This window comes from Schistosoma mansoni, chromosome W (assembly GCF_000237925.1).
Source record: "Schistosoma mansoni strain Puerto Rico chromosome W, complete genome".
In the NCBI taxonomy this organism is placed as follows: Eukaryota; Metazoa; Platyhelminthes; class Trematoda; order Strigeidida; family Schistosomatidae; genus Schistosoma; species Schistosoma mansoni.
Window position 1 is genome coordinate 49,747,534 of NC_031502.1, and position 126,227 is coordinate 49,873,760.

General features: G+C 35.1%; 5 protein-coding genes across 6 annotated transcripts; 2 read left to right on the forward strand and 3 right to left on the reverse strand.

The window, feature by feature from the left end:
- Positions 1-2,041: 2,041 nt before the first annotated feature.
- Smp_174980 (putative mitochondrial ribosomal protein L17) lies at positions 2,042-5,712 on the reverse strand (the record flags this gene model as incomplete). The annotated part of the gene is made up of 2 exons (XM_018790015.1): positions 2,042-2,635; positions 5,446-5,712. 2 exons carry the CDS (start codon positions 5,710-5,712, stop codon positions 2,327-2,329), a joined length of 576 nt encoding a protein of 191 aa, XP_018655400.1. The 3' UTR covers positions 2,042-2,326.
- A 1,564-nt stretch (positions 5,713-7,276) lies between these two features.
- On the reverse strand, positions 7,277-19,429 carry Smp_174990 (putative endo beta n-acetylglucosaminidase; the record flags this gene model as incomplete). The annotated part of the gene is made up of 9 exons (XM_018790016.1): positions 7,277-7,821; positions 9,651-9,987; positions 12,837-13,223; positions 14,451-14,571; positions 15,478-15,621; positions 16,698-16,774; positions 17,862-18,066; positions 19,057-19,270; positions 19,306-19,429. The coding sequence occupies 9 exons, from the start codon at positions 19,427-19,429 to the stop codon at positions 7,547-7,549; spliced, it is 1,884 nt and encodes a 627-aa protein (XP_018655401.1). The 3' UTR covers positions 7,277-7,546.
- Positions 19,430-27,438: 8,009 nt separating this feature from the next.
- Positions 27,439-28,289, forward strand: Smp_096290.1 (hypothetical protein; the record flags this gene model as incomplete). Of its 2 annotated transcripts, XM_018790017.1 has the most annotated exons (4): positions 27,439-27,613; positions 27,657-27,769; positions 27,812-28,137; positions 28,180-28,289. In XM_018790017.1, 3 exons carry the CDS (start codon positions 27,439-27,441, stop codon positions 27,953-27,955), a joined length of 432 nt encoding a protein of 143 aa, XP_018655403.1. In that variant the 3' UTR covers positions 27,956-28,137; positions 28,180-28,289. The 2 variants fall into 2 exon arrangements, with proteins under 2 accessions (XP_018655403.1, XP_018655402.1); XM_018790018.1 differs by having other exon boundaries at positions 27,657-28,137.
- A 14,232-nt stretch (positions 28,290-42,521) lies between these two features.
- Positions 42,522-79,405, reverse strand: Smp_096310 (serine/threonine kinase). Its single transcript, XM_018790019.1, has 14 exons — positions 79,308-79,405; positions 79,038-79,249; positions 77,025-77,075; positions 72,387-72,475; positions 70,504-70,867; positions 67,640-67,686; positions 67,050-67,214; positions 63,493-63,590; positions 60,406-60,628; positions 58,943-59,030; positions 51,363-51,488; positions 48,931-49,010; positions 47,134-47,339; positions 42,522-43,131 (listed from the first exon to the last, which is right to left on the reverse strand). The coding sequence occupies exons 1-14, from the start codon at positions 79,355-79,357 to the stop codon at positions 43,044-43,046; spliced, it is 1,887 nt and encodes a 628-aa protein (XP_018655404.1). The 5' UTR covers positions 79,358-79,405; the 3' UTR covers positions 42,522-43,043.
- Positions 79,406-86,776: 7,371 nt separating this feature from the next.
- Smp_096320 (kelch-like ect2 interacting protein) lies at positions 86,777-104,194 on the forward strand (the record flags this gene model as incomplete). The annotated part of the gene is made up of 8 exons (XM_018790021.1): positions 86,777-86,998; positions 89,305-89,897; positions 90,953-91,222; positions 95,139-95,695; positions 96,670-96,844; positions 99,431-99,742; positions 101,556-101,904; positions 104,112-104,194. Exons 2-8 carry the CDS (start codon positions 89,331-89,333, stop codon positions 104,192-104,194), a joined length of 2,313 nt encoding a protein of 770 aa, XP_018655405.1. The 5' UTR covers positions 86,777-86,998; positions 89,305-89,330.
- Positions 104,195-126,227: the final 22,033 nt, after the last annotated feature.

Genomic DNA, 126,227 nt, shown 5'->3' on the forward strand with positions numbered 1-126,227 from the left:
TTTTTCAAATTAAACTAATCTCCACGAATTTCTGAACCTAACATAATAGAGGGCGTAAACATAAATAAGATCAAGAAAGTGGAAATATCATAGGCTAGATAGAATGCTGTCAACTGATGTTTTACTTAACATTTTGAAACCGACTCAATGTAATTTTAGAGTTATACTTTTATTACCATAATAGTTAACAGGTATGATAAATTAATGTACATGCACAATTTGTAGTCATTATTGCCTTTTTTAAATGTACTTTATTTGACAGGATTTAGTTATGAATAAGGAATATATATAATATTAAACATTTGTAAATGATCAATTAGTGCATAGAAGGATAAAATTTATATATCCCACTTATAAAATGAATTTATTTTTGGAAAGGAAACTTTTTCTTTATGGTGACATATATAAAGTTGATATCAAAAAGCAATAGTCTATATGAGGATTATCCTGATGTGCTTTCATTTCAGATAATCATACATGTTTTAAGGTTCATGGTATAAACAAACATGTTAGATATCATTTGAAAATTTGTAGTATATTCGAAATACTTCACTTGCGAAAGTTAACAAAACAACAAAATAGAAGATTGCAACAGTTGTATGCAGTAGAAAAGTCAACCAAGTTGACGGTGAAACGAATGTTTAATGGTGACAATGGATGGTAATAGAAGTATCGAAGATACCACGAACTTGACATCATCAGATGTACAAAACTGGTGTTGCATACTGGCAAAAAACATCTTTCCAGTGTTCTCTGGTTCTAAGTTTTCGAAGTACTACATATCCAGATTTATTTTACCTTCAAACCTTAAAAAGTTCCTTATCTTCTTAGATTGTTATGCGTACGTAAATCTAACCTAGTGGTGAACAATGAGGACTTTGCTCAGGAAATAATACCCAACGTATGTGAAAGGAAAACAAATGGGTACGATCTGAAGTTTAACTTAAAAAGATTTAGTTAAAATAAATGATAGGGTAGGTACGAAAACGAATTTTACGATAACTTGTCAGAAACAGCACACCATTCACCACATGAGGACCGTCTCTTCCAGTCATCCAGGGAGTCAATACCAAAAGTTATAAGTTTACAGACGCTTGCTTAACTTCCATTAAGAAATATCCTCAACGTAATGCTATTTTTAACGTCAATTATTCTACAAGTACACAACAAATACTTGTTGATTTTCTGGATCTGTACAACCTTCGTTAGACATTTCTTTACATACTTTTCCAAATCCACATCAGTTGTTTCTTCTACTGTTAGACAGTAACTGGGAATACGGAAACGACTTTCATACTTCCTAGACATTTTAATCAATATTGTATCAGACCATAGATAAAAGTTATAGTTGAGCTTGCTCGATCTAAAATAATGGTGAATTTTACTGATGATGTTAGGTCACAATCCTTAAAAGCCCCTGAAATTGGTCAATCAAGTCCTATCGCTCTTCTTAGCCCTTAATTTCTCTAGATCACCAAGGGTTTTAAATTCAACATTCGTCTCTGGATGAGTGTGAAGCGTAAAAGATAATTACGTAAACAAAGTTATTCGCAAGTAACCATTTTTGATTTTTTTAGTGCTCAACATCCAGCACTGGAAGTCTGAAACAAAGGCATGTATGTAATTTTGAGCTATTCTCTTCACTAACCACTCTTTTTGTATAAAGGCAGACTAGCTGGAGACGACCACCTATGAAAAAACCTTACTGCTGTCACACTTCAGTAAAGACAAAAGTATAACTATATCATTTATGCCCAGTAACTGTGAACTTTTGATCTTCAGAAAGGTGTGTAGATTCTCCTACTGGACCTAATTGCAGTGAAAATTTTTAGGCTTTAAACAGATAACCATTTCATCTTAACTATGCTTCAGTTTTATCATAACATAAGACTGTTTGACTGATTGCATAAGTAACAGAATCTTGTCGCAAACTAAAATGATTTTTAACGTTAGCCATAGAAGACCGCAAATTACGAAGTCATAGAAGATACGAGGAAATAGTTGATAAGTATTTGTTAGACAATATATTTTACTTTCAAGTCTGTAAAAAAGATTTATTTTAAAAACACATATTTTTACACTACATAGAGAAAATGTCAAACTTTTAAAGGCTTATAAGTAATAAGGCTTATAGTAATCTATTGAAACTAACAATTTCTTTCAACAAATCGAAAAATCAAAAAGAGTACATGCATTAAAATGAAAATTTATTTCATAATATGAAAAGTTTTCCAAGTATTTATAAGGAATATGGAATATAAGTATAGATCTACAAGATCCGTTAATAAATAAATAATAGATATTTACATAAGTGTATCATATACAACTAATTGATTGGACGTAGTTCATAATCAATTACAATAGGTGATGATTTGGGTAGTGTACAATTCTTTTTAACTGATGATTCACGTGCAGCATCCAATAGAACATTGATAAGATAACGATCTTGAAATGGTTCTGGATTTAAACTTCGTCCAGCTATACCATGACCATGAACGGGTGGCCATGGATTTCCGTGCAGTTCCAATATTCCAAATGATTTAGTACCACAAGGCTTTATCGGATAAACTGGAGGAAAAATCTGAAACAAACTAGTGTATGAGCGTCCATAAAATCGATATCTTGGTACAAATACCTGAAACGGAAATAATTAAAACATATATAATAGTAAGATACACTCAAAAGTATCAACAGGAATAAAGATTAACTACCACACAGCTACTATGTAGATTTTATAAACGGGTTTCAGTTATAAAGTGAATAAACAAATTAATTAGTCAAATTTGAAGCTTAATAAATAAACTATCTAAACTATACTTATATTGTGTTCCAGTTCTAGTGTACGAACATAAACAGTCAATATGATAAACATACAACATAGATTTGTCCAGACTAAAATTTAGTGGAAAATACACTTTGAATTTCATTTCTTAGTAGAATTCATCAAATGAAACTATTAATTAACCATTTGTTACTGAAATATATTTAATAACGGGTTTACAAAGTGTTATAAACGGTATAATACTCGTTATAAGGCTAGGGTTTCTTGTTATAACAGTCCTTTTACTTAGACGAATATCTACACTAGATTCCCTCCCAGTGTCTATTCTACAGGACTTCAACACAACTCAGATCAAGAACACGAGATTAGCCTAACTATAACGTCAATATATTTCCACACCGAAATCCGACACAATCCAACAACAAGGAACAGTCAGTCAATCAATAATAATCAGGATAGGGGAATATATAATACATATAACACCTGTCACCCTATCTAATGTCTGACTCAGCAAAACAACCAATCATTATCATTCTTTCCCATATATCACAAAGCTTGTTAGGACATTGAGAGTTAGGTCAAATTTATTTCATCAATTACAGATGCTCATGAAAATCTAGCAGTTATTTCTTCTAGATATCTAAAATTCACAGTACGGATACTTAGTCATTATTCTATTTTTAATCATTATTAATAACAATATTATTAAGGATGTAAACAAAACAAAATTAACTCTTATATCTAGCTACATTTGAGCACAATTTCAAACAGTAACTAAATAGTAGACATAAATTTGATAATCCAAATCAGAATTTAAACATTACGTCATTTTAAACTGAAAGTCGATTTCAGTATTTGTGCTAAAACTAACTGACAACAGGTACTTTTATGTAAACTTGGACTATAAAAAATCACTCTCTAGGAAACTATGTAGTTTATTTTGTTTTACAATTTTCGATTGCTGGAAGTGATATTCATTGTGGAACAGAAAAGAACTTTCCAATGGGTAACACATTTCAAAAAGTTAAGTGAGATAAATCTCAGAAATCTGATAATCTGACTTTAATGTTGAGCAATAAATCTAACACCTCTCCTAGATACACGAATAAATAAACTTATACGTTTTCTTCAGCTGACCATCGAGATTACGAAACTTTTGATTTATATAAACCATGTCACGGACAAACACTTGAAATTCCGTATCTCAGGACGGATCAACAACACTAGCCAAAACTGAATCAATCAAGTCTATGCACAACGTTCTTGAGACACACAAGCAAGATAGAAGTATACCTTTTTAGTTAACTTCACCTAAACAGTGTCATAATGCAATACAACTACTTTTCTGTAGACAGGAATATTATCATAGGTTTGATGACTCCGGAATTTCAGACTTCAACTCTTTGTGCCTTGTCCAAATCGATTTCGCGGACGCTTCGAGCCCATTCAAACTGTTTCTCTTGACGTTCCTTGTAGGTTTCTAATTGTTCAAAACGAACGTTCATCGTAGTTTCTTCCATTGCCACTGATAAGTCTTATAAGTGAACTCTTGAGTCGGTTTCCTAAGCTCTTCTAAAAATCCCAAGCTAAATCTACATGGTAACCTGAGCACAATAAAAATAGAGCGAAGTGCGAAAAGAACGTTTTGCTGCAAGGCTAGTTTATGTGCAGAAAAACGAGGGTGCTTATATTATTTCAAACAGCCGTGGCCTTCTGAAAGTTTCTGGAACCATAATAAATATAGTAGAAGCATAGGTAATTATTTAATCAAAAACGTGACGCTTGACTCCTCACTTTCTAGATGTTTTTAAGTGGCTTCTATTCAAAGTTGATTGGATAAAGTGTTCCCCAAAGTTTTACGGCCTCCTACGAGCTTTTGCGAGTAATATTTTGGATCTCCCTAACAATGAATGACTTACCACTATTCCGAATTTTCAGCTTCGTTTTAAATAATCTTATCAAAGCTAGCCAAACTTCTTTGAGGGTGTCGAACACATAAAAGCAATGATAGTTGCTACTGACTCTGAAATATGAGTGAAGAGATTTGATGGGGTGAAAATGATTAAAGATTCATTCCCACTCCATATGAATAGAATGGTAACGGGTTTTATATCCTGCAACCTATAGCTGACAATTGTTTGTTCCCAGCCAATACAAATTACAAATAAACATTTCTATGAACTAAACGGTTAATTGTGTCAACCCAAAGTTGAACACAGGTTTAATAGCTAAAAGTAACTTAAAGAACTCCGTTTGAAAACTGTTAGTCTTTGAGACAAACAAAGTTAAGATCAAATCACATGTTGGTCGAGGAACTAGGCAACTAGGCCAGAAACGTTATTTTCAAATAAGATGTTGCAATGAACAGTATTGAAATTTAGCAGGTGAGTACAGTTTCATGAAGATGGCTTTGAACTATACTATGTGATAGCTAGCGATAATACTCGACTGCCCAAACCAGAATTTGTGAAGCAAAGTTCCGACCCATGATCTTGTTTCAGAGTAAAGATCATAAGTCTCCCGATACTGTATACAACTGGTAATGAGCAACGGCGTATACAAGACCTATACCCCTATCCGACTGTTGCTAATAAGTTGATGCATGCGGATAAAATTACAAAAATTGTAGCATATACAAAATTAACAAACAGTTTCTCGAATACCTTGAATAATTTTTCAACTAAACGTTCCTCAGTTAGCCAAAACACAGAAAGCTCTAGAATACCAAGATTGAGTTTATCGTTGATTTCTGGTTCCTTAGAATTTTTCCAAAGCTCAAATAGCGAAACGAGATCCTGTTCAGCTGATGCCAAGATGCCTTCCTGAATCAAACGCTCAGCGTATAATCGAGTTTCGATAGCATGTGACCATGGTAATTCGATGCGTTCATCATCAAGCAGCTTTGAAACATACCGTCTTAGCAACATCATACGACCTGTTACACCACCGCCGACACCTTCAGCCCTTTTCAAACGAATTGGTCTTGAAGAAACTGGAAAACGCAATCGAGTAGCAGCCGCACCATAGTTACTAACTTTTTCACTCTGATTGGATGACTTTCTGCAAAGTTGTGCTAATGAAGTGCCAAAGCGAAGCAGTCTAGTACTCGGGAAATCCGGTAACAGGGAGTAATATGAGAATGAGGACAATTTCGGAATCTAAAAAGATTGGAAGTTGAACAACTAATAGAAAGTCTCCGAATGTAATGTATAAGACTTGTCGAGAATAAAATAAGAGTTGAATCAAATACTATAGAAAGTAAATAAAAAATCTAACACTGTATCTCAAGTGTGAAACTCGTACAAGAATAACATGGGTGTGAAGCACACGAATTCGTCAGAAGAAATAGAAAAACACACTTCCCCTAACATCGATAAGAAATTCCTGTAATTACAATCAGAGACTTCATTAATTATTTAACCGATTGAGTAATTGGAGTGAAAGATACTGGATCCGAATCATGTTGCAAACAACACAGATACAGGTGTATCCAGCTGACAAGTCACAAAAAGGACGAAAAGAGTGTACTGGATTACACTGCTCGCCACATTCCATTTATTCTATAACAATTTGTAATGTAACTGTTATATTGAGGCAACCCGCACAGGATGCACATATTCCAACCAAGACTGGTTGAAATCCAGTCAAAAAATATCTCAAACAAGATAATTCAGATCATTACAAATTAAATCAAATGAAGACCGCAAGCAATATTAGGAGCAAGTCTTCAAAGTATTGTACTTGAAATCCAAGGTTCATGTTGAGCAGAGTCTCCAATAAATGTGAGTATTCATGCATCAGAAAATGTACAATTATTGCCATTATTAAACGACCTTACTCAGCACTAACGGAGACACTGTTAAGTGACCGATTAACACACACAAATTTAGCCTAACATGATATCGGTCGTAATTCAAATAACACAACAAATACTGTATGTTCTGCTCAGTAAATACGTTAAGTGAGCAACTAAGTTTGTTAGTTATGGATAACTGTCGACCACTTGAATTGGTGTTGCAGCTGCTTATGCTATTTAGTAGCTAGTTCAGTGTTTCGTTATTTCTTGAAGAAATGAATTGGAAAAAATCGTCTGTGCACACAACTCCAATAAAGTGCAAAAACAATCCCAAAGTTCTTGACACCCGACCGGAAACTGGGAACTGAATGATGGTTATATACAAAGCATGAAATGGGAGGTAAAACATTAAACAATGGAGCGGCAGAAGAATTTAACTTTTGAGGACTCTCAGGGATGTTCTCAACAATGGAAACAAAGCTGAGATAAAATTATTGACAGAAGTGGACAGGGGTAATTTGAATAACATAAGATTGATGTAACATAACGATTTAATAAAATTAGTTCGCACAACTTCTGGAAGATAATGGAGCATACAAACATTTGGAAACATGACTTATACACATATACATACCATTTACGGAGAAATCATCACAAAGTTGACATCTTCATACAAACAAAAGATAAATAAGCTAAGATCCTAGAAATCGATATTTTTATTGATCAAGTAAGGAAACTATAAATAAATAATACAAATGGTAAGAAGATAATAATTATAAAAAATGAAAGTCATAGTAGTCATATTACTAATAACGACATCACAGTAACATGGGATTTTGGAGAAAAAAAAACAATACGAAAATCATGCAAAATTATAAAATGGAATAAGAAAGGAATAAATAACTTCAATAAAGAGTGGAAGAAGATGTGGGAAGAAAACACATGAATCATATCAGTTATTCAACTTGTTATTCAAAATAATTTTCCAATGGCCATTGAGGATCACGTAGTTCAATTAAACCTAGAAGAAAACCATTGAACTTCATAATAGATTCATAAGTATGTAAAATTGAATTCCAACTCCAAGTTAAACCGATACGATGTAGATAGATACACTGTGATGAGGACGTTGTGACTGAAAATCTTTCTGACTCTGAAATATTTTTATTGGGATCAGAAATGAGATCAGTTACGTTGTAATGAAGTACAGACCAAGGTATATTGTTTTTCAATTCAATTCTTTCTGGATTAAATATAGAAATATGATAATAACGATAATAATAATAATAAACCAATATTTATAACTTTTTGCATAGATTATCTTATCTCTACTTTAAAAGTAGTCATATTCATGAGAAAAATTTATTCACACAGAAAATAACAGGACGATTTGAAAGTAAATACATGAACCTCTTCTTGTGATACCTGAAAAAAAAGAACTGTACATAGGTGAGATTTCATTAACGGCAAGGAAGAAAGTGGTTTAACAGTTCAGTGGTTTAATCGATTGGATTGTAACATTTCACTTGTAGGTTCGAATTCTACTCAACGTATCACAATCTGGACAGTTGTATAATATTAGTAGTCCTCATACAATCAAGATGTAACTGTACTGAGATATTGAAGTACATTAGATCTTAATGGCATTAAATACAAATATGTTGTTAGCATTGTTAGATTATATAAATGTAAAAACAATCGAAACGACTTTGGTAGCTAAGAATATGTTGTTGTTTGACGTTATAATGATGATAGTATAATGTAGCTCAAATATCGGAATATGGGCTGTACGGATTAGTGAATTTGTTACTTTGAGACACTTTTCGATTTCCAGTAAGTGGGTGAAATTTTCCTACAGTGCGATGATATACCGGTTATTCAAACTCCACTTAATTAGCTGGGAGTTAGTGTCTGTAGGTGTGGCAATTTATTTGAACCTTTGAAAAGCAAAGTACTTCAACTAGACTGGGAGATGCCTGTGTCCACATCTACTCTTTGTGCTGTGCCAATAGAAATAGTTGGAAAGGTTGTGTATCGGGGTAGTTGTGAGTGCTGGTAGTGGAATGACAGATGAAGTCAATCTATGGCATAATGAAAGTCAGAATAGCTAATACCAATCTGAGCCACTTTTGGTACTATAACGACATTAATCTGCCAGCAAGAGATCGGGTTTACAACGCGTCACTGAGAGTACTTCAGTTCTATGGTCGTGAAACCTAGCCCCTCCAAATCGGGGCTATTCGACAATCTGCAGTATTCGATAATCACTGTCTCCGAGAAATTGCTGATATCCAATGGTAATACCATTTTAAAAATGCTGAGACTTGGCAATTACATGTTCAGGAGTAGTGATGGTAATTTAATCAGTGTCATCATCTTCAAGTAAATAAATAGGTACAATCTATCAACAGACTACTATAAACAAGTTTTTACATTACCATTGACTTCAACTGACAAGGGACTTGACTAATAGATACTTTTGATAATGATCAAATTGTTTTTGCTAAAATCTACAATAAATTATTTACCTTTTAAACAAAAGCAGACAGGAATTTTAGGTTAGCTGCAAAATTTGTATAAATGACACATATAAAAGGAAATAAGATATCAGAAATTATAAGCCAGCAGAAACTAGACAGTCTTAGACTTCGTGGCAGCTCGTTGCAATTTTGTATACAAAATGTCATCAGTAACACAGAAAGACAGTATGAGATTGATATGATGGGGAAGTCTAACAGTTAGGCTCTTCATTGACCGTAGAATGAACATTATACAAAATCGATTTTTTCAAAACATTTATAACGCATAATCATGTCATTTTCATATCAACATTTTTTAAAAATATAAGTATGCAATTTTTTTAGCGGAAAACCTATTCTACTGGACAGCTATTTTATTGTATGATACTAGCCCGACCAGGAGCTTACGTCGATAATTCACCCTCGTACACAGTCATCATTTGACCCTAATGTATCATTGAGTTTCACCAACTGATAGGCACCTTATTAATTCACTTTCACAATCAGAGTAAAGTAACGTCATCGTAAGTCAAATGTAAGACAAAAAACTAACCCTCATCAGCTATCAGAAATGTGCGTTTAAAATTAACTTCACCATCATTTTTATCCAGGGAATGAAACGTATCCACAAACAGTTTTAAACCAATTTCATGATCCAAACGTTGTTCAGCTGGCAAAGATATCTCCTTATTCAAAGTGTATGGAGTAATGGCTAGTTTGAATTGTGCTTTATCAGATATAAATGAATTATGACCAAAAAGAAATAACTCCATTAATGAATCATTTGATTCTTGTTGCTCAAAATTAACTAGTATATCGGATTGTTCGAAACGTATACATAAACACGTCCCTGTGAATTTTTCATAACCTGTTTCCAAAACTTGAACAGTCTATGAAATGAAATATTACACGTAATAAGCATGTGAAGAAAGTAAACCAGCATTAAATTCAACCGCAACAAGCTATCTAACTAAAATGAGCCCCCAAATGCCCTGATACGATTGAGGGTGGGGAGAATCCGTTTTCCCTTGCGAAATACTCTCACATAACCACGTGCATACAACCACTGACACAGAAGTCCTACTCACTGCCTTCTCACGGCATCACTGTTGTTTACGAAATTGAGAGAACGAAAAGCGAATGTCCGGAACTTTAACCGGGTTGGTGGACACGGAGGGTTCATCTAGGGGAGTTGGAAAACCCTGATTCCAAACCAATGGTGCACGTGGGCTCCAGATCCTGAGGGAACGAAAGGTGCATGAACCTATTGTTGGTCACCGGCTACTATGGGACTGCATCTCCTTACACTGCTCCACTGCCTTGTGGATTAGACTTTCAGGTCGAAGGCTCCGAGTGTGGCCGCCTAAGAAAACCACCTGCTTCGGTCTGGGCACTCGAGCAGTATCCCAGCCCTCACAAAAATCGATGATAACCGCTACCGGCCTCATTGTTATTGTGCAGCGCATATGTACTTGGTACCCCCTTGTACCGATGTTTATGTGTTTAAATAAATGAATAAAACGATGTTCAAAGTTAGTTTACAACAATGACTGAATTTAGCTATAATTCAATAAAAATCAGGGAGTCATGAACAACTGTTTTGTCCTAGGATGCTTTGAAAAGGCACATAGTAATACAAACAAAAAATTATTATTTGCGCAAACTGTTGAGTGTAACCTGTTTTTCGTAATTGTCCTTTGAGTAGTATGGTCCACGATCCTGGGTCGATGAAAAATTTGGTAGCAAATATAAATATTCCCTCATTACAAAAGCAACCGGGAAGTGTCAATCCCTACTCTAAGCTTTCAAGAATACCTATAGTTATCTTATTTACCATGAAAGTCCCCTTCTGTTTCTAGTAATTCCTCCACATTTCTAATGATATTCGTAATGGACTACCAGTGCTAACAACTGAGGCTCATGACCTTCTGAAACTCAACTCCAAACTACGAGGGGACTTTTTAATGCTTGGAACCAGTATATAATAGGAGAACATGGATCACCACCCACAAACACGTAATCTAATACTTGGGAGGAAACTTAGGAATGATGAGTGAGCAACTGGTGGCCGGAACTTAAAAAGCAAGCACTTAGAGGACTTTTTAAAAGACAGAAATACTCAACTACCATTAAGGGAATGAAAAATTCAGTTTACACTTATTCATCAATCATAAGGAATGTAAGAGTCTCTAGAAGAATGCACGTTCTTACATGATAAGACCCTCGAAGATAAATTGGTGACCCGATAAAGAAAATCAATTAAATTAGTGGGATAAAAACTGGAAAAATTATCAAATAATCATTAGATGACTTACGGAAAAACTAAATTTCGCCATGTCATTTTCAGTCAATGATTTGTTTAGTTCACGGCAGGTCGGAAATATCTATTAAACAAGATAACAGTAAGCACCACATAAATGACAACTAAATATTTTTCAGTAATTGAGTGAGTCATTCATATAAACGATATGCCGATTAGAAAATGCATTATCAAATATGAAGTGAATTTAAACACTACTAACCACAAAAAGCAAGCGCAAGTTATTATATACTTCGTTTGTTTTAAAGGAGATTTGATTGACCATGAGCAGTAAGAGATGTAAGCCGCACAAGTTGGTAAAATAACATCCGACAGTTCTTCAGGGCAATGGATACCAGGAACGATCACTAGGACTCCTCTCTTCATGGAGTCCTGATAAACCGAAAAATGATAATTCAACACAAATATATTCCATACTACCTCGAAATATCGTAAACTAAGTGTTTTTTTGTTTTTATAAATCATTGATAAAAGGAAAAGCAGGTCTACTGGCTAACGAAAAAAAACTTAGAGCAGACCTATGACGAAAATAGACAACAAGGAATCTCAACAAACTCATCAATACTACTGCATTAGTTGGAAAATCGAAAAATATTTTGCTAAAAAATGAGCTTGCATCTACATCTTATTAATAATATTTAACAAGAAAGTAAAATTAATGTGTGTTTTCTGTAAACAATACAAGTGAAACAATATGCATTGAACGTGGATATTTAACTTGGGACCAGGCAAAGTTTTCAGCTGAATATCTAAACAAAGGCAAATAATGACTTATCAAAATTATCAAATTGTGCAGTTAGATAGCAAATTAATAAAACAGGAAACGATTGAAATACTTCAATTCCTAGATATTTCAATCAGGCAGTAGACAGGCGATTCGTAATAAAGGTTTAACTGGAAACACCAAAAAAGATATATTCATGTTCACTTCAAGTCCCTGAAAACTCCAATGTAATAGTTATGACTTCAAATAAACAAAAAGCAACATAGTTTTTGTATCCAAAGTAGTGATTGCAATAATTTCAATAAAATTAGCGGTTCTGTACAACTGATTTTATAGTTTGCTGTTCTTAAAACACCGTTGCTATATTTGTTATTGATATGTTCAAATATTTTAACGAGTGTCTACACAGAAAATACCATAACAATAAAGAAAATTATATACTCAGTTGTTATTAGTTAAACCACAACTTTGAAAAATACTCCCCAACATGTCACTCAACCCAGTAGTTTAAGATACTAAATTGTTGGTAGAAAAACCCCGTTATCTGTGTATTAAAAAGTGTTATGAGAGTGATGGTGTTAGTAATTCATACAAGTTTTGCAAAAACGACAAGGAAGGAAATAACCTTTGTGATTATCTCACTACACACATTAAATAGATTACAGTAAATGTGGAAAACATAATAATTCACCTACTTGTTGCCGACTCATTTGACTTCCGTACTGTAATATCACTTCACCTGGAGCTGTCCAAGGTTTTGGAGGTAATAAACCCTGACCAGAGCAACATGTTGTGCAAAATAAAATATCTGAATCATATTTTTCACTTAAATCACAAGGTAATTGGATAACCGGTAGACTGGGAAGTGTAGGTTTATGTAGCATTGTAACAACATCAACACTACTCAAACCCCGTAGACGACAAATTAATGGACTTAAATGTGACCAGAATTTTGTGTTCATTTCTGCTAATAAGCTGAATGCTTTGATTGGATCACCAGCTGCTTTCGTCAGGTCGCACTTTTCGAACACCCAACCAGGTGCAAATAAAGCTACTGATAATGGGCGATCGGGTCTAGAAGCCTGTGGAACATGATTATAAACAGTGATGAAAAAGTATCAAGTTATATTGATTACGTCAAGAAAAGTGAATTTCGTAGTTTAAATACGTGTAACGGTGAAGTTTGGTTAGAATAATAATATAATTCAAGATGAAAGTCAAATTCTAACAAATTTTTACATTCAACCAAAATTATTTTTTGATGGTTGAATAAAGTAGACTCATTGTGGGACAAGATTGTAAAAAACGCAAATAAATCCACAGTAAATGTTACTAAGGTCCACTCATTTATCAATAATTATTCGAAATACAAATGAATATAAACATCAGCTTTACGCTAGAAATAACAAGGGAATCAAATAAGTGTTTGAGTACATCTTGAGGTGCACAGTACTCTCTAAAACATTTTTTTAAAGTGTTAGAAATGACTACTAGTGCGTTTGACGAACGATGCAATGGTGAATATCTATACATAAGTACACTATCTTACAGAAAGACAGAAGATAGAGGTAATTATTTATAAGCGGTGATTTATGAATACTACAGAAAGTTGAAGAATTACGAGCCAGTCAATCATACAGAGAAAGTTAACAGAATACTTTTGCTTTAAGATGTCAGGGAAATGAGTGGGACATATATATAACAAGTATCAATTACCATTTTTATCTTAGGTCAATTACTTATTATCCGACAAACTATAATACCTTGAATAGACATTTTATACATAGCAATTTTAATTCCTAAATAAATGAAGTTGGTCGACCGATAGTTCAGACTTCTTAAATTTATTCGCCTGATGTTTAGAGACAGGTTTACTGACTACTTTAATAGTTCGTGCTTTATCAAGTCAATTGTTTCATCATGACGCATGTATTCACCTAGAACGTGATTTCTAACAACATCGTGTTTAATCCATCTCAAACTTCTCAAAGTGTTTAAAATTAGGATACAACAGGTCTGTTCAATAAAATATGGGTTGTATATTTTAAATGAGAGCTAATGATAGTTTAATTTTTATGGATATGTTGGTTTAGAAGGAGTTCAAAGCTTTTTTATGTTGAAACCACGAAGACAAAATTTCTTTTGTTTAAACATTAGGCTTACAGTTCAGTTCATTACCAATAATATGTATAACACTCCATTAAGATTTGTAAAGTGGTACACTATTGATAAGTTAATAGCGCGAACTGACAATCTAAGTTCCTCAAGACAATTTAATCGGAAATAGGAAGACATGGAAAGTAACTCACGTTAATATCTAAAACAACCTTTAGTGCTTCGACTGTACCGAAGCCACCGCCTCCAATACAACCACGACCGAAACAATCAATACCGACAAACACCTTTGTTGACATTGAAGAATTGACAGTACTAGTTGTTTCATTTAAAAGAGAAAAAATAGAAAAAAAGTAGTTAGCCAGATCCAAAGCTAATGAAATGCTGCAGATGAATAGGACAAACACTCAAACTTTCTTACATTTGTGTGAACTAGAAGTATGTACAAAATATTTAGTTGAATAACTATTCTACCATCGAACATTAGTCAACATACCGCATATTCAGGAAACTTTGAAGTCTACATGCTTATCGTTCAGACTAGGTACTTGAATTGTTAGTTGATTACAACCCTTTCAACTGACTTGCCCTTTATCTCAGAACTTTACAACCAACTTTAACATTGCTTAATCGGTTATTTAACAGTGGTTGGCCAATACTTCGATAATATTTATGATAAAGTATCATCAGCCCAGCTTTAACAGTTTTGTTTGAGCAATAGGATAAGACAGGGAGGAATTTTGAGTAGTTATTTGTATGCATGATAATATTTAATTAACCAACCGTCGATTAGGATTTAGGGCCTTCGCAAAGTACTTATTAGGAAAGGGGATTGTTGGGATTAATGGATTTTGTAGCTTTACACTACGGACTGACTTCAGTTAGACAATCACTGGAAATTAAGAAGTACTGAATAGCTGTTTCGCCCTATTATTGAACTCCTTAGTAGTCTGCATCCACAACCCCATCAAAGGTTTAACCCATAACGTTTACGACGATATTTAGTTACACCAGTTCTTTCAATCGATGTGAATTCAACTAACGATGTGAAGAACTAATGCATAATAAATTAATTTCATTACATCAACTTTGTTTGCAACATTTCAGCAATAGTTTATCCGTTATTTGCTAATCACATTACTGTGGCCTGAAAATTCCTGTTATGAATGATCTATAATTTCGAAATGAAATAAATGTAAATTTGTCGTAAATACTACTTACAGCTCTTGTGATTGTCGTAACTTAACTGGATCCCAATTATAATTGAGAAATAAACCACTTCCAGACGCTTTCATATACGGTAAATTTTCTTCGGTCAATTCATTTTGAAAGCTTAAGTGGCCAGACCAAGTTAGTGCATCATACCTTAATAAAGAACAATGTAAATCTGCAAGCAACAATGACATGATGCATATTTTATTTAAAAGTTGTGACATTTAGGGAATTTTTATATAAATTCAATAACCAAATGTGTATTTGTGTACTTGACTCTCAACTTTATTTGATTTACAAGACCGAATTAAACTGGAGTTGAGATTTGCAACCTACTGTTTGAAAATTGAGAGCTTTAACTACTGACATATATAATGAGAAGTAACTGTAAAAGTACAAACTATGCTTTTTTAAACTTCAGCTGTTTCTTGATATATATGTACAGTGGTTATTTACGGTGATTAGTAACCATGAATAAATTGTAGCACAATGAAGTAATGGGTAGCGCCATTGATGAACGAGGATCTGATGCAGACGTAAAGGTAAAGATTAGCGAAGATAGGGGAGCATTCCTGCAGTTGGACAACATATGGGATTCAAAACAACTGTCAACTAACATCAAATTCACAATCTTCAATAAGAACTTCAAGACGGTTCTATTGTGTGGAGCTGAAGTGTGCAGAACTACCACAACCACCATCAAAAGAGTACAAGTGTTTATAAACAAATGTCTATTGGTCGGGTACAATCAGCAACAGCCTATTGTGGAAGAGAACAAATCAACTTCCAGGAGGAAATTAGGAAAAGGTGTTGGAAGTGGATAGGACACACGTTGAGGAAATCTTCAAACAGCATCATGAAGCAAGCGCTATCTTGAAATCCTGAAGGGAAACGGAAGAGATGAAGACAAAGACCACAATGAGCCGAGAATTGGAAGTAGACATGAAAAGGATAAACAGCAACTGGAAAAGACTGGAAAGAATTGCCCAGGACAGAGTTAGATAGAGAATGCCGGTGGGTGGCATATGCTCCTCTACGAGGGGTAACAGGCATAAGTAATTACATTGAAGCAGAAGATTCAAGAAAAAATTACGTAGTTTTTTTCACAAGTTATTTAGGTAGGATGAGGTAGTAGTGAGAAAAAAAATATCTTTTTGATGTTTATTTCAACCACAAAACTATTAAAACAAAAAAAATCTAGTTAGTTATTATAAGACTAAGATACGAACCAGATGACTTCAGAACCAAGGTTTCTAAGCATTCGTAGGAATTTCTTTATTCGATCACGAATTGTAGCAATTTTTTCCTAAAAGATAATAATAATGAGTAGCAAAAACCTAATAGATTTTACATACAGTTATCTTGTAGTTCACATATCACAAAAGTCAGGAGAACGATCAAACTTGAACTAGAATTTAATCATATATCGATAAAACAAAGCGAAAATAAAGTTTCTAAAAAAACAAAGGGAATAAAAATAAACTCATAGACTGAAATAATAGAATAGCTAACCATAGATGGGAAACAATGCGTTTGTACAACTGTGTTCCAACTTATCTGATCACATTTCTTACACCAGACTATTTTTCTCTCCACTTGTAAACAATAGTAAGCGTTTTAATTGACTGACTCGCGACATCATTAACGAAATCAAATAAGACGTGTAGAAATATACAGTTCGGCGAACCAGCACATACTACTTCTCAGGACATTAGTAGTGATAGTGGTTATCTAAAAATACGATTGCACTTGTTGACATATTGATGATTTAATGGTTGAATTTATGAGTCGATTAAGGCTAGACCACCATGGAAAAGCTGGAAGCACTGGACGGCCGTTTCGTTCTAGTATGGGACTCTTCAGCAGTGTGGATCCACGATCCCACTTTCGGGATTCGGTTCGGTTTGGACTATTCCTCAAATATCAGTCGACATTTTCTCGATAAATTCCACTTTCAAGTACAATAACATTTTAATAATGCTGAATATTTGGATCATATTAAGCGGAAATTAATTCACGGAACTGTCTTTTAAGCAAACAGGGTAGTGTAAGTGAAACCTTATCTAATTACAAATAACGTGTTAAAACCTTATACTCGTACACTGTAAACAGATTTATAGAGATGCCAAGTGATTAGGATTAAAAACAAGATGTATTAACATAAACAAAGTTCGATCAAACAAAAATTCATATTGGTCTAAATTGCTTTAATTCATATGAGTACAGTTAAAGGGAACTAACGTGAGGAAAACTTAAGTGGTGAAAATGACGATGCCGACTAGTAATGGGAAACCAAAAAAAAAGAACAATATCGTGGAGTTCTATATATAGAACGGTAGTAAAATTATAAAGACTGGAAGATTAACGAGTAGATTAAATAAATGTTTACATACCTTGGGTAGAGCAATTTCAAAATTAATAAACCAACCCTCAAACCCAACAACTCGTCTTATTTGATCCAAACGTGTAGCAAAATCCTTATAGTTTAATGTTTTATTGACATCACGATAATGTTCCGAGGAATTCATAAAAATGACTTGAAATCCATCACATTCCACTGATTCCATAATTACAGTACCATAGACACTGACACCCTGTCTTAAAAATTACCAGAAAAAGATCTATAAATGTCCAGAATAACTAACCGACCATTAAGAATGCAATTCATTAAGAATTATAGCAACCATGTACATGTCTACATACTTCAGAGTCAATAAAACGACAAACTTTTCGAGCTTGAAGAGAACAGGTGTGATAGATCCATAATAGTATTCAAGTAAAATTTGACGTAGCACCCATTTGATAGTACTTACTATAAGTATCGATATATATAGCTACCAAAAACTAACCCAATACTTGCAAGTCAAGTTTAAATGTCACAGCTTTACAGTCTTTTATGTAAACATGAGTTTGAAATTGAGAAACTAGTTGTCCAGTCGTCGTTTAACCTTATCACCAGAAAAGTAATGTTCATGAGAACCATCATGAATAGATATTAGCATCTGCCGAAAAATAGAGGATGTTCATCAGTGATGTTTTAACATCAAACATTCTGTTTAGTTTATGTTCAGAGAATCACTTCATATTAAGAGATTCTGTTTCTTTTTAAAGTTTTACACTAATGAATACGGTAGGCATTCTAAGCCGAATAAGGAGTCTTCACAATTACAAACATGGCTAGTAAGCAACTGTCAAATACTGTTATTCCTGATATAACTACAGTAATTCAGCCTCGAAATAGTGGATCACTTTCACATGGGATATTATAAGTAAGTGATGTGACTAGATTACAATGAATTTGGGGGACATTTTGCCGAAAAGTGCATACATTATGAAGTGTCAACAGGACCTTTATCATGTTTTCGAAAATTGTGTAGTATCTAAGCGTTTTGTAAATAATGCAAAAAATACACAAGAAATGGTTAAATAGACTGAATACAAACATAGAAATTATTAGATAACTATGAGTTTAGTTTGTATCAATGACCCCACCGTAATGACTTCACTACTACGGTCTTTTGTTGAAAATAAGTGGTAAGTTAACATTTAAAATGGGTACATCTTGAGAAATGTTCTAAAGCAGCTTACCGATGTGCTAGATTAATCCACGACACTGGCGGTACGGTTATGAACTGATGACTGAAGTAAATAAATATGTCAACCAAGTGCCAATGAACAAATCGAAATGCAGGGAAAACACAAGTGAAGTTAACTGTTCGATCGGAGGACAGATAACCGCCAGCCATATCATGACAGTATATAACTTTAGGTAATCCAAAGGATTTACGAATAAAGCCGAAGTCTATATTTGATTGCTGGTAAAAAAAGATAAATTACCATTTAAAAGGTCACCAAAATAACTTAAAGGTAATGTAAGATTCGATGTAGCCGGAAAATCCCAGTGTATCAATTCCTCTATAGTGGAAATAGGCTTACTAATGTAGCTAGACTCATCACACATAGTTGCTAAAAGAGACGAAACAACAAGATATTAATTACTGGGGACAAGTGCACACTGAAACTCTAAACTTTATATGACTATAATGAAAAAAAATTTGGCATAAAGCCTTCACCTTTTCATTTATGGTCACCAATCCCTCAAAAGTCCCGCAACAATATGATACCAGTAAGAGTTTAAAACATACTAGTTTTGTCACTAACCGAAGGATACAACACGTAACAAGAAAACTGGATTATTCGATGTTATCATTCGTGACCATCTGTTTTTAAAATTCCTTTTTAATACCGCTTGATATTTTTCTTCTGTGAAAAAAAGTGATGGTTTTTTGAAACTTCTTAAAAAAATTAAAGAACTACACACTAGGCAACCCCTATATATATATATATATATATACATATATATATATATATTCATGAGTCATTATAGTGAATATAATAACTGTCAACAGGAATATGTACATAATACCACGCGTTCAATGGATTCAAAGATATGACAGATAGTGTAATAGGAGATTTATGTTGCAGGCCCAATAACTACTTATGAAGTAATTATATATAACAACGAAATGTCGGCAAAAGTTACTATTGACATCGCATGACTTGAACAAAGCGTAAAGTTTCAAATGCACCGGCTATTGCCAATTCAGTCTTCAGTAATAAGGATAGGTGGTCTATCAACTGACACTAATCCTTGGAGTTTTTAACACTGTGTAAATCCAATCTCGTTTTGAATATATCAACAGAAGGTGCTGATATTATGTATTTTGGTAGAGAATCACAGTAATTCACTACTCGATGCGAGAAACAGAACTCTAGAGGTGGACGGTTCGATCTCAGTTTTTGAACTTTATTAGAACGTCTTCTCAAATGACCAGTCCTAGACGGAAGGAGAAGTTAAGACACTAACTCTAAGGTCACCGCTCAATGTACAATAAATTAATATCAGGTCACCCCGTAATCTGTGGCAAGATAACAGAAATAAGTTGAGTTGTCTCAGTATGTCTTCATAATATAGGCCAGAAAGACCGTTTACCATTTTACTACTTTGTCGTTAGACTCGTTTCAGAGTATCCGTCTCATACTTGTGTAATGACCTACTTTTATGAAGAGAGCACGATTGGTATAACAGAAACAATTATTATCATAACCAGTGGTACCAGTGATTGTTTTACTGTACTTGCTTGTTAAAGTGTACCAAAGACACGCTCTTCCACTGTCTGTTACCTTGCACGAACTCACATACGCTCGGTAGTTCCGCTTGTAAACGTTGACACGATCTCGGTATCCCTTCGATATCATGAGATCACCAACAAAAATATCTTATTGCATCCATCAGCAGTCTTCTGGTTTTTGGCTTACGAAGGGATCCGACCTAATGTCTGGCACGTAATCTTCCTGTAGTGATGTTTATAGTCAATCGCGGCTCGACGCCAACTACACTTGAAACAAGAACTCACTGCCTGGAACCCGTATTGTAAATGCGGTCTCGGGAAGTCGAGTATAATACTCTAAGTATTTCTTCCATCATCCGGTTATAATATTCTATCTGACATACTGTGTATGGTTCTCCAAATCTTTATGTTATTGTCATAACTTGTTATTTGTATAAAGAATTTCTGGAGATTGTAGTATTTTCAGAGTTTAAATCATGAAATGGTCTTAGCTAGGCCACAAGTAGATAACTGAAAGAGCTGGTTGATGATTTCACCCTACCAATGCCCACCCGCGACCCCATAACCGAGAACAGAACCCATGACCTCTGGTTTCTTGCGTATGGAAGTCAGAATCCAAGTGTTAGTGTATAACTTCAACTGGATGACAATATTGCGTGAGGTTGATAACTGTCTCACACCCAACATGGATTGTACTCCATTAGTGGTCTAGCTAGGATCAGCTTACGATTTAAACTTTGAAAAAACTTTCATTATCAATCCCGTAAGACCTCAACCTTAATGCCGTGCTTTCTTGTGGGAACTAATTAGTTGTTCGTTCCTTTCAGTGTCTGAGATACTATCACCTCTGTTGAGTTCAAAATCATAGCATATTGAATACGAGATTGTTGGCACGGATTTTTATGTTAAAGCGTTCGTCTTTTATCATATTAAAATCTTCTCTAATGTTTCGTTCATTTAGAGACGTAATAAGTATTCAGCTTGACAACGTATTTACACGTGGTACCTTTAAAATCTAAATGTGCCAACACAGTCAAACTACAAGTCGAAAAATGAAGTGGTTCGAATATGTATTTGGAAGGCTATCGATATATTCGGAAGCCTTTAATTTAGACTGGCTAACAATTGCAAGGGATACGTAGCAAGACCTGCCCAATCGTGATCTGGTACGGATGCGTGATCGAGCGTCCTCAACTATGTGTGTCCATTGAAACTAATGATGTTAGTATCAAATGTCGAAAACTTAAAGTCTTCAGTAATAAGGATAGTAGGTGAACTATGTTAACCCTGACAGATTGATTTACAGTGAAGGTCCAGCTTCTCGAAAATGTTCACTGATGGAGCTGATACTACTTGTTCGGGTAAGACGTTCCAGTCATTGACCACTCGATGAGAAAAACGAGACCCCACTTTCAGTTTATTAGATCGCGGTTTGTGAGCCTTCTTGCTATGACCTCGGAGATTATCAGTGCTGGAGGGAGCAAAAGGATAAGAAAAGTGAACACCCAAATCATAATTAAAGATATGAAATGCCGATATAAGGTCACCTCGCTTCCTACAATAAGACAAGGGGAAAAGGTTTGAGCGTTTCAAACGCTAATCGTGAAGACCCTTCACTGACTTCGTCCCCACACGCTGGACACGCTGAAGTGAGTTAGTGTCCTTTATCAGACATGGGCTAGTTGCTTGGATACACTACTCTAAGTGTGGTTTTACGTAGGTAGGATATAAAATTCTAAATATTTCCTCACCAAAGCATCTGAATGCTCGGTGAAGTGACCATAACACACAGTAACCTTTGGCAGATGCTGCGTTGCAATGCGTGGTTGTTTTCATGTCATGACTTATTATTACTTTTAAGTCTCTATGTTTTTGAAGGCGTGGAAGAGATGTACCATTAATGGTATAATGGTAACTATCACCGTATCCAATGTTCATGGACACACTCTTCCTAGAATTAACCTCCAAGCCCTAACCACGAGCCCATCTAACAAATTCGTTAGGTCAGCTCGGAGATCAAAATGTTCAGCCTTACTTCTTATCGCTCTCCAGATTTTGACGTCATCCGCGAACAGCGATATGGACGACTTAAGCGATGGCGATAATTCATTAACATAGAGAAGGATAAGTAAAGGACCTAAGACGGTGCCGTGGGGTACATCACTTTTTACCGGCTTACATTCGGATAGCGTTCCATTGATCCGCTCTCTGTCTTCGGTCACATAAGAAGTTTCCTATCCATTCCTGTACAGCAGTTATTCCAAAGCTTGAGAGCTTCTGCATAAGATCTAAGCGTGAAACGTTGTCAAACGCTCTATTAAAATCTATGAATATCACACCGACAGACAGGCCGTTATCTGTTGTCCAGTCCTCACTCGCAATGAGTTAGTCAAGCATGAACGCCTGTTACGAAACCCATGTTGCTCGGGAGTTAACAGATTGTACGAATTCATGTGAATTAGCAACTTAATCCGAACTATCTTTCCAAGTAACTTGACGACTATGCTGGTAAGGCTGACAGGCCGTTAGATAGATACGATCCGTCTCTGACCATCCTTCAATATAGGACTGACCATAGCATCTTTCCAACCTCTAGGGAGTTGAGCGAGTGAAAGGGACATGTTGGAGAGCATCACGAGCGGTCTTGAAATAATGTCCTCAAGCGATGACAGCAGGCGTGGATGTAACCCCCCAGAGCCCGGTAACTTACAAGGTTTGACGTTAGTGATCAATGAAAGAACAGCCTCCCCAGTCACATGTACAGATCCTATGTCAGTTATCTCGGTGTGATTGCGACAAGTATTCGTAACAATACACGTAGAGTAGACTTCAATAAAATAGTTTGAAGAAGTTTCAGCTTGTGCTAGGTCTGATTCATCTGGTAAATATGAATCGTGTAACAGTAACGCGGACATACTATCAGTACATTTTGTTCTCCATTTGACGTACGAAAACAATCGCTTCGGACAAGTACGGCCATCATATGCCGACTGTCGTTCGTAAATTATATGGCATTTAGCTGTGGTCTTTTTACGTATATTCCGGGTCTTTTTAAATTCTCACTTAAATGATGCCTGTCCCGTGGAGAAGAATACGTCTCAGAAGTGTTTCCTACGCTTCAACAACTTCCGGGTTTCCTTATTAACCCATGGAGAGCAGCGTCTTGACCATGGGATAAACGGTTGTGTTAGGGACTCGAATTCAGCCTTAAACTTATTCCATTCGTCTTCGATCGATCCATCAGCATCGATCGAACAGTCAATCGAGATAGCACAGTCTCTGACTGACGGAATATTAGCTCTCCAGATATCGGGACGGGATGGAACAGATACAAATTGCGTACCATGTGTCCGGAACTTAATGAAAAGCACAACGTGATCACTATTCACTAGTTGGGGAAGGTGCTGAGTGTCGACAACATCTTCACAGTGGTATGTGAGAACAAGGTCTAGCAATGATGGGTCATGTTTCAAGTAAATATATTTCGGTTTTGCGATACATTGTACAAGTGCACACTGAATGATTGTTGATTGAAGGTCGATATCGAAACCCACACCTGAATCTGTGATCACTATTCAGTTGATATATGTTATGCGTTAAAGTCTCCAATGATTTGAAAACATTCTGCCTTACTCCATGAACAGATGTGTGTTAAGAAAAAGTCGTCAGCAAGACAACACGGACCACGTATATTCCTTCTATGGTCACTAACTAGTTTCTAGACCTAATTGTACAACATGCTACCTCACATGTACCACTAACATGCGCCTCCGATATGATTGATTGTACGCGAAAGTTATCCTCAACATATGACATTATGCCTCCTCCCTTACGACTTATAACTCTATCACATCTAATACAGATGCAGCCTGTAATGATGACCTATTTATTTTGGAGATTTATATATCTCCACAGCGTTTTTCGCCAGTTTGAAAAGACCTTCAATCAAGTCCTTCACAGTTTCGTTTGACCATCTTGAGAGTATGAGAAAGTAGCGTTTCCCCATTCAATCTAAAAAGATAAGAATACGTGAGCCACGAAATCCGTTCGGGGACTCTAATTGAAGTCACAGGAAGAGAGCCTCAAATTACTGAGTGTTAACATATTGAAGCATATACGTCTCAGAGCCGACCTTTTGATGGTTTATGGAATCATAAACATCCCTGAACACCCCCTTAAATACCTACTTAAGTTCAGTATCAACAACAACCTTAGGGGTAAACCCAGAATCTGGAGACACAAAATGGCAGAACACGCTGTGGGCACGCCTTTCAGTCTTTGCGAGTAGTCAAGTTCAGGAATTCGTCGTCAGATGAGGTTGTTCAGGCTAATTTCCAGGACTGCTTCACGAGAAGACGTGACATATCCCTAAGGATTTAGTACAACACTCCAATCCACTAATATTTATCTAGTTATCGCCAAATATACCCAAGTTTCCACATTGAAGCATCGGTAAACCACTGCTGCTAGATACAGAGGCTCCCCAAGTGGAAAGGTCTTTTATTTCGTCTACAACCATTTGAATCATTTGAATGTGCTCATTGTTTATTTGATTCCAGGGTTGGGCATAATGTTTTAAACCGCCTACTTCACTGTATGCGCAACGTAACGCAACTCAATCCGACGTAACATACTGCGTTCGTGCTTGTTATTTGTTTTCTGTCTATTATTCATTGTTACTCCGTGAACTATCACTCACTACTGGATATATCTTATTTACGGTATACGAGACCTTCACGACTGCCTACCGGTGATTTGGTTTTAGTGACAATTGGAAACCTAGTAATTTTGCAAAGCCTACTAGGTTTTCCACCTACAGAATAAAACTGTTGAATTTTTATAAGCTCACTCGCTTGTTTGAGTCGGTTTTTATCATCTGTGCTTGCTGTCATTAAACCTTCATTTATGTATATGTTAACAAGTACGTTCAACTAGCTGGATTCAACAAATAATGGAGTACATTAGTGAAACGGTAGTATAATAACGATTCACTAAGGTTATGTTGGTCATAGTCTATTCCAGAGAAATTTAGATACTTTGTAGCGTCGCTGCGCTAACCGTTAACTTTCGTGGCTTGGCTAGCGATGATAGCAAAAGTTATTATAGCTTCCCTTAAATAAATTGGATTAATTAAACAAAATCCCCTACATTACTGCCCCCAGTTTTTGAAGATAACTCGTAATCGATTCCTGAAGACTAGTAGTCAGTTTTCCAGATAATGAGGTAATAACCCATATGTGAATGCTTCCTTGGTAAGTTATTTGTATGCAAAGTCTGTCAATTCGTTTAACGTCGTCTAAATGTTTTCAAATTTTGGCTTAATAGTTTGAGTTTTTATCTACTGTTCAGCCTGCTTTGTCCAAGTTTTGAGGACTTCGTTTAATTTGGAGGCTTAACTGAAGCTGTTAGTCAATGGTTTTTATTTACGTCCGAACTGGCTTTGAATTCGTAAACATCACTTAGTTTTAGCTGTCACTCCAATAATCCCCACCATTTCTTTTAAAAGGAAATTACCCGTTAGCCTCAGGAAAACACAAGACATACCGTTGGAAGAAAAAGAACGTGGTTCAGAAATATTTAAGAAAGGAAGTCGTGCATAGTAATCAAAATAAGTGGGAAAGCGATTCATCTTACAAATTCCAAGATTTTGTGGTAAGAGAGTTACAACGGTACTCCAAGTTTCTCCAGTTTTCAGACATGTCCGGTAAAGTTCCAGTTCGTTGCCACTTCGTTCAATAAGTTTGAACCACCAAAACATACTTGCGATCACTATTATTCGTCCCGTCAGAATATCAAAAGTTGGTCGTTCTTGGTTCAAAATGAATACTTGGAAAGTACTAGTACGGTAACCATACACGGGAATCACGTATCACGGTTTTTAAGATAGAAGTGAACAAGTTTATAATTTGATGAAATGAGTTAAGAGAATGTAAAAATGTATGATGATAATAATGAACACAAAACGACACTTCTTAAAAACAAATCCACAACTTTACGATAGGTTCTGGAATTAACTGTAAGTTTTCGACCTTCATTTCTAACCAAAGAACAAAGAAGTTTCCAAAGCTGGTAGTCGTAACATCAGAAACACAAAAGCAATTCGAATTCCAGATAACTAAGTTCCAGTTGTCCGCTATCCAGCCAAAGTCCTAACAAGACATAATTAATCCTCAAATTTTTTAATGAACTCTGAAGGGCTGTGGCAAATCGAAAATAAGGCAAAATCCTGGTACGTGACTTGAAAAACTCTTTAAAGACAATGATTAGTCAGGTTAACTGGAATGTTGGCTATATATTGGTCAGAAGTCTTACCGAAGTAATTTTAGTTGTTAATTTTAGCTTTTAAGAAATAACCAAGTGTTTATGTAATGACTACAGAGGTAACAGTTTGGATAACTTAGTCGTTCGCCATTTCCCCAAAGCCAAGGAACAGAAAGTTTGTGAAGGCCAAACGGTCCTAAGGCCTGTGTTGAAATCAAGGGATGTACTTCTATCTGTTGTTTTGTTTAGAATAAAGGAAATGATTATCGAAGCCTGTACTATCCATGAATTGAAGTACCGAACAAATATTGTGTCACAAAACTCCGTGATAGTTTGTGATAAACCATAATTTACTGTGACATATGTGGTTCTCTGAAAACTTTAAATCTTGTTCATCTTCAGTTGCCTCATGGACATACTGATGAGTCTATGTTCGAATACACCCAAATATTTTTTGTTCAACTCAGAACTATCAGTTCAGTAACTTCCATCGTTTCCTCCTGTCAAGTAATAATCTTTTATGAAATACCACTGTATATTTAGTACCCGTGTTTTACTAACATTTTACATTTTGTAGATGGTACACCTACCTTACGTTAATGGAATACTAAACCTCATGGGTCGTGGTACAACTGGTCAATCTAGTCCTGTGATTGAAGTTAAGCCGTCATTTTGTTGGGATTCAATGTTGGTACGACTAGCTGGATTGTCTGGGGCATTGGCTGTTATTGCGAGCGCTTATGGTGCCCATGGTAAAAAAATTGGTTTTACTTTCTTCCAAGTTTTAACTTTTAGGTTTCAGAGATGAACAAGATAAACAAAGACAAATTTTCAAAACTGGGGCTTATTATCATTTGGTTCATTCGGTGGCTTTGTTAACCACGCCTTTATTCAGACGTCCTGTTTTGGTAAATCACTATCTTCGGTGAATTTGAACTAATCTATTACAGTCTGCTACTCTTTTTGCCACCGGAACTCTACTGTTCTCTGGTTCATGCTATTATGTGGCTCTAACTGGAGATGATCGGTTTTCTAGAATAGCACCTATTGGTGGCATGACGCTCGTATTCGCCTGGCTTTCTTTGGTTTTCTAACAATTGCGCCAACTATCTCGAGAGCTGTTTATTACTAATCATTCATTTTTCTACAAATTAATCGGCATATCGTAAACATGTCATTTTATTTTTCTTCTCAGATACTAGTAAACAAATAATTTATAATTAGAATACTTTTGTCTACCATTCTCTTTGGAGTATTACATAATCCAGTAAAAAAAGTACGTGAAAATGCTAATATCTGTTATTGTGTGAAAATGTAGGTTACTACAGTGGGTATCAAAACATGTAATGCTTCTGGTCGTAGATCATGTGAATATCCTCCACACCTCTTTTATTCTATAAATCTAATCTTGTGTTAAATCCTAATAAGGTGCTCGTAGGGCTTGAACTCAAGAATGTCGCTTCAATCATTCACATGCAACATAGAACCCGACACATGCTCTGGCTCATGTTGCCATACCAAATTAGCACAGCGAAATTAAATTATCAAGACAAACACTAGATTGGCAGAGGTACCAGTAGTGGTGGGGAAGATGGTTATTATTAATAATAGCTTTATTCTATATTATATTTTGGTACAATATAGAACTCAGCACGAGGTATGTCAACAAGTCTTTTTTTTTACCAAAAAACAGGAAAAGAAACGAAAAAAGTCTGAGTTTGTACAACTTATCAAATTTGAGACATGCTTAAGAATACAGGTTATTGACAAGGTTAAACCTAACAACCTGCTCGTCACAGAGTATATTTGCTAGGTAGGGTATTATACAACTTTAATACCTTTGCTTGCGTACTTGGATTCTGATGTATTTACGTCTTTTTCTACCAGAAGATATACAAGGAGAAAGATATGAATGAAGTGGATGGTTAGTATGTGATAGGATAACACCCGCCAGTAGTTTACAAGACTTAAGATGTCTATCCACGACCATATTAATAATGATCTCACCATACACCTCGCTAACTGCCTTCAGCGCTCTCCGCAGTGCAGAAAAGTCTTTTCCCAAAAGCCCGAGAAGGAATAATAAAGAACGGTAAAGAATAATACGTAGTATGTGGTAATTGATAAATTGTATATGGCGAATAATCCCGAAAACATGCAGCTTCTTTATGTAGTAAGTCAAACGGTAAACTTTTTTCGATAACAGTGAAACATGAAAAGACCAAGAAAGATCAGAGGGAAAAGTAACACCTAGATAATTGACCTTCGACACTGTTTATCAAGGAGTTTCCAATGGCACAAGCATTATGGGATCCCAAAGTAGTGTATAGGTGCTGTCCATGTTTCAGGCTAAAGTTAACAGCTTGACATTTAGATGAGTTAAGTAAGAGACCATTACCAACAGACCATCATTCAATACGAGACAAGAACTCGTCCATTTCTATGGGATGTAAAGAGGCATACATACAGTGTGGTCACAAAAGTGTTTACTGTGGAAGATGGCGAATCATGCAGAAATAAAGAGTAAAGGAGAGGTGGAAGGACAGCTCCTTGTGGCACACCTTCATTAAACAGTAAGAACATAGCCAACCGGTTATCCAGCCGTCAGTGTTGACGCTGATCAACTTGTTAAGTAAGAGGTGTCTTGCGATAGAATTAAGAGCAGAAGTATAGTCCAGGAAAGCACATTGAACATACTTCTTACCCTTTTGTAAGCCGAACAGTATATTGTGATACAGAACAGCAATGGCATTTAAGGTGCTTCTTTTGCATTTGTAAGCAAGCTTATACAGACCACCGCTCTTTTATTACAGGCTGAAGTGGGAGTATCGGTGGTTTTTCCATTGTTTTGAGGAAAGGTGAAGTTATTGCTGTGGGTCTGAATTTCACATTTTTATCACCAGATACTTTCTTAGGCATAGAGATTATCTGTATACGGAGATTTCGACACTCAGGTTTCAAATTGAACAAAACAGTAAATATAATTGTGTCATTGGGAACGACTTTAAGCCACATTACCTAGAATCTGAACCTTTGGTTACGATAATCATGCGAAACTTAGTCAGGTAGTCTATACGGGTGTACATGACTCAGTCCAGTTGTCACTGTCCCCATGGACTGGTACCACATCTTAGTTTGGCTTTCCCTAGCTTTCTTCCTATTTACTCATACACCAGGCAATATTACTCGTCGAGGTAAGCAATGGTTGGACTTACGTAATTCAACATATTCACTTAGTACGTTATGCCTAACTTCGACATTGCTCACAAAAATACACAAGCAATTGTTCGAAGGCACTTGTGGGATACTAGCGACCTATGAATATCCTCTTTCTTTAGTGGTTACACCTATGATGTAGAATGGAGCAAAGTTCACTAAACGGGACTGTCATCTGTATATTTCAAGTCAACAAGTGGATTCCCTGATAAGCAGTCGGTCCCTGAAAAGTTGGACAATGAGACCGTTATATCTAAAAGAATATCTATGACGAAATTAAATACGAATGGAGGAGGTAAGCGGCCTTTACGAACACTTAAGGTTAATTACTTGAGTTTGATAACCTGTCGAGACCGTAACGATAGCTCACTTGATGTCACCATCTTGAGATAGCCAGCCTTGGTGGCTTGGCGATGTGTCACGAATGTCATCCTAGTAGGTACCACATTTTGCAATAATTATTGATACTGGGTAGCGAAATCGGAGAGTTGGTCAGTCTGCTTTTCCTTTGTCTTTTTCATAAAAACAAATAAAAGTTTTTTAACCAAAAGAAATCTTTGTTGTGTTGTTAACTGAACTATGCCATCTATTATATAATACTGTTGATCACTTATTTATTTCCCTTTAACTACACTCCTTTTTCCTTTATTTCTCCACACTCTTGTCTCTATATTTCATACAGCGCGCCCTATTTTTTTGGTTGTCCCTCTGTACCAGATTCTGTGTGCCCTGTGAAAATAAAAACTGTTGATTGAGACTACCCTACATCATTTACCGATTTCAAATTCTGTATGCGCGACTTATTTTCGAATAAGAAATATCAAATCCTAGCTGAAAAATTATAAGCGTCAACATTATTTCACTTACAAATTTACCTGTGTTCTTCCGTTTGACATAATAACTCTAACATGCGAAAGTTATTGGTGCGACTCTCTAGATAAAGGCTTTAAAACATGTAAGAAGATAATTTAAGAGTTAGTATTTACATTTAGAATAAAATGACATTGTTATATTTAAGATATTAGAATGATTGACTAAGGTATACAAATAACCATAAGCATTTTGCGGATGGGGTTACTTTGGTCTTGAAATCTTTTAATTAGTACATGAAAAGCAATCAAGTACGGAGCTTATCCGAAAATGTCAACACTTTTCGACGTTGATATCACCATCCCAGGGAATCATCTTACCTTAGTTTCTCCAAAATATTATTACTTAATAGAAAATGATTGTCAAAGGGGAAAAACAGCAGGATTTCTTACAATTTTATACTTGTTTTGTATGATAGGTGTATCTGATTAACAAACATTCCACCAAGTATACTTTAGTACTCAACTTCGAACAAAATAATTCTAACTTAAAATCTGTACGATTATCACAATGTTGAAATATTGATTGAACACAGATTATTATGTAGCCAGTTCTACAAATTTCCGTATATAATTAATACTAAAAATCATATAATCTCCATATCTTAATGAGATTTTGGATGCATGTCAAAGAACTATAAATTCGTTCTTGTGGACTAAGATAGAATAATACACACTTTTCGAGTAACATAAAGCAATAACCTGGGATGTTGAAGACATTATTTTATTTTAAAATAAATCAGTGGAAATCCAAACAATGAAACCAATCACTGAACGTACAACAAGCATCCAATGGAGCTTATAACCAAACTTAGCTGTTAAATTATAGTAAACAAACAGCGAGAAGTTTCTTGATAACCAAGGTACAATGATTCAAACCACTGCATATTACTACCATCTACATTACCCGTTAAACAGTCAAAATAACTAACCATAAATATAAAGCTTGAATATGCCACACGTTTTCGGAGTTTGGCAACACTTCTACATGTAGTGCCTTTATAATCGGAGGATTCCAACTCGATCAAATCAGAGATGAAGGGTTTCGAAGATATATTTAGAGAGCTATCGACATATCGAGAAGCGTTTGGTCTAATCTGACTAGCAGTTGCAAGGGATATGTAGCATGACGTACCCATTCGTGATCTGGTGCGGATGCATGACCAAGTGCCTTCAGCTAGGGTATGTCCTGTAAGACTAATGAGGTCAGTGTCAATGTCGAAGGCCTACAGAACTCAGATTCATTTATCACTAAAAGCTTAGTGTGTCAGTGACTCAACGATAATGAAACATATTTTGATACTATTAAAAAAGGAAGATGACATTAAGATTTTTAACATGGTAAATTATCTCGACTGGCAGTTTCGTGGGGCATATCCATCATGTTATGTATATCGCATACTAATGTAAGTGACTCGATATATTTATTTTATATCTGTTCAGAGTAAAAAACTCTAAACTGATTTATATATTCTATACATTATTGTTATTTTCTTGTAGAACATTTATTTGGTGAGAAGCTATAGTCAGTGATTGTTCAAAATCTGAGGACGATTTACTCGCGGAAAGGCTGGTTTCTGTTCTGACCAAGGATGTATCGATCATATATTCACCTTCCATCAAATGTTAGAACACCGTCAAACTTATCACAGGCCAACAATCGTAGTGTTTCTTGACTTCAGGACCGACTCCGGTTCGTTGGACAGGACTGGTCTCTAGGTTTGTCTATTGAAAAAGACTGTGCCTGAAAAGTTTAACGACATCTTGAAAGCCTTACATGCAAACACCTCAATCAGATTGAGGTCATACAACCACCTCTATCCACTGTTTCATTCAAGCAATGGGGTTAGGCGGGGTTGTCCAATCTCACAATTCCTCCCCAACTTTGCCATCAATGACGTCCTGGGAACAGCTCAGATGAATGTAGGTGATGGTAATATGGTTCTGTTGCGTGGAGAAAGGCTTTTCGACCTCGAGCATGAGGATGATATTGCCTGACTGTAGGATGATACCGAAGCCATGTCATCTGCATATAAGCAGTTGGCAATTAGTGTCCGTAGGTATGGTGTGTTCTTTGCACGTTCGAAGTGCGAAGTACTTTTAAAAGACTGGCAAAGGTCTATACCTGTACTCAATCTTGGTATTCAGCAATTCGAAATAGTCGAGAAGATCGTGTATCTGGCTAGCTGCATAATAGCTGGTGGTGACGTGGATGATGAGACCAATCCACGTATAGTGGAAGATAGAGTGCCTTATGCCAATCTAGACCATCTTTGACACCTTCGTGATGTTATTCTGACTGTAGAAGATCGGATCTACAACACGTTGGTGAGAGGAGTTCTGTTCTATGCTTGTGAAGCCTGGCCTCTTCGAGTTGATAATGTTAGACGACTCTCTGTGTTTGATCATCGTTGTTTCCGAAGGATTGGTGACATGCAGCGGCAACACTATGGTAGTAATGTAGAGGTTCGGGGTCGTATGTTCGTTCATAGAGATGATAATTCAACTGGTGTTACCATCTTGAAACCTCGACCTTGGTGGCTTGGACATGCCCCACGAGTTTCGTTCCAGAGAATTCCACTTCGTGGATTATTCGCCGATGCTGGGACTGGTTGGAAAAAGCAGAGAATTGGTCAGTGTATGGCATGGTGTCGTGGTATGAAAGAAAGCTGTACAGGACTGGCTTCTGTTGGACCTTCACGACTCCTTGGTTGGGGTCCAAGAGATGGTGCAACACAGTGTCTAGAGACGTTATCAGACACGGATCAGAGTGGAAACCAGTGACGTTACTGCTGTAACTTTATTCGTAGAGATGGATGTAACTTCCTTGGCTGAAGTGAATCCTTCTGGTTGCATTTTTGCTAACTGAGCTGTTTTCCCCTTCATTATTATTTCACTTTCATTCACTAATTTCTGTTGGTTGTTCTTTTTATCGTACTTTTTCTATCTTTTCACAATCTCATTGTTATTGTGTGGCGCATTGGTCATAAGGTCCTGCTTATGCCAATGTTTATGTGTCCAAATGCATAAATAAATGAAGAGTCAGTCATTAAAAGAAATTAAGAATGTTGAATGCTTAGTTTTTAATTCTAATAATTTTCATTCCTCATCAAATGTAATTTCAGTACTGGAGAACTATTTCTTTTAATCCGAAAATACATCATATAAAGTGTTCATTTTAATTGTTTTGTATCTTTCCAACTTTTATACATTCCTCGATATATATATATCCTACTTTCGTTAGTTCTACAGATAACTAATACAAAACCACAGAAATCCTTAAACATGATGTTAGACTTGAATTAAATTTTTTGATAATCTAGTAAGAAACCGTATTCTTCAAAGTTGGAAATGAGACAGTACTCTGTTGATGTCATTATGTAAACATCGTGGTGTGTAATATCGAATGAAAGAAGCCTAAAAATCTAGAATATTGGACAGAGATCCAGTGGCTCGGAGGTATATCGTGTCCTTTCGAAGGCTTAAATATATTGGGTTCGTTACCATACAGGTTGGTTGGTGATAAAGTGCTATATACTCTGATATAGGGACAAAACTACTGTACATTAATTAATTTTTTAGTCTCAACAGTTGTCCACCTGATGTTAGTTCTCGATAAAAATTACATTTAGGTCCGAAACATCCCAAGCCCAGTAAAGGAATATTAATCTCAGTCAATAATCTGAAAGCCTATCGGTTACCTAACTGCCGATACATATGTTACTCAGTTTCATTGAAGCATAAATACTGATGTACACTCTTACAAAGACGAGTCTAAAATATGATTGCAATGTAAAACTATAATTTAAACTACGAAGGATGTTTGTACTTAACTATAAGCATGGTTTATGGTTGCGTCTACTCATTTGTCTGGTGATCTAAGCTCGAATAGTGATGATAACCGCTGATGAAGAAGTTTGAATATTATTAGTTTTATTCGATATTTTATTTTTAGTACAATATAGAATTCTCAGCACAAATTATTTCAACATGTTTATGTTTCTTACTTCTTGGTCGATGCTGATGATAAATATTTAAGTGGTCACCAGTTAGATGTTAGCAGTCCAATAAATCGACATCTAAATAATGTACATTCTTTTCGCTGTATATTGCCAGCAACCACGATATCTCTGACTAGGCCTTTTGTAACTTGTAGCCCAGATGTTCAAGCAGGTTGGCATACCATATATATACTGACTGTCTATGTATAAATTCATCTGGTGTCTATGATTTCATAAAAAATAGATATTTTACTTACGAGTGCAAATAGTTAAACTATTTTATCAGCTGATCGAATAGTTTTTTTATCCGAAATCACACGATCTGTTATTCTCATTTTGTAAGTATAAATGTTTCACCTAAACGAGCTAAGTTTCAAAGTAAATTCACTTAATAATATGCAGAAAGAAAAACGCTTAATTTAAAAGGTATTTCATGCAATTTTCCTCATTGATAAATATTGAAGATGTCGTTTAATTAGTAGTTGATGAATAAATTAGTCTTTTTATAAAGTATTGCTTTCTTTCTTTCATCGGCATAACAGTTTTGTTCCGTTGTAATAAATAGCAGGTAGAGGTTAATTCATTCTTAGTATACTGTAGTACCAGTAGCAAATATCGTCATCTAGTTCAAGTCACAACGCTGACACATCAGTTTTGCTTCGAGATGTCACAAAACATTCGACAAAAGCAAAGACCAACGAACGAAGTAGAATTTGTAGATATCAATGCCAAGGTTGGACTTGATAGTTTCAAAAAAAAATTCAGCATTGGATAGAAAGTTGGTAATATATTTTTTTTATATCCCAATGAGTTGAGGATTGTATTTCAGACGTTTCGTGACTTAATGTAAGCCATTTCTTCAGAGTAAAGAAATAACCGAAATAAAGCTAACACAAGTTTAAATCGTATAAAGGAAACAATGTAGATTATTTTCAAATCAATCAAAATCACTATGGGTTTGAATATATCACTTTCAAGCTGTTTTTGAATGACCTGTCACTGTAATAATTTGTGCGTTAAAAGGTGGGTATGAGAGATTTATGTATTTGTAATATGAAGTAGTGAAGTTGAAACTGTGTGTGTATAAGTTGTGTGAAAAAAACTTGTGTTAGTTTCATTTCGGTTATTTCTTTACTCAGAAAAAGTGGCTTACATTAATTCACCAAACGTCGGGAATAAAGTTTTCTAATCATTGGAATATAACAAAAAATATATTTACTATGAACATAGTAGAGGTTTGTGTATTTTTACAAGACCATGTAAATAAACCAGTCTGGATCCTCGACGCTTTATATGATACTGTTAGTAAATTTCTTGTGAGTCTTTTAATTTCTTTGTAACATTCTTATCCCTGTCAATCAGAATAATCTTAAACTTATGAATATAATTTTCTTTTTCCAGTTAAACTACACCAGAGTCCTTGTTAGTTCTTTGTTTTTACTTTAGGCAAAAAGATATTCACATTTGAAAGGAGTTAAATGTTGTAAATATTTTATGTCTAGTCTAATGAACAGCACTGTTTTAAGATAAATCAGCATTGGTACGGAAGACAACAAACGATTAACATCCTGCCATATATAAAAGGTATACCAGAAATTACAAAGATTGTTGAGGCATTTTGGAATAGGTGTAGCACACAAACCAACGAAATCATTTCAAGCAATCCTATACAAACCGAATGACGAAATGACAAAAGAAGAAAAACCGAAGATCATCTACAAAGTAAAATTTCTCAACTGCGAAAAACACTACATTGGACAAAGCGGGCGCCTTCTTTATATTCTCCCTAGCGAACATCAATTAGCGGTCAAACGCCCGAAGTTTGTACTAATGATGTCGTTTAGAATGACGATGAAAGCTTCATTACCAAACCATCCAGCTCAGAGAACAAAACTCTATCAAAATCATCCACCTGAGCTACAAATATTCTTCACCATCTCAAAGTCAATTGATTTATTTTACAATGTTGTAATCTGATTTAAGTTTGAATTCGAACGCTGTTTTGATTAACGTAACATTAAACTGTTTGATTTTTCTGGACATTTTTTTCAAATAAAATAATTTACTATGTTAAGGAACAGAAGGGTCATTTGGAGAAAAGTTAAACATGAATAACTGACACTAGTGTAAATAGAGATTGAATGTTTATTGATAAAAAAAGGTTAACTACTCTTTTGGTTATTTCATAAATAAAAAAGTAGGGACATTTAATTAAAAAGGCATTCATTGAATAAGATTTATGCACAACTGAAAATCTTTATTTGTAAAGAAAAGTGTACATTGAAATTTATTATTAACTAACATTAATTAATATGCTATTGCAATAGATTATATGGCGGAAGAAAACTATCCATTCAAAAATCTCAGATTCGAATAAAGATAGTAAACGGAAATTAATACGATATTAAAGATAGTTTATATTCACCATGAAATATGTAATTCGATAGCACGAATGTGATACTCAATTATCATTTAAAGTGTTAGGTTTTGGTCGTATGGAAAATTCCAAATACTATCACATCAATATCGGACTACTAATCATTAAAATATTATCTCAATTAAGTCAATCATTAGGTTGATTTATAAGTGAAAATCCTAGTTAGTCTTACCACTCTTTTACTCGAGTTAAAGATAAGAACATTGACTCATCTGCAAAGTCCAAATCATCTAATTGATTCTGAGAAGTCCATTGTATTCCGTATTTCCCTTCAGATGTCGAATTCTCCATAATCCAGTCAATCACTAGAAGAAAGAGGAAGAGGGAGAGTAGACAAACTTGTCTGACTCCGATCCTTACACGAACTTCTCAACATTCGTCAAACAAACTTGTTTATTATAATGAACAATTTATTGAAGAAATGTATTTGAAATAACTTTAAGTTGACTTTTCTTTGTCAAATATAAGCATTTGTTTCTTTTATACGACAAACACTAATGAAGTGGATAGATATTATAATTTGCATTCATATGATAATTAAAAGTATTCGAGTTATTACGTTAACTAGGAAATCCCAAAACAGTGCAATTTAAGCCAAATAGAACCAGGTGACCACAAACGAACATATTGTATTTAGAATTAAAATCAATACCCGTACATTTTGATGATGGTTGTCGTAGTTCTCCAAGTTTCAGCTCCATACAGTAGGACTGTCTTGACGTTCGAAGATTCTCACTTTGAAACTGACAGTTGTTTTGAGTTCCATATGTTGATCAACTGTAGGAATGCTGCTCTTGCTTTGTCAATGCTTGCCTTCACATCTGCATCAGATCCTCCTTGTACATCAATGATGCTGACCAGGCACGTGAACGTTCCCACCTCTTCCAGAGTTTCTTCATCAAGTGCGATTCGGTTGGTGTTCCCCGTGTTGTATGTGAGGATCTTGCTTTTCTCTTGTGTATCTTGAGGCCTACTGATGAAGAGACTCCTGCTACACTACACTGGTTGTCTTGACCTGAATTTGTCGGTATGTATGGGATGGAACAGCTAGGTCATCTGTGAAGTCCGAATTGTCTATCTACATTAAAGCTGTCCATTGCATTCCGTGATTTCCCTCAGACGTCGAGGTCTTCATAATCCAGTGAGTCACAAAGTAAAGAAAAAGGGAAAGAGTAGACAGCCTTATCTGACTCCGGTCCTCACTTAGAATGCGTCAGTCAGCTATCTTCCATGCATGACTTTTCACTTTAGTCCGTCGTGTGAATTCTGGATGATGTTGACGATTTTCTCAGGTACACCATAGTGTCGAAGAAGGTTCTTCTATTCATGCTGTCGAACGCTTTCTCATAGCCAATAAAGTTGATGTATAGTGACAAGTTCCATTCAATCGATTGTTCAACGATGATCAGTGTTGTAGCGATTTGGTCTGTGCACGACCGATCCTTAAGGAATCCAGCCTCTTTATCTCAAAGTTGAGCATCTACTGAATTTTTTATCTGGTTCAGCAACCCTCTGTTGAAAACTTTTCCTGCTACCGATGGTAGTATGATTTTCCTGTAGTCCTCACATTTGCTCATATCTTTTTTGGCACCTTGATGCGGTATCCTTCTTCCTCTCAAATCTTCCAGAATAGAACGTGGAGCATTTCCGCAGTTGCTTCTATGTCTGATTTCTGCTGGTATATTGTCAAGTCATGCTGCCTCCTCAATCTTGATTTGTCTGATGGCCATCCTGCTTTCTACGATCATTGGTGATGGTATCCACAGGAAGATCTGTGTGTACTGCTTCGATTTACGGTAGATTCAGTGGAAGTTTGAAACCATGCAGTAAGACGAAATTTACCTTTCACTTATATGAAATCTCTACAAAATAACTTATTTTAAACAAAAATGTTTGTTGAGTGAAATTTTACCTGTTAAATGTTAGGCTATATTAATTATTGATAAATAATAAGATTTTGCAAGCAACTTTCTTAAGGAACTAAAACCATTTAATACAGTCATAATGACTACGACCTACGCATTTATGATGATCTGATTTGTGTGCTGAACGCATATACATTGCTTCAGCATACGCCCGAACGTAGACAAATTTTTCAGTGTTGCTGTTAATCTCGTTCAATGAGTAAATCAAACAATAATAGTTGAGTTAAGCGTCTACCAATTAAGACTCATTTAATTCCAGACTGGTTATTACTCCGACCCTTTTTATTGTTTCATTTTGTTATGTCCCAGCAATTGTTCGCTAGGAGTGTGCTTATTGTTTTTCACTATAATTTAATTGCTATTTCGCATTTTTGTCTTAGAAACAGATTAAAATTGTTGCCTACATACATAGTTACTCGTTTTGACTGAAGCCGTGTTAGAACTCAGTGACAGTATAGGGATTTATTCAAGAAATTCATCTGTAGGCAAATTAAATCTTACAGTTGTTAGATCGAAATGGGCTAATCATTTCACATGCTCATATGAAGCAAGTAGATTGGAAAAAATGAATAAAAAAAACAGTTTTTGACGAAATTTTGCATATATGATCCAATACATGTACATAAAAAGTGAGGTTAATTAGTAGGTTTACAAAGCTTATTCAAAAAATAGATACAAAGGAAATGGAATGATTCATGATGAAAAATTGTGTAACAGACCATATACCAAATAAACGATTTTTGATCTGAATATTTTTATAAAAAGTAAAAAATAGTCACAGAAATAACTTATGTGAATACGAGAACTAACCCACAACCAAGTGCAAATTGAGGTAACATTGAGCTACACGTTTTACATAATTGTCATTGATACTACCGTAGCATACTAAAACGAAGTAGCTGGAGCAGAATATAAACCTGACCTCTATTGGTTGAGAGCTGAGTGCTTCAAAAACTAACACCTGCTTTACTGTATAGGATATTTGTGAACTACTTTTCAACATAAGGCCCAATATTGACTGATTTTTCGACATTGAATTATCAAACTACAAACAACATGTATGTTATGATTCAAACTTAAGGAATGACAACTAAGACATCGATAAAATAATTTAGTTTTTTAAAATAACAGCTCACGCACATTTGAGTTTGTTCACATTTAATTTGGTTAATCCCTTTTACTAACTTATTTAAAGGACCGAGTCATTCGTACAGTAACAACTTATCTATGCCACAGTACCTTTACTAGTGTTGCGCCTGTATAAATATGTATGCTTGAGCATTGTTTGCCGCCTACGCAAATATTCATTATGCTACCTTTAGTGTTAGTCGCTTAATTGATTCGATGACTCATTCATTTCCCTATGTACATAAAGTACATTTCAGTTCTAATCATTCGACTGGCATACTCACTCGCTCGTCTGCTTTTCGTCACTAATCTTTCATTCTCGCTTCGTGTGCTTGCGGCTTCGGACCTGTGCGTAGTGTAATAGTAAACGTGATCGACGCTTCGCATTCGTCTTCTGATTTATGCACCGTTGGGGGCATTATCTAGTAACGGTAATCAGGATGAACAATATACGAAGTTTAAGGATAATATAGAATACCGACCACAACGTTAGGTAAGAAATTAAGGTGACAAATGTCTAAATCGTTCGGTTAAGCATTTTAACTATGAGTACAATAGTTCCAAAACGTTAAGATGAATAGTATAATTAGTAATCAATAAATTAAAGTGTGAAAATCAAAATCCAGTTACAAAATAACGAGTAAGAAAACATTAGTGTAAAACACGTAAGTACGGTGTGATAAAATTAAGAACAACAGATAAAGGAATCCGACGACGCGCAACTACATACAACTAAGAAAATAACCCATGCTTCAGTATGAAAATGTTTAGACGCATGCTTTTAGGAATTTTTTGGTGGTATATAATAGGTTAAATTAGAAAAAAATATCAGATACTAAGTATCTCGAAACTACACTTTCCGGAAGACAAGGTGTTATTAATTGTTGTATTTTGCTAAGACTGGGCTGCAGATTTCGAATGCGAAAAAGGATGGGCCTTCGTAGATAGCATAAATATCTGTCTGCCCAGGAAGTGGTAAACTAGAACATGTACGCTGAATCGGTCAATTGTTGTAACTTATAGTTTACGGGTATATATTAACACATAATATTAAGATCAGTTTGTTTTGGAAAGAGATGTCTTGTTCAGTTTCTTTATTTTGACGCTTCAATAGGAGTTATAAAAACATCCTACAGGGAGTAGTTATGCAGAACTGGAAGATAATGAACTGATGGTTTCGAACAACACTCAAGAGAGGAAAAAACTTGCTTCAGGAAAAGAATTACTGAAACCGTTATCTAAGGTCAAAGTAACAGGGGAAGACTTCCATGACGTAATCCACTTAGCCAATAAACAGTTGGCTTTCATTTTCATGTATCTATTCCCAACCAAAGTGATTATTTACTAATTTAAGGTTATCGATTCAAAACGGTTTCTTTCAGAATAGTTACCGTGGAACAGTGAAAAATGAATTGTTGTCTTTTTGGCACCATCACTCAACCCAAGGGAAAAATATAATACTGTAACTGGATAATTTCATTATTCCAGCTAGAGGCATTTATACCATGAACGAGTGAAAGTTTCACAGTAATAAGGTTCTTAGATTTGGCAAACAAAGTATTTTGTTCCATGTGAATAGCTAACATTGGTATGATCTGGTTTTGTAAAATAATCTCTAAATTGTGTTCAGTGTATTTGTCTACAGGAACTTGTAAGAAAAAAAAATAGTCATTTCGATTGATATATTTTTGTTTGGTAAGTTTTTAACGGTGAAAGCGACGAACCAATATTTTGAGAAGTCAATTTTGGATTATGTAACTGAACACTGAAAAAATAATAACCTTAGTTTAGAGAAATTCAGAGTAAAATGATGATTAATTACTTACATAACAAACATAATCAATCTAGTTTTGTGTCTCGAAACACCTTTAAAGCAGCAAGTAATTAGAAGAGATCAGAAAGTTGTTTTCATTGAATGTTGGATTTAAAAGTATTTCAAATTTATCATCCAAATTGTAATGATACTACTTATCAGTATCTACAATAAACATGTAGTTTAAACTCATCCCATCATTATAACATTAGATAAAATAAGTAAACATCAATAATGAAGGTCAAAAACAACTCAAGAAAGAAGAAAAACAGAAATACAGTCAGCATTTATTGAGAAAAAAATCAAACAAGTTTGTTCATCAAAAACAAAAAGAACACGGAGCCATGAAGTAAGCTGGTTTGGTAATAAACAAACAAAATAAATTTTCCTAAAAAATATTTATATATATGTGTGTGTGTGTGCTTAAAATAGTATAAACTTCGAAGTAAGCAATATTTTTTTTTTAATAAAAAAAACAATTCAAGAATTATACCCTAAAATCAATAAAAGTGAAAATATTTTAATATTTGATATGTTTTTTTTTTGAGTTAATTTAACATTGAACTGTTGGTAAATGATTTAAACAATTTTTTTTTATTTTGCTAGTAGAATCATATGGAATGTTTACAGTAAATTATAAAAAAAAATTTAATATAAAATACTACTTATTAAGTTTTCAATAGATATGGTGGTAGTACTGAATAGAAGTGATAAAAAAAAAGAAGACACAGATCGTAGGTAGATTAACACAAGTTATTGGGGAAGAGAATTGAGGAGAGAACGAAAATCCCAACTAAACTTGTTCGTCTAACGACATGAGCAAAGGATTCACATATTCGAAACCATCGAATTCTGTTTGATCCATACGTGACATCACTGCCCTATTATCAAGTGAAAAGATTGGGAAATCAACATTTTTATTTCTGTAAGAAAAATAAGGATTACAATAATGAACACATTGAAAATTATACTAAAAACTTTGAGAAGTACATTAGGGTTATCTTGAACGTCAGAACCATGTGGAACGTTTATTTTTTAATACTAGTGGCAGTAATAGTAGTTAATGCAGCTGCAGCATTAAGAACAATTATGAATTATGTGAAATAAAGTCTCTGTCACTGGTTACTATGATCGCGAAGACATCAACCAGATATTGTACACTCACAGAAGTGATGCAGTTTAGCAAAAGTCAACTGGGCTTTTTTAATCCGTGCCAACATTTCGTCAGATATCATAAGAATTTTAACGTTACCATTTGGTATGTACTGAAATTGTTAATTTATGAAATTGAGTTTAAATGATGTATACACTTAGTTCTCAAAAGTATTCACTTACATGACTTCTGAGAACCTTAGTAACGGTTAATCCAACCAAAAGATATTGCTTTTTTTATTTTATCGTTAAATAAACAATTCCAAGTGTTATATGGGTTTTCTGATGTAGATTAGATGATGATTTCAATGAAATTCAATAATTGCCAAGGCCCAATACTGAAAGTCATCATGCGCTCATTAATTACTTACTTCGAGGAAACTTCTGGACTTTTAGTGCTCTGTGACCAACGGAATCTAACTATGTTAGGTGTGAAGAACGTTATAACGGTAGATGGTTGCGCAAAATCGTGGGTCGATTGAAGTTAGATTTGTAAACCATCAGATTCCTACACAGTAGTCCAGAGGTTAAGCGTTCGCGCTAGAGAACGAAAGTTTTGGATTCGATTCGCTGTTGAATCCCATATTAAGACGAAATAGTCATCTACTGCTTCCAGGTTTTCAATGGTTGTCTGACTTAGATGTGTTACATGTGGTATTTATAAAAGCCTCTCTAAAGAAGGGGAGGCATTAGTTGCACAATATGACATCACACATACACCTTTGTCTATTGTTTCAAAATGTTTTCATATTTAAAGTGAATATAAACGAATGTGTGTAATTAATTATAGAATTAAGCAGACAAAAATATATCAACTGATGAGTTCGTAGCAAAAATGTGCACAGAAGTTCCAGGTTTGCACGATTATATACTTTTCAAATCAATGGAATTTGGAAAATAAAACTACAGGAAATAGTGATAGCACTAGGGATTTGCTTAAAAAACATAGAACACTAATTAAACTGTCTAATATATTGTAACTTAGATGAACGTTAAATGTCTGGAGTAAAATGAAATCGAATTTTGAACCAATGACCTTGTCTTTTAGTTACTTAACTTTTACAAACCTCACATTAGTCTGAATAATCGAATTGTCGGTTCAGTAAAACTAACACTAGTAAATGAGTTCAAACACTAGTTCATTTATAAAGACAGTGACATATTAAGATAAATTATTTCCTTTTTTCAACAGATGTAACTTTGACGGTTATTGTGAATAAATTTGTATGTAGTTCCCTGGAAAACCATTCCTTATGCATTATTAATATTATTTCAACCCGAGGCAAATTAATATAGCAATTAAAAACCACATTAAACGTTGACAAATGAAGTCTGGATTAAATTACCAAATACAGTATAACTCAACCTGTGACGTTTGCTATAGTATAAATAAGTAGGACAAAAGTTAGAGACGACCAAAACAAGACGTTATATCGGTTCATAGAGTTACTGGATGTTGAACTGAGCCGTGTAAGTAGGTTTGGACTACCTGATGACATAGCTCAAAATCGGTTACAATGTTGTATATTTAAACATTTTAGGTCCTAAAAGACTGATAATTTTTATTTCGTGCAGTTATCGTTTCTCAAATTATGATTTCTATAAATAATGTGTTCTACTACTATCACTGATACTACTTTTACTACCCTGGAATTTGTCGTGTTAATTTCACCCTGATATACTGATATAGTTGTGACAATTTGATCTGATGTATATATATGTCAAGTTCCACGTTAATCTTGACTGATTACATTCTTATTTGATGATATATTATGCTATAATAAAATAGTGATTGAAAGTATATGAAGATAATTTAAGGAGTAATATGAAACGCAAACAACATTTGAAACTTGGACAAAAAACGGATATATTTAAATTCACGTTTTTTTTTACACTTTAAAAAAATGTATGTGCTTTTATTAATATGATAATTCATCTAACTACTAAAATCCCTATCACGTCATATCAAAAAGTAAAAATAAAAAAAAAACTGGAAAAAATACGTAAACCACTTCAGTAATATCAGTTCATTTGTAATATGTTTCTAGAGTGTAAAATTTAACAAAACTTATGATGTAATATGTTGTAAACGATTAAATCAAAGTTTACCGATGAACAGATTTATTTAGGAGCTTTTTATTTAGAAAATTATATTGACAAAGAAAACAAAAAAATTTCTTACCGACACGTATTCACGATTGTTAGAAATGACTCAGTTGGATGAAAATTCCAATATATATATATATATATATATATATGGATATTTCATTAAAATACAAACATATCAATATTCCTGAATTTATTTTAACTGACAAAGATGAGTGTAAAGAAGAAAAGCTATTCTCATATAACTTTCTATATTACAGTTAAACTCATACACAGAATGCAAGTCCGTTCACCAAGAATATGAACGGGATAAGTTATGTTAGGATTGGTTAAAAATTAAGGAGGAGGATATATATGAATCGAATGATGAGCGACAGCTTAATAGTCCCATGTGTACACACATATAAGGAAATTACTATTGAATTTAAGCGATAATGATAGTTTTATTTATTTTAAATTTTTAACTCACTAATTATTCTCAACAGATATGATAACGTTCATTTATTAGTATAAGTCTAAGGAGATTGCTGGGTTGTAATTTTGATCATGAACCGAACAATGTTAAATAGCAATTGAAAAGCTGAAAGCACTGAATGGGTGCATCGTCCTAGTATGGGACTCCTCAGCAGTGTGCATCTAGGATCCACCAGACTGGAATTGAACCCAGGACCTACGGTCTCTTGAGCGAAGATTTAACCTCTAGACCATTAGGCAGTCACCCAATGGTGTTAATGTAAAACCTCAACCAAACCACGGTATTGCGCAACTATCTTCCATTATCCTTGGTTGGTAATTCGTGACCAGTTGAGTTCAACGTTATCGGGTGTGACACAGTTACACACCAGAGACAACGGAAGATGGATGCGCAATGCTGAGGATTGGTTGAGCTTAGATGTTAAGTCCGTTGAATGTCAGATCAGTGGTCAAAAAGCTAAGATTTGCACGCGAGACCGTAGCTAGTGAGTTCGATTCCCGAACAACTCGATGTCGTGGATGTGCAATACTGAGTTCCACACTAAGTCGAAACGAACGTCTGATGCTTCCAGATTTTCAATGGTGGTCTAAAATTGATCATTCATTTAGTTATAATTTATATTATTTATTGTTAATAAGGTTCATTTTACCATTATTGCTATATATTTTTCGAAAATTAGGATCAAAAACTAACGAAAAAAAATGTCAGTCAGTCAGCTTCAACGTAGGACCAGGCACATATATACATCGGTCCAAGTTCCCATATCTCATAAGCGCAACAAGATGAACACCGAATTCAGAGAAGCAGTTTCTTCAATGGTAGTAAAAAAATACGATTTCATATAAGGACATGGTACAAGAAAGAATTAGTTCGTATAAAGAAAGATATACAGTAACTTTAATCTCACGGTTTAAGGGCAAACATAATGAAAACGTTAAACGACTGAGTTGGAATCAAATGGTGCACGTTTAGTTGAATTCATTATTATCATATTCCAATTTGTTAGGCAATATTGATGAAAATAGGAAGGGGTCTTATATTGGACTCCTTTTGTGATATAGTATACTAATTTTCTTAGCGAAAAAAAAATGAAAAATAAGGAAGATGCTTGCAAAAATGTGTCAACATTTATAGAATATTGAACACTTACTCGTTATCTGGTGTAAGCACTACAGGTTCATCGGTGAATGCAGGGTCGAAATGTATCAGATCTCTATCGCCTCCACATGTTGGACGATAAGGAGGATGAACTTCCTTCCTTTCTAAAGCTACCCAATCGATTGGTTTGAAAAATCCATGCTCCATAATATCACCAAAACTTGAATTTGGCGCACATCCAAGCCGTTCAGTTGGCACCTGAGATACACAAATTTAGTTAAAATATTGCATACGGTGAGAATTTAAAGGAAAAGGGTATCACATATAGTTTGAAACTATTTCGTAAAATTAACTGATTTAATTAAGTGCATTTTCACTAATCACACGGTATGCTTTCAATTTACTAGACTATGATTTTGAAAAAACTTCTAAACAAATGCATAAAGAAATATTGAACGTAGATTTTCTTGAGTATAATGCTTCATCATACGTTGAAAATATAAATTTTACTTAACTTTCTAGATTGTCTTCCTTTAAATCCTGAATTTCTAGATTCTCCATAAAATCTTTTATTGTTTCACTTATTTAAATTTTTTCCTCAAATGGTATCTCCGATAACTAATCTTTTCTATTACCGTTAACACTGTTATTACTCCTACTACACTGGGATTTGTTTTGACGATTTCATCTCGCTGTGTTGACGTGGTATGTCAATTCGAACTGGTGTACAAATGGGCCAGATTCTCTATTGTGTTTTTCTGACCGACTGAACTTTCTAGGATAAAAGTACTTCAATAATGTAACGTTTATTACTAGTAATAATAGTTACCAGACTAAACAAATTTCAAACTGTATATTGTCACATCGCAATTCTTTAAACGTACAATTTGTAAGTTCATTTCTACTCAGCCATTCAACTCTAAATGACACCTGTTGGTGGCTATAATACTAAAACATTACCTGATTGAAGTTACAATGGAATGGAACTTAAACTAATGAACACTTCGGTTGAGATTGTAGTTTAGAAACTATTTAGAAAAGTCAATAATTTTACTGATAGACTGACTAGTACTTTGTTAGGATGACCAACTGAATGAGAGAATAAGACATAATCATGCTTAAATTAATATTTTAATGTCATTAAAGAAATGGATAAAAGTGTGAATTAAAACAAAAACGAAGTACATAAATCTACATCTATGAGTAATGAAATTGATTTCACAAAATATTGTAAAAGAATAAGTGTGTGATTGAATTAACAGTCCGCGTGACTATCGTAACCAATGGTTGGAGACTCTGGGTGACATGGCTCAGAATCGATCACAATGGCGTAGTTGTATACACTCTTTATCTTCCCTTAAACCTTGAGATTAAAATTGCTTCATAACTTTTTTCCTTCCTATACTATATCCTTATATACAACCTTTCTTTATATACTACCACCACTAAATTAATTACTTCTATGAATCCGGTGTTCATCTTGTTGTGCTAACGAGGTATGGCAACTTGGACCGACGCATATATATGCCTGGTCCTACGTTGTAGCTGACTGACTGAATTAACAGTGTAGTAATTAAGTTAGTAGATAAGTCATGCAAATTCAGATTCATTAACTAGAGTTGAAGTGTAATAATCTTGGAGAAACAAAAGATGTGATTTTAACGTTTACTATATGAACATAGAAAGGGATGACGGAGTGTGATTTTTTTACTGGACGAAATTTGGAAATGAATCTTTTGTTATCAGCAAATGACAATTAAATATTATGCTAACTGATAAAATAGAAAACTGTGGTCTCCACATTGATAAATAGTCAGTAGTAATAATCATAAGAAATAAATTGACAAACCTTTTGGAGAAATGCATTGAGTATGCTAGTTGCACGAACAGAAATAGAACGTGGAAAACGAATTGGACGACTGAGAATGACTATTTAAACAGAATGATAAACATATGTATTCATTTTAATATAGTTAACTGGCAAAAAAAGTTGACGTAATAAATTCTCACAGGATAAAAAAGATTACACATTGATTAGTCTAGGAGACTCAACAAGATGTTGCAAGCAGAAGCCATAGACAACGATTAATCAAATGTTTGTATACGTTATCTTGAGACGCTTGACGAAAAAAAATAATAGAATGGAGGGAATATGTCTACACAAAATATACATCAATATTTTTTAGAGAATGTAATACTTGAGAAAAGTGATAAGATAAAAGACAGGTAGTTTAACGTGACTATATGATACATTTCTAACAAAAACATTCTGCAAATGATATAAACTGGAAATGTAAGAACAACCAAAGTCGCGGATACGAATCCCATCTCTCCTAATTACAAATGTTTTTTATGGTGGCATTTAAATATAGAATAGATAAATTGTGCTAAACAAGTCTAATTCCGCCTGTGCTCTTCTACGGTTACTATCGGTCCCAAGCTCGCACAAAAAGGAGGTTTTTGAATGGGGTCAACAATCCCATCCCGTAGGAAAAAATCTTGTAAAATACCGTTAACCAGATTAAACAAATCGAACCATCTAAATTCTGACCTCCAAGTAGAAGGATCTTCTTCCAAAAGAATTATGACGCCTCATGATGAAAGCCCAGATTCTTGAAAAGTCAAGGAGGCTAATGCTTCTCCTAACAACAGGAGTAACAATTAATATGGCCTAGTGGAATGTCCAGAAAATGTGGGAAACCAGCAGGACCAGTCAAATGGCAAAGGAAATGAGGAGATCCTCAGAATCAGTAAAACCAATCGCACCTTAGGTAGACAAAAAATAGATAGATTCGGGAGAGATGCTGTTTTGCCCTGGTCAAGAAAGAGAAAATGCTCCGCACATTCAGGGAGTTGCTCTGATGCTGTCAAGTGAAGCACGAAAAGCATTTCCAGGATGGGAATCTCACGGATCCAGCATCATCAAAGCATCATTCAAAACAAAGAGGGGATCACAATGAATGTTATCTAGTGTTATGCACATACCAATGATAGCAATGAAGATGATAAAAGTCATTTTTACGAGAGGTTACAATCGATCGTAGAGAAGTGCTCAGGAAACGACCTTATAATTCTGATGAGAGACCTAAACGCTAAAGTCGGATTGAACAACACCGGATATGAAGATATCATGGAATGACATGGATTAATTGAGAGGAAGAAACAGAAATGGTGACAGTTTTGCAAATTTATGTCAATTCAACAGAATGGATGAAGGCGACACAATATTCTTACAAAAACGAGTACATAAAGCTACATGGGTATCACCAGATCACGCCACACAGAACCAGATCGATCATATTGGCATCAGTGAAAAATTCACAAGGCCGAAAGAAGATGTGAGAACCAAGAGAGGAGCTGAAATAGGTTCAGATCACCACCAAGTGGTGGTAACCAAGATGAAACTGAAGCTAAGGAAGCACTGGACAAATAGCATTACAAGGGTTCAATACAGCTTTCTTTCGACATACTGACAAGCTCAACGAATTCAAGATAGCTCACAGTAACAAGCTTCAGGCATAGAAGATCTATTCAAAGACGAGGAAATTACTATATAAAAAAATTTAAACTAATCATATCTCATGAAAAAATCAAATAGGTTGGTAGATAACAACAAAGAACTTGGGTTTTAGTCAGCTAGCTATCATGCAATGACCTAGTACTTAGATGTCCCTACAAGCCCTTCTTAACCTCGGTACGTGAGTCAGTATTCACCAACCTTAAAGAACAAGGACATTCGGTAAAAATTGTTCAACTGAACTGCTTTTTGAAGTGGTTCTTTCAGAATTGCAAGCTTTCATAAAGACCACCTGTATCCATGCGACTGAACTCAAAAGTTGTCTTACTAAAAATAAGCCTCTAGTTCATTTTTATATTGGTCGTTTCAATCGATCAGTCACTTATTGGTATATATGCATCCTGTGTGGATTGCTTTGATATTGCCTTAAATCGTAGGTGTATCCGACTGACTAGTCCCAAATAGGACAAAACGCGCAACCTGGATTCCAGTGCTAGCGACCATCCATCTCTGCTTACAAACTCTTAGATGTTGGCGATTATGAGCCAGGACAGCTACCAACAACGGACGATGTGTGCAACCATTACTTTCAATTCTGAAGACTAAATTCTGGTGTAAGACGGAGCCATTCATAGTCTAATTAACTGATTCACATAGTTGTATTCACGATCCGGAGAGACAGAAGGAATTAAAGTACAAATCACAATGATGCCAGAATCCAAATAAAACGCCCATTATCATTAATAAAATAAAACGGGACTAACTTTGAAATAAATAATCCTCAGTATTTTGATCTGGATTAGCTGACTGTCCAACACCTTCCCAAGGAGATCGACCAGCTAACATCTCAAACATAAGTACGCCTAAAGCCCACCAGTCAACACTGAAACCTAATTTAACAAATATCAAATAAATATATATACTACTATTTCAAATCAGAGTAGTAATGATAAACTATGGAATAAATGGACTACGTCATTTAAATTTTCCACAAACCATTTTGAAATCGTATATTTTGAATTATTCTTCTGCCATCTGGTTAATACATTCCAAAAATCCCCTAAATATTTTTATCATGATTACCTTGGTATACATAATGTACAAGCCAAAGCGTATGCATTAATTTGCAGATGAATTACTATCAACGTGACCACATTAACTACAAATTCTTACTATATACAGATATCAACCAAAACGTGTGTAAAAAAGAAAATGTAGAACAACAGCCTAACATCAAAAAATGAAATGCCAGAATCAATAATAATTCAATACTTGTAAAAGTCAGTATCACCTAGCAGCGGACAAGTGATGGACGATGTTCCATAGTATCATGATTTTCTCGACAAATAGCAGTCAAGAAACTAAAATAAACTTAGATAGTATTTACAGAAAAAATAGTGAAGAGAGAAATTGAATACAAAGCAGATGTTCATATATAATGTTTAAAAAAATTGACTACGTAATACCATTAGGGGAGAATGGATAGACGAAACTATTGTCTGCTCTCAGACCAGACGTTTAGAACGATGGGCGGAACATGTTAGAGAACAGTTTAGTTGGCCTTCAGCTACTCTACAGTTACCCACCATTCTAAAACAGTCTGAATGGAACATTGTAGTAGGTCACCCAACTCTAGTTGAAGTTCAAAAGGCTACAGCTAATTTGAAACGAGGAAGAGCAGCTGGTCCAGATAGATTGGCTCCAGAGGTCTTTAAGTATGATGGTCCAGTCTTAGCGATTACGTTTGCTAATGTTTTAGTTAAAATCTGGAAGTTGGACGTAATCCCATCTGACTGGTCACAATCACTGATAGTCCCAATATATAAGAAGGGGTTAAAATCATCCTATGATAACCATAGAGAGGATCGGTTTGGCTAATATAGCATCTAAAATACTAGTCTTAATAGCTATAGGACGCCTAACAAAACTCGTTAACTGTAAACACGAGAAAACCAGGTTGGCTTCAGACCTGGTCGTGTCTGCATCGACCACATATTCACCATTCGTTAGATTTTAGAACTCAGGCATACTTATTGGTGTTCGACAGTGCTAGTTTTTCTTGACTTAAAAGCAGCATTTGACTCTGTAGACCGGAAGGTTCTGTGACAGCGTCTGTCATAAAAAGGTGTGCCTCAGAAGTACAGAAAACTTGTGAAGACCCTATACTCGAACACAACTAGTCGAGTCAGAGCGCATTGTCATTCGATTTTGCAACCTCAAGTGGTGTCCGGCAAGGCTGTCCACTATCTCCATTTTTCTTTAACTTGACCATAGACCTACTACTGGAAAGAACTTTCTCGTAGCCTGAAGTTTTGGGTATTGATCCACCAGAAGATGCATTTATTGACCTACAATACACAGACGACATAGTCCTGTTTGGTGAAGACGTTGATAAAATGCAGAGTCTTTTGGTAGCACTGAGTAACAATGTAAGGATCTTTAGGATGCGTTTCTCCCCCCTCTAAATGTAACTTCGTGCTTTAGGACTGGCCTGCATCAACAATTGAACTAGCGATAGGGAGTGAAGTAGTCTAACGTGTCGACAACTTCACTTATCTTGTAAGTGTGATCAGCCCTAATGGGTTGGTATCTGATGAAATCTCTGTATGGATTCAAAAAGCTCGTTTGGCTTCTGTCAACTTACGTGACCTATGGCGAAGGCAAGATATCTGTCTATCAATTAAGGGACGAGTATACTGCATAGCAGTTCGCTGTTTTTACTTTACGGCTGCGAAACACGGCCATTAAGAGTAGGAGATACTCGAAAGTTGCTAGTACTCGATCATAGGTGTCTTAGAAATATTGATCGTATCTTCTGGTATCATTGGGTAGGTAATAGTGAGGTTAGACACAGGGTATTAGCGAATGGCGGTAAATCAGTTGATGAGGTTGTGAATCTTCATCGACTGAGATAGTTGAGCCACGTGTTACGTATGCCTGAACACCAATTACCCCGACGCGCAATGCTGGCTAGTACTGGGGTTGGTTGGAAGAGAGTCCATTGGACTATCGTAACCAATGGTTGGAAGCTGTTTGACATGGCTCAGAATCTCTCACAATAGTGTGTGTGTATACACACTTTGTCCTCCCTTAAGCCGTGAGATTAAAGTTACTTATATCTTACTTATATTCTTTCTTCCCGTATTATATCCTTATACACAATCTTTCTTTTATATATTACTACTATTGAAGTAACGACTTCTATGAATTCCGTGTTCACCTTGTTGTGCTTATGAGGTATGGGAACTTGAACCGATGCATATATGTGCCTGGTCCTACGTTGTAGCTGACTGACCGACTGGATAGTGCAAAAACAACTGGTAAAATATGAATTGAGTTTTATCACGGGAAATCTTAATTGGCAGCTTAACAACACTGATCATAATTGAGAGATAAATATTAGTCAATCCCATAATGACTTAACCTTGGGTTTGATCCTATTTTACCGATCAAATTCTGTTACCACTAGTCTAAGTAACTCAGCATTACAGTGCATCATATATATATATATATATATATATATATATGTAAAATAAGAGAAACTCAGTCGAACCGGACTACCAGGAGAAACGTTGGAATTACTTCATTTTAACTTTTACCTCATATTTCTGAATATATCCAGATTTAACTGCTTATTAATCTATACCCTCAAGTACTGAAATAGAGGTAGCTGGAAAGGTGCTCCATTTTCTTTTCAGAAATATTTAAAAAAAATGAATAGCACGAGATCAGAAAGAGGGGTACTTTATCAACAACCGGAGAAAGATCTTAGTCAGTGAGGACAAAGGAGGCAATACACCATTGTCAAAAGTGTTGGTGAAGGGGATGAAAGATCCAATAAACGGTCAACTTGAAGACAAACAAGCTGGATTTCTTAAGGATCGATTATGTATCACCTGAATCCCGACACTGCACATCATTGTTGAATAATCAATTGAAAAAGGAACTTACCACTAAATATCAACTTCTTTGGTGATAAGTAATTGACAGCATGGATGGGGGAACCTTATGAAATCTTCTTAAACACTATTGCGTACCTGGGAAGATCGTCACCATTATATGGGACTCCTAGAAAGGGCTGAGTTACGAAGTTTTGCACGAAGCGGAGCTCACAAATGCACTACAAGTGACCGTAGCTGCTACCTTGACGTGGTGGTCGGGCTTGCATATTGTGATGACCCATCCGAACTATATTGGCTGGAACATATGTCCCTGTAGGTTCTACTATACCAGGCAGGTCGATTGGAGAATGGTAAGACTATAAGCAGCAACTCAAGGTCTGAGGGAGAAGTTTTACTGCTGACTGTAGAGGGGTATGACGGCAGTAGGGTGTTTCCTTCGGACAACCGGCACCTGCAGCTATGCTGCCTTCTTAAAACGGAGGAAGGGGTTAGAAAAGGTCGACCCTAAAAATGTCATACCTCATCTTACTTCACGGATTTCCGTCTCCGGCGGTAAGGCCCTTTGAAGAACGGAGCTAACACGTCAAAAACCTCCCACAAAAAGGCAACGTGCGACCGGCTTCAAGCCGTTGTCCCTTTGGCTCTGCGGTCACGCCTCCAGGTCGTTAAGACTAACATTGATTTAACTTCGTTTTCAGGTCCCTCAAGAAATACCCTTTCACGATGTCAGCAGCCGGGAAGTGATATTAGCTCTTATACCCGTAAAAGCACACGAGATCAAGTTAGTAACATGTGTTACGTATGCCCAACTAACAACTGCTCCGACGTGCGGTGTTTTATGATGTAGGAGTGGGTTGCGAGAAAGTTAGGGCGGCCAGACCAGAACATGGCACAATTCCATGAAGTCACTGATAAGTGAACTGATTCATGTTGGTAGGTGTAGACTACCTGGTTGGGATCCACGACATGATAACAACCAATGGTTAGAAACCTTGAATAACATGATTCAAAATCGTTTGCAATGGCGGAGGTGCATCTACTCTCTGTGTTCTCTCAAATTCTAATGATCTGAATTCTTTATGTCCCTATGTATTTTCGCTTTCCAAGTTTATTTCACTGGATTATACTCCTCGAATAACATCTTCAAACCATAATCTTTCCGATTACTGCTTATACTCTTACTACCTCTATCTTTATGGAATTTGAATGGACAACTGCATCTCTGTGCTAATGTGGTGTGACAACTCAAACTGATGTACGTATGTACGAAGTTCTATGTTTTGACTGACTGACTGACAAGTGAAAACCGACGTAAAACAAAACTGTTTACTCTGGACTTCCTCATTTTGACACTTATCGACTGGATAATGACAAACTCCATATCTCAGAAGATGAATGGAATACTGTTATTTATTTATTTAAACACATAAATATTGGTTCAAGGAAGCACCAGATCCATATGCGCCGCAAAAGTCTCATTTGGTTTGTGTGAGGGCTGTGATACTATCCAGGTGTCCAAACTGAAGCAGGTGGTTTACTTAGAGGGCCACACCCGGAGCCTTTGACCTAAAGGTCTCTTCCACAAGGCAGTGGAGCATCGTGAGGAGATGCAGTCCCATGGTAGCCAGTGACCAACGAATGATTCATACGTCATTTGTCCCCTCAGGATACTGGAGCCCATGTGCACCATCAGTTAGGAATCAGGGTTTTCCAACTCACCTAGGTGGACCCTCCGTGTCCACCGACCCGGTTGAAGCACCGGACATTTGCCTTTCGTCCTCTCAATTTCGTAAACAACAGTGATGCCACGAGAAATCAGTGAGTAGGACTTCCCTGGCAGAGGCTATATACGCGTGGCCATGTGAGAGCATTTCGAGAGGGAGAGCGGACTCTCCCCACTCTCGGTCGTACCAGGGCATTTGGGGGAATACTGTACATACCTTGGATACAGCTGGATGATTTGAACTTCGCAGATAAATAGGCCTACCTATTCTGTATACAGCAACGAATATAGATGAAGACAGCAAGTTAACAGCGGCTACAAGAGTAGTAAACCTCAACACTAAAAAGGGGCAATAAGACCCCTGAAATACAACACAGGGAGGAGTAGCGACCGAAGCTCTGGAATAGGTGGGAACCTTTAAATACCTGCGGAGTATCATTGATAAATGGCGAGGGTCTGGTGCAGATATAAATGCACACATTGACAAAGTAAGGGTAACATCCCCACAACTGAAGAATATCTGAAACCCAAAAAGACTGCCAGACAAGATCAAAGTCAGAAACTCTTCTATTGTATATGGATTAAACTCGGAGAGCTACCACTACCGTCACCGAAAAGGTACAGGTATTTATAAACAGCTGTGTACTCAAGATACGCCATATCCATTGGCCAGAGGTCATCAGCAATAATCTATTCTGCCATTTGAGAAGATTAGGAAAAGACACTAACGGTAGATAAAACAGTTTCAAAAACCCATAAAACTTGGAATCTTTAAGGCATTAGGAAAAGAGGTAAACCAAAGAAAATATGGCACCGGCGATGGGATGCATATACCAAAAGGACGAACAGTACATGGTAAAAACTGGAAAGAAGAGCCCATAATAGAGTTGTTTGGAGATCATTGGTTGGCACCCAATACTCCGAAAGCTGTAACAGGCTCAAGTAAGGAAATAGTACACAAAATGAGTTACTTAGTTATGGTTATTTTCATAGCTCTGAAAAACTATTCGAATTTCTGCAAAATGTATTTATCTAATCTCACCTTTCTTAACATTCAGACTTTTTCAAACATACACTAGACTGCTGCTGAATGTTAATGCAATAGAAATTAATTTTGAATAGATCTATAAGTATAGGATAATCACTATTCAAAAACAACACTTTAATGATAAACTGAAAATTACAACTATCTGTAAGTTCATTCACAAAACATATTCTTTATTTAATTTATCTAAACCGTGCTTGAAAGCCTACTCAGATCTCAGTTGAATACTGAATCATTTAGAAAAGGCTATAATGCTAGCAAAAATCGAGTTAATTTTATACCCGTATATTAAAAAAAAATCCCAATAACAAAAAAACTCGAAGTTAATTTTGGAAAATATCAGAGTCATCTTAATCAATTACAGTGAGCCATTCGCATGTATAGACATTAGATCATGAGACATATTTAATATGGAAGAGATAATGTTACTAATCAATTATTTAAACTGAAGTTCAACACTTTATGATGGTGGTAATAATCAAAATAGCTTACAATTTAATGTCTGCACCTAAAATTCAAGTGATTTAACTCACAAGTCATTTTAAATCATTTACAGACTGATTGATGAAAGAATATTTTATCTGGATAAAAAAACACTGTTATGCCCCGATAAGGATGATGAATGGTAACTTTGGGATTTATTTATGAACCAATATTATGCATATATTTTTTATCGTATAACTGCTAAATAACTAAACTATTCATATTCATGTTCCCTTTATTATAAGCTTTATTTTGAACTATAAACTATTGTTATACGATTCACCATTCTTGAGTTATCCCTAGTCTATTAATTACTGACTCCCACATTCACAGCCACATTTGGCTGAATCTTGTACAAATGTTATTTTCTATTTTATTGATACTATGAGGTCAGTCTGTTTGGTATATAAACTCAGTATGTTTGAAGTATAAAGATTCATACCGCAGAGTCTGTTATTGTTGTTTTGGACCCAACTGGCTGGGCTAGACTGAAAGCAGGACCGATACGTACTCTAGACTGCTCGTACGGTTATCGTGTGTCACTGTTCCAATCGATAATTCGCTGCTCTCTGATTGGCGGTTTTATCACGTCATACGTTAACAGGGCATCCACTCGGCCACAAGTTATAACAAATACTAAATGAATAAAACCCAATGACAGCAGAATAGTGTATGTTCATTTATTTTATAAAGTCTCTTCAAATATTTACAAACCTAGGAATAATGGTATCAATAATTTCGAAAACAATGTACATACTTGATATCAATGAAAAAATGTTGTAACAAATAGAAAGAAATCCTTCTTTGTTCTTGCATTTTATCTTAACCTGTTTTACCTCACTTTTAATCAATTCATGTTTTTTTTTAGTTGTTATTACGTAACTTTTGATATTAATTTTTCATTTCTGGAGGCCTATTTTTAGGTGTAATTCAGTTTTTTTGTTGTTGAGAATACTAACATGTAAATAAGCAACATAAGAATATCTCTTATGGCTTCTCTAGATTAATTAATCCTTTTTTGCTTTGGTTGACGACGACTGTTTTTATGGTATAAGGTATGTATATCTGTTTTTAAATAATTACTATTATTTTTAGGTTGCAGGAAGCTCAGATATCTGTGAAATTAATGAATCCTTACTATTTTATCTCGATCCCTGTCTTTGTTTTATTCACATACAAAAAGAAACTCACTATAACTTTCTCCTTTCAGTATTTCAGGAGCAATATAATTCGGTGTACCACAAAATGTAGTTGTAGTCATATCTCCGATGATTCCTTCCTATTAAATAAAGTAAATAATAAGTTAGATACGATTAATAATATATGCCTTATTAAGTTGGATTGTCTTGCTTTATATCTTAATTGGTGTACTATACGCTGAGGACAAACAAAAAGAATTTGAAGTGTACAATCAATGTTAATAATACTGGCTACTATTACTTCGTCTTTAGGTAGACAATTTGACTAAGAGTAGTAGAATAAAATACATATTTTAGTACAGCGTTATATTGGAGTTGAGAATGCTAATTCTAAACGAGTTAGTAACGCACTGATCATTGTCTATGCTATAACTTCCAAAATGTAATTTTGAAAGTGAATAAATTGTCACAAAGTGATATATTCATGAGTATATGTTATTGGAATTCTTACTAACTGAGAATCTAATTAAAGAGTTAATTGGATACATTTCTATTCATTTGATTTACGTTAGTTATATCATGGAAATACGTAACAAACTTAATGATGCTAACTGATCATGTCAAATAAATTGAACAAAAACATACGATTTGTCCAAACTTTTAGATTACTTATTTTCCAACTTTTTAAATAATATAAGGAATCTTTCCCGTTTTTAATTTGATTTAAATGACTAACCACGGATGTGTGGCCTAGTCAAGAAATGAGATTAGTCTATGAATTCATTGTCAATTAAACTCAGGCATTTAGGTATGTACAAACAACTTGATTGACGTTCCCCACGATTATCGCAACTAATGGTTGGAGACAATAGGTGATATGGCTCAGAATCTATCGTAATTATGGTGTTTTCACTCTTCATCTTTCCTTAAATCTTAAGTTTCTGAATTCTCCGTGAATTTATTTTACTAATTTATATTTTCTCTGAACATATATTTGGTGCCGAATCGTTTCGACTACTAATAATACTGTTACTACCTCTACTATTCTGAGACTTGCTTTGACAGTTTCATCTAGCTGTGTTATTGGGGTATGGCAAATTGAAGCAATGTACAAATGTCCCAGATTCTACGTTGTGTATGACTGACAATAGAAAAAATCAACTCTGATATAATACTGAAGAAATTAACTACATGTATAGTAGCTTAAAGACAGTTTTACTGTTTCATAACAAAGTTAATTCGGTAGCAACCATTACTTCGAAAAGCCTACACAGAACACAATGTCACTTAGTTTTTCTAATCGTGATGTGCTGAATATACATTTATTCATGTTGAATGACCTGAATGGTATGGAACGTGATAGAAAGCAGCGAAACACTATCTTTCGAACACACTGTAATAGACAACGATCGAAATAAGTCAGTATAGGTACGTATTGTTAATCGGAAAGTCAAGTTAAAATCCAGAGCACACTATACATAACATTAAACTGGAAAAGTTAATATTTTCCCTTACTTTACACATTCCATAATCAGTTAGTTTAATATGACCTTCGCTGTCCATCAAAACATTGTCTAACTTGAGATCTCGGTAAATGATCCCACGTTCATGGAGAAAATTTAATGCGATACAAATCTCAGCTGCATAGAATCGTGCATAATCTTCTGCTAAACGAAGATTACGTTGCATATAAAACATCAGATCTCCACCATTGACAAATTCAATGACAAAGAATAATCTATTGTTTATAGGTTAGTTTTGAAAAAAAGAACAAAAGGAATGAAGTGTGACACAAAATCTGGATCACTGATTAACTAATCATACTAAAAACAATTACCATTATCTATGAGAATAACAAAACTTCACCTGGAACCCTCCTAGGGTTCTTTCCAGTTTCAAAGCCTAGGTAAAGAGGAGGATTGAGCATGGAATTAGCAACCTGTTGCTAAAAAACGCTAACCAGTGAAAATGACAGGGCAATTAATTATGGGTATATGGTAAAAACGTTTGCTATTGAAATAGGTCATCTAACCAACTGATGGTTTGATTTTTATTTAATTGTCATGTCTAAAACTACAAGCCATAGTTCTGTATGTAATTGTACATAAGGTCAGTATAAATTTTTATTTAACAGGGTTCTCGTTTAAAAGCCTAAAACATACACTGAACAAGGTTGGTTTGGCATATCATTTATGCTCTAGTATTTTCAATAAATTTATACATAAAACAACTTTCAAATAAATTTTTGGATGAACTAAGCGCAGAATAAGAATAACCAATAGTGTTAACACATACAGGAAGAGGAGATATGGATAATAATCTAATTAAATGTCAACGATTACTTCAACGTCCATTATTCCAAACAACATTTATTCATGATTATCAAGAAAACGGTGTATTTTTGTATTTGTTGATGAGTAGATGTTATTTTTCACACTTGTTGATTTGAACCAGAAATATCACTTTTCAAATGTCTAAGATAATGCTACTCTAGATATTTGAACTCATATCACTCAATGACAACACAGTTAAAGATATTAACATAGAATTATTTGGATAGAAACTGAATCCCTATAGGACTTGACCCAGTGAACTGACTAGTTACCGTCCTAGTCTTTCTACTGTCTAAATTGTATTTTGTTAAGTCGATGTATATCAGTTCACTTGTCCGACTATCTACCTATCACTTTGTAATATCACAATACTTCATCAGTCTCGTCAGTAACTAACAGTCCCATTTGAAATGGTTGACTTTAGATGCTCGCTACTAGAACTTTGGAAAAATTCATCTCGTAGAAAGTTATTACTAAGTAGACGAATCATCATGAAATCAGTACAAAACCACTTATTGCAAATAAATGCTGAATTATCACCATATACAACACACGTAACTGAAATACACAAATACGATGTGTATCGTATCAACAATTTAATAAAACCTTTCACTTTACATGATTGTAAAATATGGACTGACTTATACGACTGATGTAAAGGCACTTTATTAAGATTATAAATTAATATTATTTAGGATGTCAAATAACTTCTCAACCTATAAAGAGTTAAAATGAAATAAGCACATCACTCATTATTCCAGTAGTCGGCATGAGTAAAAAATGCCATCATTATCAGCTGACTTCACTGTTGTCTATAAATATATCATAGAATAAGATAAAATCAAAAACTCAAAATAAATTCCTAAAAAAAACTGATCAATATTGAGATAGTGTAGATCAATATTTCATTTATCCACATCAAATTAACCATTAATAAATAGATTAAATAACGCTTTATTACAAAATCAGTGCTACTACGATGTATCGCTCCGGATTTAGTCAAATTCGAAAGTTAATAGCAATGTATTTTCTAACTTATTTGAATGGAGTGAACGATATTCTTAGATCCTGAGTGACACATGTCTATAAACAAAAAATAGTCATTCATTGACAGATGTTACTTGGTTAAAACATCAAACAGTAATATAACTCAGTAACCAAGTATATGGTTCTCATACTCCGTCTTGAGCAACAATATCGTAACAAACGAACCAGCGATACTATCTGCCTTTTTAAAAACTGAATTGGGTGATGCGATGTTCAAATATACAATTGAGAATAAATGGATTTGATCATTAAGAGACAAATTAGCAATGATAATCAAGAAAATGCCTTTTAGTCAAGTCACATCCAAAAAATAGCCCTCAAAAAGCGATTTCGATGAGACTAAGTCAACCACATGGAAAATTCATGTCACCATATTCCATTCATAACAAAAGCAAATACGATCAAGAATACATATATTAAATAAATTTAGCCCATTAACTACTCTTATCTGCTAGTTGCCTTTCTGTATGCTACTGCGGGCTATGAGAAGCTATTCAGAAAGATATAAGTGATGAAACTCGGAACCTTAGGTAGTACGCATGATTACTACAGTTTTTTTCTATATATGGGTGGATGAATCCTTTTTGTTGGGAAATTGAAAGAAACTATGTTCAAAATTTTACTCAACCTGTAGGCCGGAACAAACTGAATGTATGGAAAAGGTTTAATTCCAACTGAATCAAATATATAATATCCCCTTCACCTAATTTCTATGTTAAAATGGTACCTAGCCACATCAACGTCGGTAAGTAGAGATAACGAACAAACAACTATCTGAAAATGCGAAGTCTAAGCCAACGAGTCGGAGCTTGAGTCATTCATGCGTATAAACACGATTCAGTTACTTCAGACTGGAAATATATAGTATTGTTGATTCTCACACAATAACTGTCACTTTCAAATTTTAGTGTAAGAACTTATTGAAGTTAAGCCGTTACAAAGTAAAATTCAACTATAGGTATTTAAACTACGAGTTAATAAACCTTCATGTTTTGGAAAGTGGAGGTGTATCCACTAAAGGGGTCCATATCACAACAAGGAAAGAAAAAAATGCAATCTTAAATATTAGCAATCGGAAAGTATAAATCCTTACAATTAATATTAATAAAATGCCCTTTAGGATAGTTTTCTCCGTAAAACCATAAGGCACTTGAACAATAGTGTTAATCTATAAGGTTACAAAATACGACTTTTATGATTTATATTTGTTTTAGAAACTTACCGACTTCTAGTTTGGAAACACGAGTGTAAACCAACTAAGAATGGATGGTTAGTAGCGCATTCAAATACATGTTTTTCTGTTTGAACCCAATCAATATCCTAGCATTAGAAATATGAGAAAAATAAGTTTTACACATACTATTTAGGTAATGTGAATTACAATATCATCAGTTTCCTAAGGAGGTAGTATTTTTCAAAATATTCAAGTAAAAACTTAGCTACTTGGTATCGAGTTTTGCTATTCAATTTTAAACCGATTTATCTGTAGAAGAGGCTACTTCAGAAGCAATGTATTCTTGCTTAGAAAAATCATACTTGTTTGGGTTTTTACTTCACGAAAAGTTTTCTTTACTATAATCTATTTGGAACCATAAATTCACCCCCTAGTATCCTTCGATAAGGGGGATTGGTATCAGCGCAAGGATCAGAACGATATTGAACAGTGTAATGAAAGAGCATCAAGAGAAAGACTTAATAATGTAGTAAACACCTAAGTATTATTTAAATTTACAAATCTGTATAACACAGTTTATTATGTTTAAATTAATGAGTTCAAATGTTATGCCATTCCACGTAAAGTTGTTAGTAACGATCTGTTCCCAAAGTCTTCTATAGACAATTTGATCTATGCTGTTACCTCCTTTTACATTTTTACATGCTGTTGTTGAACCAGTCAGCCAGCTACAACGTAGGACCAGGCACAAATATGCATCGGTTCAAGTTGCCATACCTCATTAGCACAACAAGATAAACACCAAATTCATAGAAGTATTTACTTCAATGGTAGTAATATATAAAAGAAAGGTTATATATAAGGATATAGTACAGGAAGAAATAAAGATATGAAGCAATCTTAATCTCATAGTTTGAAGGAAGACAAAGAATGTATACATCTACGCCATTGTGATCGATTCTCAGTCATGTCACCTAGAGTCTCCAACCATTGGTTACAGTAGTCACGCAGACCCCAACCAAGTAGTCTGCATCTAACAACATGGCTCAGACAAGAGGTTAGTGACTTCAAACACTGATGCCATGTTTTGGTTTGACCGACCCTAACTCTCTGTCAACCATCCACAGTACTAGTCAGCATTGCGTGTCGTGGTAATCGGTGTTCGGGTATATGTAACACGTGGTCGAACCATCTCAGTTGATGAGGATTCACAACCTCATCAACTGATTTACCATCAGTCCCTAATACCCTGTGTCTAACCTCACTATTACTTACTTGGTGATCCCATCAGATGCGAGCAAAATGTTTAAGACATGTGGTCAAATACTGGCCACGTTTCGTAGCCGTAAAGAAGAACAGAGCGAACTGCTGCGTCGTATACTCATCCCTTAATTGAACCAGTGGAGAGAATTTTTCGATTCTCCATCTACTTGGACTCCATTCCTTTTCTGGAACATCATTGAATATTTTATATGTTTGGATGAGCAGCGTTAATGAATACTTTATGGTCTCTATGCTACTCTTCTATCACATTGTACGTTTTAGGAAGATCTTCCATAATGGGACTGTGGACATTCCACGCTACAATTTGGGAAATTATTATTTTTGTAGAGCAAATACATACTAATTCATTTTGTGTGTAATCGCGTTTTCACCACGATTAATTAGTCAGTATTTAGTTTATTACCTTAACGTTTTCCATCACTTGCATTTGTACTTAATTATCTCTTAGTTCTCAACCCAAGCCATTCTTAAAAAAATTGATAGTTATCTTTTATTAGCATCGTTTTGATTATCGCCTTGATTAGAATAAACCGTAATTTCCATTCTTTTTTGAATTTATCAGCTTCTATCAACCCCGAATTCTCCATTCGATTACCAACTAGTTTTACGTTTGCTGGTAGCACCGATGATACAAGACTTAAAATTACTGTTATCCAGTTATTGCCTGAAACCGTTGTCTATTTGCATGCACAAAGATTTAACAGTGATACTCGACTTCACAATGAACTACAGGCTAACAACAACAGACAGAACATTGAATATAAAAGCATTGCTTTAAATTACCATGATTTCTAACAGTAAACAAACAGAAGACTAACTAGGAGGAAATTTCAAAATAAACAATCGAAACTAAATGAAAAGTAACGAAATGTTCATGATTTATACGACAAAAGTAAACTGGATCTGGACTATTGTAATGATCTTGGAATCATTTCACTTAGGGGGTCAACTTTTGTCATCCTGAAGACCTTAATCAAGTCTATGATTCTCAATATGATCAAGATCAACAGTCAGTGACTTTATGAACTGAGACGTGCAGTACAATTGTAACGTAAAACTAGCAATATTTGACAATCATGCTAAAGTTTATTGATTCACTTTTCACTTATATGCCCCTATTAAAGTAATTTAGACTCACGAAATCGTAGACTTATTTAATAAGGTTATGTCGCAAGAAACAAAACATTATCGGGTACTAATATGTTTCTGGAAGTGATAACAAGTATTTTGGCCTACGCGATGCGGCTGAATTCATGAGAAATCCATTTATTAAAATTACTCAAGCCTAACGAAAAACGAAAACTATAGAAACGGTTGGGTTTGAAGCTTGATGCTATGTTTAGTGTTTTGTTTATATGTACACTGTCAGTAAACAGAATGAGTCACGGAAAAACTCATAAATAATAATGGAACCAGAAAAATGTAAAGGGATGAAGATCGATTTATGTCTAATTTTTACATAGATTTTAGTTAATAAACCTAGACAGCCACAAGTTTGATTCAGAGAAGTCAAAACTCTGAGTAAATTCCAAAGCATTACGAAACATATATTCAGTGAACATCTGACGGCCCCGAAATGCCCTAGTACGGTCGAGGGTGGGGAGAGTATACTCCCCCCCTCGAAATGCTCTCATATGGCCACGTGCATACAACCACTGCCACGGAAGTCCTACTCCCTGCCTTCTCGCGGCGGGAGTGTTGTTCACGAAATTGGGAGGATGAGAGGCAAATGTTCGACCCATAAATCCGGTTGGTGAGCACAAAGGATTCCCCTATAGATATTGGAAAACTCTAACCGCAAACTAATGCTCCACGAGTTCCGGGATCCTGAGGGAACAAATGGAGTATGGACCTATTGTTGGTCACTGGTTGCCGTGGGACTGCTTTACTGCCTTGTGGATTAGATCTCCCTGCCTGAGTGGTCCTCTAACAGAACCACTTGATTCGGTCTGGGGGCCCAAGGAGTATTTCAACCCCCACACAAATCGGATGAAGTGTAGCGCATAGGTATTTGGAGCCCCCTTGTACCAATGTTTATGTTGAAACAATATAAAACAGTGATGGATAAACATATGTTAAAACTAAGTCTATATTTAGTGACTTTAGTTCTACATATTTGCAAAAAGTATGGAAAACCGTTAGTCCAAAAGTGTTCGTTAAATTACCGAAAACACAGACCAGACATACCTCTTCATCAAGAATAGTTTCTTTTTTAATAACTTTCATTGCATATATACGGTTAGTTGGTTTATGCTCTACTTGAAATACTTTAGCATAACTACCACGACCAATCACTTTGAGTAAATTGAAATCATGTAAACCAACCCGTCCAGAAGTGATGGAATATCAGGAATATCTATAATGCGCTGTTCTATGATTGGTATGGACTTATCATCAACTTTATCAATGATAGAAACGGGGACTGGTACACTACTAGGGTGGACACCACTTCTTTCAATTATTAAATTGTCTGAACCTGGTTTGAGCTGAAAAAAATTTAGGATAAGTAAAACAAACGGGGATTAGAAATATTAGTTCATAGAATACTTTTCAACCGTAACCCTACGTAATACCATATATCAACAAATATAATATTTGCATGCCGTGGACGGAAGGCTAATTACAATGGCAGAGCTTGTTTAGAGTGGAGAAATATTTGACATGATTATCTTCATTATTTATTTTGAGCGAAGAATTGCATAGAACGTCATCATATATGATTCTACCGTATTTTTCTTAGGGGATAATACCCCTATATAACAGTTATGCTAGCATTATAATGATTAATAAGTTTGAAAAAATTTACACTTTTCCTTAAAAGTAAATATTATTTTATCATGTCAAAAACAGGTGTGAGAGGTATAGAAGCAAGAGAGCACGTATTTATGGAATTGCTAGTGAAAATACTTACATTGTTTTTTATATCGGATGTTGGCGTAATGTGTTTGTCTGATGTTTCTGAAAAAGAATAAGGTGAAACATATCTGAAGTGACATCTAACATTATATATATATATATATATATGGGTTAATTATTCGTTTTTAAATTTCATGACAGTCATTAAAGAGCAATGCAACTACCTTGAAGTTTGAATTACTCACTACTTATCAACAGCTTCCACAGGACGTATCTGTCGAGCCTTCAACTACTAATGAATTTACGGCAGTTATAGTGAAATTGAAGAGTGAGGAAGAGCAGCTGACTGTGATATAGGTTTTTCAAGATAGTGGTACTACATTGTTAGCGACTATTCTGATAATTAATTTCTAGTTTTGATTCACAAGATAATCCAATATCTATAGTTGGAGACTACAAGGTGAGACACAAAATTAGACGTAATTATGAGTTGTAATATTACTTCATATATTTTAATGTTGCATTCCTTATCAGTTAGTCTTTTGCTATTATCGACGTCCAGTCAGTCAGTCACAATGTAGAACTTCGTACGTACGTACATCAGTTCAAGTTGCCATACCACATTAGCACAGAGATGAAGTTGTCGATTCAAATTCCATAGTGGTAGAAGTAGTAAGAGTATAAGCAGTAATCGGAAAGATTATGGTATGAAGATATTATTCGAGGGTTATAATCCAGTGAAATAAATTTGGAAAGAGAGAAAGATGGAGACATGAAGAATTCAGATTAGAATCTGGGAGAACACAGAGAGTGGATTCCCCTGCGCCATTGCAAACGTTTTTGAATCATGTCATTCAAGGTCTCTAACTGTTATGCTTGAAACTAAATCGATTCCGCGGTAACGAACGAAAACCAATGACACGATAAGCTATATAATCGGTTGTCCCGGGCCCCGCTAACTAGATGAAGAAGTCCAAGGCAAGTAGGGTAATATGTATGTATTCCGCAAGCAGCCGAGTACAAGCAATCAAATAAGGGGAAAAGTCAAGCGCATTTATACAGTAACAAATTGTCCTTGAGCATCATTAGTAAATAGCACACATAAAGAAACAATGGACCAATAGCGGTTAAGATAGTTTACAGGTGGGAAATATGACGTGAAGGTAAGAAGAGCGCTTTTGGCGCGAAAACAGCTAAATTCAAATTTTCAAAATAAAACTACAAGATTAAGCCATTTACTAAGTAAGTTCTGGGGATTTGACATCCCCAACACTAACCACCAAGTGTCATCATCTGGCGCATCCCAACCAGGTATTATACACCTACCAACATGGCTCAGTCCACTTATTAGTGACTTCATGGATTTGTGCCACGTTTTGGTCTGACCGCCCCTAGCTTTCTTCCAACCTGCTCCTACACCATAAAGCATTGCACGTCGGGGCAGTCGGTGGTTGGGAATACGTAACACATGTCCCAGCCATCTCAACTGATGAAGTTTCACTACTTCATCAATCGATTTGCCATCCTTACCTAGTACCCGTATCCTAACGACTGCATTACTTACTCAGTGGTCCCACGATATACGAGCAATGCGTCGAAGACACCTATGATCGAATACTAGTAGCCTACGAATATCCTCTATTCTTATCGGCCATGTTTCAATGCCATAAAGTAGGACGGAACGAACTGCTGCACAGTAAACCCGTCCTTTTGTTGCTAGACGGATATCTCGCCTACGCCATAAACGACGCAAGTTGGCGAAAGCTAGACGAGCCTTCTGTATCCGTGCTGAGATTTCGTCACACACCTGACCACAAGGGCTGATGAGACTCCCAAGATAAATGAAGCGGTCAACACGCCCAACTACTTCACTCCCTATCATTAGTTTAGGTGTCGGTGCAACCAAATCCTGAAGTAACATTTTGCATTTTGAGGGGGAGAATCGCATCCCGAACATGCCTGCATTGTTGCTTATAGTGGTCAGAAGACTCTGCATTTTGTCAGAATCTTCTCCTCGGCATATTCCAAGTCAACAAGTGAGTCTCCTGACAGAAGTCCAACCCTTCTAAATTTGGATGATGGAAGTGTTATCTTTAAAAGCATGTCAACGACAAATTTAAACAAGAATGGAGAGAGTGGACAGCCCTGACGAACACCACTTGAGGTAATCGATTCTGATGACAGTTCGCCATAAGCTCTAACTCGACCAGTTGTGTTCGAGTAGAGAGATTTTATGAGGTTAATGTACTTCTTTGGTACTCCTTTCAGTGACAAACACTGCCATAGAACCTCACGATCAACGGAGTCAAATGCCGCCTTAAGGTCAAGGAATACTACTATTGTGAGGCGTCTGAATGTGTGTCTATGTTTTAGGACCAGACATAGAGTGAATATCTGGTTTACACAACCATGTCCAGGTCGAAAACCAGCCTGGCTTTCTCTAGTTTGCTCTTCACGAGCTTTAGTTAGGTGTCGAAGTATTATTGAAGCTAATATTTTAGACACTATATTAGTCAAACTGATTCCTCTGTGATTGTCACAGGAGGACTTTTGTCCTTTCTTATAGACTGGCACAATCAGTGATTGGGACTAGTCAGATGGAATTACGCCTAGTTCCCAGATTCTACCTAAGAATCTGGGAACTCGACGTTACTGTTACTTTAACTCAACTAATGTGCATTTTGATAATTTTTTCCCATGTTGTCCTAATGTGAAGTATGGCAACTTAGATTGACGCATATTCATGTCGAATTCTTCATTATTTATGATATACTGACTGGTCTATGGTTTGATTTCACGTATGGACGTAGGTGGATCATGAATTTCAATGAATTACTTACTAAATGGTTATTGCTCCATTATGACTTCTCAAATGATGTCAATTTGTGAAGAAAATCATTCTCGAAACTCAGAACTTACGATTTGATTCTCTTTCACTTAAAGCAATGATTTTCTCTTGCTTTGGTGGTCTTGGTTCATCTTTGTATGATTGAACAGTAACAGGAAGACGAGGCGGGAGTGTATTACTTGTTTCAGAAGATAGATTTGTTGCTATGGTTGTAGGTCTGTTTCCATTATTATCCCACACAGTAGGAGTGGAACCGGTGGAAAATGTAGAGATTGAACGCATATTTTGATAGGTCGGTCTGATAAATGCTTCACCACAGTTATGGCGCACTCCACCTTGACAACGACGATGAAGTAGAAGACGACAATTAATACATTTAAACCCTTGTTGTCCCAAACCCCATATACGTTCCTTACAGTAAGCACATACAGCATTCTAAGATAAATGAGAAAAACAACGAAATACATATATTAATTAAGATAGCATAAAAGCAAGTTATATCTGCTAGCTAGATGAGAGTAATTCATTTCAGTCGGTCAATGTGTTTCTATTACCCATTGAATGTGAATAGTCATGGTGAATTGATCTTTTCAAACAACATTCTTTGTTGGGACGATAAATGATAAGAAGGAAGTAACCTAGAGAAGAGTAATAGACTACATAGAAAGAAACGAATGTCACCATTATTCGAAGGCACTCCTGAGGGGACAGTGTTACTTACTGGATAGTGTTATAAAGGGTGATCTTGTGAAGAAACAGAGTTTGCATTTCTTTTTTTAAATAAATGACTGCTATATGAACAGACTAATGAAATGGAATGATACGCACTACCTGAGTGATGACTGCTCATGTAACAAATTTATTGACTCAAACCCTTGGATAATAAATGATCTCTGGATAATAGATTGATTCATCGGGAAGTTGGGACCAAAAAATAGCTCATTTTATCAGTTGTTGGTGTTATGACTCTATAAAATAAGACCGTTTCCAATTCGTTATGATTTTATGTCCGGCTTTTACCACGTGAGTTATCCGCCAATCTGAATAAGACTTATCTAATCTTAACACTGTGACAAATCAATGATGTTCAACCAGTATGAGCAATCTAGCGTCCTTGTTGGTCCCTCGTCCGCCTAGCCCTTCTAATTGAGTCCAGAACACAAATTGCAGCTTCTGCTATGCGAATCATTTATTTCAAGCATACTCGGTTTATATACCAGACAAACAGACCGCATCACACCATAAAATAGAAAATAATATTTGTGCAAGATCAAGCCAAATATGGCTGTGAACGTGGGAGACAATAATCAATACACTGAATATAATTTAGGGACAGTAATTCGTATAATAATAATCCATAGGTCAAAATGAAGCTTATAGTAAGATGAATATAGATATACACAATCTAATTACTCAATAGTTAAACAGTAAGATTATATATAGAATAATAGTCCATTAATAGGTCTCGGAAGTTACCTGTACTTACGTCTTCATTAGGATATAACGGTTGGATATTGCTACAATCAAAGACAATGACTTTTGTTATGTGAAATGACAATGTCCCGGGAATCTTTAGACATGTGTATAAATTTGAGTAAGTGCAACATAAAAAATAGGAAACTCAAAAAACTTTAGTTGGGTATTAGTCATAACAGGAATGTCCTCATAGAAAGATAATCAATCATAACATAGATCCTGGGCCAAGCTGCCATACTATATTAGTACAGTGTGATGAAATTAACAAGAGGAATCCCAAAGGAGTTGAAATAATAGTTGCATCAGTGAAAGGTTGATACACTGAGAGTATGATTTCAAAAAGTATATATGAGGGAATGTTGAAAAAGATATAAAGGAAGAAAAATATTTAATAAATCTAAGCTAGTACGACCCGTTATGAGCTGTGTCATGTTGGTAACCGATAAAAAGCATTCCTAAAAAATACTAGTGAATTTACCCGATTGAATCGTCTGGCAGCAAACTGATGACCATGCAATAAATAAAATTTCTTTTTCCATCGTTTAGCACCTCTTCGGTACATATTAACTGATAAACAAAACATAAGAAGATAGGAGTAGCGAATAAGTGAAAAGTCAACAAATTATAGCCTCAAACCAACAAATTACAAAACCTATATGTAGTAAATCCGATCCTAATTAGGAATGATAAAAGTACGACTCGTATGTGCATACATACCAATGTACTCGACTATTAACTAAACCATATGTATGGGAGTTGACGATACTGCTTAGATATCCAAACCTTGGTAGACTAGACGGGAATCAAACCCTTGGTCTAGAGGTTGAAAACCAAGTACGTAAACCATTTCTATTACTAGTAATAATATTTGCACTGTTATATAGAGTTCTTACTTAAAAGGATATGTATCTAATCAAGTAATATCGATCGCTTTTACAATTGCACTACTGGAGACCTATGTGAATTCGCAAAAATTATATCCAGAAAAATAAGTGTATAAAATTACCAACTGAATGCTAAGTTGTTTTTTTACAAATTGTGTAATTTAAAGAATAATATTTCATGTTCTTCACTATGGATTATTAATGAACAAGTTATTTGTTACCGTAAAATGGTAATTTTTCCTGCGATATCGGTTGAATTTCACAAAATAAATGCGTAAAGATATCGTAAACAGGTGTCTTGAATAGGTGAGTGTTAATCTAGTTCGATATCAGCCACGGGACTTTTTATAAACAAAAAATCCCGGTAAGTCGTCTTGTTGTTTTCAGAGACTTATAAAACCTGATAAGAAAATGAATTCATGCCGTTTAAAGTTCAATCAAAGAAATAAATAGCTAAAGTTAATTCCAAAAAAACTATATTTTACTTTTTAACCGAAAATTTCACAATTCAGACTTGTCTTCTCATATCATGGAAGTGACTTGATTTGTATTTAAGGCGATTACTAATAAGCATTCAGAAGTTCAAATTGATAAGGTGATTTTTGTGAACTTGAGGGTAATTCTCAGTACTAGCGTTTGCTTAACACGAAAAACCTTATCGAATTAGCCTATAATATTGATTGTGTTGATCAGAAACGTGAAAATCTAAGGCAGTTTATCAAAAGATAGTATTTTAAAGTCATCATACGTTGACAACTTCATATCAAATTAAATTTGTATTATTACTATCATTATTATTTGAACGCACAAACATTAGTACAAGGGGGCACCAAATACATATGCGCCAAAAAATAACAATAAAGTTGTGAAGAGATAGAGAAAAGAAAGTGTGTGCAATGAAAAGAGCGACAACGGACAGAAATTATTGTACGAGAGTGAAATAATAATAATAATTAGTGGGAGAAACAGTTCAGTTAGCAAACGTACAACCAAAAAGAATTCTTTTAAAGTACTTAAGTTAATTTTTTATAAAGAAAGTAAAAGAAAGTTACAGCAGGATTGCTACTGGTTTCCACTCTGATCCGTGTCTGATAACGTCTCTAGACACTGTGTTGCTCCATCTCTTGGACCCCAGCCAAGGAGTCGTGAAGGACCAACAGAAGTCAGTCCTGTACAGCTTTCTTTCATACCACGACACCATGCCATACACTGACCACTTCTCTGCTTTTTCCAACCAGTCCCAGCATCGGCGAATAATCCACGAAGTGGAATTCTCTGGGACGAAACTTGTAGGGCATGTCCAAGCCACCAAGGTCGGGGTTTCAAGATGGTAACACCAGTTGAATTATCATCTCTATGAACGAACATACGACCCCGAACCTCTGCATTACTGACATAGTGTTGCCGCTGCATGTTACCAATCCTTCGGAAACAACGATGATCAAACACAGAGAGTCGTCTAACATTATCAACTCGAAGAGGCCAGGCTTCACAAGCATAGAACAGAACTCCTCTCACCAACGCGTTGTAGATCCGATCTTCTACAGTCAGAATAACATCACGAAGGTGTCAAAGATGGTCTAGATTGGCATAAGGCACTCTATCTTCCACTATACGTGGACTGGTTTCATCATTCACGTCACCACCAGCTATTATGCAGCTAGCCAGATACACGATCTTCTCGACTATTTCGAATTTCTGAATACCAAGATTGAGTACAGGTATAGACCTTTGCCAGTCTTTTAAAAGTACTTCGCAACTAGAACGTGCAAAGAACACATCATACCTACGGACATTAATTGCCAACCGATTATATGCAGATGGCATGGCTTCGGTATCATCCTACAGTCAGGCAATATCATCCGCATACTCGAGGTCGAAAAGCCTTTCTCCACGCAACAGAACCATACCACCATCACCTACATTCATCTGAGCTGTTCCCAGGACGTCATTGATGGCAAAGTTGGGGAGGAGTGGTGAGATTGGACAACCCCGCCTAACCCCATTGCTTGAATGAAACAGTGGATAGAGGTGGTTGTATGACCTCAATCTGATTGAGGTGTTTGCATGTAGGGCTTTCAAGATGTCGTTAAACTTTTCAGGCACAGTCTTTTTCAATAGACAAACCTAGAGACCAGTCCTGTCCAACGAACCGGAGTCGGCCCTGAAGTCAAGAAACACTACGATTGTTGGCCTGTGATAAGTTTGACGGTGTTCTAACATTTGGTGGAGAGTGAAGACATGGTCATTACATCCTCAACCACAAAGAAAACGATCCTCCCGATGGGTTGACAGCCTTGAACCTAGCTCGGTTTGATATTTAGTTGCAACAGAAGCTGCAACCGATTTAGAGACATTAGCCCGTTTAGGGCGATGAGTATGTTGGCAACTGAAACGTAGGATGAGATTAGTGCAAATAACGGGATGATCAAAGTTTTGTACACAACTACACCAGCGAGGGCTGATAGAGATGTGACCAATCTGAGTACAGGATTGACGAGCAGAGGGAGAATGCCAGGTGGCACATCGGAGATGTATTATTATTTATTTAAACACATAAATATTGGTACAAGGAAGCACCAGATACATATGCGCCACACAAATCTCATTCGATTTGCTTGAGGGCTGGGATACTGCTCAAGTGCTCAAACTGAAGCAGGTGGTTTTCTTAGGGGGCCACACTCGGAGCCTTTGACCCAAAAGTCTAATCCACAAGTCAGTGGAGCATCGTGAGGAGATGCAGTCCCATGGTAGCCAGTGACCAACGGTTGATTCAAATGCCATTTGTTACCTCAAGATACGGGAGCCCATGTGCACCATTGGTTTGGAATCAGGGTTTTCCAACTCCCCTAGGTGGACTCGCCTTGTCCACCAACCCGGTTAAAGCTCCGGACATTCGCTTTTCGTCCTCTCACTTTCGTAAACAACACCCCCGCCACGAGAAGGCAGTGAGTAGGACTTCCCTGGTAGAGGCTATATATTCGCTGGCCATGTGAGAGCATTTCGAGAGGGAGAGCGGACTCTCCCCACTCTCAGCCGTACCAGGGCATTTGGGGTCAGTTACCATTGGATTGTTTTAGTACCTTGTGGATTGGACCTCTGTGTCGGAGTGGCCCCCAAATAGAGCCGCTCGATTCAGTTTGGGAGTCCGTGTAGTATCTCAGTCAATGCACCAACTAAATGACATATTAATTACATTGATGGATCATAACAGTTAAGCTATAAAAACATATAAACAGGTATCCTATTTATTCTCTGAAGAAGTAGCTTACAGAGTCAAGAAACGTCAGAAGATTTAACTTTTTACTTATTGGGATATTGAAAATATGTTTTTATTTTTATTATTTTTTCCTGAAGGTTTTAATAAGTAAAAGCTACTTTCCACTATCGTTGTGTAAGCTCCCAAATGCCCTGGTACGACCGAGAGTGGGGAGAGTCCGCTCTCCCTCTCGAAATGCTCTCACATGGCCAGCGAATATATAGCCTCTACCAGGGAAGTCCTACTCACTGCCTTCTCGTGGCGGGGGTGTTGTTTACGAAAGTGAGAGGACGAAAAGCGAATGTCCGGAGCTTTAACCGGGTTGGTGGACAAGGCGAGTCCTCCTAGGGGAGTTGGAAAACCCTGATTCCAAACCAATGGTGCACATGGGCTCCAGTATCCTGAAGGAACAAATGGCGTACGAATCAACCGTTGGTCACTGGCTACCATGGGACTGCATCTCCTCACGATGCTCCACTGACTTGTGGATCAGATCTTTCGGTCAAAGGCTCCGGGTGTGGCTCCCTAAGAAAACCACCTCCTTCAGTTCGGGCACCTGGGCAGTATCACAGCCCTCAAGCAAATCGAATGAGATTTGTATGGCGCATATGTATCTGGTGCTTCCTTGTACCAATATTTATGTGTTTAAATAAATAATAAATGTGTAAGCTACACCTAGTTGCATCGTTCAAATGTGTAATTATCGTGGCTTGGACATTTAAAAACCACAAATTCTCCCAAAATTTGGTCAACTGAGAATTGATCGATAATGGCATATGATGCAGTTTTATTAGGGAATATTGAAGTAAAAAATTGTGGTTGCAAAGTAAATTCAAGACAGTATTTTAATGGGCGAAAAAAGTAGCGCCTTCAAAGAGGTCGCTCATATTCTCAAAATAATATGATTTTTCTCAAAAACAGTCATTATGAAAAGTAAATGCTTTCATATGCAGTTAACAATAAAAACACTTACTATCTTCGCCAGGACAGGGTTTACCCGGCTCACTTGGAACCCCATTAAATACTAAAACAAAGTAAATAGGAAATTTATGAAACTTAACTGCGAAGTTAGAATTAGCCCAGGTAAACTTTATAAATGATTTACGAACAGACACCGCGATAATACATCATACACAAAGTACTGAGGGATATTTGTAGGTTTAGAACTACAGAAAAAACTTCAAAACTTGAAATCTCAAGCGAATTGAAATTCCATGCCTCTATTAAGATTATTGATTTTATCCACCAGTGTTTCGCCGAAACTCAGAAGTGTATTTTGTTCAGGTTATTTCACTTATAGTCCTTTTATATTCACTTTTGACATCAAGATTATGACCATTTAGTTCAGCAATCAGTAATAAGTGATAGTTTTGACTTTTTTGTTCAATATAATGAACTTGAGAGTCCATCTGAGTGACACATTTTACAGAAATAATCACATCATTGTTAAATGTAATTAATAAATTTGTAAATATGAACAGCGAATCGTCCAAATATTTCGTCAGTTCAACTAATATACAACTAGTAAAATCGTGAAGTCATCATTAAACATCAACTTCATTGACTATGAGAAAAGTCAGTCAGCTACAACGTAGGATCAGGTACATAAATGCATCGATTCAAGTTCCCACATCTCATAAGCACAACAAGATAAACACCAAATTCATAGAAGCAGTTACTTCAATAGCAGTAAAAAAAGATTTCATATGAATGCCTGGTACAAGAAAGAATTAGTTCGTATAACGAAAGATATAAAGTAAGTTTGATCTCACGGTTTAAGGGGAAACAAAGAGTGCATACATCTACGCCATTGTGATCGATTCTCAGTCATGTCACCTAGAGTCTCCAACCATTGGTTACAGTAGTCACGCAGACCCCAACCAAGTAGTCTGCATCTAACAACATGGCTCAGACAAGAGGTTAGTGACTTCAAACACTGATGCCATGTTTTGGTTTGACCGACCCTAACTCTCTGTCAACCATCCACAATACTAGTCAGCATAGCGCGTCGTGGTAATCGGTGTTCAGGCATACGTAACGTGGTCGAACCATCTCAGTTGATGAGGATTCACAACCTCATCAACTGATTTACCATCATTCCCTAATACCCTGTGTCTAACCTCACTATTACTTACTTGGTGATCCCATCAGATACGAGCAAAATCTTTAAGACATCTGTGATCAAATACTAGCAACTTACGAGTATCTTCTATTCTTAATGGCCACGTTTCGCAGCCGTAAAGTGGAACAGAACGAACTGCCGTGAAGTATACTCGTCATTTCATTGATAGATGGATATCTCACTGCCATAGGTGATGTAAGTTGGCATAAGTCAAACGAGCTTTTTGAATCCGTGTAGAGATTTCGTCAGACACCAACCCAATAGGGTTGATCGGACTTCCAAGATAAGTGAAGCCATCGACGCGCTCAACTAACTCACCCCATATCTTTAGTTCAGATGTTGATGCAGGTCAGTTCAGACGCGAAAATTTGCATTTAGAGGGGGAGAAACGCATCCCAAACATCCTGGCATTGTTGGTCAGTTCTACCGAAAGACTATGAGAAAGCATTTGATAAAGTTGATAGGTCTCAACATACACAAGGGAAAAACAGGATCCGAAAATACAACACAGAAAGCACCAACTAAATCACCTACTACGGTCTTGACTTTATCGATGGACAACTAATATATCAGAAAAGCAGACTTCGCAACTGTCAAGTAAGCTTTTAAGGATAGAAACCTATCAAACATCACCCGAGTCACTAAACATTCTCAAGATAATGCCTATTTTAGTTTTTCAATAACATTTTTGCCATGTAAACACTGAAACGATGTATATTTGACGTTAGTTTATCACTGAAAGTGTTCTCAACTCATTGCATGTACCTCAATGGCAGGGCCGTGGCTGAACTTACCAGAAAACATAGTACAAAACCCAAACAGTAGTCAAAATAATGTTTAAACAAGTACACATGAGAAACTTACCATGAACCGTTAGTTGCCATTCTTTATTTACTTCGTGAAGTCGGAACGCCTCTTTTAATTCCATTTCCGAGGAAATAACGATAGGGTCGTGTTCTTCGTCGATCCATTTTATTGTAAATGGTTGGTCTTTGGTGAAACTACACAATTCTCGGACTTGTTGGTCAATGACCTGAAGATTAGCTGACAACGGACAGCTCGTCACCATTGCAACACTTTACAGAGCAGGAGGATGAAAGTGTTAATAAAACCATAAAGATATTCGGAACTTACGAATTATGTATATACTTGATTTGAAGTGTATTTGAGTTTAGAGAGGACATTGCTACCACAGATGGGGAAGCCTCAAACAGTAGCGCAAAATGTCGAAATCCCGGTCAGCGAAGTATTCACATAAACCTTCAGATTATCCAAGTCTGTTGTACAGAAATAGTTCAAATTGTTCACAAGGTTGTGGACGGAATAGAAGAAGCTTTTGCTTAACGGGCTTCCGCATCTGGTAGCAGTGGATCACCAATACCTCCAGGGAGGAACCCAGGTATATCGACGATAATAGAAGAAAAAAGAAACTCGTAAATCATAGGATGTTATCCGTAGTCCTTAAGAATAAGTCAATTCTCCTCTTGAAGGACTCCTGGGAAGTCGCTTGGACTAGCTCAGTCGGCAGAGAATTCCAACATTTGATAACTCTTAAGGAGTAGAAGTTGTGTCTACAGTCCGTTCTGCTATGTTTAGTCTCCAGTTTCTGGGTGTTACCCCTTAGGTTAGTATTATGACTAAGTTTAAGTAGATGTTTAAGGGGATGACCAGAAGTGTTAAGGATACTGTAAGCCATAAGAGGGTTATCTCCTGAAACCATGCTGTTGGGGTGAGAAGTTTAAGGGTAATAAGTAGTCGTGTATACCATCGCATATCAGGGACTCCAGAATTTTTGAAGGTATAGAGAGAAAGGCCACCAGTATGTTTTTGGAACACCAAGTCGTTGCTCAGGTTCACTTCGTAAAGTCCTGTGCAGTTGCAGATGAAGCTTTCATCAGTATAGTTGGTATGGGTCGGTTGAAATGTCCGAGAGTATTGACCAGCCAAAAGGTTAGTGGAATCACTTTCGTTATTGGTCGGGCTATTAGGACCTAGCAGTTGGGAAACTCCAGTTTTGGCTTGTTGAAGAGAAGTTGTATGACGGAATAAGCTTTTCGGGTTGTAGGAAAATTTTTCGATAAGCTCTCTCTCGTGCTGAAGCCTGTCTTCTCTTGTCGCCTTTGTGCATATGACAAGTTTTTTATAATCTGCAAAACCTAGGAAAGTAGATCTCAGGTTACATGGTCTGTTCACAGGGGTTCTAGGGTTGGAGAAATGAAGGCATCTCTTACTAACTAGTACTGACATTCATATAAGACCTTATCCGTCACTGGGAGATAAAATCAAGCGAAAGTCGGACCTAACCTAAGATTATTGTGGTGGTAAATAAATCCTCAAAATAAGTAGTTCTATAAGTTCTGTATGTCCCATTAGTCTTATTGAGCACACCCCAGCTGTAGACGCTCGGTCACCCATCCGCACCAGATCATGAATGGTTATGTCATGCTACTCATCCCTTGAAACTACTAGACAGCTTGGACCAATTACTTCTAGACATATCCTAATATATCTTCGATCCCCTTCATTTTTGACTTCTGATTTGACTGAGTTGTAAACATTCGATTATAAAGACACTACGTGTGGCATATTTACCATAAATTTACACGAACCTCATTTGTGTCTAATGTGGCCGTATAACCTCTGCTATTGTAGATCAATCTGGTCCATTGACGATCTTGTTCTAGAACGCACAAAGCTCGTAAGCAGACGTCTACGATGCCTGATATTAAGGGTTTTCAATGACACAGACGTTAGCTGTAAAAAGATATGATCCGTTTGTTCCCATAAAGTAATGGACAGTAGGCTACCTATGATTACTGTGAGGGAGTGCTTAGTACAGTCTCTGTCTAAATACGCACATTTTATTTCAAATAATGCATTATAGTTATTGGACATTGTGGTCACATGGGGAGTTGAGGACATCCTGTTACAACAGAACATAGGTGTTTGTATCTATAAAAGATAGGTGGTTGAGTTGTCCTATTGAAATACTCTCACTACCATTAGAATATAGAGTAATTTACTTCCCTATTTTGTATAGGTGATGTGCTTCCCATTTTACTCTGTTTGCTGGTGAGCTTTTTCTGTTTGACTGAAATCAACCTGCACTCCACATGTTTCTCATGTTAATAATAATAATAATAATGATTTATTCTCAAATAACTGTTTGTTACATGAGGCATACTAGTTTACAGGCAAGATCAAATTGCCACAAAAGTTACAATTTTCTCTGTATTAAATTACTCAGCTGGGTTGATATTGTATAAGACATGAATGTAGATGGTTTTAATAAGAAACGTATTGTCAATATCACAATTAACGCGCTTTATGAAGGTTGCGTTGAGACATGCAACTGATGGTCGAGAATAGATCCATGAGAAGTTGGGGGCTTTTAAAAGCTTAAGCTTTATAACCCTCTGGAAAATCTGAGGCTTTAATAGTGGTGCAGGGCGAAGTCACACGTTCCATATCTGTTTTCGGTGGCGTATCTCAATAATGCTGTAAAAGGGTGTAAGAAAAAGAAAGGATGAGAAGCAGAGCAGACAATGTTCATGGAGGAATAGTTAAGGTATAACTACTTAGTCTATACCTCTGTTATTAAGGTACTTATTGAGCAAAATCATTCTAATATGTTAAATTAAATAGGTGTAAACAAGGTGTGAGTGTATGAAGAGCCATATAAATGAAGGTGGTTCAGAAAGAAGCTTGAAAATATGGGATTATATGTAGTTATAAAATATAGTGCTGAAAACAGTATTCTGATACACAAATGGCTGTCTCCCTTCTTTATCGAAGCCCATTTTTTATTTTTAGCGTTTATAGGGTATTGAGTAGGCTTCTATTTTAGCGGATTGTCTAGTTTGCTTGTAGTAGAATGGTTACTCGGTAGGAATTGAAACCAGCTCGGCGTTTTAAACATGATTTAAAAACGTATTTTGCATAAATAAACGAGCATAAATGCCGTTGGTTCGTGACATTCCACTTGACGTAAGGAGCCGCAACATAAGGAACAATCTGATATTTCTTTACAAAGCAATAAATGAACTGTCATTCCTAACCTCCTGCCCAACTATGATCAATGACCCAGCCTATAGACTAAGAAACAATGCATATACACTATTTACCGAAAAACACCAAAAACAAATGCGTTGTAGGTTTTTTACAGTTCCGTATAGTTTATTGTGGAACAGGTTGCCAATACCTATCCGTAACTGTGACACCATTACCAAATTTAAAAAAACTAATAACCCTGTTACTAAACTCTAAAGAACTTCACCAACTATTCCTTGAACTCCCGCCTACCAATGAGGCACTTTATTATGGACCGCCCAATATCTAGACGGAACAAGAATATAACGAACCCCACTGTCGTTAGTATGGATATAGCAAAACTAAAGAAAACGTGCTTTATCCTTCACCACTATTTATTGATTATTAACCATGGCCTTCCGCTCCTAACCCTCATTTTCAGTTTCCGAATCTCTCTAATGGTTAAAACCAAATTATTCTGCCTAAATGTCATGTCCTTTTATTTTTCTTATTACAAGTAGACAGATAACTCACTAATCTTATGTATGCTGACCAACTAAGGCTGTTGGATCCATTTTAAAAGTGAAAATCCCTCCATGCATACATTTGTGATTTCTTCCTTGCGTTTTCTTTATTTGTGTATGTTGTTAACATTTTTGATGCTAATTAAGACTGTGACGTTTAATTTTCTTGGTTTAACTATCGTTTTTTATTGAGTCTCTATGTTCCTTACTGAACTGTATCTAGTTTGTTTTAATTGCTATTATTCTAGCGGCTGCCATATTGACTGCTCACTATTTGATTGTGAGGTTTGATTTTGACTGGGATCGTGCGTTTTTAGTTGTAATTTGGAGCACTTTCCCAGAAATTGAAACACTTTGTGTTATAAAACATCCGCTCAAACGGAATCTTACTTGATCTATCCAGAAAGGATAGAATAACGCTTACCTTTTGGTGTTTTCGATTGAATATTTTGGTATCAATTGTCTGTTGAATAACTGGGTAGTAATATTTGTTTAGAACTGTAAGATCCAAACCTAAATTCCAATAGGTCTGGATGTGGTTGAATAACTACAGCAAAAGTTTAGAAGTTTATTACTCTAAAACACTTTGTTTTGATTTCAATTGAAACGAGTTTCTAAACTTTTACTGTAGTTATTCAACCACATCCAGACCTATTGGAATTTAGGTTTGGATCTTACAGTTCTAAACAAATATTGGTTGGCTGCTTGGAAGAACCTATAGTTCTGAACAAATATTGGTCAGTTATCAGCTTGGTCCGCGCTCACAGTTCTGAACAAAAATTGGTCAATAATTCGAGATGCCCAACAATCGTGCAAAGAAGTCAATCCCCAAGCTGGTCGGAGAGGATGAAGACAAGGTTAACGACAAATCCCTTGGTACGAAGCAAGTTTTTTCTGATGTCTTTACGTCTCATGGTTCTAATGTATTACAGGAGAACTATAGTGATAGTGACGTAATGTTAGGTAAGGTAGCGAATCTTAGTTTAGATAAAGGGGAAAGACTTGGGCATGCAGTCCCGGGCACAATACCTAAGGTTCCTATAGTTGGGTTAGAGCTACCGAAAGTTGAATTGTGTTATTTTGATGGAAAACCGAAGGAATATTGGAAGTTTATAAAACAATACGATACTTACGTTGCGGCTCGAGTATCTGACGATAGTCAACGTTTACTATATTTGCTCCATTATTGCAAGGGTAAGGCGAAGGCAGCCATTGAAGGATGTGTAATGATGGAGGCTACGTCTGGGTATAAGAGAGCTAGGGAAATTTTGAAACGAGTGTTCGGTCAGGCTCATGTTATAGCAAGAGAGACGTTGGAGGATTTATTCAATGATGTAAAGCACGGTTGTCGTGACGCAGAACAACTCTCAAGTTTAGTCATAAGAATGGACAATTGCAGCATGATTCTAGAGCAAATGAACTACACTGCCGACTTGAATTCGTTGGTTACATTAGAGAGAGTAGTAAGATTTCTGCCTCAACCTATGCAAAGGCAATGGGCTGAACTGGTAGATAGATTGACGGAAGATGACAGAGAGCCAACATTCGCCGAACTCACACAGTTTGTGGCAGCTAAAGCGAGAGTCGCTTCGAGTAGGTTTGGACGATTGGCTGAACGTCCAAGAGGGGGAGTTATCGCCAAGTCATGTTACCATTCGGTAGCGAGACCGAGGAATGCACCGATCGCAAGTGTTAGGTGCAGTATGTGCTCAGGGGATCACGCAGTTTACAAGTGTACACAGTTCTTGGCTCTCACGATAGAAGAACGTTGGTCGCACCTCAAACGTAAGAGTATCTGTTTTGTATGTCTTAAACAAGGGCATAAGGCTTTTGAATGCAAAGTGACGAGACGTTGCGCCATTGACGGATGCCCGAAGAGACATCCCTCCCTGTTGCATAATGATTCGGTAAAGAATAGATCAGAAGATAAACTGGCTACGGTGAACTATTGTGGACAAGATAGGCCAGTGGACAGTCATGTGTGTTTGGGAATGATCTCCGTGAGGTTGAGATCGGGGAACGCTGAAGTTGTAGGGTACGCACTTTTGGATAATGGTTCTGACGTAACCTTGATCAGGTCAGGATGTTTAAAGTTGCCGGGGCTAAATGAGGAACAGTCGTCAGTGATAGTACAAACTGTGAGCGGTAATAAGACAACAAGGGTTACAAAGACACCTTTTGAAGTGTACTACTTAGACCAATCTGAGCACGTTAAGATTGACGGAGCCCTGGTAGTGTCGCAAATACCAGGGCATAAGCTGACGAAATCAGTTATGAGTAGCCTAGTCAAGTGGCTGCATTTGAGTAATGTACCCTTAGAGGTTATAGATTCTGGCGAAGTTGTATTGTTGATTGGTTGTGATGTCCCGGAAGCCCATTGGGTACTCGATCAACGGTTGGGTGGAAGAAAAAATCCATACGCAGTGAAAACGTTGCTCGAGTGGACCGTTTTTAGGGCCAGGGTAAGGCTCACCTTTTGTCAGGCCACAGAATGTCCTGTTAGGGTCCCCCAGGTCTCAGTGCTGGAACCCTTTCTTTTCTTAATTTATATAAACGATCTTCCACAGAGTTATTACGCTTCTCTAATGATGTGAAACTCTGGAGAACTATTTGCAACCAGGAGGATAAGCTCGCACTTCATAAGGGTCTGACTCGACTTCAAAAATGGGCGGGCAACAACAGACTTAACTTTCACACTTTAAAGTGTGAGGTAGTCCATCTGAGACACTTTGCAGACTACGAATACAACTTGGGTTAGTGCCTACTAAATGTACCCCAAGTTGGGTAATATCTGGGAATATTGGTACCCTGTGGTCTCAAATCTTACGCTAACTGTGACAAAATGCCTTTCTAGAAATCCTTGCACTGGTAACGTTGAGGCGTATTTTTGGACAGGTTGACAGTAGAACTTTCCATCAAGTCTTTGACAGTTTTATTCGATTCCTTTCAGAGTATGGAGAATCAGCGCTTTTTCGCCCACTCCAAAAGGATAAGAATACACTGGAACACATTCAAAGGTGAGCCACGAAATCAGTTCAGGGTTTCAAATTGAAACCTTATTAAGAGAGCTTCAAATTATTAAGTGTTTAACCATTAGAGTATTGACGTCTCAGATCTGACCCTCTAATGACATAGCATTCAAAATGCTCCTGGGCGCCCTCTTAACCACCCGCTTAGGTTTAGTATCAACATGAAAACTGGGTGCAAAACCCAGAATCTGGAGACACAACATTACAGAACAGACTGTGGGTACAAATTTTACTCTTTACGGGTAGTCAAGTTCAGGAATTCGTTGCCGAACGAGGTGGTTTAATTGACTTATTAGGACTCCGTCACGAGAAAACGCGACATATTCTCAAGGACTTAAGACAGTAGCCTCTTTATCGTAAAAATAGTTAAACTCGACAGACTGTTTGGTTAGGCTTCGGTGATATTTAATAGCATTACTACCGCAGTCGTATTCTAAAGGGTGAATTCACCTTTCTACCGAAAGGTTTGACCATATTTTAATTGAGGTAAATCTCTCTCGCTCGAATGCTACTTCGTGAAGCACCCACATGGTAGACTTGTTGACTACACTGAAGCTAAATTATCTAAACTTATGGGATAAGAATCTTTTGAATACGTGACTCCAGTGTCATAACCAAAAAACAAACAGCCGTCAGCCTCCATAGGTCACATTTTGAAAACGAGGAATACTAAGTTGATATTCTTTATGCACTTGCATAGTTAGGTAAACGTTTTAATGCTGTCACACGGTTTCACTTACCATGCAAAACAAAGCGAAGGAGAATAGGAACTTTGGTTTTTATCGCTTCAACTATCAGGATATAAAATTCTTTGAAAAGGCTATCCAGTTGTGAGACTGAAACTGCACCTGGTCACTTGAAACTGCAACGTGAAACCTTTGATTAGAGATATTGAGCATTTGACTTAGGCCCTTTTATAAAAGGTGCGTTACAGGAGTTCTGTTATACGGTTGAGTAAGACCAATCAATATATTTCTGTATTCTAATCATTCTTAAGTCACTTCCTTACGGCGTAGAACATATTGATGGAAATAAAGTATAACAACCAATTGGCTTGACTTTAGATAGTGCCACTTGGATGTTTGCTTGATTTTCATTCGGAGATCTATTGCATTATAGCTGATGTCACTTCGTGATGCGAGGCCCAACTTTTAATTTGTCAAACTGACTCTCAACCTTAGCCGTTAGTCTTTACCCCTAAGACTTATAGCTAGTCTACTTTGAACAAGACAAGTGATTAAAGGTAAGCCTATCGACCGTATTTATTTATTTGTTTATTTGAACACACAAATATTGGTACAAAGAGAAACCGGATACATATGCACCACGCAAGTCACTTGATGTATTTGTGGGCTATAATACCACACGAGTGCCCAAACTGGAGGTGGTTTTCTTAGGAAGCCATACTCGGAGCCTTCTACCTAAACGTCTGATCCACAAGTCAGTAGAGCAACGTCAGGAGATGCAGTCTCATGGTAGCCGGTGACCGATGATTGGTTTATATGTCTTTTGTCCCTTCAGGATCCTGGGTCTCATGTGCATCTATCGACCGTGCTATCGTTTTAGTCAGTATTGTAAGGTCATTCTTAAAAGGCTTATGGTCGCTGAGACAGCAGTTATATGTCGAAGCAGGAGTGAAATGTCTGTAATTGGCTACCAACCTCTATGCACTAACTAGTACATAGATGTACGAAGTGATGTTGCATCTCAGTATATGATATGTTAGTATTAAGGGTATGACTTGGTTTATGAGTAAGTATACATCAGAATTAAGGTTTGGGAGTAGGAGTAATGTTTAGTGTTAGGCTTAGGATTTTTAGGCTAGAAACTATGGTACGTGTAATGTGAACCTAAAACATAAAAACCAATAGCTCAGAGTCAACTTCAGGTCTCTTGGCGAGACTATAATTAATGGACGAACCAATCAGAAGCGTTTGAGGGACTTCAAGGTCACGGCGTTAACTTAGTACCTGATGCTCATGTACGATCGGTTCATAGAGAATTTTAGAGAAGACTTGACAATTAAGCAGCTACAACAGATGAAACTACTAAGAAGTTGCTGTATTGGTAATTACAAGTATTAAATGACTTGTAGACCTTGTGCAAACTACCGTGATGTTGTCCCTAGATGTAATATATGTTGAAGGAAGACGTTTGCTAGAATAGGAACCTTTATCGCTCGATCCAGATTGAGACTAAGACATTATAATAATTGCCGCCAACTGTATAATAAGAGCACCAGTAACATTGGCTGCAATAATCACAGATGTTACTGAAGCTTCGGCTGTTCATTGGTATGAATATTGTAGTGACATGTCTATAATAAAAATGATAAACTTACACAACCGGAGTACACACAAACAATAATGAAGCTATGTGGTCGAGGCTGAGAGTGTTTCTATAACTTTATCATGGCTCCAGAGACCAACTATTATGGAGCCATATGGATGAGTTCCTCTACGTTATGCATTACGATTTTGGAACCTTTGAACCTTTTCCTATTCTTGACAAGTTTTTGGACCATATAAAAGTAGTGTATCCACTTTAATTATTTGATTTTGTATGATATATTTTTGCTCTATGCTGACTGCTTACTGATTAGCTAATATTTCTCATGCTCACTTAAGATTCGTTCAAAGGTCGTCCATAAATTATAGTCTCGTCGGTCTCTTATTCAAGTAAAACTCTATACTCCTAGTTAGTTTTTATAAAAACCAGTCGGTCATATTTTTTGTCGTTTGATCTTTTTAAATGCGCCGAAATCCCAGGGTTGTTTGCTTGTGCACTTTAGCTTTGTCGTCGTCGCAAGGTCAATTTTAGAACCTCCCAAGGTCTTCCTCATAATTTAACTTCGAAAAGTATTTTCATAACTGAAAGTGCTCTATTCAGCCCTGTCTTTGGATCGTTATAAAAAATAAATGTGAAGTATGTAAAGTACAAAGAAATGAATGTAGAGTCATTTTCTATATACATATATAATTACCTCACAGTTCCTGCCACGGAAATATTACTAGCTATATTTCCGGGTAAATGCATTATATATGCATACATAAGTAACTTACAATCCTGCACAACAATGTGTATTAGTCCGAGTTTGTTCCCTGCGCTAAGAGAAAACTACCAAGGGAAAAACATTGATTTAAAAACAATATAAGATATATTAGGAATTGTATTAGATAGCTAAATGAAAAATGCATACCTCTTGAAAAAAAATTTAGACTTCTTAATAATAGTCTTCTCTTAACTCTTATTAGAAGACCCGCGCCCGAAAAACGCAGTTAAATGTATTTCAAATCAATTGCCAAAATAGTTAAATATCACTGGTTGATTTATGAAATTAGTTTTGGATATTAGTTCAAGTATCGTTTAAAAACAGGCTAGGGGCATTCTGATGCTATGACAAAACGATAACTTACTTTACCTATTAGGTTCTGAATTTAAGAAAAGTAACTTCATCACTCTTTGCTTCAATATGTTCATATTAGTCGCTTATGTGTATCATTTTTACCATGTTTATTAAATTACTTTTTCTCCACTTTCTTATTTTAGAATAATCATGATTTAAAATTTTAATTATGCTACCAATGGATGTCGATGTTCATCCAAACAGTAGAAATAGTGGTTCCTCTGTTTACCATGGACAACGACCAAGTACAGATATACCTGATAATATAAATGTCTCAGTGGGTGATTCGAGCAACATTCGGTCGTCATATGTCGATTCATCTACGTCTGTAACAAGTACCATTCGAAGCGATATTTGTGCAAGTGACAATAGGATGCTTAATTCCCTGCATGAACGTGTCAATTTTTGTGAGTCTAATAATCCCGTATCTCGCTGTTGTTCATTTGGGGATGGGTTAATGAATAGTGTTCACAATTCATATGTTGCGTCGTCCGCTAACAATACAAAATCGAGTGTTGTTCAACAGTCTAATGATCGTCTGGCATATACTGCTGAACGTCATCCTATTAGTTCATTCGAAGCTATGAATCGTTTCCGTAAAAATAAAGAATTATGTGATGTAGTGTTGCTGGTTGATGGTCGCGAAATTTACACACATCGTGTTGTGTTGGCTGCCTGTTCCGCTTATTTCAGAGCAATGTTCACTGGAGAATTGGCAGAATCTCGACAAACTGAGGTATTATTACTTTGACGCTTTCCGTTTATTTTTACTACAACTAGGTTTCAAACTAAATGAGGAATTAACAGGATAATTATAGTTTTAGTCTAACCTACCAATTCACATTTTTGACTTATAAGGTTGAAACGATCTTTTTTTAAAATCTTAACGCTTTATAAGTATATTACTTATCTGTACCCCAGGGAACGATATTGAGCAACTTGAATAAAGATTCGATACATCAACAAAGTCTTATCAGTTTGGTGCAGTAATAATATAAAAATACTATAGACTTGCTGTTCAGTAAATAAGTATTACTATATATATATATATATATATATATATATATATATATATATATATGTATATTTAGATGACCAGTTTTTGGCTAAAATCACGGATTTCAGCCTGAGCTTACTTTGTGACAGATAATATCATCATTGGCTCGTATGAAATTGTTATAACGTATGATCTCATAATATATATGGACGTGCGATTGGAGAGGTAGTGGATTATATTGATCGGAGCAATGATGCATAAAATCGTACGAGCAGTCTTGATTGCGTTCGGCCCTGCTATCTGCCTAGCCCAGCCCGTTAAGTCCAGAACACAAATAACAGCCTCGGCAATATGAATCATTATTTACAAACATACTGAGTTTTTATACAAACCAAAGTAATCAATAAACTGATTATAACTCAAGAATCGTATGATAATAAATCAAAGATCAAAATAAAGCTAATGATAAGAGAAACACGAATATGAATAGTTTAGTTACGTAATAATTGTACAATAGGAAATAGGCATAATACATTGGTCGGTAAATAATCCTTAGAGTTACCATTCATAATTCACCAGGGGATAATTCAAAAGTTGTAGAAGAACTTTCATGTTGATAAGACGTGGATTCTGACTCAAAGTAATATAATTAGTATTTAGTTGTTTCAAAAGTCTTATGGATATATGGTACTTAGGGCTTTGCTAGTCGTTAATTTTATAATTAACGTTTAGTCATTCTGCAGACGATGCATTAACTTTAATACAAATTTCAATCTTGTTCCTCTCTCATTTAGGTAACTCTCTATGATTTAGATGGCGATGCTGTGGAAACTCTTATAGATTTTTGTTACACGAGCCAAATAACAGTAGAAGAATGTAATGTTCAAAATCTGCTTCCAGCTGCTTGTCTCTTGCAACTTACAGAAATCCAAGATGTTTGTTGTGAATTCTTAAAGCGCCAGTTGGATCCATCCAATTGTCTTGGAATTCGAGCATTTGCAGATACACATGCATGCAGAGGATTACTGCGTGTAGCTGATCGGTTTACCCACTTAAACTTTCTTGTAAGATTATCTGTATTGTCATTTGGTTATCAGTATATACACAGTGCCTTTGGAATTCATATAGAATATTAGTGTTTGTGTAGGTCGGTAATAAAAGGTTTCACTGGTACTTACCAGTAAAACTCTGTCTTACGTTGGTTCTGAAATCCACTCATTGACTAAGGTAACTGAGTTCGGAATAAACAGCGAAACGTTTTATCCAGTAATCCCATTTTCATGCAGTTGTTTGTAAAAAAAAGTCAATGTAAAACAGTAGGCTTACTTGTTTTATGCAGTATCCCATTCTTGAAGTCATAATTCATGGTCGAGACGCATAAGTTGGAACTAGACAATGACAAAAAATGAAGTATTTGAAGCGGATTTAGTCAAACAAACCCCAAGTTATTTGTTTAATGAAAACAAGTTTTGGTCCTAGTTTGAAATATTTCACCTTTTAGTCAAAACAATCTTAAATTATTGTGTCTTGTAAGTAGACGGTTCTTTTCATTTATTCTCCACTAAATGGCTTATCTAAAACTTTTCAGTCTTTTCCAGTAGGGAATGCAGAATTTCATTTGAATGAACTGATATCTTGTAATATCAGTCATGTTGCTTCATTTTAGCTTAACTAATCTTTAGAAAAATATAGGAATCAGTAAATGTCGTCTAAGATTTCCACAGCTGCATCAATACCTTTACAGTGTTGTTGCTGAAATTAGTGAAGTGTATAGTCAATTCGAACTTGTTACTGTTGGGATTTGTGCATGCACCTCGGTGTAGAACATCGTTTTAGGATATAAAGGTTCTGACCACACGCCACACATCTTATGATTTATATATGTATTTTTCGAGTATATGCCATACGTAGGAATACGTTATTAGGTTCAAATTGGTATAGAGCGAGCCTCAAGGAGTATGATTTACAGCCTAATCGCAGTGCGTGCGTTGGGTTATATCACTGATGACAACTATCCCACTAATTTATTTCCTCCTCCCATGAAAAGTGACATCGTAGCCCAAGACCTTTTGTATTTTATATTTGTTACTTCAGCTTCTGTCGAACTGTCGAAAAGTGACCTCTTGTTTTGCTGCTTTTTATTTATTATTCTTCGTAAAAATTCAAATTCAAACAAATTTAAGTGTATACATCCGTATTTGTAATTAAGATTCGGTCAGTAGGGTAAATAATTCATAAGTTTAGAAAGAGAAGCATATTCACATTACTGGCCTAAAATTGACGGTTTTAAATATATTTCTAACAAGTTCAGGTTTCGTTATTTTCGTTTGATGGAAAAAGAAATCCTGTTTGAAATATACAGTTCTCTTACTTTCTTTTATAACTTACCTCAACTGAATTCAGGATAAAAATTGGATGATGGCAATAATTAAATGGTAATAGTAAAATGTTAAAAGTTTTCAATGCTTACTAGTTAATATATGTTCTGGATTTCACTGCTAGCCATTATCCATCTTTGCTTATAAAGCTTGTGACTTCAGGCAATATCGAGGCAGTCCGCACAGGATGCACATATGCCAACAAGTGACTGATCAATTGCAGTCCTAAATAACAATGGGAAGATACAAGTATACAACATTAAGTGAAAATAGGCTTGTTCTATATTAATTTGAAATTCTTAATTGTTATAATCCAGAGAAAAAGAAATCATGATGATGGAAAACTGAGTAATTAACACTGTTTGTTTTTTAATCATAATAAAAATTAATGACAATAATTCTTTTCTTAAATTTAGTTTAATTAATAAATTTTAAAATGGACACGAAAATAACACAATTTATTGAATAAAACAAATTCAAAATTTTTATTTATTATTTATAATTAGTTTAAATTTTTAATAATTTTTTAAATTATTCAGTAAAATAAAATATAAAAATCCAATAAGATTAGAATACTGTTATAATTAGAAAATAAGAAAATCAACATTGGCTTTAGTATTGAAATTTGTCACTAACTTACAAGTTATTTAATACAAGTGAATAACGAGTAGATAACGCGATAGCGTTTGAAACGAAAGGTACTGGGTTTGAGTCCCAGAGCGAACATCAACTCTGTGATGCAGGTACATCCAGCTGACGAGTCCCAAATAAGACGAAACGCGCGTCCTGGATTCCACTGCTAGCCACTATCCATCTTTGCTTATAAAGCTTATGACTTCAGGCAATATTGAGGCAGTCCGCACAGGATGCACATATGCCAATTAGAAACTGACCAGTTGCAGTCCTAACAGATCGATGGGAAGATTCAAACAAACAATACCAATTGAATTTAATATATTAAATAGTTTTATAGGTATCAATACCAAGGTGGGACTTGATAGTTTCCAATAAATTGAGCATTGGGTAGAGAGTTAACTAAAAATAAATTTTTGTTACAGCCCAATGAGTAGAGAAATTCAATTTTTTGACGTTTTGGGATTTAATGTAAGCCTTTTTCTATAGATTTTGTTTACTCTGAAGAAGTGGCTTATACTTAGTTCCGAAACGTCAGAAATACAATTTTTCTACTCATTGGGATGTAACAAAATTGTATTTATTGTGGAATATTTTAAAGTTGTGGATGAAAAAAAGGAAATTCGCTAAAATAGTCAGTAACTCTAACTAATGTATTATTTTCGATACATGAATAATAAATTAAAATGAAGATTAACTTAGTAGACTGTAATCAATAATTCAAGAAACAAATAACAGAGGAATCTATAAAAAATAACATCAAGTTCAGTAGATAGAAGGAGGATTTATTACGGCTTCACAGTGAAATAATTTCACTTTCCTCTGTGTAATTTTCAATGTAAGTTCATTCCAAAACAATAATTGAATTCTCTATGTGTACAAGATGTTCAGGCATTACACTGACAAAAGTTCTTGGTAATATGTTCATTCAAAAAAGAATACGATTAAAACTATCCTTCCAATTCATTTTAAATGCTTGCCACGGAAAACTTTTACAAAAAAACTGAGGGCGATTTAAGCATGGTTTCGGTTTTTTAGAGTGGGTTGTTAAATATAAAGTTTTCTTAATTTATACTTATGTGTTTTCATGAAAACTTTTATTCTCAATAGTAGGTTATCACCTTTTAAACATTAAAAAGATAATAAATTCTCTCGTCATACAACAATTAGGTTTTAATTATATTTTAAACTATTATGTAGAATACTCCTAAATAAGTTCGAAATGATTGGGATATTAACAAAACAGAATACACTTAAAGTGATCATACAATTGCAAGTCACGTTATCTAGACGAAATAATAGTAATTAATCAGTATAAATAATGATTGGATGTGTTGGAACTATTTTTTGTTTTACGGGGGATAAACACAATAATTTCGCAGTATGGGGATTTTTGGAGATTGTAGTATTTTCACAGTCGAATTCACGAGTAGATGCGCATCGCTGAGGTGTCCAATACTAGGACGAAACGGCCGTCCAGTGCTCCCAGGTTTTTAATGGTGGTTTAGCTTAGATCGACTTGTGAATTCAACTTCGAAAATGATTTAATCATAAGATAAAATGAAATTGCTACATTATTTGAATGTTAATAGTTGCTGTATACAGAACACATTACTAGTTATCGTAAAGCTGAAAGAGTTTAATTCCATATGGACTTATATCTATTAGGAATATATTCATGATTCAAAATGGTTGAACGAATGTCCATTTTAAATTTGTATCTAAAATTACCTGCTAAACAAGTTAATTTATCATAGTTTTTAAATTCTTACTTGTAAACTGCATATCCATACTTCTAGCAAATGAAGTGATTGAATCTACTAGAGTATTTGACTTTTTTGTCTACCAAACACCTAAGTGAGTCTCCGTTTTGTTTGCTTTTCAAATTTTTAGACAAAAACGCTCTTGAAATTCTGATTTTGAACTGTTAATTATTTTTGCTTCTTTTTCTTCGTAACTTTAATTTTAGGAAGTTGTAGAATCTGAGGAATTCCTTCTATTGCCTGTTAGCCATCTTGTAGATATTTTAAGTTCCGATGATTTAAATATTAATTCAGAGGAACAAGTTTATTATTCTGTAATGCGTTGGATGCATCATAATTTATCTGATCGCCGTCCTTATTTATCTTATTTACTGGAACATGTACGATTACCTCTTCTTAGTCCAAAATTTTTAGTTGGTACCGTTAGTACAGATTTATTAGTACGTTCAGATGAACGTTGTCGTGATTTAGTTGATGAAGCTAAAGATTATTTATTATTACCTCAAGAACGTCCACTAATGCAAGGTCCACGTACTAAACCGAGAAAAATTTTACAAGGAGGTGAACTATTATTTGCAATTGGTGGATGGTGTTCAGGAGATGCAATTGCTTCAGCTGAACATTATGATTCACGTACACATAAATGGCATCTTGTAGCTCCGATGCATAAGAGACGTTGTGGCGTAGGTGTTGGAGTTGTCTATGATCTTCTGTATGCTGTTGGAGGACATGATGGACATAGTTATTTGAATTCAGTCGAAAGGTAATCTATGTTTTTTATTTAATATTCATTATGTTTTAAAGCAGTATTTTAATTTATTCACTGGCAGCATCTGTTTTTTGTTTCTTTCTAGTAAAACAAGGGTAACAGTTGATACAGAATACAATGAATTAATGTGTTTTGTTCTTCAAAACGTAAATTTTAAGAGATAGATCTGCGACTTCAAACTAATCATTCATGTTTTTTTTATTCCGAAGTAGGCGAAGTTATTTAAGTGTAATATTTATTCTGTCGACATAAAAGTTGTAAAACTCATCAATAAACTATTCTAATTTTATTGCCTATGAAATGATTACTCTATAGTTATACTACATTTAAATATTTTTCCGTAGAAAAACTTTATTGTTTTGTTAAATTCTATCTATGATGTTAATTGGGGGCTTTGAAGCTATGATTTATGCGCTTAACATTCAGATAGTGTGTAATCTGACAATATTCGACCAACATTATCTTCATCAGTAACTCAGACATTGACGCTTTGATTGGTGATTTGTTGCATTTTTAAACTACTCCTAAGTAGTCTAATTTTCAGCTTTAAATAAAATGGATGGAGTTTCGCTATTTCTTTGCTGCATATCTAATTACCAATTTTTCTATCATTCATCTAACTCATTACTGTATACTACACTATATTGTTACCTAGTTTAAGGCACGTTCCATATCAGTTGACCAATGAGCTTTTTTCAGTAACTTACGCATTACTTCCCATGATCTTTTTCATTCGTTCCCTGTCGTTGAAATTGTCAATACCCTGGAATTTTTTCAGTATGCTCACACTACCTAAAATTAATTTATTAACGGTCGGAGTAATAACTAAGCAGTCCCGACCTGGATGATATTGAAATTTTATGTGACTTTTTTATTAGTATCACAGTTATATTCTATACAACTTGTCGAACACAGCAACCCTAATCTGTTGTTCACGTTGTGGATATTTCTAACATTCTTTAATTTAGATATGATCCACATACAAATCAATGGTCATCAGATATTGCTTCAACTAGTACGTGTCGTACAAGTGTTGGTGTAGCCGTATTAAATGGTTCCATGTATGCTGTTGGTGGACAAGATGGTGTGTCTTGTTTGAATTTTGTTGAATGCTATGATCCAAATGTAAATAAATGGCTCAAGGTAACTTCTTCCACATATTTAATTGTACCTTATATACATATGATGCACTACATCCGCTTATTCGTTTTTAAGATCTCTTTGTAACTACGACATACACTTTTTCACTTGTTTAGTCCGTATATCCATAGTCATATACTTTAGGTTTGTATATACACTTTAGACGTGAACATTTGACTTCCAACGACGCAGTGAGTGATAATGTTAACATCTCCTTCCCATTGACTAGTGGGTGTATGTTTGTCTATTAATCTGCGTTGATCTAGACATATCACGTGCCTCTGTTCACAAACCGTCTCAAGGTTAAACGCCTTTGAGAAACTATAAACGAGACATGTTTTTGGCGGATAGCTGATGTACACGTAGTCAAGGTCTCAGCTTATATGTTGTTGTGTGAGTCAGAAAGACAGATGTATGTATACTCTTGATTCTTTTATACTTTAGTCAGTTTGCCAACTCTATTATTATTATTATTACTATTATTATTGTTATTATTATTATTATTATTATTATTAGCTTTATTCAATATTATATTATTTGGTACAAAATCGAATTCTCAGCATAAAGTATTTCAACATGTTTACGTTTCTTATTTCTTCGTTGCTCCTGATGATAAACATTCAGTGATCGCCAGTTGGATGTCAGCAGTTCGGTCAATCGACATATGAATAATGTATATTCTTTTTGCTGCATGTTCCCAGCAAACACGACATCTCTGATTAGGCCTTTTGTAACCTTTACAGCGAAAGGTTGTACAGTTTTCAGAAACGCACCGGAATAGGTTGTGTGCTTAATAGCCATAATTATGTATTAAAACGAACAATATTAGATAACTTGTTGAAATATATAGATGACGGGAAACAGGTAGCCCAGATGTTTAAGCAGGTTCCTAGTCAGTCTTCTCACCTTCATAGCCGGTTGGAGAAGTGTATATGTATCTGAATCTGTTAACCGCTGGGACGTAGCAGTACTTATGTTTAAGGAAGAATAGGTTGCTTTTAAAAAAGCTAGAAGAGTAGTTCAAAATCATATATTGCATTAAAAACTCTAATTAATTTACCCATCGTCTCGACCTTATTAAAAAGATTCTTATCAATGGAGTTAATTTATTACTTAAATTTTTATTGCGACGGGCAAAAGTGAATAATCACTGGTTGTTTTGTCACATCCATTTTCATTCTTGACTACTCAACTGTTAGTTGACAAGTAGGTCGTGGTATTGTCATTCAAGTTGAATGTAATATATATACATCCTTTAGTCAGTGGTTCCGGTTTTCAGCATGTATTCAGTGAACACTTTGATAAGCTCTGTTGGTTCAGAATTTTACTCAGTCGATGGGGCCGTCATAGCGATTTCAAGATAGTGACAATAACATATTTTAATAGTTGAATTCATGAAGTTAGACATTAACACCGTTGGATGCCGGCTCAGTGGTCTAGAGGGTAAGCGTTCTCGCGCGAGGCCGAAATTCCTGGGTCCGAGTCCTGCATGTGGGATCGTGGATGCTCACTACTGAGGAGTCCTGTGCTAGGACGAAACGGTCGTCTAGTGCTCCCAGGTTTCCAGTGGTAGTCTAACTTAGATCGACTCACGAATTCAACTACTAAAATTACTACAATCTCCACAAACCCCCATTTTGATAATAATATATTTGTAATGTTCTACTTATAGTAAGTCGCGAAAAGTCGGAATATTACGAATGTATTATTGTTTAATTACAAAGGATCCTTCGAATGTGCGATATATAGTAACGATCATCGGATACCATTGATAAAAGCTGCTTTATTCTTAACATATTTGAATTTCACATGTTACTACTTCTTACTAGAACAGCTGTAGTCCCATACTAGTGCGAAACGGTTTTCCAGTACTTTCTGGTTTCCGATGGTACTCTGATAAACCAATCTGTGTTGAATAAAACCTAAAAATCAAATCGATCTCCACAAAATAATTTCAAGTAATACACTTGATGTTAAATTTATTTGAAAATATCAAGTCAAACCTTGGTAATAATATTTACAAGTTTCCGAATCGAGCTTTTCGCTCCAATTTTTATATCTTCCCAAGTAAAAAAGTTGTTGCATATATTCAAGGATAACTGTGATGTAATATAGGGTCATTTTACGGTCACTTTGTACTTTGTATTTTCTTACTGTTCATTCTTTCTAAAAGCTGAAGTGTATATCGATAAAGCCCATATTCAAAATTCAGTTATTTAGTGAAAATTCTCAATTCCGTGTTCTTTTTTCTAATAATCAGATATACTACTGTAAAAATTATATATTGTTATCAGTTTACTATGGAAACTGACTAAACATCGAATGTACAGCTTAAGTAAATGATTTCGTCGAAAAGAAAATTTTCTTCGCTGAATTCTCTTTTTCTTATTCAATGACATTATGAGTTATTTTAGTTATCTTATGGACTAAAACGAACTGTGCAGAATATAAATATAATTTTGTATTGATCTAATTAGTCCAACCATATAAACCTATTTATATTAGTTACTAATATATATTGAGACAGTACTACTGTTATGACGGTGTATAAGTGACGTAATATATCTTTGTTTTTTCTTTCTAACCAAGGTGTCCAGTATGATTACTCGTCGTTTAGGTGTCGGTGTTGCAGTTTTAAATGGTCAATTGTATGCTGTTGGTGGTTCAGATGGTCAACAACCTTTATCCTCTGTGGAACATTTCGATCCTCGTGTTGGTACATGGCATCAAATATCCTGTATGGGAACTAAACGTAAACACTTAGGTGTGGCTGTCTATAATGGTTTGATATACGCTGTAGGCGGAAGAGATGAGGTTACAGAATTATCGTCTGTAGAATGCTTAGATCTACGTAGTCGTACGTGGACTCCTGTTGTAGCAATGACATCACGACGTAGTGGAGTAAGTCATATTTCTAAAAAGAATTAAGCACTGTAAGGAACTTCTATTTTTCATAAAGTAACAACCTTTATATAATGTATTCATATTAACCAATATAAAGTGACTGTATGTTTGGGATTTTTAGAGAAATTCAAATTAATTTTCAATAGAACTGAATTCTCTTCAATTACTATAAAATGCATGATCACAGATAATTTATGGTAAAACACAAGTTAGCTGTGAGCAGAAACATAAAATATTTTATAATCTAATTTTTATGGTATAGGTTTTATTTATGTAGCTGATTTTTCAAATTAGATCTATTTCCATTGAATCTTTAAACTACTTACTACCTTTTGTGTTGTCGACCATTGAATACATTTATATATTTTTCCATAATACATAACTTAAATACCTTTGTACGACCGAGGTTGGAGAGAGTCTGCTCTCCCTCTCGAAACGCTCTCATATAGCCACGTATATATGGCTACTGGCAAGGAAATCCTACTCACTGTCTTCTCTCTGCCGGATTGTTGTTTACGAAATTGAGAGGATGAAAAGCGAATGCCACAGCCTTAACTGGATTACCGGGTACAAAGGATTCACCTAGGCGAGTCGGTAAACTATGGTTCTAAACCAGTGGTGCACATGGGCTCCAACCTCGTGATAGAAAAAATGGCGTATGCTTGCTAAATAATTTATGCTAATCGTGATAACTTGAACGGAAAGTTTGACAGAAATTAAGTGTCGAGTATAGGGAAGACATTATTTCTGAAAATTATATTTAAAGTTATTTGAGAAAATGAGACAATTATCATTACGAGAGCAGATAAGGGGACACGACTTTCATTATGAACAAATCAGACTATGAGAAAAAGGTCGGAGAACATCTCCAAATCTAATAACAATTGTTACTTATGTTGTATATGTAATTTGGTGCCCGTTTATACCAATGCTTATATGCTTAAATACATGAATAACTCAAGATTTTAAGGAAGATAGAGATTGAATACAGCCACGCTACTGCAACGTATTTTGCTACATGTCATCTAAAGTCTCCAGTCATTGATTTCGAGTATTGTGAACGTCCTAGTCAAGAAGTTCGTATCCGCCTATATAGCTACTACTACTATTCAATGTTTTGGTGGATTAATATCTTGTCTTGATTTACCCTCCCTTGTTCTGTTATCAAATATACTTGTTTTAGCATTATATGTCAGGGTTAGCTATAGTTGAAGATGTGTAACACATCTTCAACCAACTTATTTAATAGAGGTTTTCAACCTCATTAACTGACACGGCGCAAAGTGTATTAAATGAATTGGTAAATGAACCTTCATATGAGACAGATGTTGAAAACGTAATTACATAGCGAAAGATTATTATATAATTCTTTCTCAAGTATTGAGGGTGATAAGATAATAATATTAGTAATAATAAAAATAGACACGTGTTTGCAATTCCACTGCTAGCCACCATTCATCTCTGCTAAAAATTCTTGTGAATTAATGGCAAGCCCCACGCGATGTACATATGGCACTAGGAAACTGATCAGTTTCAGTCTTAAACATCAATAGGAAGATTCAAACAACCAGCACAATTAATAATAGGAATGAAATTTATGAATTTTAATTGAAGATACTAATATCTGATGTTATTTCAGTGGGCTTTGTAAATAAAAAAAGAATTTATTTCGTTTGAAAAGCTTATTTTGTATGAATTAGTTTTAACCAGATATCAACATTTCTTAAGTATGATTATTCATTTGTTGTAATTGTCCAAGTCTTATCATCACCATCATTATCACTATTTTTTTGTTTTATTTACAAATAAGGTTGGATTAGCTGTAGTTAATAATCAGTTAATTGCAATCGGTGGATTCGATGGTGCTACGTATTTAAAATCTGTAGAACTCTATGATCCAGATGCAAATTGTTGGTCTGTACGAGGCAGCATGAATTCTAGGCGTTTAGGCGGTGGAGTTGGTGTTGTACGTCTAGTTAATCCACATTTTAATTTAAACAATACATCATTTATCAGTAATAATTCTATTAGTAATTGTAGTACTACAAGTCGTAGTGTTGGTCATATGAATAATAATACTATTGGTACAAGTTGTAATAACAGTATAATTAATGATGATTCACTTGGATTATCTATGACTGATTCAATATTTCCACCTGGTTTACCTATTTCTACAACTAATCAATATTTTCATAATATTAACAACAACAATAGTAGTAGTAGTAGCAATAATAGTACTGGTAGTAATAGTATTTCTCAATCAATTATAAGAAATTTACCAAATTCAACATTTATTTCTTCTACATCGAGTACTAGTGGTTCAACAATCACAGCTACAACATCATTAACAAATTCTGGTCAAATGAATATTTCAAGTACCAGATCAAACAGTACTTTTTTATTTTAGAATAAAATGAAATTTCAAATTAATAGTAATAATATCTCTATTTATATATGTAACATTTAATCTTGCTATTTACATAAACTTTTGAAAGGTGTCTGTTTTCTTTTTGTATATGATTTGTATTTAGTCATTATCTTTTGTGCTATTTCTTTATTCAACTTGTACATGATTTCGTTCTAGTTTCCCTTTTTATGTCACTTTTTTTGTAAAATATTTTAATTGTACCTACATAGAGCATATCTGTTCTTCTGGTTACGTAATATATATATATATATATATATATATATATATATGTTTATGAAGTGTCAAGCTATTTCACGAATAGTTTCTTCACTGTATATTTACTGTAATAGTTTGCATAAGATTTCTCAAATGAAATTAATTCTTACATTGAAAAATGGTTCACTGACGAGTTATTCTTAATTGATTAGTCTTTTTTTCTTTATTGAGTATACCTTTTCCCAATAAGTTTGGTTATGTTGATTAGCGAAAATTGCCTTGTATCAAGAATGATCATTGTAAGATGATAACCTATTCTTATGCTGATTTATCTATATAAACCAAATTTTGAGCAACATTTATTTTGTCGGTTGTTTTTAATTGTTTAAGATTTATTAGCCAATTATCACCTTGTGCTAATGAGGTGTGGCAACTTGGACCGATGCATCTATGTGCCTGGTCCTACGTTGTAGCTGACTAACAATTAAACAGTCAAATTAAAGAATGATATTTTTAACATATAAAGAAAACTTGTAAGAAACCAGTTAGATTATGAAAGGAGAAATACAAAAGAATGTGAGCCATTGAGTTATTTACAGTTGATTAGTTTATACTCATCATCTACCAAATGTACAGGATTAAACTACAGAAAATTAATCAAGGCAGGCATAACTTTGACCTTTAAACATTCCTATATGAAGTGTAACAAATTCAAGACAAATTGGCATTGTTACCGAAGCTATAGAGAAAATATTGTTGTAAATAGTGTGATCAAGACCTAGTACGTTTTACACTTACCAGATCCGAATAGCTATATACATAAACGTGCGTACATGGAAATTTAGAAAAACTATAGGTACTGTTGTCATTAAAATGCACAATAACAACGTAATAATAATACTCATTTTGTTCAATATCATATTTTTGATTACAATAAACAATTCTCAATATAAAATTGCGACACAATCCACGTTTTATCACCATTCAACTTGTTAGTATTCAGAAAAATGTATATAAATATGTAAGTAGTGATTATCTCCCAGTCAGATTTATTTGTAAATGTTAGTGATCATTCTTGCTTCCATTTACGTATGTATTTGATGTGTGAATTCTATGATTATCACTCTTCTAAAGGACAGAGGAGGAGGTAGAAAATATACAGACTACTCTAATACTTCTTAAATTTGTCAGTTATCAGATTCACAGTGGGTTGTAAATATTCTTTGGAAGCTCTCGAGTAAATGTGGTTGACAAAATTAATTAAAACGAATCATAAACAGGAAAATTTATGAAAGATGAACATTCGAATAAGTGGTCTCCACAGATTCCAAGCTTTTCAATTCCTCATGGCTTTTTCTCTGTTTTTATTTCACTAATTTATATTTTCTGGAATCGTATCTTCAATGCCTAATCTTTTCTATCACCACTCATACTGTTATTGTCTCTACCATTCTGGGTTTTCGCCTGACAATCTCATCTCTGTGCTAACGAAGTATGATAACTTGAACCGATGTACATACGTACCAGGTTCTATGTTGCAGCTGACTTCATACATGGTTTTCCAGATGTTTGAACAAACCCTTTTGTTTAGTCAATTTAAATATACTGAATAAAGTAATCTGGGTGAGTCAAGTTAGCCTACTTTAATGCCTAAAATAAATAGTCCAAGCAATTGTTGTTAAAATCCACAAACTAATTTATCGTATTGAGCCGACCATCAACTTCGATATGTTATTTATCTAGACATGCGGAGGTTATATCTCTTCACATTACGAATGGCTGAAAATGTTATTTACACAAGTCTTATCATTGAAAACGATGATTGATTGATATCAAAAAGTCATCTCTAACATAGTAAACGTTTTAGTTAATATACGAATTAAAATTGCTTCAAAATGAATCAGAAATAGATACCTCAATGTATTTGATCCTTGTCATAAATTCCAGTCGCAGACTGGAGAGATTATTAAAGGTTACAGGTAAAATTGACGCATACAATCTTAGTAATTTCCAAATGAGAAAAAAACGTGGGTGAACCAATAACAAGTGAATTCAAACTTCACCTCATTACACAAGCAAGTGGCTATCAGGACTCAGTAGCTAAGTGGATAACGCGATGGAGTTTGAAACGAACGGTACTGTATTCGAGTCCCAGAGTGAACATCAACTGTGAGACGCAGGTCATCCAGCTGACGAGTCCCAAATAGGATTCCACTACTAGTCACTATCCATCTTTGCTTATAAAGCTTGTGATTTCAGGCAATATCGAGGCAGGATGCACATATACCAAGAAGAGACTGACCAGTTGAAGTCCTAAACATCAATGGAAGATTCAAACAAACAATACTAAGTGAATTCTAAGTTCAGTGTGTTTTTGAATGGTGCGTTATTAGGTTACCCAAAACTGTTTAGACGAGTATGCTCAAATCTTCGGATCAATTGTATTCTAACATTTTTTAGCATCTCAACATTTAATGTTTTATTGAACATATTAAAGTAATTGTCCAATAAAAATCTTATGAAGGTTCATATTTTTTCCACCTAGCCTTGCTTACCTTAATTAAAAGATCATACATTGGCCTAAGGTTTATGTTCAGTTTGGTCATTATGTGCTCTAGTATAATACAAAGATACTTAGCAATTAGTTTCTCAGCTAATCATTTAGAAAGACAAATCATAAAAATCCAACTAAGCAATCGGTGTAATGATGACAGAAAAGGTTGTATATAACTTAAGTGAAATTTTAACTTCAGAAATCAGTTATGCGTACCAGTTCATTTGGATATTTGTTAATTAGTTATCTGAAGTGTTTGTAACACTTTCAATACTTTTTTATACAATACAACATATTACTACTAATTAGTAGTAACATTGCGTATTACTTCAAAAAAGTCAAAGAATGTTCCATTCGAATATAACCTTTAATTTTTCTTCTACCGTATTTCCAACCGTTAACTTTTCACTATTATCAATATTTTATTTATTAAATTATTCTCTTGAGTACTCGTGCAGAAAGGAAAATACTCTTAACAATTACACCAATTTTTTTTCTGATTGTCTATTCAAAATTTCATTGAAATACCAAAAAAAAGTCACTTTCACAGAAAAAAAAATAAACATAACTCATTTGAATTCAACCGTGAAAAAAATTTTCATAGTTACTATTCAATGATTTGATATGAGATAGAAGAAATTTTCTGTCTCCATTTTTTTTCTCTGTTAATGTCGGTTTCTTTTTATTCATGTGATGTTAAATAAAACGTTTAAAACAAGTAAGTTGATTAGATAAGATTAAATATTTTCTCTAGTAATTTTTAATGTCTATGGTTGATTTCCTAATGACTGAATGATATTGGTGTTTATGAATTAGCTATCCTATTTAGTTTTTATGCACTCTGTTGATAAATCACATTTATACAACGTAGTGACTGGCTCTATGAGATAATTCCTGGAGTTCTAGTGAGAAGTCGTGGCCAGTGGAGCTAATCCATGTCAGGCAGAGACAGGTAGCTACCTCAGTACAATGGAAGTTGGTCACGCAATTTCGTGGATTGGTTGAGGTTAGACATTAACATCGTTGGATACCGGCTCAGTGGTCTATCAGTTAAGTGCTCTGGCGCGAGACTGGTAGGTACTGGGTTTGAATCCCGCGAGGCGGGATCGTGGATGCGCACTTCTGAGGAGTTCCATAATAGGACGAAACTGCCGTCTAGTGCTTCCAGGTTTTCCTTGGTGGTCTAGCTTCAACTGACTCATGATCTTAACCATATAAAATAAAAGTAGAATATGAATTATATTCAGGATACGTATATTTCAAACATGCTAATATTGAAGTGGATGCAAGTAATAGAACATCTAATGAATGTATAAAGGATTGGAGTTCGGTAATATATTGACTCAGAGAATAATAAGGTTACTCCGTCCTCATAATTTGTGTTAGAAATACCAGGAATAGATAAATACAAACTATCATTCATATATGTATAAAAAATAATCATGGTTACACGTGAGCAATTGACAAAGGCAAATATATATATATGGTAGAATAACTAAAAAGATCACAACTATTCATCCTCTCAAAAGTTAGAACAATTCACACTAATGTATAATAATAAAAGTTGTTTTATAGTCTTAAATGTTTATGTAATTATTGTGCAGAATACTTTAGAAAAATATCCCATCTGCTAATAAACATTTCTAATACCTACTTGTGTCAATTCGCTGTAATTATTACGATTGAGTGATTAGCTTCCAATAATTACTGTATACTAATTTTTACTATCAATCACCATTAAGATTATAACACCTAGGGAATAAGTCGGATTTTCGATTTATTTTTGTTCTGGGGGAGAGGGGAGGGTTTTAAGTAAAACACTAAAATAACAGTATTAAATAATAAAAGTTTACTGATATAATGTCAACCTGCTAACATCTTGAACTGATTACGCTTTGTGTTATTTGAAATGATTGTCATTGATGAATTCAGAGTTGGAAAAGTAATAAACTAGGTGTTTTAAAAAGTTTAACAGTTAGCTTTAACTATGCTTCTGTCTTCTCTGTAAAGAAGTGTTTTGTTTTAGGATACGATTTCACTCAACACTAATCTATTGACACTAAAACCACATTATATAATTGATACTTTTACATGAGAAATCATTTTAGTAAGACAATATAATAGTAGTTCAATGTAGCAGATAATATTGTACATAATTGTAATCTATCAATGATTACTTATATTCCTCATCATTCGACGATGGGATTGAATCGAAGAGTTATTTAAAGCATCCAAACATATTTAACTCATAATATGATAAAATTATCACTTAAAATATCTCTTACATCAAGAGTGAATAAGCTATCTGTTAAATTATTTTGCAAAAATTTAAATTTTCTATTTGCAACTGCATTTTGTGGCTTCAAAGGTGCTTTAGGAGAGACTACAATTTACGAACGAGTCAATTGGAAGCGAGTGAGAGATTTCAAGGCCATGGTGCCTATTTGAATATCCAATGCTCATGTACGATCTGTTTACAGCCGATTTCAAGGAGAACGTCATAGTTGAGCGGCTACGACAGATGGAATTACTTAAAAATTCCTTCATTTGTGATTGCGATGGTCAAATAACTGATGAACATTGTGCAGGTTGTCGTGAAGATGTTGTATTTCGATGTAATATATGTTGGAGGAAAAAGTCTGCTAGAATGGGGACTTTTTTCACCCAACTCCGATTGACGCTAAGATAGGTTATGATAATTGTTGTAAACTGGATAATAAAAGCACGATTAATATTGGCTGCAACGTTTGCGTTATTACTGAAGCTCTGGCGGTTAAATAGTATGAGTACTGTCGAGATATATGTGCAATGAAAACGACAAACTTGTATCAGCTATTTGGGGGAATCAAGAGAATCGCATAAATCGATGAAACAGTCATTAGAAAACGTAAATTCAGTATAGGAAGATGTGTTGAAGAAGACTAGGTAAGTAGCGCTTCCTTTAATATATTTAGTAGATCTTTGATATATACGGTAGATCATTTCAAAGGGGACACTTTCAGCACTTGAGAAACAGACAGGCTAAAACGATAATAACAATTATACGAGAGTATATACAGCCGAGTACCAGAATTTACACGGATGACTGGAGAGCATAACGATGCCTATCCAGACTTCGTTACGTGCATCATACCGTCGTCCACAAGCGATATTTTGTGTACCTCATTACAGGAGTATACGCCAATAGTAGAGAAACAGTGTGGTTGAGGCTAAAAGAAATTTTACGAGCTTATCATGGCACCAGAAGTCGACAATTATGTAGTCACATGGATTAATTCATATGCCGTAGGCATTACGACTTCAGAACTGAAGAACCTCTTTCTCACTTTGAAAAGTGTTTAAATCACGCTAAACAAGTATATCCACCATAATGTTTGGGCTTCGTATAATACATTCTCACTCTATACTGACTGTTTTCCGATGGGCTGAAATTTTTCAGGGTCACTTAAGATTCTTTGAAAGGTCGTCCATGAATTATAGCCTCGCCAGTACTATTATAAACTAGAAAACAATAACTATTGATATTATTTCAGTTTATTACTTTTCATCAGTACGAACTAGACGAATTTACATTTTGCAACGTGCATGCTACCTAGTACTTTCATTTAAGTTTTATAATCATGGGTTCTTACTAATGATAAGTCTTATAACAAAGACGAAAATACTGTCCAATTCTGTCTAACTTTAAGTTATATGAAATTTCATCAACACAGTTCTCTTTATCATCTTGAAGGGCGTAAGAAAAAAGGTTTGGGAAGAATAACAAATCCCCTTTATCTTGTTTGGTTCTCATCAGCCGCTTAAAACCTACAATATTTAAAATTCACAACTACATAATGGTCGTAATTACTTACATCAAGGGGTGTAGTTGAAAGTTGCCACGATTACACGTTAATATAGCATAGCAAGGATGTAAATATCTTTAATTGACTAAGTAAGGTATTGTAAACTTTTATATTTTGCGAAAGAACGTTCTACAACAGTGATTATAACGAAATTTGAAAGGTTTAAAAACAATTGGTTACATAATAAACAAGCGCTGATAATAAGTAACAATAAAATGAGTGTAGCTCAGTTAGTTATAATCAGACAGTCAAAGAAAAGGACGTAATTATGTCATCAATTGGAAGGGTTGAACAAAAAAATTACGATATAATGAAGAAATGTTTGATACGAAAGCAAAAATGACTAACAACCAACTTTTAAATAAAAAGACTAATATTTGAACGAAGAATATTCTTTTCGATAAATTCTCTTCAGGTTCTACAATTATTTATCCAAATTAATAATCCGAAAAAAATGACCAGGTTAAAGGCCAGTAGTTTTGTTGCCAAAGCTTGTCAGGCTTAAAGTCCTTTAAACGGCTGAGGCAGTAGCCATTAGGATGAAGAAACCTGAAACAGAAGAAATATCTCTAACCCCTGCTCCTCCCCTGGCCAACCACAAGGCCAATTAATCAATAGTAATCTTAGCTATTGGATGACCTAATTTGACTATGTACTTACGACCTTTCATAGTCAAATGTAATTGTCTCTTTTATCTTTATTCACAAATCTTTGTATTATTATTATTATTAGTTAAACATCATTATTCGTCTCCCTTATACATGATTCATTCACTTCGCATCGATCCCTCCTTATTACGTCTTACTAATTTTTGACACAATTCCGTCTTCCACTTGATCGAATTGTAATTGCACTATCGTATCTCTCTTATCCTATCTGACCCATATTTATTCTGATCGCAGATCTTAAATTTTTACTTAACATAAATACAGATTCAAGTTAACATTCTATATGAGTCATATCACTATTAACAATTTTATTCTATTTGATTTGACATTCCTAAATTTACATGCTTTAAACGATGTACTTTGCCTTAAACCTGGCCATTTTTTCGAATTATTAATTTGGATATATAATTGTAGAACCTGAAGAGAATTTATCGAAAAGAATATTCTTCGTTCAAATAATAGTCTTTCAATATGATGAGAATCTTTAAACTTTTAAATACATCATTTCGATTTCTAAAGCCTGATAATAATGACTTTAGTAAATTTCAGAAGTCTAGAGCTCACCTGTTTATTAATCATCTTGAAAGATTTCAAGGTGTCCTGTGTCCAAATAATGTTTAATTATTGAGCTTTTATTATTAATTTGTAATGTAAACAATATTCAAACTTTCAATACTTACTTCTTTTTCAGAAATTATAATATTTTAAGCAAAGATGGATAGTGGCTAGCAGTGGAATTCAGGACGCGCGTTTCGTCCTATTTGGGACTCGTCAGCTAGATGTACCTGCATCTCAGAGTTGATGTTCACTCTGGGACTCGAACCTCAGTACCTTTCGCTTCAAACGTCATCGCGTTATCTACTCAGCTACTGAGTCCTGATAGCCACTTTCTTGTGCAATGGAGTGACCAGTTGCGGTCCTAAACATCAATGGAAAGATTCAAACAAACGATACTAAGTGAATTTAATTATAATATTTATTTATTAAACTTATGATTTAATTATTCACGTGATATAGTTTACTAGTAATGACGATAACAGATCTTATACCAGCCTATTTTCAATTTTGTTTCAACAAGAATCCTGAACGTAAAAGTGTAATCAATCAAAATCTAAAACTCAATATTCCATTTTTTTATTTTGTTTTGTTCAGTTCATTGAAATTCAAATAATAATATAAACTAAGTAATATACCAATGTCCATCAAAATATGTTTTGAAAAATAAAAAAAAGTTTTTGTACTACAGCATGCAAATACACATTCATTGTCCATATGTCGATAAAATTGTGTTTTACAAAATCCTATAGAAGACCATTCCTTTGTTGCATAGATTTAAATGAGTTGATAAGAAATTTGTCACCAGGATTAATTATATTAATTAAAAGAACATATTTACTTACTGTTAAACAACTAAATTATTTATTATTTTATTTATTTAAACACATACATATTGGTACAAAAGGGCACCAGATACATATGCGCCACACAAAATAATGAAAGTAGGAAGAGAAGGGATGAAAAGATAAGGCGGACTGAAATGTACAACCAGAAGACTCTTTCAGTTAAGAAAGTTAGAACCACTCTTTATGTAGAAAGTAAAAGAAGGTTACAGCAGGTTCGCCACTGGCTTCTATTCTGAGCCATATCTGATAACGTCTCTAGCCACTGTGTTGCACCATCTCTCGGACCCCAGCCAAGGAGTCGTGAAGGACCAACAGAAGTCAGTCCTGTACAGCTTTCTTTCATACCACGACACCATGCCATACACTGACCTCCTCTCCGCTTTATCCAACCAGTCCCAGAGTCGGCAAATAATGCACGACGTGGAATTCTCTGGGACGACATTCGTAAAACATGTCCAAGCCACCGAAGTCGGTGTTTGAAGATGGTGACACCAATTGAATTATCGTCTCTGAGCCCGAGCACACGATGCCGAACCTCTGCATTACTAACATGGTGTTGCCACTGAATGTCAGCAATCCTTCGGAGACAACGATGATCGAAAACAGAGAGACGTCTAACATCCTCAACTCGGAGAGGCCAGGTTTCACAAGCATAGAGCAAAACTGCTCTCACCGACGCGTTGTAGATCCGACCTTTGACAGCCAGACTAACATCACGAAGGCGCCAAAGAGGGCCCAGATTGGCATAAGCCGCTCTGGCTTTCATTATACGTGCATCAATCTCATCACTCACGCCACCACCAGCACTTATATAGCTACCTAGATACACGAACTTCTCAACTACTTCAATCTGCTCACCATCTAGGGTGAGTACAGGATGAGAATCCTGCCAGTCTTGTAGGAGTACCTTGCACTTGGAGGGTGCAAAGCACAGGCCGTACCTGCGGACACTGATTGCCAACTGATTAAGTGCGGATTGCATGCCTTGGGCATTATCGCACAGTAAGACAATATCATCTGTATACTCGAGGTCGAGAAGTCGTTCTCCAGGCAACATATCCACACCGCCATTACTTACATCCATCAGAGCTGTTTCCAGAATGTCGTCGATAGCAAAGTTGAAGAGGAATGGTGAGATCGGGCAACCCTGCCTAACCCCACTGCTCAAATGGAACAAGGGAGAAAGGTGGTTGTATGCCCTCACTCTGCCTGAGGTGTTCGTATACAGGGCCTTTAAGATGTTAATGAACCTCTCAGGCACACCCTTCCTCAATAGACAATCCCAGAGAACAGTCCTGTCCAACGAATCGAAGGCAGCCCTGATATCAAGAAACACTACGATTGTTGGCCTGCGATAAGTATGACGGTGTTCTAACATTTGGCGGAGTGTGAAGATGTGATCAGTGCATCCTCGATCAGAACGAAAACCAGCCTGCTCCTCGCGAGTCAATCGTTCTCGGGTTTTAAACAACCTACGAAGAATGATAGAAGCCAATAGTTTGGATGCAATCGGAAGTAGACTTATCCGCCGATAGTTATTACAGGAACATTGTGAACCCTTTTTAAAAATAGGGGCGACTATTGACTCATTCCATGATGTTGGAACACTTTCTTGCTCCCAAACCTTTGCAAACAACACAGTCAATTCCTTAGTCAGAAAGTCACCACCATCTTTAAAAAGAGCCAGAGATAAGTCATCTGGGCCCGGTGATTTGTAACGTTTCAAGAGTTGGAGTTCCTTGCGGACTTCCGCCTCGTTTGTTGGATCAGTCGTCACCGGCCATGGGGGGTAGGACAAACTGGTTGATGTTGCCGGAGCAGCAGGCCAGTTGAACTGCCCTTCGAAAAATTCCGCCCATCGTCCAAGACGTCGACAGATGTTAGTGATTGGCATCCCGTCATCCTCGTAGATTGTTCCACTCACACCAGACTTCTTGCTGCCAGTGGCTCGGATGAGTTGGAAGAGCTTCGGGCAGTTACCAGATGCAGCTGCTGCTTCCATCTCATTAGCAAGCTCCGACCACCAGGCTTCTCGGTCCTTACGCAAGCTTTGCCCGATTTCATTACGTAACAGCCTTCGTTTGTGGTCATACTCATGGTCACCAGGAGTAGACCGACGGGCTTCGATCAGTTGTAAGGAGCCAGAAGAAACCCAGTGCTTGTAAGCGGGACGTTTCGCGAAGCTGCAAGCGGCTTTACTCGCCATTTTCATGGCGTCGTGAAGATGCAACCAATGCTCATCTATACTTTTCGGTGGGATGGTAGCTAGCCTAGAAGCTAGCTCCACTCGATACTTACTTGCAACAGAAGTTGCAGCCAGTTTACTAACATCAATCCGTTGGTGGTGGTCAATCCTTCGGCCACTGAAAAGTAAGGTGAGATTGGCGCAGACCAGGGGCATGATCAGACTCCAGATAGGTACTCCAAAAGGAGCGGCAGTCTTGTACACAACCACGCCAGCGGTAGCTGATCGCGATGTGATCAATCTGAGTCCAGGCTTGGGATGCAGAGGGAGGACGCCAGGTGGCACACCGGCGATGACTGTGCCGGAAGTTAGTGCTGGCCAGAAACAGGTTGTGGTCTGTGCACAGTTGCAGCAAACGGTCCCCGTTATCTGTCCTGCGACCAACAAGTCCCCATCGGCCACCTAAACGACTCTCTTCTGTGCCTAGACGCCCGACCTGTGCATTCAAGTCTCCGGCTAGTACTACAATATCTGTCGAACGCGCTTTCTGGAGAAGAACTGTTAACTGATGGTGAAACTCATCCTTGATTGCATCCGGGCTGCAATCTGTCGAGGCATAGGTGGAGATGATGAAAAGACACCGATTCTCACGCCGGTTTCTTCTCACTTTGATGGAACTTTCTAATCTAACAGCACATAACCGACTGTTAATGGGGATCCAATCGATTAGTGCTGCCTCAGCCCTAGCACTTAGTGCAACACCAACGCCAGCAAACCAGACGAAGATGCCACAGGGTCCCCGGATAAGCGCACATGAAACAAGTTTTTCGAAGCGACAGATGGAGAGCAAATTTGTAGTACTTCACTAGAGTCTTGAATACGGGTCTCGGATAGACAACAAACATCAACATTAAGACTTTCTAAAGACATAGCCAGCCCTATCTGTTGTCTGATCTGCATTAGTGTGCGAACGTTGAAGGAAGCCAGCTTGAACGGCGTACGTGGTTTCAGAAAGACTGCTTCAGTATTCGTAATCGGTGGGAGCATTCACTCTCAACCAGACAGTGACTGGAGATCGTTTAGATAGGACAGAGTTTCCACCATGGGCGAGCTACTGCATAAGTTGGAAAGGAAGGATACACAATTTGGGAATAAAGGGAGTGAAAAAGCGACGTAGTAAATAATAGTAATAATAACAATAATTATTATTATTATTATAATTATAATAATGGCAATAATAATAATAATAATGTAAATTGTCTTTCTTCTATTAGGAACGAGAGCAGTGTAGTTAGTGTAGTGCGTCATTTCATGTCATTTGTGTGTGGGCTGTGATACTGCCCGGGTGCCCAGACTGAAGCAGGTGGTTTTCTTAGGGGGCCACACTCGGAGCCTTTGACCTAAAGGTCTGATCCACAAGTCAGTGGAGCATCGTGAGGAGATGCAGTCCCATGGTAGCCAGTGACCAACGGTTGATTCAAACGCCATTCGTTCCATCAGGATACTGGAGCCCACGTGCACCATTGGTTTGGAATCAGGGTTTTCCAACTCACCTAGGTGCACCCTCCGTGTCCACCAACCCGGTTATAGTGCCGGATATTCGCTTTCCGTCCTCTCACTTTCGTAAACAACACCCCCACCACGAGAAGGCAGTGAGTAGGACTTCCCTGGTAGAGGCTATATATTCGCTGGCCATGTGAGAGCATTTCGAGAGGGAGAGTGGACTCTCCCCACTCTCGGCCGTACCAGGGCATTTGGGGGCAAAAACAACTAAATAATGAATATCATGTGATTAGTAAAATATAATGAAAACTAATGAATTGTTTTATGAAATTTACTTATGATTAAAGATTCGATAAAAATGTATATCTATGTCTTTATATAGACTCAGCAACATTTGTAAAGAAGTATAGAAGTGAAAGGATTGGCACACAGGTGATTCAACACCCAATATTAAACCTTGTTCAAATTTAACAGAACAAAACAACTATGGTATAAAGAAAAAAAAAGCAAAACCAAAAATAGATAAGGGAAAACGGAAGAAAAAAAAGACATTTACAGTATTATCAGTGATAATCTGTTCATTGAATAGAATTGTATATTTACCTTATTATGGACAGAATAAGAAAGAGTATATATCATGTCAATCAATAATTGAAGCATAATAAAACAGGTTAAAAACACATGCCTATTGACATTTGAAAAAACTCATTACTTCTCTAAATTATTTAACATATTACTAAGATATTTTACATTGGAAACAAAAATATGTCTCTTTTTTAATTGAGAGGAGTAATTTTCATTGTATGATATTTAAAATAATCATTTCATTTTACCTAAAATGGAACGAAAAAAAAAACTCAAATATATTAGTAGGCGGGAAAATTAACTAGATAAATCGATAAATCAAAGATAAACTAAAACGAAAAATTTAATTAGATTATATAGATTTGTATTTTGTTTATTCAATAAGAAACAAAAATAAAATTTTCTCTACCTATCAACCAAAATTTTTTTTATTCTTTAAATAAATACTAAAAAAAAATAGAGATGAAGAATAAATTCTTTATTGATAAATGAAATTTTAATTTATCCTATTATGATAATAACAATTACTCATTTTAAAAAAAAAATAATAATGGTTTAAAAGAAGTGAAATAAAGAAGAATTGTAAATGTAGAAAGCGGGGTGGGGGCGGTGAAAAGAAACAGAATTGAATTTTGAAATTTGTATGTTCAATATTCAATTTTTCTACGTTTAAATATATATATATTTAAAGAAACACGCAAGATTAGTTTTCTTTTTTTGTTTCGTTGGTTTAATGGGTTTTTCATTCTCATAAGTTCTCTTTTGTTCAATGTGAAATTACATTGTGTTACTATGGAGATAAAAAAACCACATTTTTTTTTCAGTTTTATGGTTAATTTTGGATGTGAAAAAAATTATTGTTTCCTATAGAATTTAAAAGTATTTAGGACATTTTTTGGCGACTAAAGATGAAATGATATACTATTCGGTATGATACAAAAATATGTAGAAATATATTTAAATTGGAATTTGTATATAATCCTCATGATGATATATCTATTTAAGTGAATGGCTTAGTAACATATTTATCTTTTATTTGTATCATTCACTGACCGATTTCTAATATGAATAATCCTAAAACAATGGATTTATTAGAAGATATAAATGAAGAATATTTACATACCTTAATCAATTTAATGAAAAACTATGTTAATGGGTAAAAATTGATTTAATATTGCTTAGTAAAAAAACTGATGAAAATGAATTATTTAATCAAGAATAGCTATTACAGGAAGAGGGAGAATGTAATAAATGGAGAAATATCAGCATTACTGATCCTATTAGTATTATATAAAAACAGTAATGATATTGTACTAGGTTACTAGTGTGCTGTGTGCTACTGATGTCGATATAAGTAGTATGTATCGTCGATCAAAGGTGAAAAGCCTGGAGGCAGAAGCTAAGATGGAAGAAAGAAAATGAGAACAAAGAATGATTGGTGTAGAAAAAAAAGAACAATGAAGTCTGAGACGATTGACTGATGTTTGTGAAAGGAACAATCAAGTTTGAGATAAGTGATGGACATTTTGCAAATTAAGTATTTCTGTATAGTTCTCAGATTTTACTAAGATATCCTGTAATTTTGTGCTCAAATACATTCAATTGTCCCCACTTGTGTTCTCGTTCACTACACTGGTAAGAATAAAGATGAAACAGAATAAAATTTAAGAACGAAGATGAAATGAAAGTATGATATTATAAGGAAAGATGGATAATGGCTAGCAGTGGAATCCAGTACGCGCGTTTCATTCTATTTGGGACTCGTCAGTTAGATGTACTTGCATCTCAGAGTTGAAGTTCACTCTGGGACTCGAACCCAGTACCTTTCGCTTCAAACGTCATCGCGTTATCCACTCAGTGGGAAGATTCAAACAAAGAATACCAAGTCAATTTAAAGTATGATATTATTATTATTTAATTTGCATTAGGTTAGTCACAAAATACTATTAATGAGAAGTAGTAAACTATGTAGTTAGCCAAAGCAAGACTAAGATAATAATCCATTAGCGACATAGATTAGTAGCTGAAATATTATTCAGATTCAAGAATGTTGATAATTAGATTTTGGTTTGATATTATAGTAGTATGGGGATCTTTTTGGGACCGTAATTTACTGAGTCCGAAAATCGGCAAACTCATAGATAATCGCTTTTAATAAATCTCCAGTTTATATCACTTGGAGATTAATACTAAATATTAGCTATTAACTAATTATCATAGCAGGACTACTTCATGAGTAAGTGTTTATTTCATTCGAATTATAATTCTTAAAAAATTCCAATTCTTAAGAATTCCTTTTATTAATAACTGGCAATGATTTGCGTGATATTTCATTAGTCATTCAATAAATTGTCATATTTTTTCTAATCCTACAGTCTATAATATTTTACTCATATATACAACTTTAAACAAATCATTAAAAGCCTTTTATAGCTAGTCATTGCTTATTCTTTAATGTGTCTTCATATGGCTTTTATTTTATCAAATTTAGTCTCTTATTTATTTTGCAAACTAATCACATTACTACTCAAATATCTTCATTGAAATGGTTATTTTATGTTTCCAAGGGAAGAGGCTCTTTTTTCTTGGTGTCACTTTCAAATCTAGATACATTTATAATTTCAATGGAATATCGAAATCTAAAATATTTTTTTTATTAAGTTGTATTGTTTATTCCCGATTTCAATCCACTGCGTCTTTCTTCACTTGTCTTTCTTTCTCATAATTTTCAAACATCTCATTCTCTTCTTGTTTATTTTGTTCTCTACTTCATCTCTATCAGAATTCGTTGTTATATAGTAACAAAACTGAATAGTAGAATAGATTAGCGATAAAATATTTTCCTTTTTCCGTTCCCATTGTTTTCTTCCTATTTTCGTTTGTTTTTTTTAAACTGGTCACTTTTCTTCGATAGTAAGTGAAGTAAATATAAATCCCACTTTTTTTTAAAAAATATTTTATTTCTTTTTCCAATTCCCTTAATTAATTTTTTCAGTCTTGAATGTTTAATTTTTGGTGACTTTCTTATCTGTTTTGTTTTTTTTCCTCCATCTGATTGTTCAATAGTGAATGTTTAAAATGAGATTCTTAATAATTCAATTCATAATATTTTATGAGTCATAATTTATAAATAAGATGATAAATGATGGTTCATCCATTATTAGATAGTTCTCTATATATCAATGTAGGGGAAATTTTAGAACAAAAGAAGAAACTTTAATACCAGTCACGCATTGAGAATAAACGAGAATATGATTCATGCTGAATTTATCAAATAACATGTTGACCATAGTAATTAAGATTGTTCGAAAGACATTGTTGATATTTTATATTATTTTATAATTGCTGTAAATATCAGAAGGAGTTTTGTGAATATTAAAGTAATTTTGATGGTTGAGATCATGAATTAATTGAAGCTAGACCACCATGGAAAACCTGAAAGCACTGGATGGCCGTTTCGTCGTATTATGGGACTCCTCAGCAATGCACATCCACGATACCGCCTCGCGAGATTCAAATTCCTTTCTGATAATAATCAGCATACGCTCACTAGTTACTGGCTCCGTGAGGTATTTCCTGGAGTTCTAGTGAGAAGCAATAACCAGTGGAGTTCAACTAGGTCTGTTGGGAGATAGTAACTCACTGAAGACATTGATGGATGTGTCACTCAATTTCATGGATCAGTTGAAGTTAGACATTAACATACCGGCTCAGTGGTCTAATGGTTAAGCGTTTGTGTGCGAAACTGATAGGTTCTGGGTTCGAATCTGGCGAGGCGGGATCGTGTAGGCGCACTACTGAGGAGTACCATAATAGGACGAAACGACCGTTCAATGCTTCCTGGTTTTCGATGGTGGTCTAGCTTCAATTGATTCATGATCTCAACTACCAAAATTTCCCTAAATATTTTATAAAGTTTTCTGTCAATAAAGTTCATTGTTTGTCTAAAAACAAAAAGGGGATACTAGCTGAAAATTTTGATTTTGTTTTTTTCTAGAAAAAAATATTTACACAAGAACTAAGTAGATTTATAGAATTCATAGATATGATTGTAAGATTTTTCATCTTTTTATAGGTATTCACCTTAGTCGGTTAATAATTATTAATGTAAGCTCTGAGATGAATATGTATGAATCTGATCTGTTACTTTTTGGATCAGTGAAATAAAGGAAAGTCAACAAGATGAGAAATATATATTACATGCTTACGCCTGTTACCCCTCGTGGAAGAGCATGGGCTGACCGCCAACATTCTCCACCCAACCCTGTCCAGTCAACATTCATCCTTTTCATATATGCTTCTATTTCCCGACGTAATGTGTTCATTGGCCTTCCTTTTTTTGCTTCCCTTCACCATAACAAGTTAGGGTTTGCCTCGTGATTCAGTGTGGTGATTTCCTTAATGTATGCCCTATCCAATTCCAATGTCTTTTCCTAATTTCCTCTTCAGCTGGAAGCTGGTATGTCCTCTCCCATAAAATGATGTTGCTGATGGTATCCGGCCAATGGATGTTGAGTACTTTGCATAGACAACTGTTTAAAAATACTTGTACCTTGTTGACGATGGATGTAGTAGTTCTCCACATTTCAGCTTCGTACAGTAGGACTGTCTTGATGTAGGTATTGAAGATTCTCACTTTGAAATTAGTTGACAGTTGTTTTGAGTTCCATATTATATATATATATATTTTGTTTTCTAACATATGGAACTCAAAACAACTGTAAACTAACTTCAATATATATATATATATATATATATATATATATATATATATGACAAGAGTAATCTAAACATGAATATGAAAACTGATGAGGTTAAAGAATAAACAATCAGAAATACAACTCAGTTCAGAATTTTGAGAAGATAATTAATGAGTACAGTCTTTCATTTTATTTTTTGTCTTCAACTAGTCATTACGCGTGTTTCACTAGCCTCACTTATAAAGTCGACACTTACCGATATAGTCAAGTTCAACAACTATGTTATGTCCTAATTTGCTTATCCATAGTTTTTTCCAACCTAATCCTACATCAAACATTACTGTATTTTGAAGTAGATGGTGGTTAGGGATGCGTAACACGGTTCTTAACCACCACGATTGATCAAGGTTTAAAGCCCGATCTCTAGAATTACCCATTTTACCTATCACCTTGTACTTGACCTCAACAATACTTATTATTATTATTATTAATGGCTTTATTCAATATTATAATCTGGTACAATATAGAATTCTCAGCACGAGTTATTTCAACAAGTTTTTTACCAAAAAAGAAACAAAAACAAAAAAAAAGCCAAAATAAAAAAAACAGAATAGAAATATAACCCATTCATTGGTTTTACGTATCTGGACAATACTTCGAAGACATGTATAATCTGTGATGAAGGTTTGAAAAGAAATCGGTTAGCCATAACTGATGCATCTGTTAATAAAATGTTTCATTATTGACTGGGTTTATTTTAAACCATTTAAACTCACCTGTTTGATTGTAACAAAATAACTTCTTATTTTGTCTTTTGTTTCATCTCATTACTCTTTGTCTCAGCACTCATGTATGTTAATTTATGTGCAGTTCAAATTAGTTCAGTATTTCTTCTCTGTTTGTAATTTTTACTTGTATATTCTACCTTTGCTATCATATGGTATTTTTGTAATTGTCTTGGATTGTGCTTCACTTAAACCCTTGATGAAAGCGAAATTGATTTTTTAATATGCTTGGCTATCTGGTCCATTTAGCTGTTTAAAGACGGAGTATTATAGTTCGCTTTTAAAAAAATTCCTTTTCATTAGTAATTACCTGGTTTTGGGTTTTAAGCCCTACATTTCACGCTTTTGATCTCATATTGTACGTTGTTAAAGTGTCTTGGGTATTATTCCATATATTTAGCTAATACCATAGAAAGCATCAAAGAATCGTGTTTCAGAGTCATTGAAATACACGTTTAACTGAATGTTGATCATCTCAGTTGTGTGCATTATCCAGAAAAGGCTGTAGGCATTAGTTTTTCTGGAATATAGTTCGTTATACAACGTCAACTACACTCAGACAGGAGTTATGGGTAATCTAACATGTAAACATTAGTAAAGTTGAGTTCTTTGGGTCCATTATTTTTAACTAAAGCTTTCGTCATCTTTGTAAAATAAACTTCTGTATGAATTTCATAGTATATATATATATATATCATTGAAAGTTTTGAATAAAAAAGATCTTACTGACCTTTGTGGCTTAAAATGTATGAATTGAAATTCATTACTTACATGCAATTTAAATTAATGATGGATCTTTGATTATGGATTCGTCTCATCTGTAGCACTATAGAAAGTTAAATAGGACTGGTTAGAAATTTCACCCAAGTTTTATGCTTATCAACATTGATTTTACATGGGATTGAGGTCAAAACCTTTAGTTCTCTTCCCAATTATAATATTTTCGACTATTGAGTTAAGATCTATTGGTCTGGATTTTCAAATTCATGTAAATACATGATGTAGGACCTTTTTTATCCAAAACTTCCCATGATACCTTCTTCAATCTCAACATATTTGACTAAACAGTTCATGTATCCTATAAAGCAATTAATAATAACATTAAAAAAGGATCAATTTGGTCACTAATCAGATTTCAATTACAAATTAAGTTTTGTTATCATCTATGTATGTGAAGTACCTTCTAGTGCATTAATTTAAGAGCGTTTTCTTTTCGAATGGAATTAAACTAACATTCTCTACTGTAATAATTCTAGGATCAAATGAATTAACTGTTTGATTTGATGTTGTTATAATTAGCTGACTGACAATACGCTTGCCACTTACGGTACATAGATATGTAACTAGATAAGAAGCGTAGATATTGAATGACAGCAAACGACTAAAGTTAAATTTGTCATTATGAATAAATATTAAATAACAGTAAACAGAAATGAATTATAATGTGATACAAAAAAGGAAAAATGGCTACATGAAAGTTAAATGAGATAATGTAAATCATTTTGTCTCATTTTATCAACTGACGCTCTAACATCAACTTCGTTACTTGACGAATGACCCAGATGCATACATTATGGTGTTTACGAACTTAGTTAATTCATTTTCTTCTCCACTTATTCAATTATTTGTTTTCAGTTATAGCATATTTGCGAGTTCATATGAAACTTTATATTCTTTAATGGGATATATCTATAAAACATGAAGTAATTAATTAACCTATCATACTAACATTATATCATATAACGAATAGAGAAACGTTACTATTCGTTTGGCATCTGAAGGCGTAATAAGAGTCATTATTATAGTAACATCTATTTCAGAGTAATAAGGCGATAAACACGGAAAGAAAGAATGATATGGGGCTATAAACAAAATGATCATATGAAATATATTGAGATTAATAGCATATTATGCGGGCTTATCGTATATGTGTATATATATTCGAGGACGATAAATTAAACATTCATTGACGTTCTATTAGAAATTCATTATCCTCAATCAAAGTAAAAAGGTCATATACTAATTGAAATCAACTTCAATGGATAGTGAAAAGCTATTAAAAGATAATTTCTACTGAACTTTATCAAATATTCTAACCACTTCACTTGATTTACTTATAAGTAGTTGAAAAATTGTTTGTTCACTTTTCGCTTATCTGTTGGGATTTACTACCATTCAGGAAACATATGAATTGCAAAACAGTTTCCTGGGTATACAATCAAGTGAATAAAATGTAGAGAACTTTTTAAGAATATTTAGAAATCAAAACATATCATGTCATCTAGCAAAATACAAGTCACAAGATTAAAATTGATTTTAAGATAATACAAAAAAATAGTTGATTTATTCCATCAGGGTTCCAATGTTAATTACTTTAACAAGTATTTAAGTGACTAACTTCTACCAAAAGCTTGTGTTGATGATGTCGTTCAGAATAACCATGAAAGCTCCACCACCAAACCATCTAGCTCAGAGAACAAAACTCCATCAAAATCATCCACTTGAGCTACAAATTAAAAAAGTTACTAACTTACGAGGATCCTTTTTCGGAATACTAATCATGGCCCTTTTAATAAAATTGTATATAATCAAATTTAAATGATAGAGAAAATTATTATGACAAGTATCTAAGCTTGTATTGAAAAAAATTGTAAAGATTCTTTTTCCATTTCATCATAAAAAGTGTACTTTGTTTTATATATGGGGCTTGTTTTTAAAGTTTTAATACAAAAACAGATAAATTACAATCAATGCTTATTGTATTGTTATAACATAATTGAATAAACAAGAGAATATAACTTATTCAATTGATGATAACAATGTAAGGAGTTGAAGTCCATAATGTTGTGGTATGTGCTACTGATGTCGACAGATATAAGTAATATGTATCATTAATCGAAAGTGAAATGCTTGGAGGCAGAGGATTAAGAAGACCAAATAAAAGAGAACGAGAACAAAGAATGGTATGGAAACGAAAGAACAATGAAGTCTGAGATGATTGATTGACATTTTGTAAATGAAGCGTTTACTGTATAGTTCTCAGATTTTACTAAGATGTTCTGTAATGGAATTCATAATCAACTACCCAGTTATTAAAAATTATCAAAGAAGTGAGTTTTGTACGTTTTCCAGGAATTCAAATGAAAAGAGTATAAATATTATTTTGATCTAACAATTTCTTGCATTTATCTCCTTTCTGAGTTTATAGAAATAATAGAAAGTGTTATTAAAGTCAGTCTTTGTTGTAAATATTTATATTTGGAATTTATATTTCATAGTGATCTTAAACCACTAAATGAATGATGGTTTTGAAGAGTAACTTTAAGTATATATTTATATGTCCACCAATTTACAGACAACTCCGCCTTTAGCTCCTCCGGGGGCTACTGCTGGTCCCAAGCTCGGGTAAAAATAAATGAAAATGACAATTTACAGACAAGATAAGATTCAAACAGAAAGAGAAGCAACATTTAGAAGAAATGCAAAACATATGTAAAGATGTGACTTATAAGGTAACTATGACTAAACGTCTGTCACAGAGTTGTTAGTAGTATGAAGCATAGGATAAAGACAAAATAAATAATCACAGTAAATATCATTTTACTATTATTACTATTGTTTTCAGAATATACACCATCATTTTTGCAAATTTTGTAAACATAGGGTTGCCAATAATGAGTAATGTATAAAAACATAAATACTTTATGTAGGTGATATAACTAGGACATTATATTTGTTTTAGAAAAATAGACTTCACAACTTTGTCGTAGAATGTATATATAAACAGTTTATCCGATATTGATTAAATCTGTTGTCTCATGTTCTTGGTATTGACTGGTGACTATTGTTACTGGTGCAAGATTGAATAATTTTTAATAATCGGGGTTTTTTGTAATATTCCAACGAGTAGAAAACCGTATTAATGATGTTTCGTGACTTGTTTCGGGCCACTTCTTCAGAGTGAATAAATTGAATCATGTATTCAATTTGTGGAAGAGAACTGAGTTTATTGAATTATCAATAATTTAAGGCGATGTATGCCAACTAGGCTGTCTTAATTTACTAACTTGTTAATACCTAAAACTAATCAGGCTTATTTATTTGTATGTAGGTAAGACAAAAGTAACCATGTTTGACGAATTCATCGTAGTTAGTAAATAGTCTTTCTTACTTTTAAAAAAATATTAAATGAACCAGAGGAATTGTGAACTACGTAGTTAACTAATTAGATTGAAAACATATTTGACGTAATTTAATTTCAACAGTTTAGCTTAAACTAATTATAATAGCAGAAAACTGTTTTAAATTAAAGATAACAGACTTCTAATGTGGTGAAGTAGACTTGAGGGATAATAATATGGAATCGATTAATGATACAATGTTAATACAAAACAAAAAGAGACAAGTTAGGGTACAACATTTTTACCCTGTTATTTAAATTGAAGTATAAGTAAGCAAGATAACAGTCATAATGTAAATGAGAATCAATAAATCATAAAAGATAGGTCTTGGGACTAACTTTGAGGAAACAGATTAAACAGCTAGAATTCAATTCAATTCTATATGTTGTCAAAATTCATTCTGGATTAAGATGTTAAACAACTCAACTAGATATTATGTTGTTATTTAGTCATTAAAATATTCTATGAAGCTTAATTATAACAGAAATTTATAGAATATAGACAACTTTAGGACTTAACACAGATTTATTCATCTTTTAAAAATATGCACTATCACCATATGATAAAGCTATTTACTAGTGGCGTGTAGATAGTACAATTTCTAAAGATTGAAAATATATTCTTGAAATTCATTTAAAACAGACTTAATTGAATTGTTCTACCTACCTTTATATAAATATATGGAAGCTTTTTTAAATTTACTTCTGATTGCAATCAGTAATGCTAATATTGACAATATTCTTTCCCCTATCGTCAATAAGAAAAGAACGATTGAAATCTATCTTTTTCTATCATACTCCACCCAGTACACAATCATAAAAATGAAAAAAAGTAAGTGAATAAGAGTAGAAGATGAAAACAACAACAACAACAGCCTTTACTTAAAAACTTTACTTCTTATTTCGTTTTATTATCTCTCTCTCTTTCACTTGCTCGCTCGCTCGCTTACTTTTTCTCCCTCTCTTATACAAATACAGTTTCATTTAGCTTATTTCATATATTATCTCTTACATCCTTACTTGGCTTTCTTTTGTTGTTTTTTTTCATTCTCTCTCGGTTACTTTCTGAGTAAATTATCAATCTATAAATGAATATGAAAAATTGAAACGAACGAGCAAAGGAATGAATGAATGAACAATTGAAAATTTACAAGAATGATTGACATAAATATAAAATTAATCATTTTCATGCATCTAAATTACACTTTATTTATACTAGTTTTCTGAAAAATTTCTTGATTGAAATAAATCTATACAGTTGATTATTACCATCATTTTTAATTTTAGCTCTCTTTTTTTTCTTTTTCTTTTTTTTATTTTTGATGGGAACATTTAGAATGAAGGGTAATATAGGTAGTATAGGTATCATTATCAAGTTTTGATTTGATAATTTTGAATAGATTGAGCATTGGTTAGATTGTTATAAATAAAAATGATAGGTTTGTAATATC

Coding starts and splice junctions, on each gene's coding strand:
- Smp_096310 (XM_018790019.1), bottom strand. CDS start 79,357: ATGTCCTCTCTAAACTCAAATACACTTCAAATCAAGTATATACATAAT. Junction 79,250..79,307: donor ATCAAGTATATACATAATTC/GTAAGTTCCGAA, acceptor TGCTCTGTAAAG/TGTTGCAATGGTGACGAGCT. Junction 72,476..77,024: donor ACCCTGTCCTGGCGAAGATA/GTAAGTGTTTTT, acceptor TTTGTTTATCAG/TTAATATGTACCGAAGAGGT.